General features: G+C 33.9%; 12 protein-coding genes and 1 long non-coding RNA gene across 58 annotated transcripts; 10 read left to right on the top strand and 3 right to left on the bottom strand.

Annotated features, from left to right (window-relative positions):
- The first annotated feature begins 5,447 nt into the window (after nucleotides 1–5,447).
- On the top strand, nucleotides 5,448–7,038 carry LOC108226089 (acylsugar acyltransferase 3). The gene has a single exon (XM_017401042.2). The coding sequence runs from the start codon at nucleotides 5,478–5,480 to the stop codon at nucleotides 6,801–6,803; it is 1,326 nt and encodes a 441-aa protein (XP_017256531.1). The 5' UTR covers nucleotides 5,448–5,477; the 3' UTR covers nucleotides 6,804–7,038.
- A 4,313-nt stretch (nucleotides 7,039–11,351) lies between these two features.
- On the top strand, nucleotides 11,352–19,585 carry LOC135147300 (uncharacterized). Its single transcript, XR_010284716.1, has 3 exons — nucleotides 11,352–11,677; nucleotides 13,023–13,091; nucleotides 19,305–19,585. It is a non-coding gene; the product is annotated as an uncharacterized LOC135147300 (long non-coding RNA).
- Nucleotides 19,586–22,416: 2,831 nt separating this feature from the next.
- LOC108224920 (nicotinamidase 1) lies at nucleotides 22,417–24,316 on the top strand. Its single transcript, XM_017399682.2, has 5 exons — nucleotides 22,417–22,795; nucleotides 22,889–23,072; nucleotides 23,455–23,588; nucleotides 23,794–23,979; nucleotides 24,064–24,316. Exons 1-5 carry the CDS (start codon nucleotides 22,655–22,657, stop codon nucleotides 24,154–24,156), a joined length of 738 nt encoding a protein of 245 aa, XP_017255171.1. The 5' UTR covers nucleotides 22,417–22,654; the 3' UTR covers nucleotides 24,157–24,316.
- A 999-nt stretch (nucleotides 24,317–25,315) lies between these two features.
- Nucleotides 25,316–35,554, bottom strand: LOC108226088 (protein EXECUTER 1, chloroplastic). 2 transcript variants are annotated; one of them, XM_064078990.1, is made up of 13 exons: nucleotides 35,011–35,554; nucleotides 34,085–34,201; nucleotides 33,917–33,982; nucleotides 32,078–32,184; nucleotides 31,421–31,502; nucleotides 28,636–29,334; nucleotides 28,409–28,532; nucleotides 28,099–28,262; nucleotides 27,693–27,767; nucleotides 27,453–27,545; nucleotides 27,206–27,348; nucleotides 26,838–26,901; nucleotides 25,451–25,653 (listed from the first exon to the last, which is right to left on the bottom strand). In XM_064078990.1, the coding sequence occupies exons 1-11, from the start codon at nucleotides 35,419–35,421 to the stop codon at nucleotides 27,256–27,258; spliced, it is 2,031 nt and encodes a 676-aa protein (XP_063935060.1). In that variant the 5' UTR covers nucleotides 35,422–35,554; the 3' UTR covers nucleotides 25,451–25,653; nucleotides 26,838–26,901; nucleotides 27,206–27,255. The 2 variants fall into 2 exon arrangements, with proteins under 2 accessions (XP_063935059.1, XP_063935060.1); XM_064078989.1 differs by lacking the exon at nucleotides 26,838–26,901 and having other exon boundaries at nucleotides 25,316–25,653.
- Nucleotides 35,555–38,522: 2,968 nt separating this feature from the next.
- LOC108227496 (trafficking protein particle complex II-specific subunit 120 homolog) lies at nucleotides 38,523–53,857 on the top strand. 4 transcript variants are annotated; one of them, XM_017402664.1, is made up of 10 exons: nucleotides 38,523–39,121; nucleotides 39,702–39,890; nucleotides 40,038–40,220; nucleotides 41,686–41,795; nucleotides 41,959–42,018; nucleotides 42,424–42,712; nucleotides 45,130–45,422; nucleotides 48,209–49,083; nucleotides 50,252–51,172; nucleotides 53,159–53,857. In XM_017402664.1, the coding sequence occupies exons 1-10, from the start codon at nucleotides 38,711–38,713 to the stop codon at nucleotides 53,377–53,379; spliced, it is 3,552 nt and encodes a 1,183-aa protein (XP_017258153.1). In that variant the 5' UTR covers nucleotides 38,523–38,710; the 3' UTR covers nucleotides 53,380–53,857. The 4 variants fall into 4 exon arrangements, with proteins under 4 accessions (XP_017258153.1, XP_017258152.1, XP_017258151.1 ...); XM_017402663.1 differs by having other exon boundaries at nucleotides 39,702–39,911; nucleotides 45,148–45,422; XM_017402662.2 differs by having other exon boundaries at nucleotides 38,524–39,121; nucleotides 39,702–39,911; nucleotides 42,427–42,712.
- A 904-nt stretch (nucleotides 53,858–54,761) lies between these two features.
- Nucleotides 54,762–59,610, top strand: LOC108192829 (probable serine/threonine-protein kinase PBL28). 41 transcript variants are annotated; one of them, XM_064079616.1, is made up of 10 exons: nucleotides 54,777–55,126; nucleotides 55,517–55,715; nucleotides 56,164–56,224; nucleotides 56,518–56,631; nucleotides 56,719–56,823; nucleotides 57,620–57,750; nucleotides 57,831–57,937; nucleotides 58,025–58,129; nucleotides 59,007–59,170; nucleotides 59,269–59,610. In XM_064079616.1, exons 4-9 carry the CDS (start codon nucleotides 56,621–56,623, stop codon nucleotides 59,049–59,051), a joined length of 504 nt encoding a protein of 167 aa, XP_063935686.1. In that variant the 5' UTR covers nucleotides 54,777–55,126; nucleotides 55,517–55,715; nucleotides 56,164–56,224; nucleotides 56,518–56,620; the 3' UTR covers nucleotides 59,052–59,170; nucleotides 59,269–59,610. The 41 variants fall into 41 exon arrangements, 29 of the variants coding, with proteins under 29 accessions (XP_063935703.1, XP_063935701.1, XP_063935702.1 ...); XM_064079619.1 differs by having other exon boundaries at nucleotides 56,515–56,631; XM_064079618.1 differs by lacking the exon at nucleotides 56,164–56,224 and adding an exon at nucleotides 55,822–55,913.
- Nucleotides 59,611–60,893: 1,283 nt separating this feature from the next.
- On the top strand, nucleotides 60,894–64,893 carry LOC108225276 (uncharacterized protein At4g38062). Its single transcript, XM_017400108.2, has 2 exons — nucleotides 60,894–61,100; nucleotides 61,916–64,893. Exon 2 carries the CDS (start codon nucleotides 61,951–61,953, stop codon nucleotides 64,711–64,713), a length of 2,763 nt encoding a protein of 920 aa, XP_017255597.1. The 5' UTR covers nucleotides 60,894–61,100; nucleotides 61,916–61,950; the 3' UTR covers nucleotides 64,714–64,893.
- An 8,945-nt stretch (nucleotides 64,894–73,838) lies between these two features.
- On the top strand, nucleotides 73,839–76,197 carry LOC108226892 (uncharacterized). The gene is made up of 2 exons (XM_017401886.2): nucleotides 73,839–74,768; nucleotides 74,932–76,197. Exons 1-2 carry the CDS (start codon nucleotides 73,906–73,908, stop codon nucleotides 76,046–76,048), a joined length of 1,980 nt encoding a protein of 659 aa, XP_017257375.2. The 5' UTR covers nucleotides 73,839–73,905; the 3' UTR covers nucleotides 76,049–76,197.
- Nucleotides 76,198–79,575: 3,378 nt separating this feature from the next.
- Nucleotides 79,576–96,980, bottom strand: LOC108226087 (probable ubiquitin-like-specific protease 2A). Of its 2 annotated transcripts, none has more exons than XM_064079458.1 (17): nucleotides 96,669–96,980; nucleotides 95,276–95,544; nucleotides 95,105–95,192; nucleotides 94,906–94,961; nucleotides 91,918–92,106; nucleotides 91,756–91,828; nucleotides 89,878–89,986; nucleotides 89,460–89,522; nucleotides 88,728–88,856; nucleotides 86,862–87,062; nucleotides 86,732–86,787; nucleotides 86,622–86,654; nucleotides 86,456–86,549; nucleotides 84,943–85,033; nucleotides 82,355–82,471; nucleotides 81,373–81,783; nucleotides 79,576–80,431 (listed from the first exon to the last, which is right to left on the bottom strand). In XM_064079458.1, the coding sequence occupies exons 1-17, from the start codon at nucleotides 96,877–96,879 to the stop codon at nucleotides 79,769–79,771; spliced, it is 2,853 nt and encodes a 950-aa protein (XP_063935528.1). In that variant the 5' UTR covers nucleotides 96,880–96,980; the 3' UTR covers nucleotides 79,576–79,768. The 2 variants fall into 2 exon arrangements, with proteins under 2 accessions (XP_063935528.1, XP_063935527.1); XM_064079457.1 differs by having other exon boundaries at nucleotides 81,373–81,804; nucleotides 96,669–96,979.
- Nucleotides 96,981–98,115: 1,135 nt separating this feature from the next.
- LOC108226086 (guanosine nucleotide diphosphate dissociation inhibitor At5g09550) lies at nucleotides 98,116–103,630 on the bottom strand. The gene is made up of 13 exons (XM_017401038.2): nucleotides 103,443–103,630; nucleotides 102,698–102,760; nucleotides 102,454–102,537; nucleotides 102,237–102,344; nucleotides 101,986–102,158; nucleotides 101,595–101,706; nucleotides 100,624–100,704; nucleotides 100,478–100,540; nucleotides 99,684–99,785; nucleotides 99,377–99,501; nucleotides 99,081–99,291; nucleotides 98,489–98,563; nucleotides 98,116–98,385 (listed from the first exon to the last, which is right to left on the bottom strand). The coding sequence occupies exons 1-13, from the start codon at nucleotides 103,527–103,529 to the stop codon at nucleotides 98,332–98,334; spliced, it is 1,338 nt and encodes a 445-aa protein (XP_017256527.1). The 5' UTR covers nucleotides 103,530–103,630; the 3' UTR covers nucleotides 98,116–98,331.
- Nucleotides 103,631–104,871: 1,241 nt separating this feature from the next.
- Nucleotides 104,872–109,253, top strand: LOC108224865 (beta carbonic anhydrase 5, chloroplastic). The gene is made up of 9 exons (XM_017399609.2): nucleotides 104,872–105,217; nucleotides 105,315–105,382; nucleotides 106,147–106,308; nucleotides 106,403–106,451; nucleotides 106,575–106,688; nucleotides 106,887–106,940; nucleotides 107,598–107,680; nucleotides 107,782–107,887; nucleotides 108,781–109,253. Exons 1-9 carry the CDS (start codon nucleotides 105,140–105,142, stop codon nucleotides 108,982–108,984), a joined length of 918 nt encoding a protein of 305 aa, XP_017255098.1. The 5' UTR covers nucleotides 104,872–105,139; the 3' UTR covers nucleotides 108,985–109,253.
- Nucleotides 109,254–110,303: 1,050 nt separating this feature from the next.
- Nucleotides 110,304–114,472, top strand: LOC108224817 (L-galactose dehydrogenase). The gene is made up of 5 exons (XM_017399547.2): nucleotides 110,304–110,680; nucleotides 111,549–111,777; nucleotides 111,979–112,278; nucleotides 112,880–113,008; nucleotides 114,090–114,472. The coding sequence occupies exons 1-5, from the start codon at nucleotides 110,511–110,513 to the stop codon at nucleotides 114,216–114,218; spliced, it is 957 nt and encodes a 318-aa protein (XP_017255036.1). The 5' UTR covers nucleotides 110,304–110,510; the 3' UTR covers nucleotides 114,219–114,472.
- A 305-nt stretch (nucleotides 114,473–114,777) lies between these two features.
- Nucleotides 114,778–119,050, top strand: LOC108192918 (soluble inorganic pyrophosphatase 6, chloroplastic). The gene is made up of 6 exons (XM_017359454.2): nucleotides 114,778–115,186; nucleotides 116,244–116,404; nucleotides 117,303–117,403; nucleotides 117,496–117,677; nucleotides 118,505–118,603; nucleotides 118,747–119,050. The coding sequence occupies exons 1-6, from the start codon at nucleotides 114,929–114,931 to the stop codon at nucleotides 118,837–118,839; spliced, it is 894 nt and encodes a 297-aa protein (XP_017214943.1). The 5' UTR covers nucleotides 114,778–114,928; the 3' UTR covers nucleotides 118,840–119,050.
- Nucleotides 119,051–131,039: the final 11,989 nt, after the last annotated feature.

Raw genomic sequence — 131,039 nt, 5'->3', positions numbered from 1 at the left:
GGAAGCTAACGGAATTTAATGGAATTTAACGGAGGGGGTGCATATCGTTCGTGAAATGTAAAGATAGGGGGTGCGAGTTGAGTTTCTCAAAGTATGGGTACAATATCGTTTTTGAACGATATTTAGGGGGTGCGATATGCAATTACCTCTTTTTAAAATATATATACATGAGTAAATAAATTTGTCAAATATTCTGTCAGCCACCTTGGGGAAAAGCGCAAATCATATTTGATCATTAAGTACACAAAATAAAAATTATTCAGATTAATAAGAAACTGCTTAAAACTTACTTGTTTTTAGTATTTAAGATTTTAATATGAATATTTTATAATATACTTGTTTTTATTAAATTTAAATACAATTTTATTGTGAAAAGTAAATTATGCCTTTAGTACTTGATTTAGGCTGATTTAAAGATAAACTACCATGCACTTCAGACAATAAAATTCACATATGAGAGAAACGTTTATGAGACATTATTTAGTATAGCGGATACATATTAATGATAAAACTTATATGTATTAATCATATATTTGACCAATGAAATCAGTGGATGATAGTATGAATTTTAACGTAACTCGAGTCAAATTCAGGTAAATTCAAATTTGATAACAATGAACCAAAAATATGAAGAGAAAAAAGGTTTAAAAAACTGAATATTCATTATAATAATCTAATTATATATTTGATATTTATAGATTTAATACTGTATTATAACATGCCATGTATATAAATTAGAAACTACAAATCGTTAATTTGAAAAATTATATTTCCCGATTATTTCTATTTCCAGGCTATTATTACATACACACGCACTGTAAATAATTTTATTTGCATAAATCAATCAAACCCATATTGAATTAAATATTAATTCTGATTAATATTGTCACGTTTTTAGACAGGATCTAGACAATCATAGGAACCAAAAGTTTACTCCACCATCACCATCGTCTCATTAGACCCGCCTATCACACCTATCACGAATTTCTCCGGTCCCTCTCCCCCATCGCCTTTAACGTCGCCTTTAACTCGACCTTAGCCCCCATCATCTCTACTAGGGCTGAGCAAAATCGAACCGAACCGAAATAACCGAACCGAACCGAACCGTACAAATTCGGTTCGGTTTGGTTTGAAAAAATTTAAAATTCTGGTTATTTCGGTTTTCGGTTATAACTGAACAAAAATTTCGGTTCGGTCCGGTTTTTGAAAAATATATTTCGGTTTAACCGAAATAACCGAACTTTTATATATATATTATTAAATTATATATATATATATATATATATATATTATTAATAAAATTTATATTTATATATAATAATAATAACATTAAAACTACAGTGATATGTTAATTGTTAATCTACTGAGTACTGCCTTGGGCCTCCATTCTCTCTCATCTCCGGCGACTTGCCGACCTGCAACTCTACTACCTTCACATTCTTGTTCGTGATTTGCCAGATTTCTATCGGATTGAGTTGTTGTAAAATGAAATTGTGGGCAAATCTTGAAGATTACAGAGAACTAGAGGAAATGGGCCATCAAGATTTGAGCTAGAGAGATCTGATAGACTTGAATAGGCGTGTGTGTACAGAAAAAGAAGGATTTGATGTAATGGAGTAAATGCAAAAGAGTGACATTTGTTAAATCTGATGGAGAGAGTTCTGCAGAGATGTTTACCAGCTTGATAAGTGATAAAGTTCGGTTTTTTTTTAACCGAACCGAAAAAATCGAAGTTTTTTCGGTTTGGTTCGGTTCGGTTTGAAACACAAGTTCGGTTCGATTCGGTTTTCAAAAATATAAAAGTTCGGTTTTCGGTTATTTCGGTTCGGTTCGGTTTTCGACCGAACCGACCGTTTGCTCAACCAATCTCTATCTTCACTCGTCATCTCAACGTCTCTAATCTTAATCTCACCTCTATTGTACCTCCATCCCGCCATCTCAGCCTCTTCATGTACACCATTTCCACCACGAGAATCGACAATAAGGACACATATGAAGGTTGTCACACTATGTGTGTGTATGTATGTGTACATTTCAAATAAAAACAAAATAAACTACAACCACAAATTTAATCCAAGCACTTAGATGAATGTGATATATCTACCGGCTCTAGAATTCAACACACGTAATTAAAATACACCACCTCACTCATACCTAATATAATCCTTTTGTTTTTAACTTCATTTTTCTTGTCAATCGATGAACTATTTTTTGAAATCCGACTTTGATATGTCTTTTCACCTCCAACGATTAATTTAGATATTATATATGACATATTTTGATGTACTTTAGAAATTTTTTATTTTAGTTTGTTACTGACGTACACAAAAGACATTATGTAAAATATATGAGGAATAATTAATAATTCTATTTACAACTTACATTAATTTAAGCTAAAAGTAACATGAGATATTTTTGCATGTAAATATTTTTTTTAAATTTTAATAAATTGATGTTTATGAGATTTTATTTTAATGATTATAGTTGTAGAATTCAGTTTTTGAGACAAAAATGTTATTGAGATCATTTATTTTCGTATTTATTATTCATCAAATAATTTTTAAATAATTACTTTTATAAAGGACACTTGTTTACATGATCTTTTCATAAATAGGGTCCACTTTATCTTGATTATGTAATAATAACTAAAATATGTATCTTTTGTTGAGATAAGATTCAAACATAATTAGTTTTCTTTTTATTAAAATAAAACTCGATAGAGACGGGTACCAATAATATGCCAAAAAAGAAAACTTAATCCAAGATATATTAAAGAAATTGGGCAAAGAAATAATAGACAATCAGAGAGTTATCAAGAACTTCTTTACTTCGTGTATTTTCTATGTATCTTGTGCATGGACTCTTTAGTTTGCAAGTTTCTTCCTATTTACAGGAAACAAACTACCGCCTGCTAGATTATGTGTGCACGATGTAAACAATATGTCAGACCCCGCGATTTAGCAACGTGGAATATCAGATATGATGAATTTATTCGGTTGCATCGGCCGATTACTGAAATTTCGAAGAGAAAGGAAAAGTTGATTCTTGTGACGGAATGGGCAGGTTGATTATGCATGCCAAAATAATTTATGACTTTTAGAAGTGATCAGCATAACGCGCAGAATTTCTCAAAATTATTTTATATCCAGGTCATTAGTTAAGGTTTTGTTATGCCAAATATCAACTCAGAGATAATTGCGTAAATCCCGTGTCAAGGCAATTTTCAGGAGTCAACCTCACCTCCAGCTGAGTCTTCGCCCAGGACATGAGACCCAGCACTGGGTAGATCCGGTCTTCAGCTGAGTCCTCGACTCCTCGCCCAATACATCATCGCCGCCCTCTGATTTGGGTCAAGACTTGCGGCCCAGACCTTCGATGGGGTCCTTGTAAGTAAGAATACTCCTTCGATCTTCTGAGAAATCCAGATTCCCCGAACGATCTCAGCTAAACCTAAAATCACCACTCATACTCCGTCGTACACCGTCATCATCCACCACAAGTTCTAGCAACCCTCCCCAAATCTTGTTATCATCAGATTACTCCGTTAACGGGTTTCTATCGAATGATAACAATATCTAACTTCTATGTAACTGGAAATTTGGATTAAACATATTATGATCGGTTATAGATTTTATTATTTATAAATATTCTTAGGATTTTGTGTTAGTTTATATACAATATAATTTGATATTTGAATTTTAAAATTTTCTCGGATTCCACTTCTTAAACCTGGTTGTTGGTAAACAATATTACTCTGATCTAAAAAAAAACATAATTTATGAATAAAGTAAGTGTTTATTTATTGTTCATATTAGGTGTTCTTGTTTAATTTATATATTATTATCTATTTATCCTCTGTTGTCCCGGGTTCGACTCTGGCTCACCCCGAGAATTATTAGAATAGATACTAATTTGTAAGGCAAATAAGCCTGCATTGTCAAAAAAATTGAAATATAAAGGGGCCGTTTGGATGAGTTTAAAATAAGTGCTTATTGCTTAAAATAAATAAGTGGAGTAGAAGTTAGAAGTAAGATATCACTTATAAGTGATAAAAGTGTTTGGGAAATAAGTAGAAACCCTCAAACAAAAGCTAGCATTCCTACCTTTTTATAAGTGCTTCTTGCCTTATTACACAAACAATACAAATAAGTGCTCATAACTTATAATCCAGAAGCTGGACTTATAATCTGTAAACAAACACCCACAAAAATTCCTGATAAATCAACTTATTTCAATTGATTGATTAAAATGTTCATTTTGAAATATATATATATGTTAACAAATCACTTGTAACCAAGATACGGGGTAGATGATGCTTCAATAAAAATGCATCATTTATTTTATTTAGTATATTTAAATACATTTCAAGTACTTTACTTGTCAAAGTACCTGATATCCTTTTGTTGAAGGTCGAACGACCTTTTCCTGAGACTATCGCACGGGTTACTTCAGTGCGCCTTGGCTCGAGGATTTTCTATATTCTTATTATGTTGAAGAAGCATGGTCACCTTACGGAATTAAATAAATTGAAAAATTGTATATTGAGAGAAAAGAAAATATGAGATAATTCTGAGTATATATGAATGAGTTCAAACTTCTAGTAATAACGATTGAAAAGAAACGTGAAATGAGCATTTTCTTCAAAACATGTGGGTTAAAATTTTAATTAAAATAATAACGATAGAATGATTGAAAGAATGCAAATTATATAATTTCAACCACATGTTAGATTATAATATTTATTTAATTTAAGTTAACACAACCAACAACACGTTAGAGTATAACATTTATTCAATTCAAACGAACACAATCTCAGTACTTACAAACATGATATTATTAAATAATTCGTATTTGATGGGTAGAATTATTAAGATATATGCAAAAATGTTGATGTTATTAAAAAAATTCAAAGATAGGGTCAAATCAATTAAGGCGATTATTTTGCATGCATATTGCTGTAACTTACATAGTGATTAGAGTAGAGTTACATGTGTCTAATTTAGACGCATTTCTAGTACCTAATCATTCAGAAGTTTATATAACTTAAATACTTTTTCAATTCCGAGTATATTAAAAATTTATAAGAACTATAGATTCGAAACATACTATAACAAAATCCATGTGATTACCGTTATTCAACTGTTCAATAATATTCTATACAAAAAATATTTGATTTAGAACACACTGTACATAATGTCAACTCTTTCTTTTGTTTCCTACCTAATTTCTTACTCTATTTTGTGCTTACTGTATGGACGTAACATTTACTCCGTATGGTATCTGTTTGTGCAGCCGGCTACTGAATAATCGCTCACCATATACAACAGCCGCCAGCACATTCGATGCTGAAAGTTTACTAATTTAAACACCCGATAACAAATAATATTCATCCGTTACGATTTACTAGAATTTATCGTTTTGCTGGGGTAGTATAAATACGCACACTGGTTGGCTGCAGCATAACAAGCAGATACGATATGACGATTATTAAAGAAGTGATATCGTGCAGCATTATCAAACCTGCTTCCCCCACGCCCCTCAGGCTCCAAAAATATGAGCTTCTTGTTCATGATCGAATGACACCGGATTTCTATATTCCCGCTATTTATTTTTACCCGAGTCCAGAACAGAATCCAGAATGGAATCCAGAACAGAAAGTGTCGGGTTTGCTGAAGAGGTCTTTGTCTAAGGCGCTTTCGAAGTACTACCCGTTTGCTGGGAGGCTGAGTGCTTCGGGATCGTTTGTTAATTGCAATGATGAAGGAGTTCCTTTCGTTGAAGCGAGGATAGCGTGCAAGTTATCCGAGATGGTGGGGAATACTCCGGATAGAGATGAGGAGAAAGGCTTTGGTGTTCTGTTTCCTCCTGGGGCGGTATGGGAAGAGGTGTTCTGTTCTCGGTTGATGCTGGTGCAGCTTAACAGGTTTTCGTGTGGGGGAATTGCGTTGGCAGTGAGCCTCTCGCACCGCATTGCTGACGGAGTCACGATACTGTCGTTTTTGAGCTATTGGGCTGCTTTGTTGCGTAATTGTAATGATGAGGGAAAAGTAGGACATCTTGAGCCCTGTTTCGTGCAGGAGGTGCTGCCTGATGACTCATTGCGTGGTAATGGTTCGGTTGTGATTCAATTTTCGGCTCCCAAGAAGAACTGGACTACTAGGGAGGTAGTGTTTCACAACTCAAAGATCGCGCAGCTTAAGGCCTATCAGGTGATGCAGGACAGGAAACGCGGGATAATGGATGATCAGAACTACACACGAAACGAGCTTGTCACTGCACTGCTGTACAGATGTTCTGTAGCTGCTGCAGCTGCAGCAGACTCTGGAATCTGTCCTCGAACTGTCTTGTTACAGCCCGTAAACATGAGGAGTCTAATTGAGCCCCCTCTGCCTCAAACAAGTGTGGGCAATCTTTTTGTTTTTAATCACACTTCAACGAGTACATTGGAGGAGACGCGGTTTAATTCCTTGGTAGCCAAATTGAGGAAAGGGAAGATGCAGCTGAGAGGAATCAGGAGTTTACATGGAAAAGATAAGTTGCCACTGATGGACAAGTATGCAGAAATGAAGTGCACCAAGCACTATTCTATTAGCAGCCTCTGTAATTTTCCCTTATACGATGAGATGGATTTCGGGTGGGGAAGGCCTGTTAAAGCTATCATTGTAGACACGCCGTTGGTTAATTCATTCATGATGATGGATACTCCAAGCAAGGACGGGATTAACGCCATTATAGCTTTGGAGGATGAAGACATGAAATATTTCCTTGCTGACAAGGAGCTGCTTGCTTATGCTTCTGTTTAGTATTTTATCAGAAGATCTGCTCTCTTAGAGCATTTCCATAATATTTTCATTGTTACAACTTCATTGTGTTGGAAACTTGACTGTAATAAACATTAGCATTTCAAGTTTGTGATTATATCTTAATGATGCAATATTCATTTGCTCATTAAGGTCTATGTTACAGAATGAATTTGCTTTGTAAACTATGCATTTGTATCTTATCTTTCTATCAAGACCGTGCTACGTGGCTTTCTCAGATCGGTGTTCTTTAGTTTCTTAGGCTCGATCTCCTTGTTTATTCACTGATAATTCCTCTATCTTGTTATTGTGCTAGTTGCAGACATATCAAGAGACATACTTACTGCTAATTTTATCTTTTTTTGCATTTGTATTTTTCATTTTTACATCTTCTTGGTACTATTAGGCATCAACTCCAGTCTCACATCGTAAAGATAATGAATATTTGTCTTGGATATAAGCGGCCAAAAACTCCATTAGCATGAGACTTTTTCGGACGAGTTCAAAAACAAATCCGTGCTGGTTTGGTCATGGCCAGAGATCTTCCTCAGACTCTGCATGCATTATGTGTCTGCACTGGTAAGATTCTGTTTCTAATCCTTTTATCATGTCTCTTTCTTTTGTTATTATATTAGCTTAGGTCATGCTAGGGGAGATTTCAGCCAAATTACTGCAGACAAGAGTTTAGAGTGCTTCTCTGGCGTGTTGCGATTAACATATCAACGCGTCTGCGTATGATATGTTCTGGTTTTGCATTATGATTTCCGCCTTGTATTAAATCTTTGTTTTACCAAGTAACTTATTTCCATGGACTATGACCTTTGATGTTACTCCAAGAGAAAATTGAGCACCAGTGCGCGCCTGATGACTCGCGGAAAGCTGTGTTTGTCGTGAATTGCTGGTAGTATCAGGTTACGCGTCAGGAATGAGTTTATTAGAGCATCTCCAATGTGAGGTGCCAACCAAAGTTGCTAAACATGCTTATTCATCAAAAATATCAATATTTTATTTTCTCTTTTTTTAAAGTTACTTTTGGCACCCCTCTTATCAATATTCACTCCAATGGTTGGCAACTAAAGTTGTCAAAAATACTATAATTTTGTTTATCTAAAACTAGATAGGATATTATAGGCTTTTATGACAATAAATGAATTTTTCCCATTTTGGGAGGGTGCCAAAGGGTGCCAAAAATTGGCAACTTTGCTTGGCACCCCTATCACTCCAATGGGTAGCCAAAAAGATTGTTATGACATGTCATGCTACATGGCATTTTGGCACCCCTTTGGTGATGCTCTTAGAGCATTCACAATGGGTTCCCCTTCCCATCCCCAAAATCATACTAAAAATAGTAAATCCCTAAAATTATCTTCAAATTTTATTTATCTTCTAAAAATTTTCTACATCCCAATCCCCATCCTCATCTCTATATTCTTTTTAATTAATTCTTTCTCTCTCTTCTCTTTACAACATTATTTACAAACTATTATTTTTTAGTTTCTCACTCCTCTATCACATATTAAATATTATATAAAATATGAAATGGGGGATGAATAGTAAGTCCCCAAGTTTGGGGACTCATTTTGTTGCCCCTAAACTTTCTCCTATTATGGGGAACCGGATGGAGATGAAATTTTAACTAAAATTCATTATTTTCCTTAAAATATGGAGATAGGGGATATATGGGGAATGGGATGGGAATGCTCTTAGCAGCTTAAACTTGTGCTCCTTGCACACTTTTCATGTACTCCTCATCATAATGGACAACATCATTGTTTTCATCGATGTATTCAATTCTTACATATATGTAATCCTTTGCAGTTAATTTACCCTCAACATGGTATCAGAGCTACGTTCTTTACCATTTTTACAGTGGTACTGGAAAGAAATGGGATAATATGAACACCGATTATAGACTTATGAGTTATCCAGCTTATATGCAAACATAAATATCATTACACAAAAAACACTTGTTTCACTTTGTAATTGTTTTACTTCGTAACCAAAAATAAAATTTGAACCTAAATGCCATTGTTTTTTTTTTAGGTTGCGGAGTGACTCTCGGAGACTTGTCATGTAATGAATTGTAGTTCCGTCTGTTTATTCTTGCTACTGGATTCCTGGAGGATCACAACAAAAGAAGACGCCACGTAAAATTAGTTAACAAACAAGACAGATAGGAAGGCGACAATCTAGGACGATCCTGCGGCGAAGTTTGGCGAGGAATATTATCTCACTTGAACAACTTCTGTGTAGAAGACACAATTTAAGCCTTGCTGACTAAAATGCCGAAAAGGAAAGAGCATCTTCCAGATCTTCAAAAGTGAAGAATAAAAGTGAAGAATATGTTCAATATTTAGGTCCAACAAATTCTAGAGTTTTTTTAAAAATTTAATAGTCGTTCTCTTAACTAATTATTTATGAGTAAAATTTCACATCCAACATTTTTTTTAATAAGAATAAAATAGAGATTATATTGAAATTGTCATATTATTTAATGTATTAATTTATTAAAAATGACGTACGAATCTGTTGAAGATATGCTTTGGACAGTTTACATGGAAAAGTATAAGTTGCCACACTGATGGACACGTATGCAAAAATGAATTGCACCAAGCACTGTTCTTCTAGCAGCCGTAATTTCCCATTATGCGACGAGATGGATTTGGGCTGGCGAAACCTGTGAAAGCTACCATGGGGGACACGCACACGCCGTTTGTTTATTCCTTTATGATGAGGGTGGAGGAATACTCCATGGGGGAATGGTGCGGTTATAGGTTTGGACGGCCAAGACGAGAATATTTTCATTGTTAAACGAGAATCTGCTTGTTTAAAACATCCATTAAAATTGCTAAATCATCAAATATATTAATAATATATATATTTTTGTATATATTATTTTCAGTCTTTGCTGTCAACAGTTACTCGCATTGCGCTGTAATTGGAGTCATGCAAAGCCGAGCCTAATTCGAACCAAATTTAATTGAATCGAGCCGAACCGGCTTGTTTATCTAAATAAGTCTAAACCTCTGTCCAAACTCGACCCGCTTAATTTTACTCGAGTCGACCCAGCTCATTTGGCTAAACAAGCCAATTTCAACGAGTCAAGCGATCAGCTCGTATAATTTTACATTTAATCGAGTCTGAAACTCTACCCGAACTCTTCTTTTTTAATTTCTCGTGTCAAATCAAGCTGACTAATTTAATTAAACGAGACGGAATCTTTGTCCAGATTCGACTTGTTTAACTAATCGAGCCGAGTCCAATCCAATTAAACGAGTTCGAACCGACGAGCTCGCAAGTTGCTCGACCCGAATAGAGCTTTCACTTGTTCATTGTTATTAAGACCTCGTTATTTAGAGCATCTCCGATCGGAGATGTAAACCAAAATTGCTAACACGGCCATATCACTAAATTGTTTTCTTTTTTTTTTTTGACAAATGCAAGAAGATTTCATTAACTTGAATATAATACAGTCGGGACAAACCCCCCAACTGCCGATACAACCAGGTGGTAAAACAAATAGCATGCTAAAAATAATTAGATGATTTGTTTCCTGATCGTTTAACAGATAGAATTCAATAATTCTTGAAGTTAAGAACGAAATCAAAGACATCCCAAGCGATCCAAATTGCACCAAAATCTCTGGAAACAGTAACATCGCAATTGACCATATCACATAAAAACTATTGATAGCTCAATGTTCAGAAACACCAATCGCATAAATCGAGATTGGAGAAGTGGCACCACAGCTATCTACATGCAGGATACCAGCTATAGATTTGCCGAAGGCACCCCAGCTATCTACATGCCGGATACCAGCTATAGACATGCCGAAAGTGTAAACCCGTAAATGATGAACAATCTTTGATTGTGAAAGGTGAGCTTGATTAGTCCATATTTTTGCATATTTAAGTGCCTATCTTTTGTTTATTTTCGTAGTATTAATTGCTTATTTATTTTATTTCAGGAAATTGTAGATAAATAAAGAAAGAAGAGAAAATGCAAGAAAAAGGGAGAAAAAGAAAAGAAAAGAAGAAAATCAAAGAAAGTTGGCAAGTAAGGGGACACATGGAAGGCTATGATCTACCCAACACACATCCCACATGGATGGATTAGATTTAGCCACCCTACCCCTAAACCCTACATTTTTAGCTATAAATACCCCCACCCCTTTACTTGTAAATATAATCTTTTTAACCTAGTCTTTTCCTAGTTGGTAGGTAGTATAGTGCTAGATCTTCTTTTGTTCTCTCAATTTCATACCATATTTGTAAACACTTTTTAATTTCTATGCAAATTTCTTTTGGCTTAATATTGTATTGTCTTTTTAATTTATGTTCTCCAAGTTGAATGACTCTTCTAAGTACCACCACATGCTTTTAAGCTTTTGGGAAATGAAGAATCATCAAGCTTGTGATTAGTGTAGATCTCTCACTTTTTAGTTTTAATTTTTAAGAAGAAGGTAAAAGCTCTAGCACAAAAATAATTTGTGTGGGGGTTAAAAATCTAGATTTAAAAGCTACTATATATTAGTGCTAATTCAGGATTTCAGTTTTGTTTTCATAAAATCTCAGCAGCTATAATCTTAAATTATGTATTCGAGTGAAGAATATTTGTTTTAATGTCTAAAACCCATTTCCCTTTCCCCAGTTTTTATTTTCGTTTTAGTCAAACTCCCCTCCCCTGTCCATTGTTTTACACACAGTCGACTACCTCCTCTGTTTTTGCTTTCTTTGCTTTTGTTTACGAGTCTATTTCGCTGTACACCGATTTCACAGAGTTTTCGAGTCAGTTGAGTCATCTCCCGAGTTGCGTTTTGTAGCTGTAGCCGAGTGTTTTCTGGTTTCGTTTAGTTGAGTCGTTCAATCCTGTTTTTGGTGAGTCGCTACTGAGTCGATTTCTGTTAGATTGTATGTATTGGCTAGGTTTGTTTGCTTCTTTCTTGCTTCGCTTTACTGTTCTATTTTGCACCGAGTTCTGTCCGAGCTCGCCGAGTCGCCTGGGTGTTGTGTAAACAGAGTCGAGTTCCGCTGTTCTGAGTCAGAGTTTTTATTTTGTTTTCGCACGAGTCTTCACCGAGTTGTGTTGTTTAATTTGTGCCGAGTTCATAATTTCTTCTGTTTCGAGTCTGTTTGTCGATTGCTGCGTTGAGTTCGTTCCGAGTCTGTTCTTCTAGTCATAGAAATCGAGTCTCAGGTTTCATTACTGGTTTTGTTTCTGTATTTGCGCAGCTGAGTTGTATGTTTTGTACTGAGTCGTGTCTTCCCTCTCCGAGTCGCTAGTTCGAGTTTGAGTAGTTTTTGCTGCGATTTGTTTGAGTCTGGAGTCGAGCTGTTTTAGTTTGAGTCCAGGCTGTGAATGGATGATTATTTTGAGCAATTTCTCTTTGTTTTCACTTTATTCTGCCGAGTTTTGGCCCTGCTCTGCTTTCTTCTTTAGTTGAGTCACAAATCAGTGAGTTGCTGCGTTTTGGAAGTTTGTTTTTGGTGTGTTTTGGTAGGTTTAGTTTTGTTAGGATGAGCACAGGAGTTCCGAGTTGTTAGTATAGAGGTTTGAGTCTGTTTTGTGACTATGGTCGCGAGCTGGGTTTTATTTCTGTAGTGTAGGTGTTTCGTAATTGGTTTCTGCTGATTTATCAACGTGCTTCCTATTTGTCTTGCTTTATTTTTTTGTTTCCGTTTTGTTTTGTTTTATTTGGCTGAAGTTCTTTGTTAGTGCTATGTAGTTTTCCTATAAAGAATTGTTCATTTGTTTGTGGCTACTCGGATTAAATCAACTGAATCCTGCTAGTTACTTTTTGTTTTGTGGTTTTGAGTGTGCGACTTATAAATGAATCATGCCAAGATGCTCCTTATTTTAGTTAGTTTATAATTTTTCTAGATAATTTAGAATAATTAATTAGTTAAAAATTTGGCCAATGATTTAATTAGTTAATCGGAAAGTTTTAGATTTAATTTTGAAACCAAATTTCACAAAAAAATATTGTTCTAATTCGCCTAGGTTAATTATTAAAGGATTGCGAAAAATAATTTTAATCTCTGTGGACGAATCTAAAATATTAAAACGGTGATCGTGCGCTTGCGATTTAAATGTAATATTTTTAGCACATCAAGTTTTTGGCGCCGCTGCCGGGGACTAAAATTAATTTTCGCGCCTTAATTTTTAATTTTTCGGATTAGTTTTTTATTATTATTCTCTAACTTCTTTTTGGTTGAATTTTAGAAATTGGAGGAATATGAGCTAGCTTGGAATAAGTGGAGAATATTCTTGGAGTATTGGAAGCTTGCTTGGGTAACTTGTATCTCTCTCCTATTTCAATTTATTTTTATTTAGAAAATCACAAAAAAAATTGAAAATTAAAAAATCATAAAAATATTAAAAATATTAAAATCCAAAAATATTAGCTAAAATTACATAATTGTTGCATCATGCATTTTAACACTTAGGAGCACAATATCTAGATTTTAATTTTTGTTTTTAAATTTTCGTACCTTAAATTGTGGTGATCGCTGGAGGACCCCAAGGTACGTTAATTTCTTTATTTCTCTAGATTAGGACACGTAGTTTAAATCATCCATATTTGTTTACCGCTTTTATTATCTCGTTGTGTGGTGCATCATTTTAAATAAATCTTAAGGGCAAAACCACTCATAAGATAAGGGAAGGGATTTCATCACTCTTTCCTTGGCCCACAACAATTTAATTCTTCATTTTGCATTTCCCAAGCCTTTAATAAAATTGAATTAGACGTTAGCCCCTAGGATTTCGCGCTCAATTAGGAAGGACCTAAAGAACGAGGTAATCATTAATTATTCCGACTCTTCGGTGTCTAAGGCTAGCGAAAGCTTACCTGGCCGATTAAGGTTTGGTGTCTAAGCGCGGAGATTGGCCTCTTGGCAATGCCTACTCCAAACTGGCCAAACCGGTCCGAATAATTTTTGATTTATCGAGTTTTTGGTGGTACTTACGGTTAGGAGCAAGGTCTAGTCATTTTATTAGGCAACCATAGAATTAGGTTTTTCATTTCGTTTTTACACCCTTTCTTTTGTGTGTTTTAATTTTTAGCACTTATTTGCTACGTGTTTACTATCTTGTTTATGCGAACTACTTGGGTTAGGAACGAAACGTCTAGATTAGTTAGACCGATCATGGAAATTCCTTCGTCATCCTCTTCGGACTCCGAACCCATAGAAGCTAGCGAACCGATAGTTAACATGGCCGTGTCTCTTAAAGACCGTTGTTACCCATCCCGTTCAATTCAACCTTCGTGTATCACCCTTCCTCCCGTCAATGGGAATTATTTCGAGATTAAAGCACATCACATTAGTATGTTGCCTAAATTTTTAGGGAGTGAGGGTGAAGATCCTTATCTTTTCATCCAAGAATTTGAGGAAGTTTGTTCCCTCCAAAAGCTCCACCAATTAACGGAAGATTCGATTAGACTTAGGCTCATTAATTTTGCGCTTAAGGAGAATGCGAAAAAATGGTTATATAGTCTTCCCGTTAATTCTATTTCCACGTGGGAGGGGTTCGTTGTGGTGTTTCTAAAAAAGTATTTTCCAAATCATAAGACTACTCGAATTACAAATGAAATAAATCAATTTCATCAAAAGGAAAATGAGTCTTTTTGGATTTTCTTTGACCGCTTCAAAAATCTTCTCTCACAATGCCCCCACCACGGAATAGAAAAATGGAGACTTTGCAAGATAGTTTACGAGGCCTTAGATAGTCAAACCACCGCGTTATTAGAGTCTATGTGCCAAGGTAAATTCATGGAAAAAGATGAGGACCAAGGGTGGGAATTTTTTGAGGATTTAGCGGAAAAGACTATGATGTGGGAGTCAACTAGGGAGCCCAAAAAGTCAATTCAGTCATCTAGCGCTAGGGGCTTGCATTCGATAGGAAATAATGTGGCAACCGATGCCAAACTAGCCACCCTAACTAGGAGACTTGAAGCTTTAGAAACTAGTAAATCTCCCCCACAAATGTCGATGCTCCCTAATTACAATTTTCAAAATCCCGGAACCCAACCTTCGCACGAACTTGAACAAGTAAATGCGATGTTCCAAAATCCTAGGAATGATGCGTTTGCACCCACTTACAATCCCGGGTGGAAGAATCACCCCAATTTCTCGTGGGCTCAAGGTCAAAATTTTCAACCTCCACAACCAAATTTTCAAAGGCCCAATCCTAATCCTTTTCCCAATTATCAAAACCCGAGTCAAGCTCCGTTAAATCCTCCCGGGTTTAATGACTCGGATAAGAGACTTAACTCCTTAGAGAAAAGCATTGAGGCCTTAGTTAAATCGCAAACTAATTTGACTCAATCTCAACAAACCTTCATGACAACCCTAACCCAAGATAGGCAACTTTTGCATTCTAATGTGCAAGCTGTTTCTAAGTTAGAGGCCCAATTGAGTCAATTAGCTAGCGCGTTGTGTGAGCGAGAGAAGAACAAATTCCCAAGTCAACCCGAGGTCAATCCTAAGTTTCCTCTCAATCAAAGACCTCCCGAGAATGTTAATGCGATCATCTCTCTAAGGTCGGGAAATCAAGTGGATAACAAAGTTGGTGAGAACGTTAATGAAAATGAGGAGTCGATTCCTAAAACAAATCCTTCTTTGTCTAGCACTAATCATGATAAGCCCGAATGTTCAAAAGCCCGTGAGTCTATGAGTGAACTTAATCCTGGGCCTATTTCTCAAAAGCCCAACGAAGAAGGTTACAAGCCAAGGGTTCCTTACCCACAAAGACTCATTCCTCCTAAACAATCAGCCCAAATAGAACAAATTCTAGAGGTTTTCAAACAAGTCAAGATAAACATTCCTCTTTTAGATGCCATTCAACAAGTTCCTTCTTATGCTAAGTGTCTAAAAGATTTGTGTACCCATAAGAGAACCACCCATGTTCCTAAGAAAGCCTTTTTGACCTCACAAGTAAGCTCGATTCTCTCGAATCAAATTCCCGTGAAATATAAGGACCCCGGTTGTCCTACAATTTCTTGTGTCATAGGCAATACGTTTGTGGATAAAGCTTTACTTGATTTAGGAGCGAGTGTGAATCTTCTTCCTTTCTCGGTCTATCAAGCCCTAGGTTTAGGAGATCTCAAGACTACCAATATGACCCTTCAACTTGCCGATCGTTCTATTAAAATGCCAAAAGGGATTATTGAGGACGTGTTGATCAAAATCGGTGATTTTATCTTTCCCGTTGACTTTGTTGTTCTCGAGACTCAACCCGTCTCGAATCCTAAGAACCAAATTCCTATCATTTTAGGACGACCGTTTCTTGCTACATCCAATGCCTTAATTAATTGTAGGAATGGTTCGATGAAACTCACTTTTGGAAACATGACCATAGACTTAAACATTTTCAATGTAGGAAAACAACCCAATGAGCTTTATGAGCTACCTATAGGGGTTAATGTGGTCAACAAGTTTGTCACATGGTCTAGTTTCGAGGATAGTGAGATTGAGTCTCTTTTGAATGAGGATTTCAAAGTCAACCATGAGAATAATAGGGAATATCATGAGTCTTTGAGAGAGTTAACCTCGGAGGAGTTGTTAGGAGAATTGAACGACATTTGTTCAAAATGGGAGACTCCACCCGAGATTGTTAGTGTTAACCCTAGGCCCAATTTCGAGAGTCATGTAGGTGAATCACCTACATTTGACTCGTTGTTCCATCATTCGCATAGCGCCTTAGGGAATGATGACGTCGTTTCTTACATCGTTCCTAGTGATTTATCCTATGACCAAAATTGCATAATCTCTAATTTGCTTGATAATAAAGAAGCATTAAGTTGGTTTAGGAAGAACATTAGTGACACTTGTCCTATAGGGATGAATGATTGTCACATGCTAGAGAAAGTTTTTGTGCCTAAAAATTCTCGTACACATTTTGACTCTTTCTCGAAGCTTCCTCCCATTTTTCCTTCCGGAATTGGCTGATTTGCTTCCGTCTTCGAACCTTCCCCCATGAAGTTCAGGTATGGGGAAGGAAATGTGGCGTGCGTAGGTCGTGTTAGTGTTTCGTTTGTTAATAAAAATCCCCTTCATATCCATTTCAGGTATTTTTCTCTTTACTCTCTCATTTCAATTCTATCTTTTGCATACATTGAGGACAATGCATGATTTAGGTATGGGGAGGGCTTTAGTGTAATTCTAAAAAATGAAAAAACCCTAAAAAATGAAAAAATTAGAAAAATCCAAAAATAGAGATGTTTTAGCTAAGTTGTCTTTCCCTCACTCGAACTTTAGGAGTAATTGGTGTTAGCATGTTTTCGAAAACAATATATATGTAGTGTCTTTTAGATAATTTGAACGTAGTTGAGTAAGGTTGTCGTTTTGAAGCTTGTATCGACCGAATTGTACTTTACATTCCAAGATGGCACACACATTTGCACAAGACCTTTGATGGAGAGATTGTATAGTGATATTATTCGATACCTGAGAGAGAACCCACATGTTGAAACAATGTCGATTCGAACCTTTGCGAATAAAAAAAGAGAAAAAGAAAAAAAAATAGAAAAACAAGAAAAAGAGATAGAAAAAGAAAAGGAATAACTACTTCAATACCCATTGTTCTTTATGGATAAAATCTTTAGATAAATGGGCAAAAGTAGATTGGCTAGTCTCGTTTTGTGGCCTTTGTTACTCGAGCAATTAAGTCCGTAGGGGGATTTCAAAACCTAGTGCCCTAAGACCGTTTGGTTTGGGAGTCACTGACCTAAAGCTCGCTACATGGGTAACATTGTTTGCCTAAGAAAACGGACAAAATAAAGTCAATGCAAAAAAAAAAAGAGAAAAAAAAAAAGAATAAGAGTTTGTGAAGTTTGGCTAGATATTTGTTTCGATAGAGATTGGGTCAGTTCAAAATTGGTTGAAAAAGAGAAAATGTTCTTAGACGATTAGGATCCATCAAAGGCCTTAAATTACTTACACTCCTTGGATTTCTAGTAAATCTTTGTGTCGATGCAAGTAGATTAGAGACAACTGTATCTTGATTATTGGGTTTTATATCAAAGTGCCCACCGAACTCGTTAAAATGTATCAAGTACCTACCTAATCTCCACGACGACTCAATTACAATACTAAAATCATTATATATATCATGCTGTTAACTTTTTTTAATCTGTTAACAGAAACCGTTAAGTGTTAACTCTTGTTATCATTGTTTTTGCTGAGTTGGCAGACACCTGAAATAAGATGGGTAAATAAAAATAAAAACAAAAAAAATGATGAAATCTCTTGGGATGGCATTCGATTTGGGGCGATAAAAGTTTCAAATTTGTGGACCTGCGCAATGCTAGCACTACTGTTTCTTGGTACAAAGGTGTATCGCATGGTCTTGCAATTCCTCGATACTCATTTCTTCATTGGCTTATTATGCATAACAGAGGTGTTACTTTAGATAAAATTTTGGATTCTGGCACTGTGGACTTTCCACCAATATAATAGCATTCAGGTTGGGAAGCAAATACACCATGATGATTAACCTCTATATGTATCACAATACACATACTGTTTGAACAAATAAAAATTTTAATCAATTAATTTGATATCAAACACATGACTTCATTCAATCCACTAACATGACCTATATAGCAAAGAAACAACACACTAAAAGTACACAAAATCCATAGTGATAGGAGAAAAATAGAGCACAAAATATAGTAAAGTGCCACAACAAATGAACTCACTGAACCTAATAAACCCCTAAAGCATACCTTGAGTAATCGAATTAATGGACTAAACAAAGCTTCAAAGATGAATAATTACCTTCAAAGATCACCGATGTAGCTTCAGAGCACCTTCAAACCACCAGAGGTTTTATCCCAAGAGAGAGCGAATAAGTGGAATTTGATCAGGTGTGTGTATATTGCATGTATTTTTGTTTTTATTTTTGTTGACCCATTTTATTCCATGTGTCTGCCAACACAGCAAAAAGAAGCGTTAGACTTAACGTTTTCTGTTAAGGGATTAAAAAAAATTAACAGCATGATATATATAATGATTTTAGTATTGTAATTGAGTCGTCGTGGAAATTAGGTAGGTACTTGATACATTTTAACGAGTTCGGTGGGCACTTTGATATAAAACCCCTTGATTATTAGTAGATGAGTCTTTAAGTCGTATTTTCCTTAAAAACGCTTTTTGTTAACACCAACGAAATTAGAGTAGAGTCGAGTAGACACTTGCTAGAATGTCTCAAAGATTTTATGGGTATATCTTCTGTAAACCCTTAGGAGACAAAACTCCTCTTGTAGAGATCGTCTACGAGTTTAACGGGTTGGTGAACCTAAAATCACCCGTCACGCCTACGAAAAGGAGCCTAGGAATCGCATCTAGTTTTCTTAGTTTATTTTCTTTTCTTTTGATTTTACTCGAGGACGAGCAAAATATAGGTATGGGGAAGTATGATAAGTGCATATTTTGGTATATTTTAAATGCCTAATTATTGCTTGTTCTCACTTATTTATTTGTTTATTTGTCTTTTTTGTAGGAATATTGCAAATGCTTGAAGAAATAAAAGAATAAAGCAAAAAAGAGAAAAAGATGGAAGAAAAGGATCATAGGGGAATATTCTCAAGGAAGCATCTAGATGGGACACCTACACCCCCCTCTACCCTAATTTCCCCCTATAAATACACACCTCCCTATCATGTTTCAACCTACCTAGGATTTCATATTTTTAGTAGCCTCTCTTTTATGTAGTAGATCTAGTAGTAGCACTCTAAATTTGTAAACACTTTTATTATATCAATACAAGTATTCATTTGTGTTCTTAAATCTTGCTCTTTACTTTTACTTCTAGGCTATGAAATCTTTCTCTAACCACATGAGATTCAAAATTACTTGTGGATTGAAAGGAGCCTAATTATATGTTTTAAGCTTGCATTTTTTAGTATTTAGATTGAGCCCCTTTTAATTCTCAATATTATTAGTGGGTTCAATGGTTTAGTATTCTATATTTTGATTTTAGCTTGTAGTTTGATGGGGTTTTGTTAGATACATGGTAGATAAGCTAGTTTTGAAGTTTTGTTTGATTTGGAGTTAGTTTGGTAGGATTTGGTATTGTTCTTGTTCTTGGTTTTAGTATTTTTGGGGGCTTTTTGGTGTAAATTTTAATTTGTGATTTCGAAATGAGGTTAGTGGGTTTATGTTAGAAATATTATGTTTAGGCTAGATTTGAAATTTGGTGTAGTTTGGAGTTGATATGGTTTAATTTGAGTCTTGCTTGAGTCAAAAATGGGTAGTTTAGGGGTTATTTAGTGTAAAATTTGGTGTTGAATTTGGTTTAGAGGTTAGTGGGGTTTGATTAGAAATAATTGGAATAGCTATATTTTCCGGTCAAACCAATTTTCCGGCGAAATCTAGTTGATTCCGGTGAAATATAAATAGATCAGACAGCTAAAATTTTGTTTATTCCACAGCTTGTTTATGAATTCGCGTATGTGCTTTGCTTTCCAGGATTTTGTTTTCTCACTGTGGCGCGTGTACACATGTCTTCTATCCTCTGTTTTATATTAATTTGGTTTTCCGGTGCTGAGCTGTAACTGCGGTCTTAATTTGGTTGTTTGGATTTTGTTTTTTTTTTTTATTTGTTTACGACCGCGCGTGAATTGATGATACCTGAGTTTCTGTAAGTCCTGGTATTAATACATAAAGCGGAGTAGTCGTTTCTGTTTAGGGTCTTGACAGCAGTCATAGTGTTTCCGAAAATTCTCATTATTTTCTTAGATTAATTTTTGTCATTTACATTATAAAATCTCTCAAAATCTTTTGGTTTAATTTGATTAAATTAGAAATTAAGTTTTCGCGGAAATAACTTTAGTCCTTGGAACGAATCTTATATTACTAAAACGGGATCGTGCACTTGCGATTAAAATCATATTTTGAGCACATCAAGTTGGTGAGCTCTTGCAATAATCACCACCGTCTCAGATTCGATACAGTTTTTGTAGATCACCGAAAATATCAATAAACTCGTTTTCAACTGATCTAACACGAAATCAACCCAATCATGACTAAACAAAGACATAACAAACACTCCAAAAGAATAGACACAACCACACACCCCAAGAGGAGATACACACAAACGCCCAAAAGATTGGGTTTTATTGAAAAGAAATTAACGAGAGTAAAAATAGATAATAAAGGAGTTGGGGCTTTTCACCGGAGAAAATCAGTGGAAGCCCCTCGATTTACTTGAAAAAAGACAAACCCTAATAAAAGAGGAAGAGACTAATTTTTTTTTAAGTGTGGTACAATCAACTATTCTATACTCTTCAGAAAAAGTAAGAACGACTGTTTTTGAGATATTTTATTTTTAGATATTATATTATTTTATAACTGGATGATAATATTCTCTTGCTATATTATCCCTACAGCACGACCTCTCATATAATTATATATAACTATAAGGATATATGTTTTAATTTAAATATATGTTTTCATTCTTTTAAAAGGGTGCCAAAAATTAGAAATTCTCATTACACTCATTCCATTCCGATATATATTTAAGAATGTTATATCATCGTGCCACATCATATTACACATTTTTTTCTATTTTTTATATAATATAAATCGCTTAAATTTTTTAACTTATAATTTAAATTCATTGATCACATTATTCAAATTATTATTCAAAAATATGTATAACTAATGCAATACTTTATAAAAAATAATAAATAATAAGTTTTATTATATGATCAAAAAATATATAAATATGAGTAAAAATTCAAACAGACTCTATACAAAATGGAGGGAGTAATGTCAATTCTTTTTTGACGCTTCTGTTGCTCATATACCTCTGTTTAATCATGAATATATTTAATGCCTCCGAGCATATTCGCAACTATAATTGTATTAAACTTGTTTACAGAACTGTTCAAGATACTCTCTAAATAAGGTACTTTTTTTTTTTTTTTTTGCCAGATCTAAATAAGGTACTTTAGTTATGCTTATTCAAAAATTCGAGTCAAAATCCAGCGGCTGTGATTCTTAAAATTATATTTTAAATGAACTTGTTTATATCAAAGGGGAGCAAACGATTTGGAAGCAAACAGTCGGCCATTGGCCAGGATATTAGCTCATAGCAGTAATATTTTGCATTTTTAGTCTTCTTATGCATCTATCAAACAAAGATTGTCCCGCACTAACTTCAAATGTAGCTATCATTTTTAGTTGGAATATTCAAACACCATTTCGAATTGAATACGATTTTCGGATATCTGTAAATGTGTGGTGCAGATAATGTCACGCACGCAACATTATTGATGATGAACATTGGACCGGACCTCACTTTGTAACGGATTACTTTGACCATTGAACATCATTGTTCTGCTGCCCTTCCATTTATTTATAAATAAATCAGATACCGGCACGGCACGACTAGATCGATTGATATTATATAATGTGAGTATTGTGAAGGAAATTAAAGATTATAGTTAGTTTTATATAATAAATTTTTATTATTTTTGATGAATTTTGAAATATAACAAATTGGAAAGTATATTCCAAAAAGAAAGCCGTGAATTATATCAAATTCATATAGAAAGTGAAATGCGTAAAAATTATTATTATAAAAATACATCTTCTGCATGCCAAAAGGTAAGCACGAAAAATAAGAGGTTCATATAGCAGCATCACTTGTATTTTTATTTTTGAGTAAATAAATTATGTAGCTACGATCAAAATAAACGATATTTTAATGAAAGTCCTGATTTAATCGGTACACCTGATCATCATCACAAAATGGGTCTTGCACATATTATATTGTAGATATATGTGAGCGGTTAGAGAGAGGCCTCGTATGCTGAATACTTGAGAATTCTGTTCTTTGGTGAAAACATGGTACTAAACATTATTGATCTGTTGAAGAAAGAGATCCCTCTAGAGGAGGAGTCACTGATCATACCTGAAAATACCAAGACTGGACTGGTTCTTGTGGACATCATCAATGGCTTCTGTACTGTGGGAGCTGGAAATCTGGTGAGTAGTGTTCTGCACCACCATATATATATATATTAACATAACTGAGTATATGTAAAACCTTGCTCTCCTAAACTTTTACTGGCTTGCTAGGCACCAAGAGAACCCAACAGCCAGATATCACAGATGATAGAGGAATCAGAAAGGCTTGCCAGAGTGTTCTGTGAGCAGAAATGGCCAGTTCTTGCATTTCTCGACTCTCATCAGCCTGACAAACTTGAGCATCCTTATCCTTCTCACTGTATTGCTGGAACTGAAGAATCCAACTTAGTTCCTGGTACCCGGAACCTTCTCTGCTCTTTCTTTCCTCCTCATATGTTACAATTTTTTGCAATTATCTCATCGGAGCACAATACCTTAAAGGTTTAGCAAATTTTACATAATCAGTATTTTATATCATTTTAGCCAACACCTTGGAGTAGCACGGGAAAAAATCAGGAATTTCCGGGCATGTTACACATCAGACCATAAAACTTGATGGATCATATTTTGATGCGTGTTTAGTGGGAATTTTTTTTGACATACATGAATATCTAGTCCTGAAAGATGACAATTATAATCCTATTATTTCAAACCAAATTAGGCGGAAAAAAAATTACCTATAATATCTTGCGTTTCTTAATCTCATTCTTTTGGTGTCTCTAAATATGAAATTTCAGCTCTGCGGTGGTTGGAGGAGGAGCCGAATGTAACGATAAGGCGCAAGGATTGCTACGACGGATACATTGGTTCCATTCAGGAGGATGGCTCCAATGCTTTTGCAGACTGGGTGAAGACCAACAACATCGAACTGGTAACTATACCTTCCTCGGATTTTAGAAGATAAATTACGGTTAGTACTGGTTCATAACGAACTCAACTTGAGACCTCGGCAGTACCTAGCCTCCGGGGTTATGTTGAATTAGTTAACTCTCCGAAAACCTTAAGTTAGGAGCGAAGGCACTAAATGGATCTTATACTTTTGACGGGTACTGATGTAAGTTTTGGTTGGGATGAAGTTATTGGTTGCAGGGATATGCACAGACATTTGTGTGCTGGACTTCATTTGTTCGACTCTATCAGCAAGAAACCGCGGCTTCTTGGCTCCGTTGAAGGATGTGGTGGTTTACTCAGGTGGCTGTGCCACTTTTGATTTTCCAGTTTCAGTCGCGAAAGAAACCAAAGCTGGTTTAGCTCACCCCCAGGTAGAAAACAATTACAAACTACGAAGTAAGAATTATTCGCATAACATCCCCGTCCCATCGGGTTCTTATTCTGCGTTTTTGCAGGAAATGATGCATCATGTGGGTCTGTACATGGCTAAAGGAAGGGGAGCTAAGATTGCAAGTGAAGTGTCGTTTGGTGAACTGGAGAAGCCATGATCTAGTATGTACTTATAGTACGAGTGATGTACTGGAGGATTCCGGTCTAAATGATATCAGTAATGTACCATAATATGTATTGCCAGATAATGTGCAAACACGAAGACATCATGTAACTCTTATTAAGTTTTTCTACTAAACGAAACTTTAAATTAGTAAACCCCGAAAGGTAATTATGGAACACCAGTTCATCGATGAACATCGGGCTGATAGAAAAAGAAGAAAATTTCAGATTGCAGCTGCTGGAATGCCAACCACTGCTAGTCTGCTAACAAACAACTAATTGATGATAGATGGGGTAAGATACAATATAATGGATATTCCTGTAATCATTTTTACGGAAACAAACTCCATACTCCTTTAGTAAGTTCTACAATCTACATGCAATCTAACATGCCCACAATCTACTTTGGAAAGGGATATATTAAGCATAGTTTGGTTTAGCATGAGGAAGTTCTTAAGAGCAAACACCTGACTGAACCGAGTTGCTGATTGAGATGAGAAAGAATAAAGCCTTTCAGAGTTGTAAATTAGCATCAAACTCAGGAAATAAATGCAGTCTCAGCTTACACTTCTGATTGCTAGATACAAATATTCATATCCTAGTATCTAAAAACAATAAAGGTATGGTTTCTTCTACCTATGTATGTTTTCTGCTGAAAAAATTAAAAAGGAATGACAGCCAAGTTGTCAAGCATTATAACGAGGGTCGACTTCATTCCAATAAGCTGCAGACTAGGGAATATTTAGACCAGATTGGATTAAACCACTGGGAATTTGGAATATCCACAGTTTGGATGAGGCACATCTATAGAGTGACAGCAGAAATCAGAATCATCTCGAGGAGAATAAATAGTAGTAGACAATGGGAGCAGTTTCTCATGAGTCATATAATACTACAAAACAGTTAAAACAATACTTACAAACATATCATGTAATCATCTTTCTAAAAACTACTCTGAGTATTGACGCCAACTTGGAGGTGAATTCCACATAAGGAATTGGCTGCTACAATGAACTGATTAATTTTTATACCGAAGCAACCTCTTTCCCCAGAAAAGAAATACATCGTGTGAGATGCAGTCTACAATATTAGCAGCATAATTATGCAAATGATAATAAGGAACTACAAGATAATAAGCTAATGCAGACCCCCTCATATGAAATATGCAATATATATATACTTCATTATTCTCATAACAATTCAGGAATATTTACTTGCCTAAAACATATCCTGTGGTGGCATATTTACAAGAACATTGCTAACTAGATTCACCCCCTCCATATTTGAGTACAAAAGACCTACTAGATGAACAGATTACCCCCAAAAAGAGTTGCCATCATATCAGCTGTCCCGGTGTTACTTGTACTGTCACAACTGTTTAGCATGCCTTCAAAGTTTGTCAATTGCATGCCCACTACATAAGCAGCTCAGAACTCTTTCCATCGCGAAGTCTCGACTCTAAGTGTGTCAAAGTAACAGATATCAAGTGCGAACTGCACAAGAAGGTGACGTGTAGAGTAAATAATATTTTACAAGTGTCGCATGCATGCACAGCTCAATTACGGGTACAAATTTTATCAGTAAAAATGATACTATTAAAACTGGGTCTTAGAAAATAAAAGACACTAGCCCGTAATAACACTTGCAGGTACTTGATATTTCTTTTAATTAATAGAACATGTGATTAATGGTTTGACAACATAACACAATTGTGTGGTATATTTTAGCACCAAAACCGATGTACTTTATACACATATCTAACATCCATTGCAATAAATAACATAATGGGTTTTGGTGATAAATTAATCAAATCATTTTACAAAAGTAAGTTTTATGCATACAATTAGGTAGAATTTTGGGATACAATATTAATTAAAAGATTTTAAGGTTTCATTTGTTCATTTATCTGATTTAGGTAACCTGTATATTTCATATTCTTAAAATTAAAAAAAAGCAATGTATGTCTATTAGTAAAAACTTTGAGGGTTTTTGTTAATACAGAAAATCATTTGCAAAAAGAAGAGATATGCCTCGATGCTCAACAAAAATCTCTCTGGTCTGCACATCGAGCCCTCTACCATTTGGGGAACTTCTTTCTAGACATGTAAAAATGGAATCAAATAATATTATCATTTTCATGAGTCACGAGTGGACAAAATCTCCCAGTCTACTTCAACTTCTGGTTCCTTGACCATACTAAACATACCAGCTAAATATTAAAACGAGTGATAAATCGGGAATTTCTTTAGACTTGTTTGGTACATTTTAGACGTAGCAAATTACATTATACCTCTGAACTGGCTTTGGAGAAAGATGTGTAAGGTTGTCTACTTAACATCTGTACATAACATCTTTCATAGGGCTTCCAAAAATTAGCTGTGACATCTGAACATGAAATGAATGTGGTCTAGTAGAATATAGCCAATACTAAAACCTGCTTACTGCAGAGCTAGTCCTACTACCACATTATCTATTTGAAGAAATGAGTGTGGATTTTCATCGCTTTGAACTATCATTTAAGAGCTAGCTTTTAAGTTCTACAGATGGCACTCTTCAAGATCATAATAAGTGGTATCAAGGCAGTCTCACCCGCAGAATGTCTTAAAATTGTTTTGATAGATAAGGATTTAACAAATGTATATTGACAAATATGGAAGGTTTACTGGAGTAAACCCACCGGCTTGGTAGAGTTTAGCTGCTAAGAATCACTAGTGACGCTGCTGATGCTAAGTATGGGGATTCTGCAATTTTAAAAATATGGCAATTCAGGTGCGGGGGGGATACGGCAATTAAAAAAATATTATAAATATATAATTAGTAACCAGGAATCAAGACATTAACTTCACTTCTTTTGACAGGAAGAGATTAACTTTTTTAATATAATGACCAAGTAAACATTCAGTACACACGAATCATATATAGCAACACTTAAGACAGTCTACTCGAAATCCAAAAAAAGCATAGATGATGCTCAAAGCAACACTTAAGACAGTCTACAATCTACTTAAGTAAAATGAAAAGGGTAATTCAAAATATTGGACTTACCTACAAAATCTGGGTACACGATGAAATAGTCTGGATGATTTTGCAGGTAACTATTTATGCAGCCTTAACTGATTAAAGAACACCAAAAAGTGATACTTCGGTGCCCAATAGACAAATCCAATAACAGGTCCACTTTTTATGTACTGCAAAATTCGGAAGTTAACAAGAAACATTTAGGAATCACCTCGGAAAGGGTAAAACACCGACACTATCGCCAAAAACATATAACCACAAAGAGAACTAAAACCTTTCCATCCATAATAACAACTTCACCGTCAACCCATCGAGGATTTCGGAAGCCTGGGTCAGCAAGCCTTCCTTGTCCTTTGTATCGAGCAACCTAAATTACAGACATTTGTAAGAATCACCATCAACGAAGATGAGAAAGCATCAAAGTAGATCAAATAAAATGATAAATTATAGGAGGCTTCCAAAAGATAGGCAAAGTACACAAAACAGATCCTTAGGTTTTAGGCAAACAACATACCACTCCAAATTCTTCTGGGATGATCCCCTTGTGTGGTAGCTGATATTCTTTCCCAACTTTTGCTCGAAATGCTACCTGAAGATATATCCAACCCATATACAAACTATTAACATATCGACAAATAGCATATGTCCTGAATTAAGTTTAAACATCATATCTACAAGTCATTTGGTCAAAACAGCAACCAACACATAAGGGGTCGTCTCATTTTGATCTTTATGCAGACAACCATCCAACTGTCTACACCTGCATTGGTCTCTTAGCCAAAAACACCCATAGTTCCCAGCGTTTTTGGGAGTCTCGTAGTCAGACCATTGAAGAATTCTTTTTCTCTCTGGTGAGAACTTTCAGTACTCATGGGTTTCAGTTCCTTCTATCTACATCAGTAAAGCATAGAATATTTTACCTGGCCGGCGGGTACATTAGGATCCCCAGTAAGCTTTACAGCTTCGATATACTCGTAAAACTCAAGATTCTGACTTTTTCCAGCACCCTCTTGCCATTGGCCAAACTTATGCTTAATCTGGATGACTTCTGAAGAGTAAAGTCCGTGGGCACCTATATATACTCCTGAAAACATTGGACAACTCACTATATTAATTAGGAATAAGAAGCAAGATAACTTTGGGATAAGAAGAGAAAAGTAAAGGGAACAAAGGTACAGATTTAGCACTGCATAGCGAAAAGTTAGAATAGTAAAATACTAATGTCCGTACCCTTAAAAGGATCCGATGATGCTGGAATGTCAATGCGACTGAATGTAGTAGATCCAGATAAAGGTTGACGAATTTGGGCCTGACTGAGGGTCAGGGTCAGTAATTTACCAACATCTTTCAGCACCTACTTGGTTACAAGTGAATACAAGCCAACAATAATTAACAGAATATTATTCAATTGCATCTTTATTAAAAGCAAAATGTGCATATACTATCAAAAGAATTACTTTCATGGGTATCTTCCCCCTGCCAATGGACTTTGCAAGATCGAGCATAACATGGTCTATGCTTTTTTGACTTTGAAGCATAGTCTTTGGATTCTGTGGAGACCTGCCAATGACACCAGAAACCGGTTCCTTTTTATCTTCATCTACAGTAAAACGAAATGATAACCGTCCTTTCTTCTCTAGCCTAGCTGGTACTCGAGAAACATCTTTGTGAGCTGTGCCTGAAATTTTCTGTAAAAGGCCCCCAACAACAAACTTGACTGCAAGTTGATTTTGTTCTTCGCCATCAATAAGACCATCACCTGCAAGTCCATTTTTCTCTTTGTCATCGTCATCCTTTTCATCTTCTGCATCTGAAGTTTCTAAGTCGTCCTTCTCCTCATCTTCAGCTTCCATTATTTGCTCAACCACCTTGGAGATATGATCAGAATCTACTTTATCTGGGACCGTCACTTTCAAAACTTTGACTTTCACACCAGGAATCATATCTTGAAGGATATTCCCAAAACCAGATCCCTCCGAAATATAATCATCATCATCCCCGTCTTCTCCGTCTTTGTCTTCCACAGCTTCCTCAATAGGATCAGTTGTGTCCGAAGTTGGGTCTATGGGATCCAAGCTAACTATAGGACCGAAGGACTTGGTTGAAAGAGTTGGAAAATCTTGAGAAGGAACGTCCTTGTGTTTTAAGTAAACAGCCTGAGAAATAAGTGGATAAATATAAGGAAAAAAATACAACGTAGGATGCATATGCACACACACACACGTGTGTGTGTGTGTGAAAACAATTGGTTATATGCAGAAGAATTAAATATATTTACATTATCAAAAGTGTGGGGATTGTAGGAGAACTACATAAAATGTAAGTACATACTTTCTGTTTATATATATAGGCCATTGCTCCATAAAGAACATCCTTATATAAAGAACAATATAGCACACTATAGAATCTAACCGAAAAATTCATTAAGATTCTAGTTTTAAACCTGTTAAGCTTTTAGTGTGAATAATAATAATAGAATCTAATACGGAATTAACAAAGAAATTGGATTAAACGTAAAAATTATTTCGTGTAAATTTCATTGTTCAAAAAATATATATGATTCTATGTTGGTTTAAGATTCTATTTCATCTGATTTCTCAAATTTAGATTAGATTCGATGTCAGATTCAATATGTTAAGCTTAATTCTTGTTAAACTCAGTTATTCTAATCTTAACAAATCTTTTTAAAAATGAAGTGTTATGATAGTGTTATTTATATAAGGGTGTCCTTTATGGGGTGCAATCTTATATACACACACACATACATCCGGGACCGGGTCCCTGATATACAAATACAAATGTTACAGCACACTATCAACGGGTATTTTTGTTAAATGGCCTTAATCCTAACTTTTTAATGCAGGGGGATTGCCGTGTCATCAGAAAAATGACCAATAAGTTGGTTCGAGATCCCGCTATCAACCTCTGATCCTAAAAATAAGTAAATTTCCACGATAAAGTCGGTTGATTAGGGGGACAGCGTAAGTGAGCAAATGGGTGCAAGCCCAGTCATGTTTGTCTGTTCTAGGAGGCGCAGGCCACCCACCTTCAAATGGTGTTGACCATAGAAACTGTGAACAGACCCGCCTCTGGCCTTTGGGCACGTCGAAACCGTGAGTTCACAGGGGTGGACAGAACCAAAGGGAAGGGTAGTTTACACTCCACTCCTTCATACATGCTCCACTTGGCTCTAGATATGGCTCAGTAGACCTCCGCTCTTGCAATTTGGTCATTTCGATTACGGGTTAGATGTCTCATTCCAGGGTTTCTCTCTTCCGGCGCTTTTTCTCCGACGGATATATGCTACTCCCTCTGTCCCACCAGATTCTTTACAGTTTCCTTTTTGGGATGTCCCATCCAATTCTTTACATTTCAAAACTTACCAAAAATAGTCAATGGGTCCCACCACTTCCCAACTTTTCCTTCATTTTCACATTACTGCCTTTTCACACTACTTTTACTCCACTATCTCTCTTTTATACATTAAAAATTGATAGGTCCCGGCGTCCCGCCACTTCACCCACTTTTCTTTCTCTTTTCCACTACTTTATACATATTTCTTAACCTCCGTGCCCAAACCAAACGTAAAGAATTGGCTGGGACGGAGGGATACTAACATTCAACTGTTCTATACCAGCTGTGTACATACATATAGTGTGCTCGTGTATATGGAATAACATATGCACATGTGAAATAGACATGCATGCCAAGGTCAAAGAAGAAAGGGAAAGTGATATCAACTTCACCTTCCTAGGATGATATATAATAAAAATACAAGGTTATCCGCCATAATGAATTCAAATTGTCATTCCCAAAAAAAGATGTGAAATAACTTTGGTCATTCAAAATGCAACAACCCTATCTAGAAAAAGGAGTTGTCAGTCATGTAGCGATCACAGATCTCTTCTATGTCATATTCTGTTTTCCACAAGCCATAACAATGCTCATTGGAGTTATTCCCTTTCCATTAAAGGTCTCTGAAAGTAGAAATTATCTTTACCTAGACCTTTCATTCACCAAGTTTGTCTTGCCAGATATTCAATTATTCTTGTGCCTTAGATTATGCAAAAATGTCTTAAATGGTAATCACCTATACAATTATTCAACAAAACCATTAATAATACCAATTACACATTTTAAACAATTTAACAACCCTATACTTGAGGTAATCTAATACATTTATTTGGAAGAACAGCTGCAAAAGATACAGAAAAATATAACACAGCAGGAAAATGCAAGTACCTGCTCCTTGTATTCACCTTCCTTGGTGGTCGTAAGAAATACTTCAAACAAAGGGGTACCACCTCTGGCTGCTGCTAGCTGCCTGAATAGCAAAGATAAATATTAATCACAGACAGTAAAATTAGTAGAATCACTGTTTTAGTAATTAGATAGACTTAGTTTCCTGCTGCAACAAAACCAACTGTAACCTAGTATAAATTACTTTGGCTATGGAAATAGCAGTCCATAAAGTTCACTATATAATTTACAAGATCATCTCACAACAGAGGTGCCAATGAAATATAGGCAACCGTTTCGTATAGGTGATGGATAGTTCAATTGCATATAGGCCATAAAAGACATCGCAACAAAACCATTTGCCAGTACAAAAGTGTAATTTAACATATGGTTGGAAGGACATGGTAAGCTTTTGAAACAAATAAAGGCTTTTATGTTACTATACTCTAGAGACGAGAAAGAGTTTGTGTGCAAGTATATGACAAGGATGCATAAGAAAAGATCCCCCTACCAGTATTTACTAAATGAAGGCAGTTTAAGCATTCTTTTCACAAAGACTGATTAAGAAGCAACAGTAACACAGAAGATGCTTGTTATATAGGAAAAAATTTTAAGTTTCTGCCCTTTAAAATAACAGTTCCACTAATACATAGACCCTACCTAGGGCTATAACTTCTTGCCACGTATCTTCCATGTTCTGCGCTTATGCGGATTATTCGACCATAAGGATCATTCACATCTTCCGACACCCCAGCCCACCACCCTAGCTGTGAACAGAAGACAATAAAAAGCTGAATCAAATCCTAAAAAATAGATAGCACAAGGGAGAGCATGGATACAGAGCTAAGTAGTTTCACCAAGGGGTCATTTCTTAAATTTAAATCACATTATCTGAATAATTGTAATTTCTGAATAAACTCAATAAAAAATTAAGTTATATTTTGTAAGAATGATACTGCTTGGTAAAACTGAACTTTAAATTTTATTTATAGATATGTGCAGTATTTATTCAATAATACCCTTTTATTTATACCATGCCACAAACAATCAAATATATATACTCCCGGGTCCCATTTCAACTGATTTTTGACTTTTTGAGAAGTATATTAAGACCGAGACATTAGTAGATATACTTGACAAAAAATTGTAATTCCTATACCAAATTAAACTATTTTAAACATTTATTTCATATAAATTTTATAAAAAGTAATTATGTTTAGATGCAAATTTTTTAACAAACATAGTATACGTGTAAAAAATCAAAAACAGTTAAAATGGAGCAGAATATTAATCTTTATTTATAGGTTTTTAATAATACGGATTTATATCTACTTAATTTGAACTTCGAATCTATAATTCCATTATATATGACAAGAATGAGGTGTGAACTAATTTTATAACAGTACAAAAAATAAAACCATAAGTTTGCATTCTCAAAGTATCGGGAAACCAAATATTGTTTCTTTAAATTTTGATTGCAGACAAACAAAGATTGGATTTTACCTGATACAAGTATATAAAGGAGAAAAAATCAGAATATGCAAGCTTCTAATATAACATTGTTTTCCATTAATAATAGAGATATTAATATACAAGATAATGACTAATTAATATTATACATGTATATGAAAGTATGAATATAATATGTAAATTTACTGTAAATTATTTGAAATTTTCATGCGTGTTATAAAGACAGCAACATATTTACAAAAAAATTAGTTTTACTTATTAAATGATCTTTATTTCTAAAAAATAAGTTCATAAGTTAACAATACATATCACAAGATTTTAATATCTAAAATAAAATATATAACCTCAGTAAAAGTCATATTATTTTTATAATTGGCACAAGGCCTAAACCTCTAACCTCAATTATAAATTTTGAATGTTAAGTTTATTTTTCTACAAGTTATTTTTATTCTATATATATCATTATAATATTTATATAACCATTAATCACAAGGTAGAATTCAAAACTAAAATATATAAATCCAGATCATTGAGAAGCGTGAATAGATAGGACTGAGTAACTCGCTAAAAAAGAAATTACAGCATTAAAACATTGGTATTTAAGAAGAAATAAGGGTGGAACAAACTCACATCTAGAAGTGATATAAATGAAAACTCGTATACAGGCATTAAGATGCTATTGTGCACAATAAGCAATAATTATCCTATGTAAAAGTATAAAATCCAGTACTAAGCAGCATTGTGGTCAAATTAAACCTAACTTCAATTATATATCAGTTAATAATAAACCAAAACTAAGACACAACTACATACGAGCAAACAAGTGAGCACTTGTACATACCCAACTAATTTAAAGCGAACACCAGGTCAATATAAACAAACACACACACACGCGCATATATATTACATCATCTATATTGGTTTTCTAACAGGGTATTGCACTATAATCTGCCATGATAATGCTACACTATGCATATTCGCAACACTTTCCTAGCATAGAAACAAATCATAAGAACATTGACCACTTACCAGTCCGGCACTACCATAATCTCGAAAAAAAGCTGCATCATCGTAACGCTCTTCCTCTATCGCTTTCTGCAATTGACCATAACTGAACATATAAAATGGATATCCGATAACCAAAGGATCTTTTCATATATAATCATTGTTTTCATATATCTATATTATTTCACTTACATTCAGATGAGACATCACTATGCTAACAGCATCGGTTGTAGTAGCAGCTGCAATTGCTACCTTGAGTTTGGCAGCATCTTCATAGTTCTCTCTACTAATGGCTCGGCTCAACTGTGACTGGTCAAACAAAAAAAAATCATATAAATAAATGTTACACCAAGAAGATCTGCTATGTCTTTGTTCTTCTTGTTTTTCTCTGTTCTCTTACTTAAAGCTAATAACTGGTAAACTCTATATGTACACACATGAATCATATATTATGTGGCATGATTGCATCTCCCTAGGCCTTCTGAAAATTTGGACAGTGTAAAATTGGCCCAATACATTTAATCAAGATCTTAAGATTGGTCTCATTCTATTGGACCAATTTCACGGGGTAAAATTGTATTGAACCAATTTTAGATTGGGGGAGTACAAGAAATAAATGGCAATGGGGTCTCATATTGCATAAACTCCCCCCCCCCCCCCCCCCATGTTGCACTCCAACAAATCCCCGTCCCCAACCTTGGTCACTGATCACCCTTCCTTCATATTGTTGTTTGGCTAATACAATAATGTGAATAGAGTCTAACTCCAATACCAATAATTCAAGCCTACATACTGTCGTAACCTGTTAAATTCACTAAATAAAGAAATAAGATATGAATTGAAATAGAAGTATAGTTTATAACCCTGGCAAATATTACAGAAACAAAACTCAGTTGTTAAACATTTACTAAATATAATTCACAAAATGCATATGATTCAGTATTCATGAACTTTGCAATCTAAAAAAGTCTTCTTATAAGTACACAAGCACACACATTATGCAAACACACCCTCGATTCCCTAATCTTGCTTAATCAGTTCCCTCGCCCTACCACGAATTAAACTCTAAATTCCAAAATCCAACACACAAACACACACACACACACACAATTACAGACCTTTAAAACAGAGAGAAGCCTTTCTTGATCATCAACCTCATCGAAATGCTTCCTCCACCAATTCCAATCCCAGTCTTCCTCCCCCTCCTCACTCTCTACACACTCTCTCTCCTCTCTCTTCCAAGAAGTCACATACATCTCCATCTTCTTCATCGCATTCCTCACCGCCTCTTTCAACCCACTCTCCCACCCACCATCACTCTCCGAAAGATCGAAACTTTCGTTGTTACATCGACAAATATTGAACTGGGTCAGCCTATAAACACGGTTTGAGAGTGAAGGTGACTGCTTTATTAGTGAATTGAGTTTGCTAGGGTTTGAAAGGGTGAGCTTGTGGGGGTGGTGCAGATTTGCATCGGAATTGATGAGGGTTGAGTGTGATGAGAAGCTCCGCGGAGGTGTCAAAGCCATGGCAGCAGCGATAGAGATAGTATTGTGTATGTATTTGTGAATATATATGTGTGTATTTGGGTGTATTTGTGAAGCTCGGGAGTGACGATGGATAAGAAGAGGATTGTTTCGGGTAAAAAATGGCTTCTTTCGGGAAATGGTTCATAGATTTTATCTTAAAAATGCTTACTGCGGATTACATTACTTAAAAAATAAAATATTATGATTGTTTATAAATATATAATATATAATTAAAAATACGTTTTGTTTAATATAAAAAAGAGTTAGCTGTGAAGGTTCTTAAGTTATCCCATGAACTTAAGATTATTATATGCTGAGCACAAATTTATATTTTAAAAAAAATATTATTCTCATTTTATATGAGACATATTTTACGAAGATCGTTATTTTAATAAAAAAATTTAATACATGCACCTGACAAATCTTGTAAAATTTATCTTATGAAATCGTTGTCACACCTAAAATCTTGAAATTATTGTATTTCTTACAAGTAATATATATCTTGTAAAATTTGTTTACATAATTCACATTATTTCAATGCGATGCTCGCTTAGCATGTATTATTTTGAAATTTTAAAAAAAATTAATATGTATAAGATATAAGATATAATTATAAATGAAATAATATACAAGAAGAATTTGGGGGTGATGGTCCCTACTAATGGTCCTAAATACTCGTATTAAAAGAGACGGTTCCAATCTCCCACTTTACGATCTAGATACTAAATTAAATACTAAATCGTGTAATATTTATTCTCTTTTTAATCTAATTTTTCAGACCCCCTGAATATTATTTTATAAAAATTTTACTATCCTAGTATATTTTATAAAAAATTTCAAATTTAAATATAGCACGATCAAACGTTTTCTTTTAAAATCAAAATAAAGAATTATTCGATATTGATGGATAATATTTTGTGCCAATATCTATACTATCTATACTATACTATACAATAATAAGCCAACATGGGTATAATTTGTAGTCCAATGTTTTAGTTATATATTTTGGTTTGGTACTCTCCTTTTGGTACTACAAGTCTACAAATGTGGAGTCTATTATTTTTTGGTTGTGGAGTCTATTAATATTATATTGTTAAACAGTTTCAAATACTAAAAACACTCATAACAATTCATTATCATATAATATTTAATTAAAAAAATTATAATGATGTTATAAATAAAATTATAAATATACAATTTTGAATATTTTTTTTAACAAGAACCTTCATATAACTCTTTTTAATTTTGACGTGTTCTATTTCAATATAAACACGAACCATTACATAACCGTTTCTAACTATAATCTTAAAAGGTTATTGTTGTAAAAAAAACAAGATTACAAAATTACGTTGAAATTCGATTGATTAGATTACTGAATTTTTCAAATGTTTTACACGATCGGCTATGTTTGGAAAAGATTTGAATTTTCTGTTTTTTTTTATTTTTAAATCTACGTGTACTAAATTCGGATTAAATGTACTAAAATCCTGACACACACACATATACTCCCTCCGTCCCAGCCAATTCTTTACGTTTGGTTTGGGCACGGAGGTTAAGAAATATGTATAAAGTAGTGGAAAAGAGAAAGAAAAGTGGGTGAAGTGGCGGGACCCATCAATTTTTAATGTATAAAAGAGAGATAGTGGAGTAAAAGTAGTGTGAAAAGTGAGTAAAAGTAGTGTGAAAAGGAAGGAAAAGTTGGGAAGTGGTGGGACCCATTTACTGTTTTTGGTAAGTTTTGAAATGTAAAGAATTGGATGGGACATCCCAAAAAGGAAACTGTAAAGAATCTGATGGGACGGAGGGAGTATATATTAGGGTTTGTCCATTTTCAAGTAATCGGGAGAAAATATAGTCAGTTGAATAATATAATTTAATTAAAATTCAATCTATTAATACTAAAATATTAATAAAATGATGTTAAAATTTAAATTTAAATTATAAATAATAAATTACGAAATATATACCCGTACGTGCGAAGCACGGTTTAAAGGCTAATCTATACTATCTATACTATACTATACTATAATAAGCCAACATGGGTATAATTTGTAGTCCAAGGTTTTAGTTATATTTTTTGGTTTAGTACTCTCATTTTGGTACTACAAGTTTACAAATGTGGAGTCTATTAGTATTATATTGTTAAACAGTTTCAAATACTAAAAACACTCATAACAATTCATTATCATATAATATTTCATTAAAAAATTATAATGATGTTATAAATAAAATTATAAATATATAATTTTAAATATCTTTTTTTAACAAGAACCTTACACAATCGGCTATGTTCGGAAAAGATTTGAATTTTCTGATTTTTTTAATTTTAAATATACGTGTACTAAATTCAGATTAAATGTACTAAAATCCTGACACACACATATATATTAGGGTATGTCCATTTTCAAGTAATCGGGAGATATAGTTAGTTGGATAATATATTTAATTAAAATTCAATCTATTAATACTAAAATACTAATAAACTAATATTCAAATTTAAATTATGAATAATAAATTATGAACAATATACCCGCCGTGCGAAGCATGGGTTAAAGGCTATTAGTTACTCCCTCCGTCCCAATCAATTCTATACAGTTTCCTTTTTAGGATGTCCCATCATTTCTATACATTCCCAAAATAACAACTTTTTATAATATAAAACACTACTATATCCACTACATTCTCCCACTATCTCCTTTCTATAATAATAAAAACACTATTACACCCACTACTTTCCTCCACTATCTCAAATCTATTATTAAAAACGGTTTTTCTATGGTGTGCCCATGGGCACATGCTAAGCGCGGAAAATTTTGTGCTTGGATCATTTTGATTGGCTCCTATTTCATGATAATGGTGGATCCCCCTGCAAATGCACCAACCACACCAATCAAAATCTCCCAAATACAAAAAATTTCGCGCTTAGCATGTGCTCATGGGCACACACTAGCCAAACCGTATTAAAAACTATATGGGTCCCACCACTTTACCAACTTTTCATTTAACTTTACTCATTTCTTACACTTTTTCTTGGTCTCCGTGTCCAATCCCAATGTATATAATTGATTGGGACGGAGAGAGTATTATCTTGTAAACTGTGAATTGTGATATTGGTTGTGTAGGTTTAGAACCTTGCCCTACCGACCATAAAATAGTTCAGACCATTACACGCGCGCGTTGTTAATGCCATTTCCAGTTCCTGCACACTGACCAGTAGCAGCAACCAACGTTACTAATCCCCTCAAACACAACCACCCACTCCCCCAAGAAAGAGAGAGAGTAGGGAACCATGGAACCCGACGTGAGCATCGAGACAAGCTGCATGATCCGAATCGCCGTCCTCCCAATCGGCCAAATCGCACCATCTCTGTTCCGCGATTACGTCTCTATGCTCGATCGCCACCAGAAGATCGATCTCTCTACTATCAATTCATTCTACACCGAGCATCAAAAATCTCCCTTTTCCAATCAGCCCTGGGAATCAGGCAGTCTCCGATTCAAGTTCATGATCGGCGGATCTCCGCCTAGTCCGTGGGAGGATTTTCAATCCAACCGCAAAATTCACGCTGTTATCGGCATTTGTCATTGTCCGTCCTCGCCTGATCTCAATTCGGTTACTGAACAGTTTCAGGCTGCGTGTAAGCCGTATGCCGCGGCAATTGTGCACCGCTGCTTCGCATTTTGTCCGGCTGATTCACAGGTCAGTGTGAATTTGGTGTTGTTAACATTTCTAGGGTTAATTGGTTAATAATGCATTCTTATGAGTTTGTTTTCATCAATTGCTGGATTTGCGTGTAATTTGATATGTTTCGGTTTTGTTGATTGATGCTAGTTAACTTTTTAGTGTTGATATGCGACGGTTTCAGTTCCAGTAATATTAAATTGATGCTATAATTGATTTATATGTCTAATTGTTCTGAGAGCTTTATTTTGACTTGCAATGTTGACTTATGATGTGCTATGGTGTGTGTGTTTATGTAAAATTTAATTAGGTTATGGTTTTAAGATTGGTACATTGATGCTATTATATGGCACTTACCATGTTATGTAAATTATATATTATATGGCAAATGGATGCTATTTTGTTCATTTCAAAATGTGGTGGCCATGATAAGTCTACACTAGTTAGGTCCAATCTCATTAAAGAAGCAGGGTTTAGTCTCTCATTATTGACGGTCTGAAAATTCTCTAGCATTATATTCATGAAATATTCATAGGCATTACATTATTTCATCTCCACTGTTTGGTTTTCATTGCATTGCTTGCTTCACTGTGTTCAGCTAGAGCAGCACGACAATAAAAAAGAAGGCAGCCTGATTATGTTTCCACCAGCTGATCGGCAGACTTTGGAATTTCACTTACAAACAATTGTGCAAGATATTGCTGCTTCTTTATTGATGGGATTTGAGAATTGGGTTCTTCAAGCAGAATCTGGTGGAACGATTCTGAAGACACCTCTAGATTCCCAAGCAAGTCTCGTTTCAGAGGAGGTTTTTTTTTAGGTCTCCTGAAGCTTTGATTTTGTATATTTTTATTTATCACTTCTCATAAATCTCAAACAGTAAGGTTAGAATTCAAGTTTTTCTACACGGGTGTCTAAATTGGTCATAATGCAGGTGATCAAGGCAAAGAAACGGAGACTAGGCCGTGCACAGAAAACAATAGGCGATTATTGTCTGTTGTCAGGATCACCTGTAGATGCTAATGCCCATTATTCGACTGCCTTGGAACTTTCCAGGTTGACTGGGGATTATTTTTGGTATGCTGGCGCCCTAGAGGGTAGTGTTTGTGCATTGTTGGTAAGCATCCTCTATAATATAATCGAAGGATTTTTTTTATTAATATATAGGATCAGGTCAGCTTATTCTGTACAAGAGTAAAAAAATAATATTTTTTAAATACATGTAACTATTTAAGCTGTCTGTGGCTCTGTAATTAGGTATGACTGAGAACGTGTGCAGGAATAATTACTACATTTCCACTTTGTCAGTGGCTCCTTGCATTTATATGCTTATCTTTACATGCTATATAGGTTGACCGTCAGCATACAGTTCTTTATGTGTGTATCTTCAATTATACACAGTACTCTTTTAAAGTTGCTATGTGGTGTTTTAACTATATCACATACAATTATTGAGGGAATTTCCATGAGATTTAAGAGCTTTTATGTAGAAAACAGAACAACTATGCCTACTCTTTGGTTAGATATAATAATCAAAATGATTCACTTCATAGATGATCCCTCTGAAAAATTTTCTGTTTTCCCGAGCTAATATAGAGCCTGTTTGTCCCGGCTTAAAGCTGTTTCTGACTTTAAGCTGAAAAATATATGTTGTGTATAATAAGCCTGAAACCGACTTAAAGTCAGATTAAGCCAAAAACTGACTTAAAACAAAAGTTAGTTTGAGGTACGTTTTTCAGTGACTTAATTTTTTAAAACCTTTTTTTTATTAAAGTTACCCATAAGTCATAAGTTATTCATAAATCACTTTTATTTTTATTGTTACATTTTTAATAACCCATAAGTCATGAATAAGTCAAAATTACCCAAACAAACATTTTAACTTCCAAGTTATCACATTAAGTCACGTTAAGTCATAAGTCAAAATTTTAAACTCAGACAAACAGCCTCATAGTGTCAGTAACTTTATAGAAGTATATTCACCATTTATTGTATATACTGTACTATTTTGCTGCCATATATTTTTACAGATGCGAGAAAATTTTTAACGCTGTGCTGCATATTTAATTTGGTAGTTGGTACATTGCAAGATGTTTAAGTATTCGAGACTATAAAGTCATTTTTGGGTTAGTTGTAAACTTGTAATACAACTAAGCACAATACTGTAAGGTGCAAGTTTTCTTTTCAAGTGCTCAGTCTCTCTCATATAGTTTCCACTCTCATAGATACTTAATTCTAATATTTCTCATGTAGTTCTCATATCTTACAAGTAAATTCATTTCTCTTACTTAAAAGTTATTATCTGTTCGGATAGTTTAATTGATAATATGTAACTTACTATAATATTAAACAGTAAAGAAAGTTAAAAAATATGTTAAATCACATGTGGTGAGGATAATATTAGAAGTATCATGCATACTATTTGCATATGGATTTGAATTGACATGGATAATGCATTTGTAAGTCATTTATATTGTTTAATTAGTTTTAAATTACAATATGTTAAAGTTGCATGCACTATTTTTATATCTTGAATAAACCAAAAGTGCATGTATACCTAATGCGTATCTTACTGCTCACAGATAGATAGAATGGGACAAAAGGATCCTGCTGTAGAGGATGAAGTCAAGTATCGATACAATAGTGTCATTTTGCACTACAGAAAGTCATTTATACAAGACAATGCTCAGAGGTATATGCTGAATTTCTTTGTGTAGTTTCCGAGCTTATATTTGAGGCTTACTGCTGTATAATGGAAGCCTACAGTTATGTTTCTGTTGATTTTTCTACGTATGTCATGTTTCCATTACATGTGAAAGTTCTTGATGGTTGTCTTATTGGTGATGTTGCTGCAGAGTGTCTCCCCTAAGCTTTGAACTTGAGGCCACCTTAAAATTGGCGAGATTCCTTAGCAGGTAACTTATTACTTGAAGTCTAAAGTATTTATTTCCATAGAAATTAATATCTCTTTGGATGCTTGTATAACTTCTGAGTTGTAGAAAATCTAACAAATATAAAAATAAAAATACTGGAAGATGCTTGTGGTGAGGCAGTGAGGGTAATGTCAATATTTTCAAGTCAAATTATAAACAAACATAATCCACTAAAAAAACCTCATCACTACTTTTCAAAATTTACTTTAGAAGCCATTGCTGGAAACTCAATGAGCAAGCTTAAAATTATTTTAGGTTAAAAGCTCTCTGTCCCCACCCCCCTCTCGATAATTTATGATTGTTTAACTAGAGGTTGGTGAAATATAGAACAGGTTCATGAATTAAGGACATATTCTGCTTTTTTGTGACTTCTCATGTCCCATACAGAAGAGTGCAGGCCAAAGAGGTTGTTGAGTTGCTGACTACTGCTGCTGATGGAGGGAAATCATTAATCGATGCCAGTGATAGACTTATCTTATACATTGAAATAGCTCGTTTATTCGGAACTATAGGTTATCAGCGAAAAGCTGCATTTTTTTCGAGGCAAGTAGCCCAGCTATATATGCAACAAGAAAATCGTTTAGCTGCTATTAGTGCCATGCAAGTGTTGGCAATGACTACTAAAGCCTATCGTGTTCAAAGTAGAGCTTCTACCATGAAAAATCGCCCCCAATCTGTGAGTTCTATACAACTTGTCTGCCTTGGGATGTTTGTTACGAAAGAAAATTTAACTTCATATTTTATATAGGGTAGGAGGTAGTTGAATAATTAGTGTTCCTGCTATGTGCTGTTGATGATTTTCTTTGTTTATTACAAAGGGGAATTAAGTGTATTGCAAAGGGGTAGCAAGTGTAATACAGGTAGAGTCGAACCTCGAGTAAGTTTTAATCGATAAAGTAATAAACTTATTAAAGTAATATTATTCTCGATCTCAACATAATGAACACAATGTATTTTTACTCACAATAAAATATTAAACTCGATAAAGTATTTTTTTTTCCTTGGTCCTAAGGCTTTTACTTTGGTGATGTTTTTAATTGTATTTAAAGGACAGCTTTGGCTTCATTGAAGCTCATTAGTGGAACCTCTGGTATATTTTTTAATATCCATGAATACATTCTTCAGTGAAAGGAACGGTGGCGCTCAAGTCTCAACCCCTATGGTTGGACATGTTATTTGCTGGGTCCCACTTCCCCTATAGTTGAATGTCAAATAAAGAATTTCGAAGAATTGCAATTGGGTTATATATCTCATAGAGCAGTAGAGCAGGCACAACGCACTAAGACCTATTTATCTTGTTCCGACCTCTACAGAACCTAATTTTAAAAAGACGTATTATAGCGTAAATCCATCTTCATAGAGAAAAAACCCTCAACATAAAACCCTGCACAAGTACTTGTTTATGGGAAATGTAGGGAACATACATGGACGCGATTCTTTTGCTCTGCTTGTTCCTGTCTCTCTGGTCAGGGTAAAAGGATTATACAGGGCATCCTTGTCTATATTAGGCCATGTATTGTATATAAGAAAAGGAGTAGAGGACCGTAAGGGCCTTGATCGTAGATACTCCTTGAATTTCCTCTTTCAAGAAACAACACACAGTACTTTAGAAAAGAATTTAGTAGATGGATCTATTCAGCGACACTTTATACAAATATTAGCTACATGAGTTGTATGAGGAAATACTAATCTACTGGCTGTAAGAGAAATGAAATTCGTAAAAACTCATCTGCGCTTTATAAGTCGTAGGTTTAGCAGTTTAGGCAATTAAGGTATTGTAAAATAAACCCAGACTTCATAGTATGAGAAGGATATATTGATATGTCATTAGGTCATATTTGACCTGAACTTTTGGGCTAGTTCAGGAGTTGAAATCATTGGAGGATCTCTTTCTCTATAATTTAAGAGCCACCATTAGTCTCATTTATTATCTGCTAGTTACTGTTAACATTACTTGCTGAGTGATATATCTGTCTTCATTCTTGTTGGAAGTTAGGAACATGTTAATAACATTTTGTTGTTCCGGATATAAACCCAAGTTTTATGTATCGTTCAAGAGATTTGCTATTAAGGATTAACAGATTTGTTAGTTGGCCTTGTTTTGGTAGATACTGATGTAATCATTAAAAGTCAGGCCACTGCTTTTAAAATGTAAGAAATTGTTGGACGACCAGTAGACCAAATCTTACAAAAACTTGAGGTGTTGGAAAAATCAGTTGATGGTTCATATATCTTTGACAAACAAATAAAAAATTATCAAATTTACTGCAGTCACCTGGTATGTAAAATAAAGCATCACCAGTATAAGGCTTCATTGATCTCTAGTTCTGCTTGATTAGCAAGTAAAATATTAAGATGAACTGAAAAGATCACCGATAGATTTTATCATGTTTATTTTCTAAGTTGCATTCGCCTTTATCTGATACTAGGATACAGTCATCACCTGTTAAATCCTCTTGTTTCACTTGTTATGAACATGTCACGATATTGGGGTTTTAGGAGTGATTACTTGCTTATAGTTGACACATGATGGTTAATGTTAGGCTTCATTTGTCTTGTGTCGCTGCAGTGCTGCTACTCAATTGCTTTCAATCTATCTATGTTCAGTGTGATTGGTTGCCATTCCCCATACACTCATTATAGGGACGGAGTTTCCATCATAGGTCATATTATTAGTCCAAATTATGCTTTTATACAGTCATTGTAGAACTAGTACCCATATGCTACTGATCTAGTGATGAAATCCTAAGAGGCCACCATCAATACCGATCACAACTGACAACCAATGAAAATCATGCGTCTGTTATATTTATTTGTTATCTTCGTAATTTGAGAACATTTATCTAGTTACATATATTAATGTGGAAATATAGAATAAATAGTTTTGGTTAGAGAATATACTCTGTAGTTGAGGGCAATTTTAGTAGTTAGGATGATATATAAAAATGTCAAAATGTACTTCATTGTGGGGGCTGGCTTCTGTAGGTTGTCTTTATTGTTGCATTACTTGGGAGTATTATGTGTTTTTGTTTATGTCAGTTTGCCATACAGTTTAAGCCATTATATTTATTTTTAATTTTTGATGTTTACAAGGAAATTGATGTCGACCAGGCTGACAATAGTAAAATGCATCATCATTTGGTGGTCTCATTATTCGAGTCCCAGTGGAGCACCTTGCAGATGGTTGTACTAAGAGAGATACTTCTCTCTGCTGTTCGTGCGGGAGATCCACTTGCTGGGTGGAGTGCAGCAGCCCGTCTACTTAGATCTTATTATCCTCTTATAACTCCTGCTGGACAAAATGGTCTTGCTAGTGCTCTTGCAAATTCTGCTGAGAGACTTCCTTCAGGAACTCGGTGTGCTGACCCTGCCTTGCCTTTTATAAGGTATATGCTGGAACTTGAAGTTTATTTTAAGGATCAATTATAGCACTTAGGTTGTTTCCTTCATGTGCATACAAGTATATGCATATGTATGCATGTTTATTAAAGAAGAGATTTGTGAGGATTATTCCGAGATACAACTTGATATAACCAAAAATGGTTCCTTTCTCATTCTGTTGGACCTCATACTAAAGTGTATTGATGCCTCTCTCTCTCTCTCTCTCTCTCACACACACACACACACACACACACAAAAGAAGAATTAGGTTTACCCGCAAAAAGGTTATGGATGAACAACTTAAGAAAATAAATATCTGATTCAATGTATATTGATGTCTTATATTCTTATAGGGCTAACTGGTACGTGATTGCTGTTGTAAGCAACTTAAGCAGTAAGTTTGTGTTGAGCAATCTACAAACGCTAACATGTTTGTCAATCACGCTTCGCATGTGTATCTGTTTGAAAATATATGATAGACAATTTTGTCATGTAATTGAAATAATAGGTACTGGACTTTCTTGTTAAACAATTTATGGATCGTTATCTCAAAACGTTATTGATGAAGATTCAAATTAGATAGTATATCTCATCCGTGATTACTATTATTGGCATTAGACTTGTTTCATTTTGCTTGGTATAAATGTGTTGAACACAACCTTTTGTTCAAAATATTATGTGTTCAACTCATATATTTGGTAGAATAATTATTGACCTCTTTAATTAGACAAAATTGTTTATAACTGTGTGTTGTATCCCGACACATTGTCTTGATTGCAATTCTAATTGCAATTAATGGATGTTTTATACTGAGATTCCTTGAAGCATTTTGAGGCATGTAGATCCCCACCTTCAGGGTTCGTTTGGTTGGGTGGTGTAAGAAATCAATTATGCGGTAGAATCAACCAAATCCATACCTCATGTTTGGTTGAACTTTTTTTTTTTTTTTTCTCATACCATGCCTCAAACCCCCAAGGTATGAGTTTTTGAAACCCAAGGGGGGAGGTGGCTATGAGAAGGTGGTATGAGTATCATTCTTAATGTTGCTTTCATTTAGTCTTCCAAAAAACTTTAAAAATAACAAAAAATTTAATTATGTACAAATTAATATTAATAAAAAGATATCGGTCTTTCTAATGTGTGCCCAAGGGCACACAATAATCACTAAATTCTATAAAAATGGCCTATTCTGATTGGTGGAGTTGATGTGAATGCAGGGGGGTCATTCTCATTTATTATTCATCCACCAATCAAAAGGAGCTATTTTTATTGGAGTTAGGGATTATTGTGTGCCCTTGGGCACACTATAGAAAATCCCAAAAGATATCTACAATTTTTATATAATAAAAATAATGTAATTTAATCAATAACATAATAATATTTAAAATTAAACAGATTCATTCTAGCACTCAATTTAAAACATGATATCAAAAATGATACCTTAACCCTGTACAATCCTAACCCGATTCTTGAGTCCAACCCTATACCACTCCGCAAATCAAAAGACCCCTCGGTACTTCTAATCAAAACAGGATAAGTATGTAACTAAGACGCAGAAGCAAATCAAAAAGGGAAAAATGGATGTTGTGAATTAGAATTGGTCATTTATTTTGTTCAATTTATTTATTTTGATGCCATGAAGTGGCATACAGTGTATTTAGCAAAAGACTAAATATTAGGAACAAGTAAAATTCTTATCATAATCATTCGCAGTCTTTTTAATTTTTTTTTAATTAGTAGTCTTTTAAGTATATGTTTCCTAATTAGCACAAAAAAAGGTACATGTATCATGTAGATATGCATCCAGTCAATTAGAACCCATTACAAGAAATTTGAGTTGAATTAGTGATCATGATATTTTGAATTTGTTTGCAGTAGCTATTACTCCCTCCGTCCCAATCAATTCTATACAATTTCCTTTTTGGGATGTCCCATCATTTCTATACATTCCCAAAATAGTAATTTTTTATAATATAAAACACTACTACACCCACTACATTCTCCTACTATCTCCATTCTATAATAATATAAACACTATTACACCCACTACTTTTCTTCACTATCTCAAATTTATTACTATTAAATATAAATAGGTCCCACCACTATACTCACTTTTCACCCACCTTTACTCATTTTTTACCTCTTTTCTTGGTCTCCGTGTCCCAGCCATTTGTATACAAATGACTGGGACGGAGGGAGTATGAATTAAGCACAGTACTTCCAGTTCTACTTTTAAACTGCCTTTAATAATTTTTATAGACCCCCAGCTCAGTGGACTCAGCCAGCTAAATCCAGAGTTTGGCTTTCCCAATCTCTGTTGTAAAACGATAGGTTCGGCCTTTGTTATGAAGGATGCTTGTTGACAAGGCTATATGAAAATTCCCATATGAAATTATACTAATCTCTGATACATATATCATTCTATATTCTGCACAATGCAATTTGTGTCATATCCATGTCTGCCTTCAAGATCTGAGTTGAGAGATTAATTTAGAAGTGGTAAGTGGGTGGACAAGGGATTGTTTTATCATCCGGGCCTAGAATCGAGAGCCGCTAATACAATTAGAATAGGGATAAATACTCCAGTTCTGTCGACATTGATGTTTATATTGCAATAATTTAAATGTTATCGTTTCCTGTATACATATGAACATATCTCAATGTTAGACAATATACTTATTGTCAACATACCAAAATAAAGTTCTTAATGATTTGATACTTCACATACCTTTACATCATCCTCTTTATGTGATGCTCGGCTGTATTGACTTTTTTTTTTAAATGCTACCAGGTTGCATTCTTTTCCTCTCCATAACTCCCAAATTGACATTATCAAACGCAATCCAGCTAGAGAGGATTGGTGGGCTGGATCTGCTCCTTCTGGACCTTTCATTTATACACCATTCAGCAAAGGGGAGTCAACTAATAACTGTAAGCAGGAGCTGATATGGATTGTTGGTGAACCGGTGCAAGTGTTGGTAGAATTGGCAAATCCTTGCGGTTTTGATCTTAATGTTGATAGTATATATCTTTCAGTGCATTCTAGCAATTTCGATGCTTTTCCTATCAGTGTAAATCTGGCTCCTAATTCCTCAAAAGTGATCATGCTATCAGGAATCCCAACTGAAGTGGGACAAGTGAAAATTCCTGGATGCATAGTTCATTGTTTTGGTGTTATCACTGAGCATTTTTTTAAAGATGTTGATAACCTGCTGCTAGGAGCAGCACAAGGGCTTGTACTTTCTGATCCTTTCCGTTGCTGTGGATCTGGAAAGTTGAAAAATGTATCTGTTCCATTTATTTCGGTGGTGCCACCTCTACCATTGCTAGTATCTCATGTGGTAGGTGGTGACGGTGCTGTCATATTATATGAAGGTGAGATACGTGAAATATGGATTAGCGTGGCTAATGCAGGTACAGTATCAGTTGAGCAGGCGCATATATCGTTATCAGGAAAAAATCAAGATTCTGTCATATCAATTGCTTATGAAGCGCTAAAGTCTGTGCTTCCTTTAAAACCGGGAGCAGAAGTGACTATACCAGTAACCCTAAAAGCATGGCAGCTTGGTTCAGCGGATCTTGAAAATTTAAACAAGAACTCACATGGAAATCTAGCAAGGCAAGCGAAGGATGGAAGCAGCCCTTTGTTGATGATCCATTATGCAGGTAAGTGTCACATGAATGTGCATAGATTTTTCGTCACTGATATTTGTGATTCTGGTGAAATCATAGAAATAAGATATTTGAAAATTATCTCTATAATACCATACTTTTGAAGGCTGCTCAAAGTTGTTCCTTTGTTTTTTAACATCCTTAATTCATCACAGTTACTAAATAGGAATTTATGACTACGTTAATATTATCTAAGGATATGACAGCCAGCACTTTGCATTACTCTCATTCTTCACCATCTTATTTTGCTGGTTTACAGTATTTTCTTTGATTCGTTCATCAGTTAAACAGATTATATTCTACTATTCACACTTTTTCGCATTTTAATGCCTTTCTGCAGCTGCTCAAAATTTTTAAAATTATTATAAAATCTTTATTATTTGAAGTTTCCCACTTCTTTTAAAGCGTCCGTTTAACAAAAACCTCTCAGGAGCAGAAGTAACCTGCGCAAATATCACCATCAAAACCTATTTCCGTGTGCGGCAGACTATATATATATATATATATATATATATATATATATATATATATATTCTTCTACAATATTTTTAAACATCCGATAACCTAAAGATTATGTTCTGCAACATAATCAACAAGTAGAACAATTATTTTTATACATCGCACGGGCACAATGTTCTACAATATAACTAATAAGCAGAATTAATAAGCAGAACAATTATCTTAATGATCGTTAAAGTTGGAGGATGTCAGTGATTAATTGATAATGATGTTTAAGATTAATTATAAATGATAAATTATATATAAATTTTGGTAATCAAAGATATTATTTATGATCAAATTAAAATAATTATAAATGGTATTCCAAGACTCCAGTTTAATTGTGCACTCCATACAACTTAACTCTCTTTATATTACAAATAATAAGTTTTCCCAAATATATTTCCTCTACAGAAGATGAGAGATTAAGTTGAGTGAAGATGAAACAGTGTCAGGATATGTAGTGATTGAATTGGAATAGTAGCCCCTCTAAAGTAGACAAGCGATCTTTAGATCATGTAAGCATACTATATCTGAATTAACGCCTTTTTGACCTGATTGTTATGATTGTGTCGGAGAATCTAATTGGAAGTGATAATGTCTTGTAATCCTTGGTTGATTTTTATCTGAAGAACAATACTTATCAGCAAGATTTTATTTGCAGGATTGCTTAACCCAGGGGAATCATCTGCTTATGGGCGACGCCTAGTGACCCCATTAAACATCTGCGTGTTGCAGGGTTTATCTTTTGTAAAAGCTCGTTTGCTTGCAATGGAAATTCCTGCACATGTTGGTGACAACCCTCCTAGTGTAGATCAAATGGATGGTGGCTTGACCGAGGTAGTTGATGATTCTGAAAGCAAGACGGATAAACTGGTAAAAATTGATCCTTATAGAGGAAGCTGGGGTCTACGCTTTCTTGAACTTGAGTTGTCTAATCCAACTGACGTTGTCTTTGAGATTGGAGTCTCCGTCCAGCTAGAGAACTGTAATGATAAGAACTCTGCTGTGGTTAATGGTGATATTTCGGAGTATGATTATCCTAAAACAAGAATTGACCGAGATTACACTGCACGAGTATTAATACCTCTAGAACATTTTAAACTACCCGTTCTAGATGGTAACTTTTTAATAAAAGATTATTCGACAAATGCTCCTGCCAGTAGCAAAAGCTCAAGCTTCTCGGAGAAGAATATGAAAGCTGAACTGAATGCTTCTATCAAGAACTTAATTTCAAGAATCAAGGTAAGGTGGCAATCTGGACGAAATAGCTCCGGGGAATTAAATATCAAGGATACAATACAGGCAGCCCTTCAAACATCCGTAATGGATGTGCTGCTACCAGATCCGCTGACCTTTGGCTTTAGGATTGCCAAAAGTATTACAGAAGTTGTTACAGGATCTGATGTTCAAAATAACTCTTCTGCTGTAAAAGGTTCTGTAGTGGCAAATGACATGACTCCTATGGAAGTTCTTGTTCGCAATAACACAATGGATACAATTAAATTAAGTCTTAGTATTACATGCAGAGATGTAGCTGGTGAGAATTGTGTTGAAGGCAACAAGGCGACAGTTCTATGGGCAGGTCAGAGTCAACTTAGCTTCTTCTATCTGAGTAGCATTTGTGTGTGTGTATATGCATTTTCCTTAGGGTCCAGATTTTTTGCCTAAATTTGGATAAGTATTCTTTTTAGGTAGTAAGGTATTTCATCTGACGAAGTTGCACCGGGCACCTAGAAGATAAGCGCTAAAGCCTAAAAGAATGAAAATTAATGAAAAAAATTTGTGACTTTGTATTATGCTGGTCTACATGTAAATGTACATCGCATGTAAAAGGAAAACTGAACTTTAGCCTAGTATATCTGGATTTTCTTCAGTGTCAGTTTTTCCGTTCTACTGGAGTTGCAGTCCACCACTCCACCTTCTTCACTAGTGTCTTTTTGACAGCTGTCGATGATGGCGCCTAGTTGAGGGAAGAAGCTGGTTGGGGTAGGGATTACCTGTCTTTTCTTAGCCTGATGAGGAGATATTACATAATGCATTAAAAACAACACACACACACACACACACACACATATATTTAGGACAATGTTCATGGGCTGCAACATGGGTACTATACCCAAAATCGTCATCTAATCATCTATTTGACCTTTAAAACATTTAAAGAAAAATGGAAAATGAAATGTTTTAAGCAGTTGAAGATTTTTAGCTTCATTTTTTCTTTCTGCTTTTTGGAAAAAAGATTAAATGCAATAGATTGCTACAGCATGACTTAAAATAACTTGAGCAAACAACCTTGAATAGATTTTTAATTTTACTTTTGATGTTTCTAATATGGTAATATAAAAGGGACCAGGTCCCTGGCAGCCGTATGCCAGGGACTGGTTAACCAACACAAGCGCTGGACATGGGAATCCCCGTCCACTCGTCCAGCGCTGGACATATTAAAATTTTAATATGATCCTGGCCGCTGGATATGCATCCAACGGCCTAGGATGTGGGTGTTGGTTAAGCGCTCCACAGCAACCGATTGTTGTGGACCGCTACCCAATATAAAATTGGGTATGCATTTCCATTTTTAAGAATCTGCATTTCTTATTGATGGCACTATGATTGGGAAAAGGTATTGTTTGTATCTAATCCTATTGTTGTATTGGGTGTTGGTTAAATTACCTACACTTGTTTGTCTTCTCAATATTAGTTATTTGTCTAGGTTCGTTCCTTGCAACGGGGTGATTGGTTCAATTTTGAATTTTGTACTATTGTTTTCTTTTGTCTAAAGAAAAAATAAATCATAAAAGACCATTTAAAAAAATTGAGGGTTGGTTTGGTTGGTTATAGGTTTGCAGGTATACCCATATTTTTCAAAAAAAAAAGAAAAAGTTATATATAAAGTACTAGCTTATAACTCGTGCCTGGCACAAGTGTTCTTTATTCATATTTTTTTAAAATATTTTATATAATTTTAATAAATCTAATGTCAATAACATTAAAATAAAATATGATAATATACTCTCTCTGTATTTTCAGAACCAAATAATACATATAAATTTATATGTATAATATGTTATTTACAGGATTCTAATCTTATTTAGTATATTTGATAGATATTATAATATGAATATTTTAATATGCTGATTCGAACCTTAAACTTTTAATAGCATCTTAGATAGTGATATATAAAAAATTCAATATAGTGGTCTAATCAATTTGATTAGATGATCTAACAGTTATTATGCACTGTACCGGACTACAAACCAACGACCAAACTTTTGCATGTTTAGCTTTAATAATATATATATATATTATATTATGATTCTAAACTGACCCAAAATCATATCAAGAATTGTGATTCATATCAAACTAAAACCTGAAGTATAGTTTGGTTTCATTATTGTTTCACGTTCTTCATGTCCCCCTACTAATAACTCGGTGGTGGAAATGATATGTATTTATTTTTACAACATTGATCAATCTACAGACAAGTTTCTTGATGAATAGTAGTATGAATTTATACTGAAATCAATTTACAGACAATTGTACTGATGCACCCAATTCCCTTGAAATCTAGGTGCTTTGAGTGGTGTCAAAATGGAGGTACCTCCACTTAAGGAAATCAAGCATGCATATTCCCTTTATTTTATGGTCCCAGGTGAGTACACACTCTTAGCTGCTGCCGTGATTGATGATGCTAGTGAAGTTCTCAGGGCTCGTGCAAAATGTAAATTGCTTGATGAACCCATCTTCTGTCGTGGCCCTCCATTTCATTTACGAGTTAATGGGACTTTGTAATTCTTCCCCAAATGCAATAAGATGAAATCAAGATGTCAGTTAGCTTCTTCAGAGGATAATTTTGGTGTGAGGCCTGGATGGAGCTTCTTGAGTCTGAGGGAGGGGCATGATCAACATTTGAACTTTGAAGTGATTCTTATTTTTATCTCTTCTACGAGTTCAGTTCTTGAAGATGGTTTAAACTGTATGCCTTTGCTTTTTATGAAGTCTATCCATATATCATGGCACATCATCTCCTGGAGACCTCAGTACGTAAATTTTCTTGAGCCTTGTATGAGAAACTTGTAAAGTTTGTGATTTTTCTCTTTTTTAAATTTAGCTCTCATACGAGAAGCTTCTGTTTTCTATTGCGACGGTGATAGGTTTGATAATCGTCTGAAAATAGCAAATTATTGTTACTGTTGTAATATTTACCACTTGTGGAAATTGATTCTAGTTTCTGAGGAGAAAATCATGTTAGTCATATATTTTTCCAGCATGGACGCATGGTATAACTTGTCAACTACTATTATTAATGACAGCTGGACCAGCAGCATTTTCATTTTCCAGTAATTGCTTCCAGGACTTAATATTTTCCACCACCCTGGAATTGAAATAAATTGGTGTTAGGAATGAATTCTAAAAATAATAATTATATATGCTTAGAGTGGAATTGGAAATCCGAAATTTGGTCGGAAGAAGTTTTATAATATGGGTGAACAACGGCTGTTTCTGATGGGTCTATTAAAATCGGGTTTGATGAAGATCGAAGAAGATTTTACAATTTAGGGTGTTGCGGGATTTTCTCTGTAGTGGGGTTTGGGCGACGGTAAAATGCACTTTGTACATTAAGATTATGTCGTAGCAGATCAGATGTTGAGCATTCAGCTCAGAACTTTGAAGTAAATATACGATTCTAAAGTAAAACAGAATTGCAGTAACTAGAAAAGAGTACTAGTAAAATCGGCTGCATGAAATTGGAGTTATTTGTAAATTTTCTTACGAATCGTCAAGTCTATTTTAAAGTTGTTCACTTGTAAGAAAATAATGTATTCACTGAAATGAATTGCCAGTCCAATGTAACCTTTTCTAAATAGTGTGTTGATTTATTATTCTATTCCTAGCCGCTATTCAAAATTTTAAAATGAGTAGTCTAGTCTAGTCAAACAGTAAGATTCTTCAAATAATTTTATTTATTTAGCTGCATGCTATCCAATTTTTTCAGTATCTAGTCACTTCAACTGTTTTAAAATAATAATTCAACAATTTTAATATTATTGTACCACTTGAAATCCCTATATATACATTTGGATTCCTGCGGTGAAAGCAAAACGTAGCAAGCAAAGTACGTTCATTCAAATTTCTTTTAATTCTAAGTATTTTTTTTTATAAGCTTGTTAGACATATCTACAATGTACTTTTTATATATCTATTATACGAGAACACGTTATTTGCCTGAGCAAATTTATTCATGCTAAAAAGACTTAATACTCCTTGCTGAACCTGCGTTTATAAACTCAAAAAAATCTATTTCATGTAAAATGACTATCCAACCCTTCCGAAGCCTGCTCCGAACCTAATTCTCGTCTTAGATTCTCCGGCAGAAATTATCTCTTTCTGCTTGCCTGCTCGACTTCCTCCATCTTCCAGTTATAATCATGTTAATGCCTATAGTACGGTTTTCTCTAGCAAATAGGGATTTTCCAATTTTAATCATCTCAGATTCTCAATCCGTCAGTTGTCGACAACCTTCGCTCGGGTTACCAAGGTGCATATTATTTTTTATTCAAGTGATCATAGTTTGCTTTAGTTGTTTGTGGCTTTCGCTATGTGTGTATTGTTAGTACTTAGAATAAATTTTAGACATGTTCTTCTTTGAATCAATTTTGTGTATGATACACTTGGTTTACTTCTATGGTTAGTTTTTTAGAATAAATTTTAGACATGTTCTGCTTTGAATCAATTTTGTGTATGATACACTTGGTTTACTTCTATGCCTGCAAGGTTTTTGTTAAAATGTCTCTGAGAACCCGTTTACTTTCTTTCTTTATATTACTCAACTTGGTAGCCCGTATTTTGATTTTGTAGACTTTTAATGGTTTTTGACAAGCCTTTATTTAAATATTTTGATTTGGGTGTGCCAATTTTGGCTTTGCAGTTGTCGGGTTTGTGTGATATTATTCAAAGCATATGGTGAATTTGTTGATGAGAATGAGAGTGAATGAAGGTTTCAATTTGTGATTTGTGAAGAAAATGCAGTTTTCAGGTTTTGAAATTGCTTTCAGGCGATCCTGACAAAGTTACGGTGGTGGAAGCCTTGAGTGTTGCTTGTGTCGATTTTTCAGCTGTTGGTGTGGGTATGTTCTCTTGACAGCTTACTTGGTTACCACTATCCGCAAATTCTAAAACTTGTGAGGAATATATATAATCATATTTATGTTTGGTATGATTTTCTGGCGCTAGATTTTTTCCCGAGAGGAACTTGAAAAACTCTGTTGGGATGATATAATTAAAAACTGATAAAATTTCAAAGTTCAGTTACGGCTGGATCATCGGTCAGCACCCTCCTTTTGTTAAGATTTTTGTAGATGTATTTATTTCTTCGATCCGACAAGCTTGTTATGAATTTTGATTTCAAGTCTCTGCATTTAGCTCTAAAATTTTGGTTGAGAAAGGTCAATATTTTTACTTGTTTTGTTCCAGCAGTGATCATGTAATCATCTAGGGCGTGTCACTGAATTTTATAGTAGCTAGAGTTGAACTTGATTGATTTTTCTTGGAAAGTTTTTTCCTCCTAATTTACAGAAGAATTGTGTTGGTCACTCGTAGCTTCCTGTGAAATACTCAAAGCTATCTGCGGTTTGAGGTACATGATTGTACTGTGGTGTTAATTAATATAATATTATGATTCTTGTCACTTTTCTTTATAGTAGTATGGTGCTTTATTGTGTAAAACTTTTACTGGTGAACAGTCTATGTCGTGCAGGCTATTAGATAACAAACAGTCTATGTCATGCTCATCCTAATTTAAATCAGTTGGTTAGCTTATTTTGCTTATATATAAAGGAAGATTAATTAAGTCTCTGAGATTAATGATATGGTAATTGGTATGGTGCATGTGCATGCTTACCAATCTTAATGTTCTTTTTAATGAAGCAGCGAGAGGACTTGCTTTTCTCCATTCAAGTACAGAGATTGGAGCTCCTATAGTTCATAGTTCACAGGGACTTCAAATCCACCAATATCCTTTTGAACGATAACTATGAGGCAAAGGTAAATTATCCTCTGTTCTCTCTTATAAAGGACAGAGATTAGCTTTATGTTCCTGTTCTTACAAAGTTAAATTGTCGAATTTCTCAGATATCAGATTTCAGGCTTGCAAAGTTCATGCCTGATGGGCATGAAAACTGTGTTACCGCCACAGTTCTTGGTACCTTCGTCTACTTTGATCCTGAGTATAAATTGGTATGCTTTTTAATGCAATTAACATAACTACTCCTACTTGGTTGTGTCTGTCCATATATAACTAAAAGTACTACACCAGATCCATTTAATTCAACATGAAGAACATAGTTCAGGCGTCTAGGCAAAGCAACCAGAAGAATAATCTGTCATTGGTTCGGTTTATCAATAAATTGTGACCGCATTCAGATTCTTACTGGTGGTCGTTTTCAGCAACGACTCAGCACCTAATATATAAGTATGTTGGCCTGTGGAAATCTGAACTAAGAGCTTATAGTACTGCTGCTACTGCCTTCTTATTCAATGAATCACTTGCTGCTGTTACTATCAGAATTCAAAATGAATCTTAGAAACAAATATAGAAACGTAGTAACATAAAAGATATGGATGTGGATGAACAAACCAGGTCTCCTTCAGTTGCCATTAATCGTCGTACTTAGTAAAATATAACCTGGTTTCAATGATGTCCTGGGAAAAAATATCCCAACTCCCATACCCAAAATTTATTGGTAATAATTCAGCAAAGATCTTTAGATTATTTGCGAGAACAATGAATTTATAGAAAAATAATTAAATAGAGAGCTGAAAGATATCATTTACATAAGCTCATTCCTGATTCTCCCCCTCTCTTTTTCTACATAAGAGTCTACTGTATTATGTTTATTAAATTAAGATCCCGTATTATGCTCCCATATACAGCCAGATAAACAAATACTACTACTTTGTTTCACCAACACAGCGCATGAACTGCACAACCGACTGACAGAAAGGCTAACTCATTACAAGTGCAAGATTTCAGTCGAACTCTGCAATTTTGCCTAAATGTACCCGACGTGGATAAGCTGAAGACACATATCCATTTGAAACTTCTCATGTGTCTTAGTAAGCTTGCGAACAAGGATGCAGCTGTAAATATGCCCTCAAAAATTGGTCTCTGAGATTAATGATATGGTAATTGGTATGGTGCATGTGCATGCTTACCAATCTTAGTGTTCTTTTTAATGAAGCAGCGAGAGGACTTGCTTTTCTCCATTCAAGTACAGAGATTGGAGCTCCTATAGTTCACAGGGACTTCAAATCCACCAATATCCTTTTGAACGATAACTATGAGGCAAAGGTAAATTATCCTCTGTTCTCTCTTATAAAGGACAGAGATTAGCTTTATGTTCCTGTTCTTACAAAGTTAAATTGTCGAATTTCTCAGATATCAAATTTCAGGCTTGCAAAGTTCATGCCAGATGGGCATGAAAACTGTGTTACCGCCACAGTTCTTGGTACCTTCGGCTACTTTGATCCTGAGTATAAATTGGTATGCTTTTTAATGCAATTAACATAACTACTCCTACTTGGTTGTGTCTGTCCATATATAACTAAAAGTACTACACTAGATCCATTTAATTCAACATGAAGAACATAGTTCAGGCGTCTAGGCAAAGCAACCAGAAGAATAATCTGTCACCTCTGAGGCAAATATATTGTAGATAAATAATAGACAACTGCACTGAAACTCTATAGCTCACTAGCTGTAGACCCTAGTGCACCGAAAGTAACCTGTCAGAACCAAGTTAATGATTTGGAACATATCTATGTAATCAATAGATTAGTTAGTCTGCCTCGCCGAATTATAGGTCATTGATCTGCAAGTTTTCTACTTGAGAGTAAGGAGACGGGAATTGCATTATTAGTTGCTTAAACTTAGTTCATTTGTTAACCTGTTCACTCTATAGTAAAATTCTGCTTTTCAAGTATAGTTCTCTAATGTAGACCATTGCAATAGTTTATACAAGAAATTTCAAGTTTATCTAATGCAATAATTTTCCAATTCCTTTAAATATAGTTTCTTCTTCTCTCTACAACTTATATCTGCTCTAAGTCTTGGATTTTTTTTTTTTGTTATAGGATCTGGTCTAACCATATATTTACAGTATTCTTGTTCCATCTGACTCTAAATTTCTCGTATGATGGTTCCTGATCATAATATTGAATTTCTGTTATTATAGAATATTTACATTATATGCCTGCTTTTTAGGTTTCTATACTGAACAACTGACAATATGAGCCTAGTACTGAAGTCTCGACTCTCGAGTTAGTTTTGGTTTAGTTTATGAATCCATTTATAAATTTAGCATATGAAAATAGTGGTACCCTAATACAAACTACTGTTCTATCGAATTTGTTACTTCAAGGATGTTGAAAACTCACGTGATTACTTCAAGGGAAGGCATGCCTGATGCAATTTCTGTTGACAAGTAAGTACCAGCAAGGGGAGAACCCAGATCCTGTGTTTCATGACTCGGTGTCCAGCCAAAAAGAAATCCCTCCCTCTGCAGTGCAAGACAAGTACACTAAGGTCTTAAACGACTCCTTTCTAGAACCTGATTTCTAGAACAAAAGTAGTCTTAAACGACTCCTTTGTAGAGACTTAGTTTTTAATTTTTTTGGTGGCAGGTTAAGGTCTTAACTCTTAAGGATCTTGTCCTTCAGTACACTAAGCGCCAGAAGGCTCAAGTCACCTAAAAAGAATCGGACTGTACGGCCTGATAATTTTGAGAGTTTCTTTCCACTTATTCCTTTGTCATGAGACAGAGAGACTTGTCTACTGCATGTCACTTGAATCAGTTTTTTTTTTTTTCTCTGTTAATCGCTATTTTTACGAGTATACAGTCTCTCCCATTTCATGCAACACTTTTATTGAGCATGTTTGTGCACTTATTAAATAAGTGATTTATACCAGGCCCGTGCATTGCACGGGCACTGATGCTAGTTATACTAAATCTTGTCATTTTTATATTTTCATTTCAAATGGCAAATTGAGATACAATCAGCCAGATTATGAAAATCATTTCATGAGTCGAAATAATATTATTAAGCTGATTACATCCTTTTCCGGCTTAAGATACAAATATTGTACTAGTCAAAATTACAGAAATTTTTATCACTTCCATGAAATTCAAATGGAAGAAATTATCAATGAGAGAGTAAGAAGATTAACCGTAGTTTATAATCTAAACGAATTATCAGATATAGAAAGTAATTGTAGCCAATTTCATGAATGTCCCATGTCCCATATTATTATATATGAGATAACGTATTTATATTTTAAGTTATCAGAATCAATTTTTTTTATATTACCACAATGTATTATGAATCTTATATAATCTAAGTAAAATTGAATCAAAACATTGTTTAAATCAAATAAACAATTTCGAAAATATAGTAATATATACTCCCTCTATCCCACCCATTTCTTTACATTTTCCTTTTTGGGGTGTCCCACCCAATTCTTTACATTTCAAAACTTACCAAAAATAGTCAATGGGTCCCACGTCCCACCACTTCTTCACTTTTTTTCTTTTTCACATTACTTTTACTCCACAATCTTCTTTTTATACATTAATGTCCCACCACTTTACCTATTTTTCTTCATCTTTTCCACTACTTTATACATATTTCTTAACATTCGTGCCCAACCCATTCGACGAGAAATGAGTGAGATGGAGGGAGTACTTTTTTTTGAAATATACTACTCTTAATCATATTAACCGGGGGATAAATATCAAGTAGGTCACTCGTTTCGTCTAAATGTATAAATTGAATGACTGATTCCCAAATTGACACAAATGAGACACTCATTAGAAAAATTTGTATAAAAAATATCACTCTATCGTTAGTCGAAATTTTGAAAGTATTATATATTGAGTTTCACACATTTTTTATGAATGGTATTACATCTAAATGAAAGATTGAGTTCTAGTATTTTAGATAATATTTTTAGATTTTTAAAAATTTATCTCCTATTTATTTATATTTAAATCAAATAAAACAATTAAAAAATTTAAAATAAACAGTTGATAAAATTTTAAAAATCTTAAAATATTAGCGGAAATAGTAGAACTCGGAATCTTTCATTTGGATGTAATACCATTCATAAAAAATATGCGAAACTCAATATATAATTCTTTCAAAATTTCGATTAACGATAGAGTGATATTTTTGATACAGATTTTTCTAATGAGTGATACATTTGGACGAACGAGTGACCTACTTATATTTATCCCCGGAATCACAGATTCCATCCAAATTCCAACCCCAGACAATCTGAAAGCTCATAACATTCTCCCGCTCCCCCAAATATTTAAAATCAACCCCTCCCCGCCCTCTCTCTCGTCCCAAAATTCTGTCTCTCTTGCTTAACATCTCTACTCAACACATATATACATCATAATACACTGTCGATATCTCAAGGAACGAATCGCAAGACCAGAAAGCAGGGCTAAGAGGTATGTTTCTTCATTCTTCTTCTCTTTTCAATTTGCGTTTATTTCAAACTGAATCTCTACCTGCTTTTATCTCTTGTTTTTATGCCTAATTCATTCTAATTTCGTTAAGTTTCCAAACCCTAATTCACATATATTGGAGTTAATTACTTTATAGCATAATTTATTCACAACGAAAATTAAATTGTATGATTGCTTTTAATTCAATGTAACAATGTGGCGATCCCTAATTTCTCGACATCGGGTGTTTATCTGCTATTCAATAAAACAAGTGGCGATTTTTATGTTAATAATCATTTCTGTTGCGGTTAAAGCTTTATTTGCTAGCCGAGGGAGCTATTTTTAGATTCTCGAATAACAAGACAAGGCAATAGCCCTCTTTGTTAGTGTTCATTTTGGTATGCATTTTGCATATTGCTGAGGTCGCGTAGATTGTAACATTTTTGTTTACCTTCATGTTATTGCTTTAGTATATGTTTTAGGATCAATTGATTGATCTGTAGTTACGATTGAGTTTTTACAAGTTGTTCCAAGGTAACTTTGTGTTTTATGATTTATAATGCTTTAGAAACTATGTCAAGCATGTTAATTGACCATGTGGTTACATTGGAATTGTTTTGTTGTAATTTATACACATTTTATTGTGAAAAATTGGATAAATTTCATATGGGGTTAATATTGTGTCGGTCCATGGAATAACTTGACCTTGTTTTTGGTTATAGATGACTTGTTATTTGTAGTTCTTGCATCTTAATTGTATTTTAACAATGGTTTGTGCACATTAATCAGCTATTTTGGATAATTTTTGTATTTCTAAGGAAGTTCAAGACCGCAGATCAGAAAGGAGGGGGACATGAATGGAGTTTGTGATGAGCTGGATGAAGTTAGAGCAGAGCTTGAAAAGCTCAAAGAGGAATGTCGGTCTAAAACAAAGCTCATTGATAGTTTGAGAACTGCTCATAATGAACAGAAGAGCAAGCTTCAAGGAGCAATGGCGCAGATTGAGGAACTGGCTCAAGAACTTCGTGTCAAGACCGAGGAGATACCTGAACTAAAGAAACTCTATGAGGAACTCGAGTTGAAAGTCCATGAGAAAGAATCACTACTTCGGCACCTCAATTCTGCAAATGAGAAACTTCGAGCAGATTATGGTGCGAGATTTCAGAAATTAGAAGCAGAGAACAAAGAGTTGGCAGCAGCTTTAGATGAAGCAACAGAAAGAATCCAAGATTTGGAACTGAAGGATCGTTCTCGAAATGAGGAAGTAGAAGGACTCAAGAGACTCATATCAAATAAACAAAAAAAGTTTTTTGAATCAGATCAGAATGCCATTGAAGATAAAGAAGGGAAACAGAAAGAAGTCGTGATACTTCGATTAGAGGACGAAAATAGACATGTTCAAGAACAGCTGAAGTGGAAGAATGAGCAGTTTGCTCATCTTGAAGACGCTCACAGAAAGCTTCAAGAACAATTTAGATCTTCTACGGTTGATTGGAAGAGGGAGAGATCAGCCCTCATTGAAGAAATCTCTTCATTGCAATCAAGTTTAGACTCTCAAACTAGAATTTCAGAAACACTTCAGACCCGGTTGAAGATGTGCAACCAAGCCTTAGCTCATGAAGAAAGCAGAAGGAAAATTTTGGAAGTGGAGGTGTCTGAACTGAAATCACATTTTGAAACTGCTTTCTCAAGTTCTCATGAGACGAAAACAAATTCTGATCACTTGACTTTCAAAAGAGATGAAGAAATTTCAAACCTGAGAAATTTAATTGGAACAAAAGATATCAATTCCAAAGAGATGGAACACAGAATTGCACAACTTGAGCAAGAGAAGCAAGGATTGAAAGATTCTTTAAAAGAGTCTGAAATCAATAATGCTGAATTGACCTTGTCGTTGAAAAAACTTGAATACAAGATTCAGGATTTAGAGCAGTTGCATGAGAACACTTTGATTAACCTACAAAAGAAGGAAGATGATCATAGTTATCAGATAGAAAAATTGACAGAAGTTGTTGAAGGCTACAAATCTAAATTGAAGGGTAAAAATAAAAAATTACAGGAACTCCAGAATGATCTGGATGGTTACTGTTGTCTGCTGGAGGCTCAAAGTGAAGAGATTTCTACAGTGATGATGATTATGAAGTCAGAATATTCTGCAGCTTACTTAAAGCTCATTAATGAAACATCTGAGAAGGATGTCCGCAACAAAGAAAGTGAAGAAAAGGTTTTACTTTTAACAACGCAACTGGAGATGAAGGATAGTGCCTTTCACAGTCTTAATCAAAAGCTGGAGAAGAAAAATGAGGAAGCAACATCACTTGTCGAGAGGGTTAAGTCTTATGACTGCATGGAGCAGCAGTACATTTTTATGGAGGAAGAACTTCAAAGGCATAAGAAGATGCTAGCTGAATCATCTGAAAACCAAAATTGCTTGAAAAAACAAGTTCTGAACGTGGAAAGTACATTGAAGATGCACCATCATGAGAGTAATAGTGCTTTGGAAAAAGCAAATGCTGAGTTGGCTAGGAGAATATCTGAAGTTAGTAATGTAGAAGCTGAGCTGCAGAAGTGGAGATCACATGCGGAAAATCTAGATTTATGCCTCAGAGAAAGCCAGGAAACTTCTTGTGCAGAAAATATATGTCTTAAAAGCGCTGTCAAAAAACAAGATGAAGAAATATGCAGCCTGCAGCAACAAATTGCATCCCTAGAATCAAGGCATGCTGAAAAAATAGATGCAATATTGAAGGCTTTGGAGGCGGAGAAAGAACACTGCATTCGAACTGCAGAGGATGATCGCAGCACCATAGAAAAGCTTCAACTTGAGATCTTGTCTTTGACACAAAATTTTAGTGCAAGAGAAATGGACATTGTGCACGCACAAGAAGATGCAGTAAAAGCCCTTGAGCAAGAGAAAAACAGCTTATTACTCATCATTAGAGATAAGAACCAGTTAGTAGCACATTTGTCAGAACAGGCTAAACTAACAGAGCAACATTTCACTAGTACCTTTGTCTGTTTAGTAGATAAACAGATTGAGGTTGATTTTCTCAGTGAATCTCTGGACAAGACAAGGAACTTGAAGAAAGCAGAGATTGAGGAAAAGGAGAAGATAGGCACAGCCTTGAGGATGGAAATCAAGAATTTACAGGAGAAACTGGTTGATCAAGAAGAATACTTACTTCAGATGGAACAAAAAACAGAGCAGCTTGAAGCTTTACTTCAAACAAACAACAGTGAAATCATAAAATTGAACTATCAATCTTCATTTGAGCAAAAGCATCTTGAGAGCCTGGTCAAGGAATTGGAGTTACAAAAAGGAGCTTTGCTGGAAGACATCACAAAACTATCCGCGCATAGGGATGATCTGCTGACCCAACTTGATCGATTCCTTGAGCAAATAGATGTGTTTTCCGGTAAAGATTTGGAGTTGGTGGCAAAATTAGAAAACATTTCACATACTTTTGAGGAAGAGAAAAACAAGGAACTGGAAAGTTTAGCAGATAGTGGGCTCAATAACTCTCCCAGCAAGATTGTAAAACAATTACATATATCAGAAGATGGAACTGGAGGGACTATTGAGCAAAGGTTTCCATTAAGTGAGCTCAATTTTTAGATGCTATGTTCAACAGAAAAAACATGTACTTCAGAAAGAAGTTGATTGTAAGCACCATTTTTATTGCTTTTTAGTTTGTACTGTGATAGTGTGTACTGTGTAGTAGCTGTTTTACATTGATTTTTCTTGATTAATGTGATCAGACTGATTCAGTTTTTCCTAAAAAAGAAGTTTTATCCACTTTTAAGTTATTGGCTGATTTGCATAAGCATAGAAAGTCAGGCCTAAACATAGTACTCCCTCCGTCCCATTTTATGTGACCCTTATTCCTTTTTGGGACGTCCCAAAAAGAATGAACCTACAATACTTACTATTTTTGAACACTACTTTTCAATATTACACCCACTACTTTCTTCCACTATCTCTTTTCTATAATAATATAAACACTATTATACCCACTATCTTCCTCCACTATCTCAAATCTATTATTAAATATTGGTAGGTCCCACCACTTTACCCACTTTTCAACTAAACTTACTACATTTTTCTTAATCTCCGTGAAAGTCAAACCAGCTCACTCTTTTTGGGACGGAGGGAGTATAACACTACTGCTGACTTGCTACGTGAAAGATATATAAATATTATACTCCCTCTGTCCTTCTCACTCTGTCTCATTTATTTACGTTACTTTTCGGCACGTTTTTCCACACTCATTTAAAGTATAGTTCTGTAATATATCTTTTTAATTTTTTTTCTTTAAATAAAAATGTGATATTTAAACTTGTATTCAAAAAAAGAAAATTTTAGAAATTTTTTTTAGTGGGATTTGTTATAAATTTTAGTCAAATTTTAGTGGAATTTGATATAAATTTGCTGTGCTTTTAGTGGGATTTGTTATAGTTGTAATTAGTGTTGTAAAAAGCGGGAATCGGATATAATCGGTCAAGTCACGGGATAATGATTAATTGGATTGATTTGGAATTAATCGGATGATTAATTGAATAATCGGAGATTTTAATCAGTTTGGTGAGCTATGGAACGTGGATTAATCGCGATTAATCACCGATTCAGAACAGAGGTTGTAATAGTATATATGAAAAATGATAATTTTTTTTGAGTAGATTATAATAATATCATTTCACAAGTCCTAAGAATGTGAAAGTAATGGAAGGGTGTTTGGCTGGCCTTATAAATCCGAAGGAGCTTATTCATATTATAGGTTAATCTTCGATTTATAAATTAAAAACTGAATAGTTGAAAATCCTATATATTTTTTAGGGAAATTCCTAATGGTACCATTGTAGAATTGGCTTTTCCAAATGGTACCAATGACTATTTTGGGCTTCCAAGTGGTAACACCCAACTTTTGACTTCATCCATCACATACCACTCCGTTTAGTTAACGTTAATAAAACGTTAATTCATTGTGATTTAATTAAAAAAAGGGGAAAAATCTCAAATTGGTCACTGAAGTGAGCCTGTAGTATCAAAAATTATATCGAACTCAACGGGGTCTCATCCGTACCACTTTAGTAATGGATAATGACATGTGTGTTAGTTTGACTGTTTGACCAAACAGAAAACTGATGTGACGAATATTTGTTTGCCAGAGTGGCTGCCAGATGTCCCTCTTTACGTCTACGTGGATTGTAACATTACAAATGATTAAATACCCCATCCTCTTTTCTCTTCTTTTTCCTCTTTTCTCTTCTCTTTCCCGATGTGTATATATATGGATATTGTTGCCAGTGATATACTGTTGCCAGTGAAGCCAGGCTAAATGGAGCCTCAGATTATGTCTTTGTAAACAGGGCCTTTTGATCCTTACATTGCAAGCTCAAATACCCTCACTCAGGCCACCAAGCTGCATGCCAACAAACAAAAGCACAATATTTATATTTACTACTCCCTCTGTTTTTTACGTTTGAATTTTTGGCACACACTTTTAAGTATTTTGACCGGATAGTTAAAAATATTATTTTTGAAATTTTCTTTTTCTTAATAAAAATATATAATCAAAATTTTTATTCACAAAAAAAATCAATTAAAAATAATAATTTTTACTAGCCGGTCAACCCACCTAAAGATACGTGCTCAAGTCAAAAGTGACATATAAAAAAACAGAGGGAGTACTTATCAGTATTTATTAATCTTAATTATGATTCTCAAAAGCTTGAATTTTTATGATATCACGTAATTATAATTATTTCTAAATTTGTTAATATAAGATTAACTAATTCCTTTATATCGATAAAAAAACTAATTTATTTATAAAAGTACTTAAAATATTTAGAATTAATCATAAGATTATGTCATTTTAAATTATTTAGTTTCAATAATTTATTTTTATATAGATAATCGGATATTTTACCCCCGTCCAGTTTGTTATATTTGGATAGTGCACGGAATTTAAAAATTTTGTATAAAACAGTAAGAAAGATAAGAAAATGGGTAACAAGATGGGATCTATTAATATTTTAATATTGGGTTAATTATCAAACTCATCACTAAAGTGGACAAATGGTATCAACTTCATCACTGATCTCCACGGGGTCTCAGGTTGCTCACTAAACTCGCTTAATGGTATCAAACTCATCACTGTTGTTAAAAAAAAGTAACGGAAGTTAGACGGAGTGACAGATTGGCGGTTGACGTGGCACATTAATAAAAAAGACTGAAGAAAAACAAATGAAAGAAAATAAAAAAAAGTAGAAAATAGAAATGCCACATAATTTGAAGTTTATATGAAAATAAAGTATGCAAACTTTTTATTAAATTAATTTTAGGATATAATTATCTAAATAAATGTATCGAACTAAATTTTAATATATAATTAACTAAACAATTAAGATTAACTTTTATGTTTTTTATTAGATTATAATTTTTTTTGAATAATATTGAATTTTTTTCTCTTTTAATAAATTTTATTTATGTGAATATTATTGTTGGCAAAAAGATATTTCCAATTTTTTTTATATCACCAACTTTTTCAAAATTTTAAGAAAAATCTAAAGATAGAACATAAAGAAATTCATTTCGATTTTTAACACTTCTATTTCTTTTGGAGTTTCTCGTACCAAACAAAAACATAAAAATAAATATATGTAAATTTAACATATAAAGCAACATACATTGTCCAAATCTTCAAAAACAACACATAATGTTTAAAAATATTTTTTTGCCAACAACAATATTCACATAAATAAAATTTATTAAAAGAGAAAATATTTCAATATTATTTTCTTTCATTTGTTTTTCTTTAGTTTTTTTTATTAATGTGCCACGTCAACTGCCAATCTGTCACTCCGTCTAACCTCCGTTACTTTTTTTAACGGCAGTGATGAGTTTGATAGCATTAAGCGAGTTTAGTGAGCAACTTGAGACCCCGTGGAGATCAGTGATAAAGTTGAACTTGAGACCCCGTGGAGATCAGTGATAAAGTTGATACCATTTGTCCACTTCAATGATGAGTTTGATAATTAACCCTTTTAATATTTTATTTATTTTTCTTTGATACTTTCAATTTCGATGAAAAAGAAAAGAAAATGGGTAAAAGGATTTTTTTATCTAATCTATATATCTAAAATTACCCGTTAAAATCAAAACGTCAATAAAAGCAGTAGTTAATTAATAAATTTGAAAAGTGGATAAGTGAAAAGTGGCATTCCATGTAGGCATGCCATGAGGGCTATGGTTCATGCAAAAATTGATCCACATTCTGTTGTAAGCACATGGTATTCTGTTAGGACATACAAATATTCCTATAGTTTTAGTACTAATCCTATACCTGACAAGAACCAATGGTCTGCCTATGATAATCTACCTACTGTCATGCCGCCTACAATTAAGAGAGGGATCGGGAGACCATGTAGAAACAGAAGAAGGGAGGAAGGAGAAGATGAAAAGGGGAAAAGAGCAAAAACTGTCAAATGCACTAAATGTGGCTGCCTAGGCCACAATGCAAGAACTTGTAAGGGAGGGTTAACTGCAAAAGAAAAGAAGGCAGAAGAAGGTGGACCAATGATAGTTAGACATCCCAGAATTAGAGATCAATCCAATGCGGCAAAAGCAGCCAAGGCATCGCAGAAAAAGGCAGCTCAAGATCAGGCAAAGAAGGCCAAGACATCTCAGTCAACTGAAGTTTCTGTTTCTTAATCACAGCCTCAAAACACTTCTTAATCAGCTAGAATTATGTTGCATATTTTGCTTAATTATTCATGCAGACTTGTTGCATATTTTGCTTAATTATTCATGCAGACTTGTTGCATATTTTGGGTATTTTAATGCAGACTTGTTCAATATCTGGATATTGTAATGTAGAACTGTAGGTTGGTAACAGTATTTTGGAGGGAAAACTCTTCTGAAATTGTATTTAACGTTTGCTTAACATTTCTCTAACAGAGTGTTATGTGTTGGAAGAAGTCAATAGTTCAATGTTACCGTTTGGAAGACCAAAATAGTGGGTGGTACCACTTGGAAAAGCCAAATCTACAGTGGTACCATTAGGAATTTCCCAGCAATTACGCCGGGGATTTACGGGATGTGGGAAAGGCAGAAATGGTCATTGTATTATACCGGGGATTTTGTTGCTGCGAATTCGTTGATGTGTTGGTTACGTGGTGTTAGCCTGTATGTATAAATGTTTGGTTTCTGGGTGGTTGTTTGCTTCTGGCCGCTGGCTTATTTGAAAGAGTGGGTTGTGATTTAAGTAGTTGAGTGTTGTGATTTAAGTGATTTAATTAACGGGTTGTCTATCCTGTGCCCTCATGGCACAGGTTAACCTGTCATAATTGCTCTCTTTTTCTGCAACAAGAACTACCTTTCTCTCTCCTTTTTCAAGTGAAACAATCGATTAATGTTTCTTGATTGTTGTGTTTTCTTTTTTAACCACATGCTTTACTCTTTTTACAAATTATATTCAAAAAAAATATTGTTTAAAAATTATAAACAATTAAAATTTTATTAAATACTAACTATATATTCACTTCTGATTTATCTTTCAAAATTTTATGTTTATAACAAAATGTAATATTATTTTAAAAAGGGAAATCTACAAAACTACCTACCTTTTCTTTAATTATTTACAAAAATACTACCTTCCAGAATTCTTTTTAAAAATACCTTTTCATAAAATCTTTTTTTCAAAAATACTGTTTGCAACTTTTGCAACCTCATCTGCAAATCCAGGCGGCGCCAGCCGTGTTGCAACCTCTTTTGCAACTTCATATGCAACCAAATTCCTGATTTCAAGTTCCAGTTTTCAAATGTCGTTTTCGACCTCATTTTCGGAATCGATATATATATATATATTCCGAAAATGAGGTCGAAAACGACATTTGAAAACTGGAACTTGAAATCAGGATTTGTAATTGCATATATGGTTGCATATGGTTGTATTCAGTTGCATATGGTTGCATTCAGTTGATTCTATTGTAATCTAATGGCCCCGCCAGGGGCACACCATACATCTGTTGTTACTTACAGTTTTCAGTTGCATTTAGTTGCAACTGAGGTTGCAAATGAAGTTGCAAAAGTTGCAACTGCAGTTGCAAAAGTTGCAACTGTTGCAACTGCAGTTGCAACTTTTGCAACCTCATTTGCAACTTTTGACTGCAGTTGCAAAAGTTGCAACTGCAGTTGCAACTTTTGCAACTGCAGTTGCAATTTCATTTGCAACCTCATTTGCAACTTTTGCAACCTCATTTGCAACTTTTGCAACTTACAGTTTTCAGTTGAACTAGTTGCAATTGCAGTTGCAACTGTTGCAACTTTCCATTTTTATTTGCAACTTTTGCAACCTCATTTGCAACTTTTGCAACCTCATTTCCATTTTTATTTGCAACTTTTGCAACCTCATTTGCAACTTTTACGGCTGCGCCGCCCAAGGTTGCAAATGAGGTTGCAAAGGTTGCAAATCGTATTTTTGAAAAAAAAAATTTATGAAAAGGTATTTTTAAAAACAATGAAAAAGATGGTAGTATTTTTAAAAAAATAATTTTACAGATGGGTATTTTTAAAAAGATCCCATTTAAAAAATGTCAACATAAACTAATTTTTTATCAAATTTTATATGACAACTTAATTAATTTCATCCCACAAATAATAACGAGCCCCCCTGCATATACATAAATTTTCTAATAAAAATAACCTTCTAACTAATTTTTTTATTAAATATCAAATTGGATGATTTTAATTAAAAAATTAATGTATATGCAGGGGGGCCTCGTTATTATTTGTGGGACGAAATTAATTAAAAATTGTCATATAAAATTTGATTAAAAAATTATTTTATGTAGACATTTTTTAAAATAAATTATATTTTATTATAAATAAAAAAATTTGAAAAATAAATCAAAAGTAAATATATAATTATTATTTAATAATATTATAACTTGTGTATACTTTAAGAATACTATTTTTTAGAATATAATACGTAAAAACAGTAAAGTCAAATACATTACTTAAATGGTTAAAAAATAAAACACAACAATCAAGAAAGTATAATTAATGTGAGGTGAAAAAAAGAGAAGAGAGAGAGTCCAAGTTGCAGAAAAAGAGAGCAATTATGACAGGTTAACCTGTGCCCTGAGGGCACAGGATAGACAACCCGATAAATATATTAGTTATCAAATATGCAAGTTGCTATGATCATGTGCTGGTGGGTGAGCAGATTAACATATTTAGAGCATCTCCGATGGAGGGTGTTAACTAAGGTTGCTTAAAATGACACATCATCAAAAGTACTATTATTTTATCTTCTGTCTCTTTATTTGTACTTTTGGCAACTCTTACATAAAAATTTGCTCCAATGGTTGGCAACCAAAGTTGCCACATTAAATAAAACAAATATAAGTTTAAAAAGATAGAGAATTATATGCTTTAGGGTGATATACACACTTTTTTCCATTTTAGGAGGGTGCCAAAAGTTGGCAACTTTACTTGGCACCCCTTCTACTCCAATGAAGAGCCAACAAGAGTTCCATGCCACGTCATGCCACATGGCACTTTGGCACTCTTTTTAGCACTCCCATTGGAGTTGCTCTTATGGTTGTGATAAATAAAAACTCGCCAACGTCAAAGACAGTAGCCACTGCCTGTGTTTGGTATAAAATTTTATTGTTCTTTTTTGTTTTCTTTTTAATCCAAGATGATCAGGGGGTGTTTGTTCACACCTTTTAGTCCAACTTCTGGTTTATAAGTTAGAAGCACTTATTTCTACTGTTTGTGTAAAAAATAAGAAGCACTTATAAAAAATTAGGAATGCTAGCTTTTGTTTCAGGACTTCTACTTATTTTCCAAATACTTTAATCACTTATAAGTCTTAACTTGCTTCTAACTTCTACTCTACTTTTTTATTTTAAGCAAGAAATACTTATTTTAAGCTCACCCAAACGGCCCCTGAATATTATGTGACTGTTTGTATTGAAGAAGCAGAAGCTGCTTCTGGTTTCTACTTTTCTTGACTAGTTTGTGTAAATAAGTATAAGCACTTTTAAAAAGCTGAGAATTCTAACTTGTCTCTCAAAGCTTTTGTTTCATTTCTAACACTTTATTAACTTATTTACTTCTCTCTCGTAATCCACTTTTTTACTTTAAGCACAAAATCACTTTTTTTAAGCCTGACCAAACGGCCCTATGTCTTTTATTTATTAACTATGATAAACTTGTGTATTTGACTATTTGGTTGAATTTGAATATTCTTCCCCTGTTTCGCTAATTAACTATATATATAAATATATAAATTTTAATTTTTTTTTCTTTTGCCGTATCCTCTCGCACTCAAATCACCTTTATTTTATTTTTTTGCCGAATTTCCGTATTTCCGCACCCGCACTCGCACTCATGCTTCACAGGCGCTTCAAGTATAATATTCCAAAGTGCTTGGATGAGATATACTCAAGGTAAAATGATTATACTGAATTCTAAATCATTATTCTGTTAAATTTTTAGGTCGATCGTTACTTATTATCTTAGAGAATGATCAGCTATATTCCTTTCTATATACTTTTTCTTTATCAACCTTAAAATACACAACAAAGTGCTTTTTTTACAGACTGTACAGTGGAGACAATATAAGTAAATCTCAGAAAAGAGAGCTGCTTGGTTTCTAAACATTTCTTAAAAATTTTTATGCCTGCCTCTGATGACAAGTATATAGCCATAGGTGTTTGCATGTATATGAAGCTTTCTTATACTGCTTTTGTGTGCGTGTGGGAGAGAGAGCAAAAGAGGGAGGGCAACAGACATTACAACCGTAAATCAAATGGGAAGTATATCACGGAGATAACTGAAGCAGAGCTTTAGAAAATCTTTTGGATTGGTTGGGTTTTGAATGTATGTGGAGTAAAAATTCAGCACTTGATAAAAAATCGAGTTAAGTGAAAAACGCATCCCTTTAGTTCGGGTTAATTGCAGTTATTACCTAAATTTTTAGAATAATTGCACAATTCATCACTTATTATATTTTAGCGCCACATGTTGAATCCTTTTGGCCCATTTTTCGTCTAATTTGACCCATCACTATGTTAAATTAAAAGGATAAAATAGGCTTAAGAGCCTATAACTTTACATTTTAGTTAGTTTTTAAGTTTATTTCACCCTTTTAATTTTCATTGTGATAGGTCAAAACAAAAATAGGCCAATAGTTCAAGATGGGACGCCAATATATGTTAAGGTATGCATTCTGCAATTATCTATAATTTAGGTAATAAAATGTAATTGGTCCGAATTAAAGGGATGTGTCAATTAACTCGAAACAAGTCATTTATCAGCAATAGTGTCATCAGTGATGCTGAAGCAACTATAGACAGATGATTTACCTGAGACTATTTGTTGGTAGCTTCCACTACAATCAGCACCCTCTTGATTAGTATAGGTATAATTTTTCTAGTTTAGAAGGGCATCAAAAAATTGATAACTTTGTTTAGCATCAACAGAGAGCCAACAAAAATGACATGCTATATCACCACGTGATATTAAGAAATTTCTGGCAGCCTTGCTCTGGTCATCCTTGAAATACACAATAAAAGTGAAATTCAGTTATAAAAGTTGCAGTATACTGGAAACAAGATGAGTAAATCTCACAAAAGAGAGTTACTTGGTTACTACACATTCTTTTTCTTTTTAGGAAAAAGAAAAAGAATGTTATGCCTGCCTTAGCTCACATGTTTGCTTCTATCCAAATCCAAACTGTATGTGTTTATACATCACTTACTCTCGAGTCTGAAAGAACCAAAACCAAGAAAGAGAGAGATGGAGCACCCCAGCCATGAACATCCACTCATTCTGAATGTAGATCACATTGCTAGGGAGGGTGATGTCTGTCGTGCCTGCAACCAACAAATAGTCTCATGTAAATCATCTGTTTATAGTTGTAATCACAGCAGCATCAATGATGCCAGTGCAACCAGTGCCTATGAGAATGAATATGATGGATTTTTTGACTTTTTAATTGGTAGCACTAGTACCATAGGCGTATCATGTGCTAAATTCTTCCTCCACAAAAGTTGTGCAGAATTACCTACATACCTTCGAAACCCAACCAATCCTAAAGATGTTCTCAAGATTTGCTTCAATCATTCCCGTGACACTATAGAGTCAAAAGTATTTTTGCAAAACCAAGTCGTTTACAGTTGCAACATCTGTGGCATAAAACTACCATGGGATGTCAAACAGTTCTTCTATTATATTTCCAATACTGATATGTATGTCTGCCTCAAATGTGCTCTCTTCCAACTTCAGCAGTCACTGGAAGACCGTAAACTTGAGCATCCAGCTCACAGTCAGCATCCGTTAGCCTTAATCCAGCGTCCCTCATCATTCATATGTGATGCTTGCAAAGTGGAAGATAATAATAAAGATTCGTCTTATATATGCACCAAATGTCAGTTTTGGGTGCACAAGAGCTGTGCTGATGCTCCTCCCACTTTCCACTTCCAGTTTCACCATCAACACCCTCTTGTCCTTTCATTTTCTCTTCCGCGAGTTTATCATAAATTTGTCCAGTATTGCAGGCTCTGTAAAGACACGCTGAACCACATAGATTGGCTTTACTACTGTCGCTACTGCAGATATTTTGCTCATTTTGATTGTGCTAGATCAAGTCACATGTCGAGGTACTACTTAATTAGCTTAAAGATCAATGTTAATATCTATGCATCTATCTACCTATCCTTCTTCCCACTACATACCCTATATCCTTTATGCATATGTATATACTAGTTATATTATATTTTCATGTCTAATTTAATTTTATTGTATATGTTTTGGCATTCTCAGCTCTAGCGAAGATGAAAAACTGAATTCAGGTTTGGTGCACCTCCCAGAAGCCGATGAATTATCAGCTATTTTATCAGCTGAAGAATTTATTATGGGAATGAGTGCTCAATGCAACAACAACAATAAGATCTTAAGCTCAGCAAATAGTATCAAACATTGGGCTCATTACGGACATGATCTACAACTCATGACTGTTAATGACTTCCCATATGAGAAAGATAACGATAAGACAACATTGCAATGTGATGGATGCGTCAAACTGATCCGAGCTGATGATCATCATCAATTCTATGGCTGTGTTCCGTGTAAATACTTTCTGCACACATTCTGTGCAGAGTTGCCTGAAGAGATTGTGCACTATCCTTCACCAAGTAATATGATTTTTGCACACAGGGACAGTGAAAAATTCAAGTTTTTCGAATGCAATGGATGTGGAGTTTTCGGCAATGGTATATTCTTCTCTGAACATAGATACTACACTGCTGATCGTACGTCGTATAGAGTTCATATTGGATGTGCGACACTACCCAAAACGATCAAACACGAAGCTCATACTCACAAACTTAATCGAGTTCTAAGACGCTCTTTATTCCCAAGTTTCCAATGCCAAGCATGTGGAAGGACTTTTGATATTGGAAGTTTCCACGTCTGTGAAGAATGTGAGATCAGTTTATGTGGTGGATGTATAATGAAGCCAAGAACGGTAAATCACCCATGGGATCCTCATCCCATGCGCTTGATATATGAACCTGGCATGGTCAGTGTTCATGAGCACGACTTCAATTGTGAGTATTGCTCCGAAGATATTGACCCCAACTTTTGGTTTTATCACTGCAGTGAATGTGATCTCTCGTTTCATCTCCAAACATGTTTTGAAAGATCACGTCACAACGAATACTCGAATATCAAGTTTGGAGCTACTGACATTATTATAGACAAACTCCATCCTCACGGCCTCACATTTGTTTTGAACAAGAAAGTCAGGAGTTGCGGAAATTGTCACCAAAAACTACTTGGGAAGCCGGTCCTCGAGTGTCCTGCTGCACCATGCAAAGCCGTGTTTTGTACAGATTGCTCAGTGGCTGCTCGTCGTGATATCTACACCGTTGATTCTTGATGTTAGATTGTGTTCCTTTTCTGCATGACCCGTTCTAATTTTGTATTCAGTTTATCATATGAATTTATAGCCTACACTATGTCAAAGTCTTTGCATTGGTTTTTAGTTTCTTTGAAATGGAGTTCAAATATTCTGATAATGAGGTTTAATGGTTTTTTAACCCTCGATGTTTAGAAGTGTATATCGATACGGTCTTGACATTTTAACTCGACCGATTCAACTCTTAGAGTATCCGTTATGTTCCAGTTAGCCCTCACACCGGATGAAGCCAAAAAGAACGTTACATAACATAGGGACAAATTTGACAATTCACAATCATATCCCGGTGGTATGAAGGTTATTCGGTACATAACGTATATTTCGACAGTTAAATTGGTCGACCATTGATAATCAATATTTATTAAGAAATTAGCATTTTCATGTACATTACTTAAGAAATAGTACTCTAATTTCAAAAAAAAAGTTAACTGTTCCTTATATGAATATTTATATATATTGGGGAGTTTTCTGTTTAAACTTACAAACTTGCAAACTTTTTTTGTTCAACACATATTTAACTTGAATTCAACATCTTTTAAGGATATTTTGTTGAACATCAATTAAAATTGTGTTGGAGAAATACATAAACTAATTTTTCAATTTAAGAACTAAGTTAAACGCATTATATAACCAATATCTATTTTTTCAGATCCTACCCAAACCCCAGAAGTATAGTTTAAGCATCTCTATAAATATATTCAACACAATAATAATTAATGTTCTACACCCAATGTTGAGCCCCACTTATAAATGTGTTGAATGCACGAATTATCAGTGCGTTATTTTTAAAATTGTGATGTTTTTTCAATATTTTTTAACATAAATACTTTCTATAACTAAGGATTAACAGGTTGGGAGAATAAAAAAAAAATCGAAAAAAAAGTTTGTAAGTTTGTAACTTAATTTTTTTTATTTGATTATATATATATATATATATATATATATATATATATATATATATATATATATATATATATATATATATATATATATATATATATATATATATATATATATATATATATAGGGCATTGCTTAAAACAGAACACCCTTAAAAGAAGAACAAAGAAGAACACTTTGGAATCGAACATAGAATCTGATCTAAAACTTGAATTAAATTCTAACTTTAAGCTAATTAATCATTTATTATTAATAATAATAGTATCTAGCATGTTTAACAACAATTATGTATTAAAAATAACATGATTCTATGTGATATTAATCATGTAAAGAATATGTACATGATTCTATTCTGGATTCTGTTTTGGATTCTGTTCTGGATTCTATAATATTTCATATTAATAATTTGGATAGATTTAGATGTTAGATTTCATATATTAAGTTTAGTTAGTGCTTAACTATGTAATTATAATTATAACAAATCATTTTTTATGAATGAAAAAGTGTTATGATAGTGTTCTGTGTTGTTCTTTTTTTAAAGTGTTCTGTGTGGAGTGCAACCCGGGCATTGCTCAAAACAGAACACCCTTAAAAGAAGAACAAAAAAGAACACTTTGGAATCGAACATAGAATCACATCTAAAACTTGAATTAAATTCCAACTTTAAGCTAATTAACCATTTATTATGAATAATAATAGTATCTAGCATGTTTAACAATAATTATGGATTAAAAATAACATGATTCTATGTGATATTAATCATGTAAAGAATATATACATGATTCTATTCTGGATTCTGTATTGGATTCTGTTCTGGATTCTATAATATTTCATATTAATAATTTGGATAGATTTGGATGTTAGATTTCATATATTAAGTTTAGTTAGTGCTTAACTATGTAATTGTAATCATAACAAATCATTTTTTATGAAAAAAAAAAGTGTTATGATAGTGTTCTGTGTTGTTCTTTTTTTAAAGTGTTCTGTGTGGAGTGCAACCCATATATATATATATATATATATATATATATATAGGGATAGGATCAAATAAAAATTTTTTTAGGTTACAAACTTACAAATTTTTTTTTATTCTCCCATCGTGTTAATCCTTAGTTATATAAAGTATCCATGTTGAAAATTCTTCAAAAAACATCACAATTTTTAAAAATAACGCATAAATAAATCGCGTTTTCAACACATTTATGACTGGGGTTCAACATCGGGTGTTGAACACTAATTATCATTGTGTTGAATATATCTAAAAAGATATTTAAACTATACCTCTGGGGCATGGCCGTCCGGGACTTTTTTGAGGCCCCGTGCTAACTTTAAGAATGAGGCCCTTTCAAATGACAAACCAAAATTTTAATATATTTAAAATAACAAGATATCATAAACAAAATTGTACTACTACAAGTCTACAACTGAAAAATTATTTGTTTTCTTGGGTAGTTAGACTTAAATATGTGTGTGGCCGTGTGGAATTTACTGCTTGTACAGTGTACTAATTAGCGTTTAAATAAAATTATGATAAAAATTAAAGAGAGATCAATTTATCACGAGTATACTAAAAGATAGAAAGAAGTAGTCATAAATTGGGGGCCCTAAATTTATATGGGCCCTGTGCTGTTCCACTTGGTGCACTTGCTCAAAACCGGCCCTGCTCTGGGGTTTGGGTAGGGTCTAGAAACATAAATATTAGTTATATAACATGTTTACCTTAGTTCTTACATTTAAAAATTGGTTTACGTACTTCTCCACCACTATTTTAATCGATGTTCAACAAAATATGTTAAAAAAATATTGAACTCAAGTTATATATGTGTTGAACAAAAAAAATTTGTAAGTTTGTAAGTTTGTACCAGAACCCTCCCCTATATATATATATATATATATATAAAACAACATATTATTATTAATTAACATTCTTAAATAATTAAATAGGTTTAAATTTATGCTTAGTACCTTTTAGGGTTATAGACCTCCAAAGTATGACCCTTATATTCATCAAAATGTGGGAACCGATATTAGGGGCATCCCAAAAAATCATCGATGAAAATTGATTTAATCTGGAAACACAATTTTGATCACGTTTTAGAATGCAAATTTTGAAAATGAAATATCCTTAATATGATATAGTTCATTTAAATTGTGTTTTTAACAATAATAAGCTTATAATAATCCCAATTAAACTTCAATGTACACCGCTAGAGATGAATGTTATGCTGTTATCACGTTATGCATTGTTCTTCGTTTATTTAGTAAAAAATTACCAATATCATTATATCAATTCGTTGAAAGTGCACAGGGTTCAACATGAGAAACCCCAAACCACCCAGAATAAGGCAGACCGGCCCCGTTAATACAGGGGATGGGATAATGATGGGAGTAATGAGACAAATATTACATGTCTGATTACCGTGGAGATGAGAATTAAAAATATATCCCTTCGGAAAATAGGGCGGGTACATGACAGAAAAATATATATGGGGCGAAGCTGTGAAATGAAATCCCCGCCCCATTTTTAACCCTAGAAGCAAAAGTGGAAAGATCGAAAAGAAAAAGCGGAGTTATGTGCAGTCAAAAAATTCACCCAACCCAAAAAGGTCCTGCTATTTTATACAAGTTTCTTCCAAGTCAAAATCTTAGGTAAACATTAAAGCTTTTCTATAATCTACATTCGCTCTAAAGCAAAACTGTAAAGGTTTGGCCTAGGCGAAACTGTGAAACGTACATATTTGCCTAACTATCTATCCCTATATTACTATGCATCATAAACTGTTAATCAATTACTATAGTTTGGAACCGTTTGCGAAGTGGTTCCTCCTCTTCAAGAAGCATATTTCTTGGTCTTTTTGCACTCATTCGTTCCTCAGCATCTGAAGTTAGTGAAGTATGCCTTTCACCAGAATCAGTTATCTCGATGAAGTTTGATTCTTCACTGGACAACACAGCAGTTACTTCCTGCTGATACGCGCATCCAAATTTGGCTTTGAGCCAAGGTGTCATAAACTTCTTTTCCTCAGAAGCACCGACAACACAGTTTGCAAGACCATCATTTAACATAGACTCTGATGGAAGAGAAGTTGCAACTGAATTGGCCACTTGATTAAATGAGGAAGCTTTGTTTTGATGGTTAGCAGATCTTTGACACACATCGTCGTCATCTTGTGTCTCACAAATCTCCTCTGAATCCTCAACTACACAATCTGCAAATTCATCACTTGGGGTTGGGGTTGAAGGAACTGCAGACATTTTATCAAATTCTTCAACATCCAAATCCAGAACTGCAGATATCTGGTCTCCACTCACAAGGATGTTGTCTTGCTTTTCAACTTCTTGAAAGTCTACAGATATGCCTGGCAGTAGTTTTGATTCGGTTGCATTTAGTTCCTTGTCCCAATTCGACATTGCGGTCTCCTGTTCCTCAGACTCTTCATGTTCCTGTTTAAAGAACAGGAAAGGATAAATACATTTTTTCTACCAAAAAGATATATTCAGACTTTAAATGCACACGCCCCAAAAAAAGCTGTGACGATTCATTATTAGATAACCAGTAAATAAGAGTCTAAGTGCAATATAGCCAGGCCGGAAATCTTAATACACAAACTCATATCTATTGTGGCAATTCCTGTGATATTGGTAGCTCTTGTTGCTATTGTAATTCATATCAATTAGGGCCACCCAGTGGCTTAACATCTATTGGTTCTCGCCGACTCGGAGGTACCATCATAATGGACAGCTGTCTGTAATCTATGCCCTTAGAGAATGAGATGCATATTTGTTACTCTTGGTGATTCCCACCCACTTTTAAATTTAAACTAAAAATTCTACTGAAATAGTATTTAAGAATTCTGAAGAAGAAAATTAACTATATACGATGTTCTTGGACTTTCTCCATCTCTCCAGTTAGTCAGAACGATGATTACGAAAGCGTTTCACTTAATAACTCAGCATTCAAATTTGTATGGATATGGCAGATTGTCGGGAAGTATGGCATCCAAGATTGTTCACCTAAACGTCAATCATTCATATTCATTTTATGGTCTACAAAAACCTTCTGATATACATATATAGAATTACAATCAGAACCATTAAGTGCTTCCACTGTTATAAAATATTTCTCTTTTTGCTAATTACAGACTTACAGTACAAGTAAGAAAAAGGTGGTCTAATATGTCAACTTAAAGCATATTAAGTTCATGCCCCCGCCACAAAAGCCATCTTGAAAATGCTGTAATCAAACATAAAATTTTAACAATTTCCCAATATAAGTTCAAGAATCATGGACATCTAATCGATTGAGAGAACAAGGGTTTCCAAATAGATTAAAACCTGAATCTTCAGTAAAAAAGAATCATATCAATAAAATTAAGGGTAATTACCTCTATTGGCGACATGATACTCTTTGATTGATTATACTGCCTTGCTGGATGAGTATATCCATCAGTACTTGATCTTGTATTATATCTAGATTCTAATATCTCATCATTACTTAATTTCGGTTCCCCATCACAATGTAGAATATGAGGAGTCTCAACCACTGGTTTTGTGCCAAACTTCTGATGAGCTATATAATTGGAGTGATTGACCATACACGAATTGGCTGAAGCACAGAATTCATTAAGAAACTGCCTACTGTTATTGGATACAACTACTTCAGCAGATTCAGAAGGACTTTTGTTATCAGAACTACAAACATCAAGAGATCGCTTGTCAGAAATCCTATAAATTAATTCTTTAATATGAGCACGTTTTGAAGAAGCTTCTGCAGGGCTGAACCAGTGCTCACTAAGCTGCAAGACAGAATGACATGACTGCAGGTAATTTTAAGGAAAATGCTAATTACAAAAGCAAAACTTTTTAAAAAACAGAGCAGACAGCAGATCATTAAAAGAACAACTGATATTCGCAGTGAATTTAGCTAATTTTTGTAGGATGCAGAGGAATTATAGTGCACATGATCATATATGGTAGGACAAGTGGTTAATATATATAACCAGATCCGCTGCAAACTTCTTGCTAGCAAGATACAGGGATCACAGGATCAGGTAAATCAAGCAATTCTGATGCCATCTTAAGTTACTAACACTCCCGAAATTGTAAGTTGTGAAAAGCGAAGTTTAATAGGATATAAATCTTCCGCAATATTATTGTGTTCTATCATGTATACAATATATATATCTTATCTAACATTTATAGAGTTAAGAAAGTACATTTATTTTATGATCCAAAACATAGCATCAAAATGTTGCGTCGAAAGCTAAACTTATTACAAGTTCCAATTACCACATACACTGGAAACTCAAAGCCTAACATGCCAGAAAATTCTCAAATACATCAGGTGTAAAAGATGAGATCACTTACAAAAGTAGATGACCCAATCCTGAAAGGATTAAAGTTCTCGGGAACCTCCCCAATAAAAAGTTCAGCATAATGTAGCAAAAATAGACCACAATCAAATAAGTTTTCCTGTTGCGGTACCTGAACCAGGAGAAGTACACGTAATGAAAACGAGTTCTAAAAATTACATAGAGAAGAAATATACACAACGAAAAAAACTATGACACTTAACTACTGGAGGTAATACTACTTCGTTGAATATGGGAACAAGTGGGTATAACTAGAATGTTTAAGAGCAATGTGCCAACAAAGTGAACCTAGGTAAGGGTTTGATGACCAAAGTTTTTGTACTCGATCACTTATTTAAGGCTCAGAGACAGTGCGTTTATGCGTAAATGTACTTCATTGTAGCTTTGGTAACAGATAAAGATATTATCAAGCTCTTATTTAAATTCAGTCAGGACATAAATATTTATATTAACCTTATTGTTTGTCCATATAGCCCAAATGTGCAACAGTGAGTCAAAAACACACTTCTTAAAGTAATCTTAAAATACTATGTACAGTTAAATACTGGCTGAACAATATAAAGTCTTGGGTGAGAGCACTAACCGAGTTCAACATTAAGTACCGAGTTGGGTATATTTTTCTGAGCTATGAATTGATGTTCTTTTCTCCATTCATTAAAAGTATCATATTCTATTCTGTCGCCCAGACTCGAGTTTATAAGTTCTAGATTGTTATGGATCCAACCGTCAAATGTACTGTCTCGAAAAAATTAATATGTGCACTGACCTCTATAGCATAGTTTTTTTTTGAAAGCTCTATAGTGTAGTTAACACTTCGAATTCAAATATTTGCTTAACTAAAAATTTAATGCAGTGCCTATACCGTACACGCTTAATAATCATATATATTTCAAATTCATAGCACTGAGAGAGTACTAATTCATAAGTTAGTGAATTATTCCAAATTTAGCATCAGGTCTCTAATTAAAGATCTTCTCAAATTGCTATTGTATCCTTAACCTATTTCAGTTTATAAATTAAAGTCATTCCATTCATATAACTAATTAATTTGCATTATTATCACATGGCAGCCAAACTACAGTCAGTCAAACTTGGTCCGAAACTTGAAGCAGTCCTTCCCAAAAAAATAGAAGCTCTGTAATATTAAAGAAACATGCTGCGACAAAAATGAACAATATTGCTTAGGAAGTACCAGTAAATATAATTCAGAGATGGACTGCATATTTAGGTCAAAGGCGCTTAACTGAGGCTAGTAATATGTAAGAGTAATGCATATTTGGATTGATTTCAAAAGATTGTCTGAAGAAATTGATTTTACATACAAACAGGGATAATAAAAGGCAATGTTAATATACACGTTTTAACTTGGTCATGCCAATCATGAAAGATACGAGTACCATCAATGTGCTTCAGCTGAAGAATACAACTATCTTAACCAAAATGACTTATTTGTTAAATCAGATTTTGTACAAGACCATATTGATAATATCTTTTAAATCAGGGCCTGATGCTAAAAGACTATAATTCAGTGCCTAATATATCAATTTCCCTAAAATTTAAGTCAAAAGGATAGTATATAAGCAAGTAGCCACATAGGAATTATATCATCTTCGTCGGATATAGAGAGAAGTGACCTATTCAATGCAAAAAAGGAAAAAAGATGCACCCAAATTCCATAAATACTCCATGTCATATTGTCACGGCACAGTTATGAAACTAAAAATTATCTGTTCAGGTATGGGAGATTATGAGATATTATAAATACATGATACTTTCAATTTTAAAAATTAGCGCTATATCTCGTAATATACTTCCTTAAAGTAACACACATAATTTGTATAGCAAAGTTTTTTTTTATTAATCTTAACCATTAACAAGAATCAAGAAATGATGGGTCATATTTAGTCACCATTAATAGAAAAACTGGCAGCTAATAGTGATCACTCACCACATGATCACAAGTTAAAGAGTCATGTGTCACAAATGTGGATAAGTTTAACTCCTAAGAGCAAGGCCAATCGTGATGTAAATCTTGTTCTATAGCTATATTATAGAACACAAAAAAAAAAAAAAACCCCAACTCCAATTGTAATGTATATCTTGTTCTATAGCTATATTATAGAACACAAAAAAAAAAAAAACCCCAACTCCAATTGTAATGTATATCTTGCTCTAAAATAGAGCAATGCTATACTTCGGTTTATATTTAGAGCAAAATATAGAGTGCTCTATAATTTCCACATCATCGAAAAAGTGAAAAAGAGAGGGAATGGGTAAAAAGAGGGGAAGAAGGATTAAGGAGGGAAATAGTGTATTCTATATAACTACAAAAATAACATTGTTAGGTAAATATAGAACAAACAATTGGAGGGGGTGTGCTATTTTAGAACCAAAACCCACTTTTTTGTTCAAAATTATAGAGAGAACCATACTTAATTTTTACTTCATGATTGGTCTTGCTCAAACGAAATTGACCAAGTACAAAAGAGCAATTCCCTTCCCATAAACACACATACAGGCATACATGAACAAATTTATATGTACAATAACATAAAATCTACTAATCATAAATGTTGTCATCACCTTGAGGTCAATAAATGGTACATTCCCGAATCTTGAAGAAATATCTACCAGCAAATCACTATGCCTGTCCTTCCATTCTTCCAACAAATAACTGACAGTTAAAATAGAAAATAAATTTAAGATCGTGAAACGAAACATTTCAATAACTAGCATTCCTTTTTAGGGGTCATTTGTTTGGAGGAAAATGAAGCTGAATGAGAAAACTGTGACCGATTAGGAACGTTAAAATTATTTAGAATAAGTTTCAGTCACTTCAGTTACTGAAAACCAACTATTTCAGCTGAACAATTCATGTATGAATTTCCATATTGGAGTCAGGAAACTTTTTTGCGGTGCTAACCCTGCGATCCCAGCGCCCATACGCTGTTCAGTATAAATATTTTATTTTCCATAAAATTTAGTTCGTATATTTACAATTTTGTTTTAGTTAACAATCTTTTTTGAAAAAAAAAATCTATATTAATTTTAGGCTCAAAATAAATTTATCCAACTTCAGGCACTAAAACTTACGTTAAATGTCAACTGATGTTTATAAACCAAGTTGTCTTTATACAATCTTGAGAACATCAGTTAATATAAGTATGATAATACTGAAGAAAAGATATTAAAGAAATTGATATTATTTTTTTTAATTTTTTGTTAAATGCAAATGGATATTAAAAAAATATCAACCAGAGGAAAAAAATCCTCAGTACACGAAAAATAAAATTGACTGGATTCTTAGTCCCAGGGTTCATCAAGGCACTATTAATGTTAAAAGACTAATGTGAACATAGGAATATGATATCATAATTACAGAATCCAATATTTGTACTGATTGACATGTCGTCCATCGGTTTTACCCGGAACCCCCGGCCAGTATCTAACCAGATATCAAAAACTGGGATCCAAAACATATAACTCATGCTTATTTATTGCTAACATCGCATCCATAGGAGCTCACACGCTTTATGAGGCGTACCTCTTTCTTCCGATATCCCTTCTTCTAAGCCCTTACATCATTTGCAATTATAACTATATGTATTTCAATAATATTTGTATCCATATTTTATAGTTGTACTTTTATACATAAATCTCTTTATTTACTTCTTTTTTCTTTCATGGATAAATCAGTTTTACTTAACTTCATTACTATTTGAGAAACAGCAAACATAGTTTACTCACCACTTGTGTTTTCATTTGCTTGGACGCACTTCATTTTTGATATTTAAAGGTAATATATTATTACTTTTAATTTAAACTAAAGAAATAAATGTGTTTAGTTATATTATATATAAAATCTAATATCTGAATGAATGATTTGCCGACTTTATACAAGTGGTCATGCAACTTGTCGGCTAGTACTCTCAAAGGTATTTGGAAGTCAAAACATGACTTGGCATCATGATAACCATGCTAGTTTTAAAATGGATCATCACTAAATTCTATCTTGTACTTCATCACATCGAGACATAGACCATACCCAATTTATGTTAAAAGTAGTATCAATGTCATGAAACAAATTAAAGATTACCCTTGGAATAGTTTTTCGAGACCTCTATGGCTTCCTTTAATAGAATCCATGTGTAAAATGCATGGCACCTTACAGAACTCCTTCACTTCCTTTACTGCAGTATTTAGATATTTAGTGATAACAAAAACAAAAAAAAAATCATATTTACAATGGTAGAAGATCTTGCCTTCACGATTGGCCAACTTCTGCATTTCCTCATCTGTAAATATTGCACTTAATTAGTGATTGCCAAAAAAAAAAAAAAAGTTTAACCTTTTTGATGGTTTAAGATCTTGCCTTTAAGATTGGCCACTTCTGCGGGGTGACATATAACAATCAAACTCCAATGGGAACTGAAAAATTATAGTCATTTGCATAAGCAATAAATGAACTGAATTACTTCTATGACATAGTGCATAGTTCTCACCTGAAATTAACAGGAATAAAGATGTAATCCTTTTCAAACAGATTTAGTTTCCTTGTCCATTTACGAACACGGAGAAAAACTTCCCTTCCTTCATGTTCACGAGAAAAATCTCCATCAAGATCAACCAACTTCCGAAAGAAAAAGCAATTAAAGAAGTGAAACTGAGGCACCTCCTTATGTTTGACTTGGTTCTTAAGGTATCTGTTAATCATCCAAAATTACGGAAGTTCAAATTAAAATGCCAATCAATTATCATTATCAATTCAAGAAGTGTTAGCCAATATACGTGTTTCACATGCATGATTTCTTGGCACAACAATCTCTAAAAGGTCACAAGGCAGATATATCTTTCCTAAACAAAAAAATCAAACTATGAAAAATAAAAACCTTCAGGCCTCAGACTAAAGGATAAATAGTCAAATTCCCCCACTAAAAAGAAGGCATTGAATCGTTCGGGAGCAGCTTCCTTAACCCACACCCAACCTTGGAATATAGCAACAAAATATTTTCCCCTCAAAATAACTTTAATGAGATAGACAACCATCAGTGGGCTTTCAGTAGTATTCTGGTACAGTTTAAGTAATATCTAATATTTCATTATTGGAAGTCCTATTTCTTGAATCTAATTGTAAAATGTATTTCAATCTAATGATATTTATATAATATCCAGATATTCTATTTATATGAGCTGCATTTCAGGAAAGATTTCAGCTTGTAATATTGATATATAATGAGGACTCTCCAGCAATGGGAGATGCACTTTCCCCACACTTTTTCTATTCTCATATTCTTGTTAATTAGTTAATTCTAATATCTTTGTCATAGAATTCCGTCTTTCTTGACAGGCTAAATTTTTCCTTTGTATCCCAGTCTTTTTCAAGATTACTCAACTTTTTTCAACCTAATTACATACATTTGTTCAGCTATATTATTTTTAGATACCCTAGTACAGACCTATATTTTTAATTTTGAAGTACATAATGTGGGTGGTTTGATTTGTCCATTACAGTGTATGTATAGAAATATCCAGACAAGATGTATATGTGCATGTCTGCGTACTACATCTTATTCACACCAATTCCCTCAGTAACTACTAAAGAATTAAAAATCTAACCACGCTCCCAGAAATAGGTTGTCTAATGTTTGTACAGAAATAACAGTACTTTTCTTCTTTATTGAGATAAACATCAAAAGAATCATTTATTCCTGCGTTCCAGGCACTTTCAAGTGAACACAAGTATTTAAATAGGGACTTGTATTCTCTTCTAACTTCTAAGTATTTTCTGCCCAGAAACATACACTCTCATAGATAGCTCAGCAGAGAAAGAAAAAAGAACTTGAAATATGTTGTAGTTATGTAATTAGCTTCAACAACTTCAAAATTTAATTTCAAAACCTCCTCCCCGTCTCTTTCAAAGTATACAAACCCTGCTATCATTCTGAAAAACTTTTTTGTCTATTTTACAGGAGCAATGAAGACACTGAGCAAGGCTCAAATAAGGTAATTAGGCAACTCTATACCTATAAATATTGTAACTAGTTCACGATAGGACTGCATTGTAATTACAAATTTGAGGGTCTAATAGTTGAAATGGACGTTAAAATTATATATCCGCTTCAAACACTATACTTATCAAATAAAATTTATCATTCACAACCAATTTCATACTTATCAAGCAAAACTTATGATTCAAAACCAATTTTATAAAGAAAGCTAGATTTATCAGAAGCACTTCACCCCCATTCAACATCTTTTTTACCATTTTTAATTAACAGCCCTCGAGGACCTGTATAAATTTACTCATACGTCAATCTACCATAAGTAATAGAAACACAGGAAAACATGAGTGAACCTTTTTAACTTACTTCATGTAGAAGTCAATGATGGTATCATTGATAAAAGTCCTTGGCTGTAATAATTGGATATCATTCCAACCAATAGAGACAGCATCAACTTCCCCTTTTGGAAATGTAACTTCAACAAACTCACCCAAACTGCAACACAATTTACTTGATTCGTCAATTATTTTCAAATGTTAAACTCAACAAGGTAGTCAACAACTTATATCGACTAACTTTCTACAGGTAAATATGAGATGCGTGAAAGAAAAAGAGATGCATAATTCCAATACTAACAAAGCTGAGCATGTTTGACTAGAGCATACAAAACTCTCACTTCCGATTAAACTTGATATAACATAAATTGTAAGCTTTTAAGTTTTAACGATGTATGTAGTATGCTTCTATCTTCTCAAAGAAGTGAAATTCTAAAGCTATGCCCTGGTCCATCTCAGCATTTTTTTCGTTTAGACAGGTTTGTTATCATAATATTTATCACTCATTTAGACAGGTTTTTGGTCTCCTTAAGTAGTAATAACAAAAAAACACAGGAAAAGTTCTGTTATAGACTCATAGAGATAATAGAAAGAGGAAATGAAATTCATACACTAAATTTCCCACCAAGGACCATACTTCTCCAAGATTCCTCAAATGGAAAATGAAAGTACTTAAGAAGAACTATACACAGTGCCTACTTCAGGTGTATTTCCACCATATATAACATGGAAGATGCTCAGACATAACCTTCATCACACTTACTCATGAAAATGATGGCTTGAAAACTTGTCCACCAGAAAATCTTCTATATCGCCTGCATCAACACTGACACAGAAAACATAGCACATCACAGCAATAAATGATAATGAAAAGCTCTACTTATGAAGCTAAAATCCTTGGTATGAACAAAAATAACATAGAGATGACGAACCCAAAACATGAGAAGCCATGCCATATTCATAATATAATTTTAGAGCTTACTATGCTCCATACCAACAAAAATCACCAGCAGTAATAAAGAAACATGAAATTTTAAATTTTTGATGACCAGTTTTTGTGATTAGACTAGAGTCTAGATATTACACAAAAAGATGAAAGAGTGCAAATTGAAGCTATAACGTGGATAGAAACATAAAACATTTTCACATGCATATGAGACTGAGTGGCCAATGACACTCACTGAGAATTAGTAGTCCACAAGTCTTTCAATTTATTATCCAGTGCCCAAATTTTATTTTGTAGTTCCGGCCAGTGAGGATAAGGAAACTCCCAGTTCAACTTGACAATGCCTGCATGCATTTTATTGAAAATCAGTAATTTCGTATGAAGTTGACTAAAACTCTCAACCCATGAAACTTGCCTCGCAACTGTTACATAACTGGCAACTCAAGCAGTTCCCCATAGGAGCTGACAATTTGATGCTTAAGTATCTCCATTTTATAAATTATCTTACATAGTTCTTTTTCCTTAACAGCATTATGTACTCCAGATAGATTTTTATTTACCAAAGATGATATAATCACATTGGACTAATCCTCCTATTAGAATCTAAAAATTTGACGGTCATCTTATAGACCCCAATTTACCTTTTAATATGTCAGCTTGACAAAAAATTTATCTCTCCTTTCTATGTAGGCACATGTGCTATTTAAATATGAGGATTACAATCTCTCTCGAGATGAATATCAATTTCTAAAATAATCTCTATTAACAGTGCACTATTGTTAGCGAACAGGAAAAATTGGTATATTACTACATGAAATCAGTTGGTACTCCAAAATGAGTGTCTAATCCTTTTGGCAACGTTGACTATTAAAACTTCTCCCAATGCTGACCACTGAAGATAATAGCTACACACACACACACACACACACACACACATATAGGCAATTGCTCATATACAAACCAAATAAGAGTACAAACTACAAATACACCCTCTCACACATGATCCCACATAATCCCCTCCGTTTTTAATTTGATTTTTCCTGTCAATCGGTGATTTTTTTTTTTTGAAATCTGACTTCCCTTATTTTTCTCCATCTCCCAACGATCACTTTGCATAATATGTGCTATATTTAATGTATTTAGAAAAAAAAAATTAATTTAATTTGTAGTTTGCATTTTAAGGAGATTTGTAGTTTGTATATATAGGGGGTGGTTCACTGAGGAACCAATTTAATTGAGGTAGCCTAGTAACAATAATCTAAGTCACCCACGTGTCCATAACCCACCATGCGCTGCACATAACATTATCCAGAATATGCAAAACTCAAATTTTGTACCAATGATTTCACAACAAAGAAAATAATATACATCGCCTACAGTAGGCAGTAATGAGGAAGGTTCAACCTCATATCTTTTACTAGCCATAGATGTCATGGAAGGTTCTTATACAGTAGGCAGTAATGAGGAAGGTGAAGAAATGTTCCTCAACCAGTTCAAGAATCTTACTGTGAAGTAAACTTCTAATGCTTCTAATCTATGTTGTCCTCATTCCCACTTAATATTTTTTTTCTTTGTGACTAACATCATATTATATGAATGTACAACCTTCATCTTCAAGCTACCATCTGGAAACACAATCTGAAAATAACTAAGAAGGATACATTGCCACCAATCCATTCCTTTTTTACTATAGTCTTTAGTTATTCAAGCACTTGGTGGTGGTTGTGTTACCTAATGATGGTTTAAATAGGATTGTGCACCACTAATTCTATTCCAACTAAATTGTGTCCTGAACTTATTTATGTTTGGCCTTATTTATTCTATTAGTATTGAGTCATAATTTAATGATGAATGTTACAGCTGAATACCCAGATGATGCAAAAGTAAATGTTAAATACTGATTTCATTAGAAGTTAATCCCAACCCAAAAACATCCAACCATTTCAATTAAAATCTTCCTTGCAACTTGCAAGGCACATTGACCACAAGCAAGATGAATGCGATCAAATGATACAAAGAAAAATTTATAGGAATCCTATATAAACATAGAATTTCAAACATTTTATATAGCTACATCGAATTTGACCACAGAAAGGGCCATGAAGGAAAGTACCTGAGTCTTCAAAGTACATAGCTAATTCTGCGTCCTTCGATCTTAAATGGAGATGCAAAGTAACTTCTAAAAGCTGCATCGATTGAGTGAAAAATACAAATTAAATAAATATGTAAAAGCTGCATTTGGAGGTGCAAATTGGAATGGAAATTTTAGACTTACTTCTTCATCCCACGCAGACTCGATGCTAACAATATCCGCAAATGTCCATTCAAAGCTTAAAGGGCCACTAAAAGATGATGAACCCTCCACCTCAAGCTTAACATGATTCTTTGTAAAGGTCAATTGGGGATCTAAGAAGAACTTATTACCTATAACAATGTGAACGGGTAAAAACATAATTGCCCTGTCCTGCAGATCACAATAAATATAAATGAAAGAACTGAATAAAGACAAAATACAAACTTTTATAATGATAAACGTAAGAAACATTTCAATGCACATAATAGATAAATGCATGATTCAGATTGCTTATGTGACTAAAAATCACATACTGTGATTATTAGTACCAAAAATAATAATGATAATTGCAGTGATTCAAGATAAATTAGTGCCATCATTAATTACAATGGGCTAAATGTGTTTGCAGACCTTCATACAAAGATCTTCTACAAAGGAGAACATGTACAAAAACAGAATGACCCAAGTTTCCAACTCAAAACACATATTTTAATTATAATAATTACATTGTAATATATATTAACAAAATTTACTTCGATGACTTTCCAGAGGTGTTTCCTATATGATCTCAAGTTTTTTTTATTAGACTATTAGTTTTATTACGGCCTCTGACTAAGTGAGTACAAGTGGAGTACACCTGTCCTCTATTGGATTCACCCCTTACATATTCTACTAAACCATGAATCTCTTGGTATTGCAACAAGCATGTCATCCATATAGGACTTCCATCTCTATGTGAATATGAGCCTGTTTGGGTGAGCTTAAAATTATGGTTTATGACTTGTAATGACTTATTGTGATAAGTGTGCGGCTTTATGTTTGGAAAATTTTATATTATAGGTGACTTATGACTTGATAAAAAAAATAATTTGACAGGTTAGTTATTAAATGATGAAATTAATTTTTATAAAAAAATATTATATAAAAACATAAGTTGTTTGAAAAAGTACATCATACCAATTCTGACTTTAAGGGGTCATTTGGCAAATCTGAATTGAATGATTAATATATCTGAATAATCTGAATCAATGAGGCATCTGAATTCTGAATGAATAATATTGTTTGACAATTAAAAATGTAATATACTATCATAATCATTATTATTTTTAAAATTTTTGCTAAAACAAATTTTTATATAATTTGGGTTCACAATGATTATTTACATTAAAATTTCAAAATATCTTATTTAAAAATTTCTGTTAATTAACATTAATTTATACTAAACATCAATAATTATATTATTCTTAAATAAATTAAATCTTGATAAATAAGATTGTTAATATTCATCAAATTAATGAATATAGTTTCGTTTTTAAAATTATATGAACCCAGTTGTTGACTATAGAAAGGATAACCGAAGGCAGTGGAACAACAGCTGAGTGATTCATTTAGAATATTTATCCTGTACCGGTCAGCTCTATATTAATGATTCAACAGAGTGAAATTTTTTGTCAAATAGTCTGAACAGAGATGAAGCGCTCATATATTAGTTATTCAGCTGTATTAAGAAGTAAACAAATGAGCCCTAAGTCAGTTTTTGGCTTATTTTTAACTTTAAGTCGGCTTCTGACTTGATTCACAAACAGATATTTTTCAACTTAAAGTCCAAAATGGCTTGAAGTTGGGGCCAATAGACCCCGCCAAACAGCCTCTATGTCTTGATTCTTTCCTCTTCTTAAACATATCTACATATCTTTGCTATTTTATCCGGACTCGGATTCTTAGTTTAAGAAATTAAAATTATTAGGAATCTTGGATATGGATCCAAAACTGGAAACGCGCGTAGGGACTCGGCATGTAAAATTATATATGGTCTAATTTATTTAATCGGTTTCAAAAGGGTGCTAGTCAGGATATACACCTAATTATACATGTAGAATTCATAGTATAAAATCAAATTGATGACACAAAAACAAATCTTCTATGACGTTACTCTCTATAAACAAGTAGTCACACTCAGACCTTATATTTTATTTCAAAATAGATTCATGCAAGGTGACGTATCTTGTTCTACATGCAAGATCCAACTCAGATTCCAAGTTCCTGTGGTCACACCAAAGTCATGCCCACTTGCCCAGTACACAATCTGATATGAAAAGAATAGAATTGTCTCGGCAGCATAGAATTGTTCATTAGTTGGGCACCTATTTCATATTTCTTTAAACTATTCGATTATTTACCAAATAAGTTTCTTTTATTATTTTTTAACTGTCGCATATTCTGTATGATCTACCTCCTTTATAGTTTGATAGGGCACATGTGAATAATGTGATGCTCACTAAGTACTAATTTAAGGTCCTCTTTTTCATTTAGAAATGTCGTCTGAATTATTAATACTTTCATAGTGACAAATGAATTCAATAGTTTATTTAAAAGGAAAGGGATGGTACATAACAGAAGGATTCTTCTAGCAATAATCAGAGTGCTAGCGCAGATGGAGTATAAAATATCAGTTTATAGATGGAGTATAAAATATCAGTTTATTTCATAATATATAATATATCTGTATTGATACGGTGGATATAATATTCTTTCAACATTAAGAATTTATCCTAATTCCTGCACACACACACACACACACACTATAGTCATTCTGAGATTAAATATATTCATAATTTCAACGCAATCCCCAATCTTAAATTTATAAACCTACATCGTTCCTCATATAAAGCTTAGAAACATCCAAATACCACATCACAGTAAGTAGATTTAGTAGAAGTAATATTGATTATTAACTTAGGTAATGCATATGCAAGTCTTATTTTTCAAAGTGTGTCATACAGAACTAGCATTAAAAATGAGAAAACTCAAATAGCCGAACGATTGCATAGAAAAAGAAACTGCAGGCACTGTACAACAAAATTCTCCCTAAAGGTAAACTTGAACTTTCTCTAATAAGCCTCCAGAACATTATAATACTGATATTTTATCTTTATAAGCTACACAACAAAAAGGATGTAGTCTGCTTACAGTTACTCGATCACCATCATCGAAACCATATACTAGCACACGCTCTGCTGATAATGCTGAAATATATAATATAGATACGGTTAGTATTATACCATGATCGTTGCAATACATCTTAGATAAGTAAAACAATAACATGACATAATTACTAGGAGGAAAATGCACTCGAAGTAAAATAAGTATAGAGAAATGAGTTTACAACCTTCATCCCTATTATGGCAATTTAATCCCGACTCAGAATTCAGTTCTATGCTATCATCATCATCTGAAGTGATACCAACAAGCTGACTCTGCAATATATTTAGATTGAACTGTGAGTTGGATATTCACAACCAATATAAATATCAAATAAGTAAATGCAGAAGTCTCATACATCTAACGGAAAAGCATATTTAGCAACTCGACGATTGCTGCTAGTGGACGTGCCTACACTATCCGGGCCTCGAGACGCGTAGTTTAATTTAGATAGACAGCATCCGGCACTATGATTATTATGAGGCACATATGAATAAGAGTCGGGAGATCTTGACACCACATTAACTTCTAAGCTGGAAGCACATCCTTTCACAACTTCTTCACTAGCATCAATTTGAATCGGTTCATGGCCGGATTTCTTGTCTTGATCCTTATTTCCTTTTGAGACTACAATCAATATACAACAAACGTCATTTCACTTATAAAGCAAAAAATGCAGAGTTTAAATAACATTCACAAGTCACAAGTGTACCTATGGTTACTGAACATGAGGTGCACAAAGAATTGGAAAAAAATAAAAAGGAAGGGGAAAAAACGGGATGTGTTTAAACGGATCAAGATCCCTTTCCTTTTTCAAGTCTTATTAATCAATTTGCAGCTCCGGACCAATATGCAAAACAAAAGGGGTAACCAGTTCGTCTAAAGGTCTAATATGCAAAACAAAAAGGGCAACTCCGTTTCTTTTTGAGAAAAAATATGAACTGCCAGTATAGAATCTATTGAATTCAACCCTCTTCAGACAAAATATCAGATAACAGTAAGACTTCAGATTTATAATCCCCATTAATACACATCTGAACTGACTATTTTCAATACTATCTTATGATCATTATTGTTTAGCTAATAAAACGACTTTACCATTAACCACATTTAACCTAAAAAAGCAACTACCTCTATTGTGATCACTTTTTTGCAACAACTTTCCCTACACTTCATGCTCCTAACAAGGAAAACTGAAGGTTACTGACAAAAGTTGTCATCAAATTATCTGCGTAAATAACAATAAATCACTGAGTTTCCAAGTTGAGTCCCGACAGAGCCAAAGTTGAGCGTATATCAGTGAAAAAACAAAACTAACTGAGGTCACTAGCCCCATCATTACACAGGAAAGAATTGCATTAAATACATCCAGTGTGAAAGCAGTCCACAACCGTTCATATTTAGACATTAACTCTCCTAAACAATAAACGCAACTTTCGGCACATAAGTAAAAGAACTCAAACATCCTCATCACTCACCGACAACGATCAGACCAATTCAATAATCCACACACATAAATAAAACCCAAATTCCTTATCATGCATCATCCAATGATCAGAATCACACAAAATCACTTGCATTTTCGCGCGCACACACATAACTCCCAATCATCACACAAACCGAAACACACACACATACAAAACAACTACAAGTGATCATCACTCGCTAGTCACTATCAATGATCACCATTACACAATTAACTAAACACAGAGATAGAAAAACTGAAATTTACGATATCGAAAAAAACATACAGGCTTTGAGGAAATCGTATTTGTCGATAGCACACAAAAAACGAGGGGTATCAGTGACGGAGGGTTTGGGAGGGGCGGGAATGGAATTGAACTTATTGACGATCTCGAGTGAATGCTTCTCCACCAAGTGCTGGTCCGGATCGTCATCGAAATTGAAGCCCGCGAATTTGTCGCTGCTGCTCTGGGCTCTTCGGCTCAGCGTCTTCCCCATTGCGATTGTTTGGAATTGCTGAATTGTGTGTGTAATTGTGTGTGTTTTAAAGTGAGGGAAAGGGGGTTTAATTGTTTAAAGGGCTGTTTGGGGAAGGCTCCTACCTACATTCGACCGTTTGCCAACGCGGAATGGAATTTGTATATTCCGGATATTATTTTGGCATTTTCTATTTTTACGACAGAATGTTTAAGCTAAAAAATACATGCATGATACGATACTTATCCTATAACTCTATCTGATAATTGTTTATACTACTTTTTTTATAAAAAAGAGTATTTTGGATAGAATATGATGATATATAATAAAAATAATCTCGACATTTTCATTCTCAAGGCTATTTTTTTGACGTCGTTAACAAATTTAACCATTCCACCGGTTTGAATCTTGTTCAATCCAAATCTTTATGGATGTAATAAAATCATTCTAACATTTTTTTTTAAAGATTTAACATTTTTTTTAATATTTTATTCAATTTTTTTTATATACTATTTGTAACGAAGATTTATTTTTGCTTATATCTACCAATTATATATCCAACCTTCTCCACTCTAAATAGTTTTAATCTTCTAGTCGATGGCTCTCTCTCCATCAGATTCTTTAATCTTTAATTTAAGCGACAAGATATGTTTTAATTTTTTATTAAAAATTAAAATTTTTATGAGTTATCAAATATGATGTTTAGAGTAAATAATTGAGAATTTGATGGGTGTTATTTGTATGTAATATGACAAAAACACATTATCTGTAGGTGAATTATATGAAAAACATGGTGTAAACTAATCAGTGATAATTTATTGATGAAAGTTAATTTGATTTCGTCATGTGTTATAAAATAGTTTGATATTGTTAGTCTTTTTAAAAAATGATATTGTTAATATTGCGTTTTAAAAATGAGAGATTAATTAAAATTAGTTATAAATCACGAGTCGGACATAACACTAAGTCAATCGATCAAAATTTAATACATTTGTGACAAAAAATTAGAATTTTAATAAAATAGGAAATGTAAGAAAACAGTAGATAAAAATATTATTAGCAAACCAATATAACACATGTCCACATCCCCTCATAGGCTCCATCATTTTTCACTCTTAAATTCATTATTATAAATTTAAATTCTGTTTTTTAATTTTATTTATCCTAATTATGCTACATACATAATAACTATGTAGTTTGAATATCTTCAATTGTGTATCCTCAAAAAACTTTTAATACTAAGATGTGGACAAATATAAACTAGAAGGCAAAATATCAAAAGATTGATAAATATGCAGATCCTTCCTCTGCGAACAATTCTTGCATTCACAGGGATGAATAAAATATTCCAATAGACAAGTTCACTGAATAAATATATGAAATGGTCTGAATTATCAAACTATTTCCACAGAAAAATGAAAAGTGAAGAAAGGAAACTGAAGCAATATTTAACTTTTTGCAGATGGGTAGAGCTTATTCCTCTTGAGCAGCACTTGCAGCACTAAGGTCCACAGAAAGGTCAAGAGCCTGCACCAAACAACAAGAGTAAGCAAAACATTTACAATAACAACAAGAGTAAGCAAAACATTTACAATAACAATGAGGAGAAACAACTATGCATGTTGCTGACCTTTCCGGTGATCTTGGTGTACATTTCTAACACATCTTCAACGGTTGATGTGAAGTGTGTCGTGGCATCATAACTCTGTAACATAAGCAAGATTTCAGTCGAAAGTTAGAGATAACTCGAGGTTATTATATGAAGTAGTAAATCATAGAATAAATCAGGGAAAAAGCAAAACCTGACACTGACATTAAGAATTCAAATCATAAATTAGCATGGTTTCAGATAAGCTTTAAATATAACCATTGGCAATGTGCCGTTTAAATAACATAATGAAATTCCGAAATTTAGACAAGTTTCTGACATGAAGAAGTCCTTAAATTTAACATTTGATTTTAAAAAAATGATTCATGAAACTGATCAATAACTTACTTAAACGATAAGTATGCAATGTGACTATTAAAGAAAATTCTCATATACTATGAATTGTAATATTTAGGTCATATTAATTACCCTCCCTTCAGAATCTTTTTTACTTTACTTGAACATTTTGTCTTAGATCAATTAGAAGAGGAAACTGAATTATTTTTACCAACACCAACTCGGTTTTAATTAATTACAACATAAATGAATATGATTAATAAGAGTATATACTTACCGTTGATATGTAGCAGCCGTCTTCTGCGTGATTATTTGTAGGTTCATATCTATCATACGTGTCATAGAATATCTCCTCAACAGGTCCCAGTAGGTCTATCCCCGGCTTCAATTCAGTTTCAGGGTTATCAGTCTCCGCTTCAGCACAAACAAAAGCTATATATTTTCCTTTTGGAACCACATTGTGCGAGTAAGAGCAACAAAATAGATACCTGTGCAATTCCAACATATAAAAAAAAAATACTTTCGAGTCCTAGTTTTTTTTATGGAGATAACAAGTCCAAATTCTTGACTTACATGTCAGAGCTACGATTAAGTTGCTTCTGGGGCAGAATGACTTGTGCAGAATGAGAATCATTGGTGTCTGGGATCGGATGATTCATTATACATATAGCACGAGCAACCTTTCCAACTTTCTTTACCTGTTCAAAAGCATTTAAATTAGCTCCGTAAATCACAAAGGTCCTTAAATAGGTATCGATGATTTTCTTTGTACAATAATCATTTCCTTATTTGATCGACAGGTTGCTTGCACTTAACAGATGAGTAAGCTTATGAGGAGGAGGGTAAATCTAATGACAAATAATAAAACTTTCTCGGTTACCTTATCAGGTAAATAAGATGGATCACAAACAACCCCCTTCTTGCATTTAGCAGTTTCTCCTTCAGAAGTCACACCTACTGCCTTCCCATTTTCAAATTCAACCTGTACAAAATTTATATGAATAATGTTAAAAAAATATTGGCACCTGCTATCAGTTAACAATAGTGGTCGCCATATAATTTTGATTATATTCCAAATTATAAGCACTACTTAAGCAATAATCACATAATAAGATTTAACTACAGTACTCAGACTTTTAACTCTGCCATGGCCAAGTACCAATTTCAAGTTAAGCCTATAAGCTAGCACAAAATAATAAAGCTGAGTAGTTGAATGTATAAAACATATTAATGAAGATTTTAATCTTTTATTGGTTCAAACGAGTGAAACCTCTTACTTGAAAAATTATATTTTCTCATAAAAAATAATAAGAGTGTTAATTGCATTGACATTTTGTACAAAAGGCAGGCATTCAGCTATCAAACTAAAGTAGAACAAGTAGATATTGTAATTCTGATATAAATGCTAAAGATCAGCTGCAAATGTTACAAATTGAAAAGCTTGAGATGGAGTTTCACACATTAATCTTACAACAAACTGAAATTTGCAATTTGAGAATTTTTTTTCCAAGCAAAACGAATATAAAGCTTAACAGGATAAGCAACAAAAATGAAATATAAAATGAAACACGGTAGTACAAGCTTCATAATCAAGGTAGTTGCAAAAAACCATAATAAACCAATTAGAACATAGGTTATCATTGAGTATGATTTTAGTTATGTGTAAGATTCTACCTTGCACTCTGGCTTGTTAAGCATGTAGGTTCCACCATAAACTGCACTCAAACGTGCGAATCCCTGCACTTTGCCACCATGAGCACAAACTCTATTTATATTAAAGATGTCTCAAAAAAGATACATAAAGTTATTGAAAGTCAAACCTGTGGCAGTTCTCCCAGTCCATACATCGGATAAATATAGGGAGATCCAGCCTGAAAGCGTGCTAAGGATTCTGCATAGAGCTTAAAGAAACAAAACCCCCAAAAATTTACAAATTAGTATCTATGTCGAAACATATTTATACAAGGAATAAGGCACTGATACATTACAGTGCACTTATTCTAATCTGTCTAAACTATGTCATTCAGACTCATTAATTCTTTCCGAGTACCCATGTTGGATGCTCGACACCGCATTTGATCATATTTCTATATTGTAAAATTCTAATCGAATCCATATAACATTTTATCTGAGCACCAATGAGATATTAATGTAGTTATTTAAATGTAGTTATTTGATGCAGACTGCTAAAGTGTTCCACAAATCAGAATTTTGCTTTTCTTTGTATTGGTTCAGTCATTTTTCACTACAAGAAATATTATAGCATATTTATTTATTAATCATCTTCGGATCTAATTAGGAAGTTAGAGCATCTCCAATAGCCTCCTAACATACACTTAAATATAATATAAATTATTGGCTCTTAGTGATTTAAAGTGGGTTCAACTCCAACAATACTCCTTATATTCATTCCTTACTTTGTTTTATATTATTAAAAGTAAGTCATGTGCATAAAAGTACAAAAGAAAGTGGATGGAGAGAGAATATGTGCTTATAAGTTTATTATAAAATAATAGTTAAGAGTGACTAGTAGCTCTTAAAAGTGAGGAGGGAGAGAAGAAATTTAGTAAATTTAAGAGCAACTAAGAGACTATTGGAGCAAGCAAAAATGACATTCTCCTCAAATTTCAATTTAAGAGGCATTATAAAGAGGCTATTGGAGATGCTCTTAGATTCTACATATCACCTTCCCATATTTAATAATATGTCCTAATTACATTTTTGTCAAGACAAATGATGACATTTGTTTAAGGAGATCAAGATGCTAATCAGAAAAGTTACAGTTTCCCACCTTCATTCTCTTAACAAAATCCATAGCTGGATGATCCAAATACTTATCGTCATTAAAGAGAGCCAGGGCATGTCCTATAAAGTCAATGGTATTATCTTCAAGCCCATATTTTCTGCAACAAAAAAAAAATCCTAGACTTATCTAAATTACGGATGATGCAATAAATCATTTGTGCTACAACAATCTTAAGAGATTCTGCATGATTTAAAGTCCATAAGAAATTAGCCTTATCAAATCTTTAAAATTTTGTTACACAAATTAGAATTTCAGTGAAAAAATACAATCTCATAATTTGACTTCTAATAAATTAAAAAGGCTCTGAGTTCACAAGAAGGCACTGAGTTTTTCTTTACTTGGTCATGTCATTTAAATGTAAAAGACTAATACATACGCAATGAGTTCGCGTGCTGTAATACTGTTCAGATCGAGCCCTTCATGAGATTTAGGATCCCCGTCTTCATAGTCCTGAACATAGATAAAGAACTTCCGGGCACGGCGCTTTTCAAGTAGGCCCATTAGTGGAGATTTCAGAGCTTCGACATCAGTTGCTGGAACTTTGTAGATCTAGAATATTAATGTTAGAAATTCACCATGAAAATGGAGTAAAATAAGTTGTTAAGTCTAAGATGCAGGATAGTTTACCTTCCCCTGATTGTACACAAAACTATTATCAACAGCCTTGAAATTCAGATACTTTGTAACGTTAGTATGGATGAGAACACGGACTAAAGAACCATTAGCCATCATGAACTACAAAAATCGAAATGCGTTTGTGTTATATCATAAATAAAGTATACAAAAGAGTACACAGAAATGATACAATGTTTAAACACAACTCACAAATCATAGTTTAATATACCTTGGGAATCATATCAGCATTGTACTCTTTGCTTGCTCCTAGACTTTCTGGAGGCTTTTCATCACCCCTGAAACGCTTCCAAAGCTTCACGACATATAAAAAGATTAGCTTCTACTACTCATGTAAGTAATTTTGGCATATCTTTTAATTTGTTCATCATAGCACACATTATAGCTCAAGTAGATGCATGTGAGATTATGTAAGTAGTTCAAGTTTTTATATGCTACTTTTGAGAAGACAGTACCTGATTAAGATTCAAGGAGCTCGACTCTCCCCCATAATAGTCATTCTTATCCATGTGCAGTACCTGGTTCAAGTCATCATCACTTCAAATTTAATGATGAACAGAGAAAAAGAGATAACAATATACAAGTTTTTGTTTTAAATGCAACAAAAAGATAACTATGTCCTTACCTAGGATTTCATGCATACTATTTTGAACTCTACTGAACAAGACACATAATGCTATATTTAAAAATATTCCACAACCTCTCTATGTCATTGAAATATGATGCAGTACATATTTTTAAGAACAGATACTACACACATCGGTGGCCTGGTGCCAAATATACTTGGTATATCCCACACAGATTATCTGGGGTAGGTAAATTGTACCCTGATTTTGCCCCGAGAGAGGTTCTTTCCGTGAATACATTATACACCAATATCTTATATGGGGAAATGATCACGGAGATATGCACATAATTTTAAACATATAGGGCCTGAAGTATACTTTTCCAAATACAATACACCTTCAATCTTCTGAATGAAAAAGAATATGTTTAAATTGGTTACAACATCAAATCATCCTGTTTTTTCTACCAAATTAATAGTTCAAGGATCCACTTCCTAGTGATTAGAATAACATGATCAAAAAATTATTGTATCAGCTACAAAAAATTAAAGATTATTTTCTTGCAGACAAAAGTATAAACACACGGGCGCACACAGATTTACGATGCCATGACATGCATATTGCAAATACATACTTTGAGGCCATCGACAGAGAGAAGGCCACTGATGATACATTCTTTGAGGCCGGTGCCGAGAACAATGACATCATACTCTTCATCCATATTTGCAAGAGAAAAGAGAAGAAAGGAATGAAAAGAAATATGTAATGTAAATTGGTTAATAAGTTAGGTTTGTGTCATGAGCTGAAGAACAGGAAGAATGTAGGAACAAGTCTTCAGCAAAAGGAGTGTTTTATATTTGTAACCACTGCCGCCCATTACGGAAGCTCTTGTTTCTTGTATAAGGAATGAGTTTGTACATGTATAATATAACACTAGTAATAACGCTAAACTTAATTTGTCACCACAATTCTCATTTGTGTTTTTAATAATAAAGTTGTATTTAAACGTACATTCATTTATATTATACTATATTAATTTTTTTTGGAAGAGATGATTAAGTTGGTGTAAGATTAATGAAGATACCAAACACCAAACTATAAGAGAAGACCCATGTCAAGACCTCATCTGCCAGTTTTTAAGTGTTCTAGGTGCTATCAGTGACCTATAGAATCAGCGATTCACAGTTTACATTATAAAAACTTGTTATTCATGATAAGCTCGGAGACTAGTATACTGTGGGTCTCGGTTGACCAGAAGAGGGTGATGGATAACTTAAAAAACTTGGCCTCAAGAAGCTTGCATTGTGTCGCACAAGGTGTTGGTGCGGAGCTCTAATACCCTCTCGTGGGAGAAGGAGTTCGAGCTCCCTCCCATTTTGTATCACAGGTTGCTCAAAATAAGATGAGGAGCAGCTCCCTCTCATACAATAAAATAAGATGAAGTGGGTCAATTTATTTGTATTATTTGTATAAAAGTTTACAAAGTGCTATTGATAAATATCTTTTAAGAAAAATTCTTTATAAAAATATGTATGATCAATATATTTTTATATCTAATAAATTATAAATATAATTTTTTTACCCAAACATATACGTTATTTTTCATTATAAGTAACTTATTACTTACAAATAATATGTATATTTTTAAATTAAGTCAAACGATCATGAAGTTGTCCTTAGCCAAACATAGGCTATGACTTATAATTAAGCTTAACTTTTCATAATTCAATAACAGTTTAAGATAAAAAAATCAAGTCATGTAAGTACAGATTTAATATATGAAATTTAAATCATATTAATGTATTTAAGTATAAATTTAATAAAATGAAATAAAAATCATATTACAAGACAATGTGACCTGCAAGAAAATGAGTTACAAAACAGAAATCCCCTCAGATTTTTTAGCTTCTAAATTCTGAACTCCTCCGCCAAGGAGCCCAAAATGAAACCCAACCCAAGTCCATCCATACACCAAGAAAGCCCAAACATAATAGTAATAATATATTGGTACGGGCCACAAGGTGGGGGCCTTGTTAGTTTAAAGTTCAACTGTCAGCTACTTGTAACAATTACAGAACACAACATCTGTCTGTAAATTAGTCGCATAGGTTTCTCCGTCTTGGTGGGAGAGAAACAAGTGTTCTTTGATCCCACCAATTATATTACTCATTTATTTATACACACACACCTACATGTATACAATCCCTCTTTACTTTGATAAATCCGAAGAAGAGAAACAGAATATTAGTAGCACTCTCTTTGATTATAATTCTCTCTTCTTTCATTTTGCACCACACAGAAAAAAGGGCTCAACTTTTTTAGATCTTTGTGATGGATAATGCTGTTGGATCTTCCTCTCTACTCAAATCTTCTACTCAATTCACTCTAAATTCACCTGCTTCATCATCAGTAATTATAATATTAGACTAATTCCCCCTTTTTATATATAGCAAACACATACATTTTACACACACAAAGTACTGATCTTTTTTCGTTTATTGAGCAGATCTTTGGATGTAAGTTGAATTTCTCTGAAAGGAAGCTGACCCATTTGAGACAAGTCATTTGTTCTAGGTGGGTTGTTTTTGGATTTTTGAATTGTGTGTTTAAACTCTAGAAAGTTCTTATCTTTTGGTTTTGTTGTGTGATGGTGATTGTTAATGAAATGTACAGCAATTGAATTGTGCTCAGTTGTTTCCGTGTTGTTTCTTGGGATGTTGATCGGTGTGAATTGAAATTTAAGTATGTGAAATGGTGTGTTGGAATTCTGAACTTTGGAAGTGGTTTTTGATGGTGCTCGCATGTATTGTGAAAGTATTCAACAGAAGGTGTTTGAAGAAATGACTGAATAATCTAGTCACTGCTATTTAGTGCTTTCTGTTAAGTAGTACTTAGTTTTCTCCGGATTGCTCTGTGTTTTAAGTTTCTGTACCTGAATTTAACAGTGATAGTTCTTTATGTTAGTAAGGTTTGTCTGAAGCAATAAATCTTTTACTCTGTCCTCTGGAGCAGTATCTTGCACTATAGATAAATTTCAATGAAAACTTGAAATGAGGAGCCTTTAAAAAAAAAAAAAAGTTTGGTATACTGAACATAATTTCTAGAATTCGTAGATGAATATTAGATTTTACTACTAATGTAGCCCAATTTGATAGTTTTATGCTCTGTGTGAAATTATTTTTTTGTATAATGTCTGGCTTGCAAGTGCAGAAATATTACAAATTTATGCATCTGTGCTACCTTCTTAAAAACCTGAAACTAAGAATGATTATTTTGATGTATCATCAATACCTCAAATTTACTACTACAAATAATCATATTTGTCTTTTCTATCACAGGACCAATCCTGCTCTAGGATTAAAGGCATCAATGGATTCCCCACGAGTAACTCAAGAGCTTGCAGATACCAAACAAAGGAGCACAAGTGGAACTCAAAATGGAAATGACCTGTTCAATGAAATGAAGCACCGATTTCTCAGTTTCAAAAGACATAAATACCAGTATGAATTATGTGCCTCTGGATTAAGAACTGTAGGATTTAGTTTTATTTTCAAATAATAGTCTTCTAATTAATTGTAAAAAAATCTCTCATAGGGAAAACTTGGAGCACTTCCAAAATCTTGCCAAAAGTCAAGCCCCGAAGGTAACATTGTTTACCCGATTTCAGCTCATTAAACACCCACATGCCCATTCTGTTTTTAATCTATCAGATGACAGTTTGCTTCATGAATAGTAGTACTCAGTTAACTAACAATACCAAGAACAGGTCCTTGTTATTGCCTGTGCAGATTCAAGAGTATGTCCATCCAACATCTTAGGATTTCAACCTGGGGATGCTTTTGTGGTTCGTAATGTCGCTAATCTAGTTCCCCCTTTTGAGGTACTGATAAGCTCTATTTGATTCCTCTTAACTAGAACTGTAGTGCCTTATTTTGATAAAAGATGTAGCAGACAAACACCGAGGGCTCCTCAGTGAACATTGCGGCGCCAAGCACCAGTGTCATCCATGGACCCTAGTGTTTTTTGTTATATATATTTATTCTTGACTTTGTATATCTTAAAAACTTTTTGTATGCAGAGTGGGCCCACGGAAACAAAGGCAGCTCTTGAGTTTTCGGTGAATACCTTAGAAGTAAGTAAAGGCAGCTGTAACTACATTCTACCGCACTTTCCTTATCTTCTTGTAAAATATAATGGGAATTTTGTTGAGGATCCAGTAGGTTACTAGTATAGTTGTAGCAACTACTTTCAGTGCAGAACAAGATAGAGTATGAACCTCCCCAATCACCATTCCCCTCTCCCTCGGTAATTAATTAAAGGAGAAAACAAAACAGGAGTTGTATGTTCAAAACTTGGTATGCCTATCCACTGATGTATAGGATTAGAATTTTTGCATGCTGTATCAGAAAACCATTTAAATATGTATATATGAACATTTATTAGAACACGATGTGGAAATTCCATGTTACAAGTTAATACCTTTAACTGGTCATTCTGAGAACATTGATGGACGTGGAGAGGAAAGAAAGCCATTTTTTCAGACTTGTGGATTTTTATTTATTTATTTTTTTTTTTTTTTGCATTTACGGGGATTGATATGGATTTGAGATAACACCTGGCAATCAGATATGCACGAGATGAATTAGCTTACGGCATAAATAAGTAGAGTACATAAATACCTTAGCTGAATTCTATCTTATAATATCAAATTTCAGGTGTCATGCCAGATACTATTTGTTAACTCTATTTTACTCATTCCTCCAAATTTAAGTCCAATGATTTTCTGCAGGTTCAAAATATTCTAGTTGTTGGCCATAGCTGTTGTGGAGGCATCCGTGCCCTAATGGGAATGCCAGATGAAGACAATTCAAAGTATTTCCTTAAAACAGCTACTGTTGGTTGGGTTCACCTATGCCTGTGCATGTAAATTAAAGTTGTACTGATTTTTTATTTATCTTATTTATCCACCTCAGAAGCTTTATTAGAAGCTGGGTAGTAACCGGTAAGAATGCAAAAATAAACACCAAAGCTGCTGCTTCCAATCTTAGCTTTGACCTGCAGTGCAGACACTGTGAAAAGGTATGATGTTTTTCTACTACCTTTGTTGGTGAATTTGTACTATTTCAGCCTATTATACCACTAAATATTGTTAACATTATATATGTACCAAGTGTTGAAGTAGATAATAATATTTTATATAGCATGTGAGGATTGAAAAAGGTTCTGTCAAGTGTAGATGTTAAAACTTTTCCCGTCTGCATAGTATTTCAGTATTTCTTTCTGTTTAAACTACTAATTCTCCAAGTTCATCAATTTCTTCCTTCTAACTATTATTTTGATTATTACTTGCAATCTCATGAATTCCCGTTGTATCACTACATAGCTGTGTTAGATATGCTTTTATACTAATTTTAAATTGGAACTGAGGTTTCCAAAATAGCTAAACACTTGTCTTTCCAAAATAGGTTTATAAGTCCTTGGATTTAATCTTTTACATTTTTGCTATCCTTGCGTCGGAAATATTTAACGTCTATCAGATTGCTTAAGAGCATATGACCCATTTTTATTTCCCTGAAACCAAAAAGAAAAACACCAAAATGTTAAGGGGTGAACTCCGAGATTGATTTTTCCTATTTACATCATGTGTACTGTCATACTTGGTTCCAAAAGTACATACATCAATAATCATAGTTGACATTAATATGTATAGGGGGAGATGAGAATGGAATGAACTCCATGATTAATATGTATAATTGTCAAATATTAATAATCATATATGTTAATAATCATAGTTGACATTAATACATTAATATGTATAGTTGTCAAAAATTGTCAAGGGATGAACTCTGAGAGTGATAACAGGACATATATATTGTGTGGAAAAAAAAAAAAATTTGATAGGGGAACGGGGAACGCAATTAACAAAGAAACTTAATTATGTCACTAATCGCAGCTATTGATCATTGTTTCAGGAATCAGTCAACCTTTCATTGTTGAACTTGCTAAGTTACCCGTGGATTGAAGAAAGGGTGTCAAAGGGGTTGCTCTCAATACATGGTGGCTACTATGATTTTGTTAACTGTACATTTGAGAAATGGTCACTTGATTACAAAGCAAATAGCTCCAAGAAGGACAGTGAAGGATACTCTCTTGTTAGTAGAGAATTTTGGGGCTGATTTATAACTCTTTCTTCATTGTATCATCACATGTATTAAGCTGTTTGATATGATATGTCTAATGTAGTAAAGACTCTTTAGGTGTTTGATGCATATGTATTACAGTACTTGTTAGTGTAATAAACCTTGTGCTGCTGGGCTGTTGTAATTTGCGTGTCGCCAGGTCTAGTTTTTATGTAATTTGTAACTGCTGGTGTCAGGTATTCCGTCTTCTGACAAAGCTCTAGTTATGATTTTTATGTAATTTAGGCAAATACATATTTGCGTGAGATTATGCATATTTTATAGGTGTGTCCTTTTCTTGATATAAAATTTACTACTAGTAATATATCAAACTGTGAGTACTAAATTGGAATGTATGCCAGGGGGCATACACACCAGCCTCTTTATTCTTTTTTGGCAACCATACACAATAGCCTAAAATTATTTTATGTCAAGTTTTTAGTTTGGACAGTTTGTAGTTGTGATATATGCTGATTCTGGATTCAATATACGCGTGTGTTATCATATAAATCACATTTTCTTTCGTCCCACTTATTTTTATATATTTTTTTATATTATTTGACACGTATTTTAATGCTTTTATATAACATAATTTTATGACGTATTTTCAGAAAAATAATCTTAAAAAGAAAGAGAATTTCAAAATAATTTATGAAATTATAATTTCACCCTGTTCTTTCATAGATGTCATTATCAAATTCTTATATTTCAAAATTTTGTAAATGTAATAAGATTAGTAGCAACATTTTTGTTGGTGTTTGGCACGGGTTTATAAGCCCGGCTTGTGGAATTATAAGTTAGAAGCATTTATTTGTACCGTTTGTGTAAGAAATCAAGAAGTAATTAAAAAAAACTACGAATACTAGCTTTTGTCTCGGTGCTTCTACTTATTCCCCAAACACTTTTATCACTTATAAATCCTAACTTGCTTACTCCCTCTGTCCCTCTCATTTCTTTACAGTTACTATTTTGGGATGTCCCTCTCATTTCTTTACGTTACTATAAATAGTAAGTTTTTCTCATCATTACACCCATTATCTTCCCCCATTATCTCATATTTAACAATAAAAACTACTATTACACCCACTACTTTCTTCCACTATCTCAAATATATTATTAAATATTGGTACGTCCCACCACTTTACCCACTTTTTATCTAACTTTACTCATTTTTCATACATTGTCTTGGTCTTCGTGTCCCCCTCCAATGTAAACAATTGAGGGGGACGGAGGGAGTATAACTTTTACTTTATTTTTTTGCTTTAAGCAATAAGCACTTATTTTAAGTTCATCCAAATTGCATAAGCAAGCAGCATGTTTAAGGGCTTAAAAAGTTAGTTGGTGAGAGAGAGCTGAATTGACTTGAGTTGTGAGGTAGACGCACAGAGCAGGAGGCTGTTTGATGTTAAACAAATACGACGATTATTTATATTTACCCGGGAAACATATCACCCACTCTTATCACCTGTCTCTCTATCTCCACTTGTATCGAAACACAAAAACCCTAGAATTTATTGAAATTAATGGCGAAAATGGAGCTCCGGGAGCTAGGAAACACAGGTCTTAAACTCAGCTCTGTCGGCTTCGGAGCTTCCCCGCTGGGCAGTGTATTCGGCCCCGTTTCCGACGAAGTCGCCATCGCCACTGTTGCTCAAGCTTTTCGCCGTGGCATCAATTTCTTCGATACCTCTCCGTATTAGTCTCTCGCTCTCTCGATTCTAATTTCATGTTCTAATTTTAAGGAGTTCACATTTGAGCACAATCATACATGTTTCTATCTGGTCCAATTAAATTTCAATAGCCTTTAATGTATAATTTAGACTTCGATTGTTATTTAATTTGATATAAGGCGTGTTCAGCTACAAACCATTTCTAGCCTACATGTCACTCTACTATGACTCACTGACATAACTAGGGCTGTAATTGAGCTCATTCAACATATATTGTCGAGTTCAAGCTCAAGTAGAAAGGTTGGGATTGAGCTCGACCGGTCTCTAAATTTTGAACTTCAATTAGGCTCGACAAAAGTTCAAACGGTTTAGAGCTCATATTAAATGTACTAAATGTTACTGTAACAAACACTTGAATATGATAAGTTCAGCTTGGGCACAGCTAGGTTAGATTTGTAAAGTACATAATAATTTTGATACAGATCATACATAATCTATGTATAATATAAAAAAGAAAGCTTGTGTAGGCCAGCGAGCCTAACAAAGCTCACTCTTGGCTTAATCGTAAGTATTCAAGTAGCTCGAGTTTGAGCTCGCTTAGGCCATCGCGGAGTCAAATTGGAGTATCTAATGAGCTGAGCTCAAACTGCTGACGAATACCTTGCCTCATTTAAATTCTAAATACTGATTATAGTTCAAAATAATGTATACTGTCAAAAACAAAGAAGGATTTAATATATGTTATGTATATCATATAATTTTTTAGAGTAAAAGAGCCAACATATTTAGTTGTCAGGAAATTTAGTGACACATGTTACAATTTATAAAAATATTATGATTAATAAAGGTAATTGACAGACTTCTCCCTTCACAATTGTTTGGTGTTTCAAGGTACTATGGAGGAACTCTATCTGAGAAAGTACTTGGGAAGGCATTGAAAGCTTCGGGAATTCCTAGAAATGAGTATATTGTGTCAACAAAATGTGGAAGATATAAGGAGGGTTTTGATTTTAGTGCTGACAGGGTGACTAGAAGCATTGATGAGAGCTTGGCTAGGTTGCAGCTTGATTATGTTGACATATTGCAATGCCACGACATTGAATTTGGATCTCTTGATCAGGTGTATTATCTACTCCTATTGATTATGTAATGTATAATCGTTACAGTTTTACATTTTTCTGAAGGTACATATGTAAAAATTTAATCATTTACATCTGCGTGTCTACTTGTCGTTAGCAACGCAGGACATTATTGGCGTATTTACTTCTTGTGCGATTTAAAATGTCATACCTAATCATAATTTGTTTTTTGTTCGTTAAAGATTATAAACGAGACTATTCCAGCCCTGCAAAAACTCAAGCAAACTGGAAAAATCAGGTTCATTGGTATAACTGGACTTCCATTGGAGATCTTCACTTACGTCTTAGATCGAGTGCCACCAGGCACCGTAGATGTAATCTTGTCATACTGTCATTATGGTATAAATGATTCAGCTTTAGAAGATCTACTTCCTTACCTGAAGAGCAAAGGTGTTGGTGTGATCAGTGCTTCTCCACTTGCAATGGGGCTTCTTACAGAGAATGGCCCTCCAGAGTGGCACCCAGCATCAAATGAGCTCAAGGTTCTTCTATATTATATTATCCATCATTACCATATTTGTGTCTCAGTTTGTTCATGTTCATTTTGTTCTGGAGCTGGTTTATGAAACACACACCCACACACATGTATGTATGTATGTATAAAAGTTGGATGTTCGTTTCGACGTTTCCTATATACTTGATGTTTTGGCTTTTGGATGCCCGACAAGTAGAAAATGCGGAACTAAGAGAAATTTTTGTAAAAAAAAATAGGAGAAGAAAGAGATGTAACGAAGCTAAAATTTATAGAGGTCTGTGCTGAGGATAAGACTTATAATATTCTCTATAAAGATATTATTAGTTACTGTGAGAGCTTGTAACATATACTTTTTCATTCAAGTTGAATAATTTAGTCATCTGCTGTCTAAAGATGAGTGGATACATTGGTAGCTTACCTGTTAGCCTGTTACCTGTACATTTGTCTATCAATGCGTTTTATGACAGCAATCCTTGTCAAAATATATGCTCTTGGATCAGTCTTGGACATGCAATTAGAGGTTTATAATCTTGGTCAGTCATCTTCTTTGACCTAGTCATTATTAACTTCTCATATTACTCCCATGCGTTGTTGCTGTTTCTCTGCAGGCTGCATGCCAAGCTGCAGCTGTTTTTTGCAAAGAGAAGGGAAAAAATATTTCAAAATTAGCTATGCAATACAGCTTATCAAACAAAGACATCTCTTCTGTACTGGTTGGAATGAATTCCGTTCAACAGGTTGTGATAACTGTTCATATGCATACTTTTTTAACATATTACATATTATATTACCTGTTTCAAGAGCCTTGCTTATCTCATATTAGTTCATTCAAATAATATGGTACGATATCCATATTATTTCCCAATTCTGTAAAATATATGTTAGAGCTCATCACATATTATTTTGTTTTTGTCTCTTTTTGATTAAAAAAAAAAAGGAGATGATATTTGTTAGTGTGAAGAATGAGAATTAATCTTTGGAGTTGCTTACAGATTTCCCACATTTGGGGTAGTTCTGTCATGCTCCATGTGGACTTACATTAGCATGTGCGAATATATATTGATAACTTCATTTACTATACCATGCCAATCTCTGATTCAGGTATAGCCTTTGTTTTTTTTGGTGCATAAGAGGGCAAAGCCCAAATGACAAAGAGACTGCCACTCATCTAATATCATCTATTAAACTACCTCCTAATTCTGCTGGGCTTTTTGAACATTAGTTAAGTATATGTATACAAATGGTATTTTGGTGTTTAAAAATGTGTACCTGCACAGTTTGCATATTAACATAGTGGATGCATCATAGTAGAAATAATTCATCCAGTGAATTTTAAGGGTGCTTGTTTGTTTTCGAGGACACAGATATGTTAGATATGCTATTGGTCATATATTACTAATAATAACATTGGCTCCCAACTGTAAGGGTAGCTAATACTGCCTTAGTTTTCTCAGAACTTTTTTCTTGTATGCAAAGGTGGCTAATGCCACCTTAATTTCCGAAGAACTATTTTTTTTGTATCACAGAGAATCGCCTATCAAATACAGGACTGATTTCCTCAGTTAAAAAAATATACTGCAAAAGATTCTTCCTAGCATAAGAAACTAGTCCCGTCACAAGTACATAACACACACAGGCAAATCAACTTATAATGCATTTCTTAGGTTTATTTTGATTGTGTTACTCCACATGTATGCAGATTTTGCTTTTGGGACCTCAGGTTTAGGTGAAGAAGATGATATAAAATAACTTTGTTGTATGAAATATAATTTGTTGATTCCTTCTCAAGAGTACAGTAATATTATTTTTCCGCAACAGGTTGAGGAAAATGTTGCAGCTGCCACAGAACTTGCAACAGTTGGAAAAGATGAGGAAACTTTGTTGGAGGTTGAAGAGATACTGAAACCAGTCAAGAATCAGACATGGCCAAGTGGTATTCAAAGCTAATTCTACCGACATCACTATCTGCTTATCTTGGGCAAACTGAAATGTCCGTTGATCAAAAGTTAAAGTTTACAATATTGTTGTAAAAAATAAGAATATTCATCACCGATAATAAGGAATTTCTTTGTTTCTGGGAAAATAAGTTACAGAAACATGACAACGTGAGTTGGTGGTGCTGTATGATCTTTTAACAGAACACCACCTGTAGACTGTACGATCAACTTCCTATCTATTTAAATTTTAAACATGTTTTATAATTTGATCCCCTGAATCAAATTATCTTTACTCAATACAGTACATAATACATCAGTTCACTCATGAGTCATGAGTACGAAAGTTATAAAGGTATTTCTGCCCAATCTCAAACTTTTAGCTATTTAAAATATTGAGTTAACCGACCCGAACGATGAACTACAAAAATCTACAAAAATTCATAATCTGAACGTAATATTAAAATTCATTCCTTTTTTCTTGATAAAATAAGTAATACTTAAAAATAAAATGAATAAAAATCCTTGTAATCCAGTTTTTTATTTCATTTTTTACAAAAAGCAAACAAGAGTAAAGGCCACTTTACAATTTTATTCAACGAATCCACAAAGTGGACAAATCATTGGAGGACCCATATACACACTCACATTCATCTAACCCAGCTATATCTATATAGCTACCCGTTGATCCATCTGCGACTCTCACCCACCAACCACTGCAAAATGGCGGCCACCAGAGTCATTGTTTCTGCTAACACCTCTGCTTCTTCCTTGTTACTGAAACCCCATTTGTTAAAACCCCATCAATCCCTCAATCTTTGCTTCAATCTCAATAAAAATGCAAACTTTACTTCACTCTCCAACACCAAGAGGCTTTTTAGCTGCAAATCACTTTATAAACCTGAAATTGTTACCAAAGAAGATGGTTTGCCTGAGACCCTTGATTATCGTGTCTTCTTTCTTGAGAAATCTGGCAGAAAGGTACTATCTTTTTGGGTTATTCTAGCTTGATTTTGATGGGTCTGTGGAATTTTGTGATTAGGGTCTGTTTGGCTGCTAATTTGATAAATGGGGCTATTTTATTGTAAAAAAATTCTCCTGCTCTTGTACTTTAATGGAATGTAATGATTTTGTTATTCTGGCATTGTTCGTCATGGTAGTTATAATCATATATAAAGATTTAACGTCGACTTATACATAAAGAGTTGCTCTTTTTTTTCCCAAAGTTTTAATTGCTGACTATTTAGGGCTAGTTTGAAAAAGGTGATCATTTGTGCGCACTGTTTCTGTTTGCCTCATGCCTAGTATATATAGGAACCTTGAAAAGCTTAAGCTCTGCTATTGTATTTTGGTAAGCTTTGGTAATGATGAGTTAGGATAGAGATTATATAATTCCACGACTCAACTAATGAGCCTGGTAAAGGCTTGGATAGTTTGTTTAAATGTTAATTCAGAATACAGACTTCTGTTCTGAGAGAGCCTAGTCGCAAAGGCATTCATTCACTAGAAGTCCAAGATATTAATGATGATTCTTTGACCAATTTTCACTTTGAATCGATAAGTATGACAACTGAGTTTTAATTGCTAATGACTGTTATTTCTAGATCCGTCCCTGAAAATAGGTACATGTTTTCTGCTTCTGCGAGGAATGTTATTTTTACCTTTTTAATGTATATATTAAATAATGATAAGTTAGGTGCTATAACTCCAACAATGACCCAAATGACGACTGTGAAACTGCAAATTTTAACGGAGTCTGCATAGGATATAATGGTAATTATTATTGGTGAATTCTTTAGATTCGAAATTGTTTGTGACGGAGTTGTTTCTGCACAAAAGTTGACTATATGTCTAATCAGATACCTTTTGGGGATACTCTGCTTAGAGAAATTGCTAATGTGATGTTTCATTAGCCAAAACTGTTTGCAGAAATGTATTGTAGTGCACAGCATTGATAACATGTGCAATTGGGCAAATCACGTACAATGTTGGATGTTTGTTTATATTATCTCACAGTGAATGCATGTTTGCTGTGCAGCTTTCTCCTTGGCATGATATACCGTTGCATGTGGGTGATGGTGTTTTCAATTTTATCGTTGAAATTCCTAAAGAATCAAGCGCGAAGATGGAGGTTGCTACTGATGAGCCATTCACTCCTATCAAGCAAGATACCAAAAAAGGAAAACTTCGATATTATCCGTAAGCTACTCACAGCGATTAAATAGTTTTATTTAAATATTAGATACAAAAAAATGATTTTTTTTTTATAGTGAAGAATCATCCTCGTGAATCATTATTCCCCAATTAAATGTATATAGGCTGCAAAAGGTTACAAGCAAAGTTAATCATGTAATCCCTGTATTCCAGTGTCTGTTAGGCCTATACCTTGAAATGCTCCCAAGTTTTGGCATTTTCTATATGTGCATCTAAAGGTTCCGTGTAAGGTGAAAAAATTGTAATCTCTCAGAAGTAATCATACTTTTTGGGACTAAAAAAGGTAAAGTATCAACTAAAATAACATCAAATTAAGCAAACACTGTTGCATAGGATTCCCCACAGTCTTTAATCTGTTTAGAATATAATCACCGACTTTGATTGTGATAGTAGAACCAAAATGATCCTTGTCTGCTTGTTTCAATCTTTTGTGCTTTGGTTGAAAACAATCGCCACCGAGTTTCTTGCTACTCCTGGAGGACTTCGTGTCCAGTGTCCACCTTAAAATGAAAATTAAAAATAAGGGAAGATAAAACCATAAGGGTGAAGATGTCAACCTCATACTATTTGTCCAGAGAGAATGCCTTTTTCTCTGTCTTGTTTTAAGTGAACTTTGTAGCATTACATTAATAAGAGCAGTTTGCTTTTAATTTTTTTTATCATACTTACCATACATGAACAAGTATTTATTAATATATCATATTGGTTATTTTTTTTCATTATCTTTGCTACTGTGGGTAATAGTTGGCATGCTAGTCTTTGTGACTTCAGTCTATGGTAATGAAATCAAGCTTAGGGGTTAGGACTTAGTTTTATCTACCATGATTCCATGGAATTACATGATGTGACTTAAGTTATAATATTAGCTCTTTGTCTTTTCTAGATACAATATCAATTGGAATTATGGATTGCTTCCACAAACATGGGAGGACCCCACATTAGCTAATTCTGAAGTTGAGGGCGCATTCGGAGATAATGATCCAGGTATACCTCCCTTTGTCCTTTCTCCTGTATGATAACATCACATTATCCAATCCAAAGAAAGTTATATCGAGGGTTCCTTTCCGAATCTGCAGTTGATGTTGTTGAGATCGGAGAAACTCGGGGGAAAATTGGTGAGATTTTGAAAGTTAAGCCATTAGGTGCTTTAGCTATGATCGATGAAGGAGAACTTGACTGGAAAATAGTTGCGATTTCTCTGGATGACCCAAAGGCTTCACTTGTGAATGATGTTGATGATGTTGAGAAGCATTTCCCGGTATGATTTTTGTCGCGAAAAGATGTAATTGTGTTTATATGTTTCTAACAGTTTGAGTGCAGATTTTTTAAGATACTGAGTGTTTTTGTCTTTAGAGGTTGTGCTTAAATTACCAAAACACTTATAAATAATTTCTTAGAGTCGGTACTAAGGATTTCACTCGCTCACCTGTGTTACTTGCCCTGTAAACAAAATCCCCGTGTTCTTAGAGCATCATCATTGTTTCAAGTGCTATACTGTGATTTTTACACTAAAATAGAACCATTTTCCTGTAGTCAGCAGTTGGCCTAGTACTTGTATAGTTACATTAGTCAATCAAAGTTACACTTAAATATGAACGTGGCTTGGAATCATAGACATATCGTGAACCACGTCATAAATATGTATCGTCCTACATTTTCCTCATCTGAATGCACAGTAAACAATTACACAGAAAACATTGCATGAAAATGACTTGTTACATATCAATCCCCCGGAAAAAAGTTATGATCTGCGGATTTATGTTCTCCACTGCATTCTGGACTCAAGCACTCAACTAGATCAGATACCGGGCGCATCCCAAGATTCACTATCTATATCTCTCTCCCAAGTGTTTACTGTTTTCTTTAAAGGGCAAGATGTCTAGTTTGTAATGTTGGATGATAGAGAGTCTCCATGCAAATGGCTTTATTCCAACATAAGTAGTTGATGCTTAGTGCATTGCTTCTAGTTCTACAATCCAAGTACGCTGCAATAGTACTTGTATGAGGTCATCATATCTCTGACAGTGTTATATAATTGTCATCTCATGGGTATGAGCTGTTAATTTGTTTTTGTTTTTTTTCCAGGGAACTCTTACTGCAATTAGGGACTGGTTTAGAGATTACAAAATCCCTGATGGAAAACCTGCAAATAAGTTTGGTCTTGGCAACAAGGCAGCAAATAAGGTATCTGATTGGACTGCTTCCTTATAGTCATATACACAATGCAGAACATCTTTCTCTTTTATTATCTTATGCAAGAGCATGCCATTTTTATCTAATAAGAGCTCTAACTCTAATTATATCGTGTACTTTATTGACTTTAACAGGACTATGCGCTAAAGGTGATCACTGAGACCAACGAATCGTGGGCTAAACTTGTAAAGAGATCTGTTCCTGCCGGAGAACTCTCACTTTCTTAAACAAATTTTTTGAGCTTATGTCAGCGTGGTGATCAATAGCCGTGCCTGTATTATTATTCTTCCTGTATCGTCTCTTTTTGTGACAAGGCCTGGTATCATTGTTACAAGAATTCTCTAGATTCGACTATAGAATGATTTATATCTATTTTGAGATACAACATAAATCATTATTTCAGGTTTTGAATTGGAAGTCACCCAAGCTATTGAGCTATGCTGCCTTTTTCCTTTTTTCTCTTTTAGTCATATGCTACTTAGTTTACAAAGATTTATCTGTTTTGAGATGCAATGGAACTCATATTATGTCAGCCTTTGATTGCTAAGCAACACAAGCTACATGACCACAGGTTTAATGAAGAAGAATTGCCAAATCTGTACATAATTGCATAGCATATATACACACAGACACACACAAGGTACAACTACCAGCAGAATTCAAGAACTGCGCGAAGCCTGTTCTCCATCAACTCTGCCTCAGAAGACGGATATTTCCCCCGAGTCTCCACACTACTTCGTTCTGCACTCGATCCTTCTTCAAATACGTGAATGTGATCCAGAAAGCGCTTGAACCCCTCCGCCTTGGCGCGGAAAAATGAAACAGCTCCTGAACCAGAAGTCTCCTGAGCCAGGAATGAACCATGTCTGTGATTACAAAGAATCAGCATTGCTGCAGTTGGCGACATTGCTCTCAATTGTAAAAACCAAAGTATATTGAAAGGAGATATTGTTGTTGCAAATACAACAACATATCTGAGAAAGAGCTTGCTATACTTATACATGTAAGTGCATGTGTAGATGTGTGGTTGGGTGTGTAGAAATTACACAGATTACACAAAACGGTGGGTAATTTTGTAGATAAGTTTGGTTTGTGCGTGCATGCGTGTGTGGAGGTTAAATATGCACACATTTTACGATTTGCGGGGGGATGTTTGATGGTTTTGTATGAATTATTTAAAGCTGCCTGGTTTCCGAATCTGTGGACTCATGTATCATCATTGTTGGTCTTTTGGATCCAAAACCGGAGGCGGATAAGTAACCCAGAGTTTTGAAATATTACTGACAAACAACGTGGCACGATGACGTGGCGTTGTTACATTCTTTTTTTTTTTGGGACAATATTTCTTGTTTTTTTTTTTTGATAATATGATACACTTAGGGTCACTGTAATGACCCGGATTTTTAAAAAATATTTTTATTAGTATTATAAGTGGTCTTCTTAATAAATAAGGAATAAGATTTAATATTTTATTCCAGTTTAAGGAGTTTTCAAAATTTTATATTAAACCCCGGGTTATTGTGTTATTGATAAATGATTATATTTTTAAAACTGATTTTCATATATTGTTTCGAAAATTCTAGATGATTATTATGTGAATATATGTGTGATGTGAGTAAGTGGTATTGGTGGATTTGTTGGTTAATTAATTATGGTTAATTATAAGTATTATATGATTAATATATGAATTTTTGTGAATTTTATATTATCTGGTTTATTGCGTTAACTGCTCATATGTGTTCGTATTCGTGAGATTTCAATTTCTATATGCTCAGGAGAAAATATAGTTTATTTAGTTATGTTCATATCGATTTATGGATTGTTATATGATTTTCTGATCGATTTACGGATTAAATTGCGTATATTTGTATTTATTTATTAATTATTTGATTATTCGTAAAACCGTCAACTCGTAACGGTGTAGCAAATTTTCTTCCCGGAAGTTTCAACAAAACTCACCTTTAGCTTAATTTTAATATTCCGGACATTTTTCGTGTTTTGACTTTTTCGATCCGGAGTACGGTTTTCCCCGGAGTCGGTCCGGCGGAGTTTTTCGGGTATTTTAATTGTTGATAATTATCCAGTTTGTCTCGATATACGTGAAAGCTAGATATTTTGATTATTATATTACTTTTTATTGAAATACGTGCAAATGGGACCCGCAGACTAATCATTGCTTTTAAAAGCCCCGTTTTGATGATTATCTCGAAAACCGGTACCGATTGGACCCCGCTTTATTAATATAAAGTTATTAAATACGTATTTTCATGCCATAAACGATCCAAAGGGGTACCAATTATTTGTAAATATAAATATCCTCTTCTAGAGCTTATTTTCACCCGTAAAATCATTTCACCAGTTTCTCTGCACGAATACCGAGAGAAACCGAGCGGTGTTCTTCGTGTTCTTCATAATCAAACGAGGATTTGAAGGTGTTATTGGAGTCAGAATCAAGCGTGCGAATAGTCAAATCGAAGATATCGAAGAGTAGAATCTATATCTGCAATCAAAAACAACCTGAGATTCACAGGTAGGGAGTAACTGAAGTTTTAAATTTCGAATTAATATGATTTAAATAGTGAATTTTTGCAAACGTGTTTGTTTGATTGTTTTGATGATTCCATGTTATAGAGCATGTTTTTCTCGTCATTTTGGTATATTATATGTTGAATTTTGACTTCCATAACATAGAGAAAAGTCAGTTTAATCTTCGAAAATCAGTGTTCTTGGTGTTCTTGAGTAAGTCGCCGGAAAATTTGTGTTTTTGGTCGGTATTTCGCCTCGTTGGACCTGGGTAAAGGCTGAGTATACCCTTGGATAGACCACATAGTAAGGAATAAGTGTGTGTTGTCAGATTATGCAGAGGGGCAGTAGAAAGCTCGTCGGAACTCGGGGGAAACTCGCCGGCGGCGAGACTTCTCCGCGTTTTTCCGGACGAACCACACACCCTTTGTTAATTCTGATGGTGGATTTGAGTTCCTGGTTATGTGTACTACTGATCTGGAGTTGTTGGGGGCGTAGGGTGGCCGGGAACAGCAGTTCCGGCGAGTCAAAGGGGGCGGCGGCGGCGAATTGCCGTTTAGCCCCCAGACTTTTAAAGGTGGTGAATTAATGGTATCAGGGTTTGAGTTCTTGCATATCAGCCCCTGTAACTTTTGGAAATTTACAGTTTTGACCTTGCGGTCAAGATTTCAAAAGTTTACACTTTAAACCTTTTTGTTTTAATTTTCTAAAATTGTTTTATTTAATTATTTTAAATTCCAAAAATAGTTTTTAATTATTTCTTTATTCAAAAATAAATCTAATTTGATTTATTAATTAATTTTAATTAGTAATTAATTATTTTAATTGGTCAATTAATTTAAATATTAATTGATTAATTATTTTAATTAATTATTAATTGATTTTAATTGATTAATTAATTGGATTTAATTATTTTTTTGATTTAAAAATTCCGAAAAATAGTTTCGAGCTTTAAAATATTTTTCCATATTATTTTCAAGGCTCGATAATTGTTTATGAATGATTTCAAGTCCAATTTCAAGTATTTGGGACTTGATTATTTATCTGAAAAGTGATTCTTTTATCGATTTTAATTCCGAAAAATGTTTAAAAATTTCCAGAAAATTCCCGAAAAAATATTTTAAACCCGAGACTCGATTTGATATTAGTCGGGATGGGAAATCTCATGTGTTATGTGATGTGTGTTATTAGAGTGATGTATTATGTGTTGATAGAGGAAGTAGGAAACAATTTGGATCATAACTTTTGATCCGTAAATTGGAATCAAGTGAAACGAAAGAGAGATAGAAGCTTATAAAGTCTAGTTTGATATAACATAATAATATGATGGAGTCGAGAATGTGAATAATTGTTGTTAAATGTGCACAATGTGATTATATGTTATTTGATTGCTATTAATTGATGATTACGTGATATACATGTTTATTCATGATAGTATACACGTGTGATAAAAGATTTGGATGACATAGTGTCGTGAGTTGATTGATATTGGATAAGAATATATGGATTATAGTAATTGGATCTTGTGGGTTGATTGTTGATTGAGATAGGATAACAGGTGGATAGTCTAATAAATAGACGAGACGATGTCGGATTTTCGATAGGATTCATATGATAAGTGATTGGTAATATGCTATGTGGAATATGATTTGACTATATGATAAGGTTAAAGCATGAGTATGTGTTAAGTGATATGTGATAAGTTTAAAGGGGTATATAAGTGGGTATCGATATACGTGATATGTATATGCGATATATTGTTTATTGACTATAGTATTATCTTATTCTCGTAAAGGATTTGGAGGAGACGTGTACGCTCGAAGACGTCAGGAAGTCGGAATGGTATTGCAAAGCGAATAAGGGATGAATCGAGTAAGCGAAGCGATGTGGCGAATAGAGTATAGCTAGAGATGGTCTAGAGATTATGAGATGCATAGATTGTGAAAGTGGAAAGATGAGAATGAGCTGTGAGACGGGAGTCAGATTTAAGGCAAGTATCCTATAACCTTCTTTTGGATATCTTGCAATTATTCTGATCCATTCTTTTCGTATGTGTTGCAAATATTCGTTCCTCTCTTTTTCATATTTGGAAAGTGCAAATATTTTTATCCATCCTTTTCTAATCCTCAAAAAATTCAGATAATTCCAGTTTTACAAATTAATTCGAAGTTCAAATTGTCATTGAAGCATGTGTTGCTCAGTGATAGTTAGAGCTTTGAATGAATTGGGATCTTCTTGATTATTCAACCCGCCATTGTCATGCTGGTTTAGCAGGCTAAATTCAGTTGCTTAGCCGATAATGGAGGATATTGAATAGTTAGGGATTTCCTGAACTATGATTTATGAAAGGATGGACTGTGACTTATGAAAAGTTTATTATCAAAGTTTGATTTGAAATTATTCAGTTGTTGATGATATTTATGATGATGTTCTGTTAATTTACATTGGCTTCTTGAATTGAATTAGAGAATTGGATTATTGTTTTTATATAAACCTGTGGACCAGATTCGTGGTCATGTTAGGCCAATGAGTGCCTTGGATCCAGTGATAGAGCATGGCGGGGCCTGCTCGGGGTTAGTGCAGAACTGATCAGCTGCCTAACCTTGGTTTTAATTAAAATGTGATAGTCCAATTCAATAATTCTTTGGAAAGATTGAATTTCTCAGTTTAAATGCTGCAAGGTATTGTAAATCATTCTATACAATACCATGAACTCATGAACTCAGGTTGAATCCTCTTATATCTTGAACTCGTGAATTTCTGTTATATCATTTCAGAACTATCATTGTTTATTATTACTTGCTGAGCATTGTTGCTCACCCTTGCTTTTCCCTTCTAACCATTTCAGAAAGGCTGAAAGATGAAATGATTGATTGAGATCGTGAATAAGGCTAATGCTAGGCGAGGAGACAGAGTTGAGAATCAAGTGGTCGAGGAGTGTTCAGGAAAGTTGATGAGGTTGGTACAAGCTAGAGCAGTGCTATAGAGATTCAGATGTAGGTCATGGCTGGAATAGATTGGCAGTAATTCTTCTTATCGAAGATGATCTGATTTGGTAAGAGATGTTGTGTAATAATAGTGGTAGATTCTAATTTCAATACTGTAACCTGGATGCGATCCTGTGCTTTTAGGGGGTTTAAATGTTCTCTTTCGAATCATTTATTAAAGTTTAAATGTTTTCTTTCAAATCTTTTATTATGGCTTTCAAGTTTGAATTTCCAGTTTTAAATCCTTTGACTTATATTATCATTAAAAAAAAAATACGAGTTTTCAAAAGTGTTTAAAAATGGGTTTTATGTGGTGACGTCAGAATCCAGACCCCCGGATTTCTGGACCGTCACAGTTGGTATCAGAGCAACAGGTTATAAGTATTTGAAATTAGAATATAGATCATAGTTATAGGTTTTCTAGAGAAGAATGTTGGGTGACCTCGTATAGAGGTATTGTGAGACTATTTAGAAATAGTCTAGAGATGTGATAGAGGTATAGAATCTGGTTAGACGATCAAGTTGAGTGTAGAAGTTTAGAGAGATTTTGATTCCTAAGTTAGACATATGATTTCTAGTATGTTGACTAATTGAGATGGTGAATTGTGGGAAAGGTCAGTATTAGACCTAGATAGAAGAGTTTGATAGTGAATGATTGAATTGAGAATGGTGAAAATGCAGAGTTCAGAGTATTCTGACTATACTGCATATTTGAAACCGGATTATCATATTGATTTGAGGATGATATAAATGCATGGTTCATAGTATGTTGACCATGTCAGATATTTGGAAGATGTATATTGTTTTGAGTGAAGATATGAAGAGTAAGTGTAGAGTATGAGTTGTATTGGATTAGAAGGAGAGATTGGTAGATAGAGGTTGATAGGTGAGAAGTGAATGATAGAGAATACGTGGAATTGAGTCCAGTTATTAGAGATGATGTCTACGAGTAAGTTAGAACGTTAGTCCTCGACGACAACGCTTCGAGCTAATCGGGATTTCAAATGGTATCAAGGTGGGCCCATAACCCACAGGTTGATGATCCAGACAATCGAAGATACGTTACGTGTTTGTGCTATGGAATTCAAAGGCAACCGGATGAAATATGAGAACGTGAACTACTTGGGCCAGACTTATTACGAACGATAACGTCTACGATGACATCTTACGAGGCTATTACGAGTCAAATCGATTGATTATCGAGAACGTTGAAAGGATGACATAAATCGAATAACGATTTCGTAAAGTAGAGTGGGAATTTGAGAAGACCTTGGCAATACCTCTCTTCAACTAAAGATTCTTGTGATTATAGGTTTTTCATCAGTGAGTTATTATGATATCATTTCGATAAACGAGATCTTCAATTTCTCCAAATTCTAAAATGACATTGATATTGATTATTGGTATGAGTTGGAAAGCAAAGATGTGTGATAAAGGTTTGTTGTGAAGAGATAGTGATGTTCCTTGATATTGTTTGACATTTCTTGACATTCCTTGATACCCTTTCATCTACCTTGATATCCCTTAGTGTTCTTTGATATTGTTGATATCCCTTGATATTCTCTGATATTCCTTAGCATTTCTTCAATTTGATTGGGATGAACAACCCTATTTATAGGGGACACAAGGTATACCTGTCTGTGTGATAGGAGTTGGATGGGACGCCATCACTTGTGTGTGTTGTGATTACAAGAAGGTTAACAACCTTTAGTAGTGTCTAATGTGGACACGCAACACCAAGTTCGTTGATCATATAGATCTCTCAGTCACTCCTTTATTCAAATGTGATCTACCTTGAAAACATTTGGTTCTATTCAAAATTTCCAAAAGATTAATTCTTGGGAAATGAAGTTTGAAATTGTGAAGGCTTTGATTCTCCTATTTCTTTAACTTTAAAGGTATGCCAAGGTTGATTAAGGGCGGATGAGCATGTGATATTACGAAGCGTGTACGTTTTAGTTTTCTTCGCGGATTCCGAGGGCGGAATCCTTATAAGGGGGGTAGAATGTAATATCCCATATTATTAAATTTAGAATTGATTATTATAAATGTATTTGTCTAGATATTATTGTTGGCTCTAGTTGAATATTGATGTGATTATGTGAATAGTTGTATGTGATTATACTTGTGTTGTGGATTAGTATGGATTTTACAGATTATGCATCCTCCTTCTTTCTCTGATTCCGAGGACGGAATCCCTATAAGGAGGGTAGATTGTAATGACCCGGATTTTTAAAAAATATTTTTATTAGTATTATAAGTGGTCTTCTTAATAAATAAGGAATAAGATTTAATATTTTATTCCAGTTTAAGGAGTTTTCAAAATTTTATATTAAACCCCGGGTTATTGTGTTATTGATAAATGATTATATTTTTAAAACTGATTTTCATATATTGTTTCGAAAATTCTAGATGATTATTATGTGAATATATGTGTGATGTGAGTAAGTGGTATTGGTGGATTTGTTGGTTAATTAATTATGGTTAATTATAAGTATTATATGATTAATATATGAATTTTTGTGAATTTTATATTATCTGGTTTATTGCGTTAACTGCTCATATGTGTTCGTATTCGTGAGATTTCAATTTCTATATGCTCAGGAGAAAATATAGTTTATTTAGTTATGTTCATATCGATTTATGGATTGTTATATGATTTTCTGATCGATTTACGGATTAAATTGCGTATATTTGTATTTATTTATTAATTATTTGATTATTCGTAAAACCGTCAACTCGTAACGGTGTAGCAAATTTTCTTCCCGGAAGTTTCAACAAAACTCACCTTTAGCTTAATTTTAATATTCCGGACATTTTTCGTGTTTTGACTTTTTCGATCCGGAGTACGGTTTTCCCCGGAGTCGGTCCGGCGGAGTTTTTCGGGTATTTTAATTGTTGATAATTATCCAGTTTGTCTCGATATACGTGAAAGCTAGATATTTTGATTATTATATTACTTTTTATTGAAATACGTGCAAATGGGACCCGCAGACTAATCATTGCTTTTAAAAGCCCCGTTTTGATGATTATCTCGAAAACCGGTACCGATTGGACCCCGCTTTATTAATATAAAGTTATTAAATACGTATTTTCATGCCATAAACGATCCAAAGGGGTACCAATTATTTGTAAATATAAATATCCTCTTCTAGAGCTTATTTTCACCCGTAAAATCATTTCACCAGTTTCTCTGCACGAATACCGAGAGAAACCGAGCGGTGTTCTTCGTGTTCTTCATAATCAAACGAGGATTTGAAGGTGTTATTGGAGTCAGAATCAAGCGTGCGAATAGTCAAATCGAAGATATCGAAGAGTAGAATCTATATCTGCAATCAAAAACAACCTGAGATTCACAGGTAGGGAGTAACTGAAGTTTTAAATTTCGAATTAATATGATTTAAATAGTGAATTTTTGCAAACGTGTTTGTTTGATTGTTTTGATGATTCCATGTTATAGAGCATGTTTTTCTCGTCATTTTGGTATATTATATGTTGAATTTTGACTTCCATAACATAGAGAAAAGTCAGTTTAATCTTCGAAAATCAGTGTTCTTGGTGTTCTTGAGTAAGTCGCCGGAAAATTTGTGTTTTTGGTCGGTATTTCGCCTCGTTGGACCTGGGTAAAGGCTGAGTATACCCTTGGATAGACCACATAGTAAGGAATAAGTGTGTGTTGTCAGATTATGCAGAGGGGCAGTAGAAAGCTCGTCGGAACTCGGGGGAAACTCGCCGGCGGCGAGACTTCTCCGCGTTTTTCCGGACGAACCACACACCCTTTGTTAATTCTGATGGTGGATTTGAGTTCCTGGTTATGTGTACTACTGATCTGGAGTTGTTGGGGGCGTAGGGTGGCCGGGAACAGCAGTTCCGGCGAGTCAAAGGGGGCGGCGGCGGCGAATTGCCGTTTAGCCCCCAGACTTTTAAAGGTGGTGAATTAATGGTATCAGGGTTTGAGTTCTTGCATATCAGCCCCTGTAACTTTTGGAAATTTACAGTTTTGACCTTGCGGTCAAGATTTCAAAAGTTTACACTTTAAACCTTTTTGTTTTAATTTTCTAAAATTGTTTTATTTAATTATTTTAAATTCCAAAAATAGTTTTTAATTATTTCTTTATTCAAAAATAAATCTAATTTGATTTATTAATTAATTTTAATTAGTAATTAATTATTTTAATTGGTCAATTAATTTAAATATTAATTGATTAATTATTTTAATTAATTATTAATTGATTTTAATTGATTAATTAATTGGATTTAATTATTTTTTTGATTTAAAAATTCCGAAAAATAGTTTCGAGCTTTAAAATATTTTTCCATATTATTTTCAAGGCTCGATAATTGTTTATGAATGATTTCAAGTCCAATTTCAAGTATTTGGGACTTGATTATTTATCTGAAAAGTGATTCTTTTATCGATTTTAATTCCGAAAAATGTTTAAAAATTTCCAGAAAATTCCCGAAAAAATATTTTAAACCCGAGACTCGATTTGATATTAGTCGGGATGGGAAATCTCATGTGTTATGTGATGTGTGTTATTAGAGTGATGTATTATGTGTTGATAGAGGAAGTAGGAAACAATTTGGATCATAACTTTTGATCCGTAAATTGGAATCAAGTGAAACGAAAGAGAGATAGAAGCTTATAAAGTCTAGTTTGATATAACATAATAATATGATGGAGTCGAGAATGTGAATAATTGTTGTTAAATGTGCACAATGTGATTATATGTTATTTGATTGCTATTAATTGATGATTACGTGATATACATGTTTATTCATGATAGTATACACGTGTGATAAAAGATTTGGATGACATAGTGTCGTGAGTTGATTGATATTGGATAAGAATATATGGATTATAGTAATTGGATCTTGTGGGTTGATTGTTGATTGAGATAGGATAACAGGTGGATAGTCTAATAAATAGACGAGACGATGTCGGATTTTCGATAGGATTCATATGATAAGTGATTGGTAATATGCTATGTGGAATATGATTTGACTATATGATAAGGTTAAAGCATGAGTATGTGTTAAGTGATATGTGATAAGTTTAAAGGGGTATATAAGTGGGTATCGATATACGTGATATGTATATGCGATATATTGTTTATTGACTATAGTATTATCTTATTCTCGTAAAGGATTTGGAGGAGACGTGTACGCTCGAAGACGTCAGGAAGTCGGAATGGTATTGCAAAGCGAATAAGGGATGAATCGAGTAAGCGAAGCGATGTGGCGAATAGAGTATAGCTAGAGATGGTCTAGAGATTATGAGATGCATAGATTGTGAAAGTGGAAAGATGAGAATGAGCTGTGAGACGGGAGTCAGATTTAAGGCAAGTATCCTATAACCTTCTTTTGGATATCTTGCAATTATTCTGATCCATTCTTTTCGTATGTGTTGCAAATATTCGTTCCTCTCTTTTTCATATTTGGAAAGTGCAAATATTTTTATCCATCCTTTTCTAATCCTCAAAAAATTCAGATAATTCCAGTTTTACAAATTAATTCGAAGTTCAAATTGTCATTGAAGCATGTGTTGCTCAGTGATAGTTAGAGCTTTGAATGAATTGGGATCTTCTTGATTATTCAACCCGCCATTGTCATGCTGGTTTAGCAGGCTAAATTCAGTTGCTTAGCCGATAATGGAGGATATTGAATAGTTAGGGATTTCCTGAACTATGATTTATGAAAGGATGGACTGTGACTTATGAAAAGTTTATTATCAAAGTTTGATTTGAAATTATTCAGTTGTTGATGATATTTATGATGATGTTCTGTTAATTTACATTGGCTTCTTGAATTGAATTAGAGAATTGGATTATTGTTTTTATATAAACCTGTGGACCAGATTCGTGGTCATGTTAGGCCAATGAGTGCCTTGGATCCAGTGATAGAGCATGGCGGGGCCTGCTCGGGGTTAGTGCAGAACTGATCAGCTGCCTAACCTTGGTTTTAATTAAAATGTGATAGTCCAATTCAATAATTCTTTGGAAAGATTGAATTTCTCAGTTTAAATGCTGCAAGGTATTGTAAATCATTCTATACAATACCATGAACTCATGAACTCAGGTTGAATCCTCTTATATCTTGAACTCGTGAATTTCTGTTATATCATTTCAGAACTATCATTGTTTATTATTACTTGCTGAGCATTGTTGCTCACCCTTGCTTTTCCCTTCTAACCATTTCAGAAAGGCTGAAAGATGAAATGATTGATTGAGATCGTGAATAAGGCTAATGCTAGGCGAGGAGACAGAGTTGAGAATCAAGTGGTCGAGGAGTGTTCAGGAAAGTTGATGAGGTTGGTACAAGCTAGAGCAGTGCTATAGAGATTCAGATGTAGGTCATGGCTGGAATAGATTGGCAGTAATTCTTCTTATCGAAGATGATCTGATTTGGTAAGAGATGTTGTGTAATAATAGTGGTAGATTCTAATTTCAATACTGTAACCTGGATGCGATCCTGTGCTTTTAGGGGGTTTAAATGTTCTCTTTCGAATCATTTATTAAAGTTTAAATGTTTTCTTTCAAATCTTTTATTATGGCTTTCAAGTTTGAATTTCCAGTTTTAAATCCTTTGACTTATATTATCATTAAAAAAAAAAATACGAGTTTTCAAAAGTGTTTAAAAATGGGTTTTATGTGGTGACGTCAGAATCCAGACCCCCGGATTTCTGGACCGTCACAGTCACAATTAATAGTTTTGTTTGTGAAAAATTTATCTTAGTATTTACATTTTTTTTATCTGGTATAAATTTTAAGACAACTTCAACAAAAAGTCTGAGAAGGGTGGCTAGTGCTGGGCCTGGCACTATGACATATGACATGTTAAAACGAAACGGAATGACACGAAAAGATGGTTATGAATTTTGATTTTCAATACGTATTTTGATACACGAAAAATGACAA

Source organism: Daucus carota, chromosome 6 (assembly GCF_001625215.2).
Source record: "Daucus carota subsp. sativus chromosome 6, DH1 v3.0, whole genome shotgun sequence".
Taxonomy (NCBI): Eukaryota; Viridiplantae; Streptophyta; class Magnoliopsida; order Apiales; family Apiaceae; genus Daucus; species Daucus carota.
Note: the sequence above shows the minus strand (reverse complement) of the source record. Positions and strands in the feature narration are given on the sequence as shown.

What these genes read in the sequence shown, in the direction of transcription:
- LOC108226089 (XM_017401042.2), top strand. Translation starts at nt 5,478, where the DNA reads ATGACGATTATTAAAGAAGTGATATCGTGCAGCATTATCAAACCTGCT.
- LOC108224920 (XM_017399682.2), top strand. Translation starts at nt 22,655, where the DNA reads ATGGTACTAAACATTATTGATCTGTTGAAGAAAGAGATCCCTCTAGAG. An exon ending in CTGTGGGAGCTGGAAATCTG is followed by an intron (nt 22,796 to 22,888) that starts GTGAGTAGTGTT and finishes CTGGCTTGCTAG; the next exon opens with GCACCAAGAGAACCCAACAG. An exon ending in CTGGTTTAGCTCACCCCCAG is followed by an intron (nt 23,980 to 24,063) that starts GTAGAAAACAAT and finishes GCGTTTTTGCAG; the next exon opens with GAAATGATGCATCATGTGGG.
- LOC108226088 (XM_064078989.1), bottom strand. Translation starts at nt 35,421, where the DNA reads ATGGCTTTGACACCTCCGCGGAGCTTCTCATCACACTCAACCCTCATC. An exon ending in GCAAGAAGTTATAGCCCTAG is followed by an intron (nt 31,503 to 32,077) that starts GTAGGGTCTATG and finishes TTTGCTATTCAG; the next exon opens with GCAGCTAGCAGCAGCCAGAG. An exon ending in TCCCAGAAGAATTTGGAGTG is followed by an intron (nt 27,546 to 27,692) that starts GTATGTTGTTTG and finishes TCTGTAATTTAG; the next exon opens with GTTGCTCGATACAAAGGACA.
- LOC108227496 (XM_017402661.2), top strand. Translation starts at nt 38,711, where the DNA reads ATGGAACCCGACGTGAGCATCGAGACAAGCTGCATGATCCGAATCGCC. An exon ending in CAAGTCTCGTTTCAGAGGAG is followed by an intron (nt 39,912 to 40,037) that starts GTTTTTTTTTAG and finishes GTCATAATGCAG; the next exon opens with GTGATCAAGGCAAAGAAACG. An exon ending in ATACAAGACAATGCTCAGAG is followed by an intron (nt 41,796 to 41,958) that starts GTATATGCTGAA and finishes ATGTTGCTGCAG; the next exon opens with AGTGTCTCCCCTAAGCTTTG.
- LOC108192829 (XM_064079625.1), top strand. An exon ending in TTGATCCTGAGTATAAATTG is followed by an intron (nt 56,824 to 57,619) that starts GTATGCTTTTTA and finishes GCAAGATTTCAG; the next exon opens with TCGAACTCTGCAATTTTGCC. An exon ending in ACGATAACTATGAGGCAAAG is followed by an intron (nt 57,938 to 58,024) that starts GTAAATTATCCT and finishes CGAATTTCTCAG; the next exon opens with ATATCAAATTTCAGGCTTGC.
- LOC108225276 (XM_017400108.2), top strand. Translation starts at nt 61,951, where the DNA reads ATGAATGGAGTTTGTGATGAGCTGGATGAAGTTAGAGCAGAGCTTGAA.
- LOC108226892 (XM_017401886.2), top strand. Translation starts at nt 73,906, where the DNA reads ATGGAGCACCCCAGCCATGAACATCCACTCATTCTGAATGTAGATCAC. An exon ending in AGATCAAGTCACATGTCGAG is followed by an intron (nt 74,769 to 74,931) that starts GTACTACTTAAT and finishes TGGCATTCTCAG; the next exon opens with CTCTAGCGAAGATGAAAAAC.
- LOC108226087 (XM_064079457.1), bottom strand. Translation starts at nt 96,879, where the DNA reads ATGGGGAAGACGCTGAGCCGAAGAGCCCAGAGCAGCAGCGACAAATTC. An exon ending in TATGTACTTTGAAGACTCAG is followed by an intron (nt 89,987 to 91,755) that starts GTACTTTCCTTC and finishes AAATGCATGCAG; the next exon opens with GCATTGTCAAGTTGAACTGG. An exon ending in GGATTGGGTCATCTACTTTT is followed by an intron (nt 81,805 to 82,354) that starts GTAAGTGATCTC and finishes AATTACCTGCAG; the next exon opens with TCATGTCATTCTGTCTTGCA.
- LOC108226086 (XM_017401038.2), bottom strand. Translation starts at nt 103,529, where the DNA reads ATGGATGAAGAGTATGATGTCATTGTTCTCGGCACCGGCCTCAAAGAA. An exon ending in TCTCTGTCGATGGCCTCAAA is followed by an intron (nt 102,761 to 103,442) that starts GTATGTATTTGC and finishes GACTTGAACCAG; the next exon opens with GTACTGCACATGGATAAGAA. An exon ending in TTAACAAGCCAGAGTGCAAG is followed by an intron (nt 99,786 to 100,477) that starts GTAGAATCTTAC and finishes AATTTTGTACAG; the next exon opens with GTTGAATTTGAAAATGGGAA.
- LOC108224865 (XM_017399609.2), top strand. Translation starts at nt 105,140, where the DNA reads ATGGATAATGCTGTTGGATCTTCCTCTCTACTCAAATCTTCTACTCAA. An exon ending in ATTCACCTGCTTCATCATCA is followed by an intron (nt 105,218 to 105,314) that starts GTAATTATAATA and finishes TTTATTGAGCAG; the next exon opens with ATCTTTGGATGTAAGTTGAA. An exon ending in CCAGATGAAGACAATTCAAA is followed by an intron (nt 107,681 to 107,781) that starts GTATTTCCTTAA and finishes TATCCACCTCAG; the next exon opens with AAGCTTTATTAGAAGCTGGG.
- LOC108224817 (XM_017399547.2), top strand. Translation starts at nt 110,511, where the DNA reads ATGGCGAAAATGGAGCTCCGGGAGCTAGGAAACACAGGTCTTAAACTC. An exon ending in AATTTGGATCTCTTGATCAG is followed by an intron (nt 111,778 to 111,978) that starts GTGTATTATCTA and finishes TGTTCGTTAAAG; the next exon opens with ATTATAAACGAGACTATTCC. An exon ending in CAGCATCAAATGAGCTCAAG is followed by an intron (nt 112,279 to 112,879) that starts GTTCTTCTATAT and finishes GTTTCTCTGCAG; the next exon opens with GCTGCATGCCAAGCTGCAGC.
- LOC108192918 (XM_017359454.2), top strand. Translation starts at nt 114,929, where the DNA reads ATGGCGGCCACCAGAGTCATTGTTTCTGCTAACACCTCTGCTTCTTCC. An exon ending in GGAAAACTTCGATATTATCC is followed by an intron (nt 116,405 to 117,302) that starts GTAAGCTACTCA and finishes TGTCTTTTCTAG; the next exon opens with ATACAATATCAATTGGAATT. An exon ending in GCAACAAGGCAGCAAATAAG is followed by an intron (nt 118,604 to 118,746) that starts GTATCTGATTGG and finishes TGACTTTAACAG; the next exon opens with GACTATGCGCTAAAGGTGAT.